We start from the raw sequence: 129,290 nt of genomic DNA, 5'->3' as shown, positions 1-129,290 counted from the left end.
TTGTAAAATTAAGCATAAACCAAGTACAAACCAAATATCAGGATGTTTGTTTGAAACTGTGATAACCTTGTATAAAGCAAATTAAAATAATTCAGGAAGAAAAATTAAAAATTAAAAAAATATTAAAAGATAAAATTGAGAAAAAAAAAAGATGAAAATGAAAGAAAAAATGAACAAAAATGCATTAAAAAAACAAAAGAGAGGGAAAATGAAAAAAAGAAGAAGAAGAAAGATTATCTCCTTCATTGTTTATATGAATAGTATAGAAGATGAGTTGACACCCCCACTCTTTCAAATGTATTAAATAATTTAGTAATATTTTTTTTAATTTAAATTATTGTTATTTGTATTTTCTTTTTTAAGAGACACAACAAAACTACTCCTAGCTTCTTCTTCTTCTTCTTCTTCATATTTTATTTCTCTTAGTCAATATCAATATTGTAGATACTTAGCTATATACTTTGAGAAATTTTATTTACTAAATTGAGTTTTCAATTAAAGATTTTACTATAATTTAAATAAAGAATTCCATTATATTAATTACTCAAAAATAGAAAGTTATTTTGATTAAAAAAAAATATTAATGAACCTAAAAACAACATGAGATTTCATATAACTAGTTTACTTTATAATTGTTGAAGTCAATTCAGCTTGATCTAACTCGAAAGGTTAATTGAAAAAATTTATGATTTGAAATTTAATTTAAGTCAGGATATAATTTAAATAAAAAAACATTAACCTGACTAAAATTAATGGACGTTATCAATTTTTTAGTGACCGATTAACATTGCCAAGTTAACAGAATTTTTTTAAAAAAAATAATATTATTTTAATAAAAAATAGATAACCTAATAATTCAATGACCTAAACTCTTTTTCCGGATCAGTCTTCCAACGCCTGGCAATTATAGTTTATCTAAAGCAAAATAATCTGAACGTATGTACTCTCGGCAAGATGTTCAGGCAATTCCCAACTGCTCCGGCGGTGCTCATTTATGTTTCTCTTGAGCATGGAGGAGCTCAGCCTACATCAAAGATTGGCTGTTTTTTTGTCCTATTTTGGACCCCATTTTTCCTTCTTTGGGTTTCAAGCCTATCTTGAACAACATTTTTCGGCTCATAAGATCTTGGGCTTTTCATTACCAATTTCATGTGTGCTAGACATTTGTGCTTCTCCAATTTTTACTAAACCACTCAAATCCAGTGTATTTTCTCACATCCCTCAGAACCAAACAAATGACATATGGTTTTTTTTTTTTAAATAATCTTTTATAATTTTTTTAATAAATTTTACTAGATTACAAATAATCGAGTTAATTAGATGAACTCTGAGTTAATTTGTACGTGTTATCCTTCTCTCTCTTTAAAAAAGAAATAGCTAGTAGTTAATTTTGAGTTAAAAGCTAAGAGGGTTCGAATTTCATGTATAATTAATACCGATTCCCTCGATTCCTTCTCTAGTTGAGTTTTAAAATGTATTAGAATTTGTATGTTGATGAACTTCTTTCTAATTCTGAGTTTAAATTTGACATTTTGTTTTGTATAATTATTTTTAATTCTAACATAATTGAAGCAATTTTCTCCTAGCTTCTGGAACGTGAATGAGATTTGGCCTGCTGTCTTTAAGAAAGGTCGAGCTAGTGACATTAACACCTATCAACAACATTTTCAATTGATTTTGCTTCAAGCATTTGGTTCTTTACTTTCAATATATATTAAATAACAAAGCTAGCACCAAAAAATAAAGAAAGAAAGCACATTTTCATGCAAGGATGGCTCAAAATGAGGCCAAAAAACTAACAAAATGAGGTTGCAAAAGCTTGGGGGTTAAGCCTTTATTATTTTCTCATTTATATATATATGAACTAGCTACTACTATCTTTAAATCCTATCTTTGATGGGCACTATCTTTTTTAATCTTTCTGCTCTCACATGTAAGCCATTTCATCAAGTGTATCTAAAAACAAGCTTTTGTCCACTAATGTGTTCCTTTTGCTAGCCTTTTGTTGTGTTCTTCCTACTAATCTCTTAATTTGGTGGGCACAGTGTCTTCCACTCATTAAAGAGATTTTTTTTTTCACTTCATATTTTTTTTTAACTATAGCTGATCAATGAGTCAATCCTTGTGATGGTAGTTTGGCATGGAAACATTGGTGGGGCGGTTTACATTGCCATATGCTTTTGTTGTATATATGGGAATTCAAAAATGGGAGGGAAATGATTGAAGCAACTTAGAACATCTAAATTATGATATCGATCGGCATGCCATGGCTTTACTTGCATTAATTTTTGGACAATTCTCTTGTCTAAGGATTCATGATTTCCCCGAAGACCAATTCTTCCACACACACACACACGAACTCACATATATGATGGCATTTTATCATGTTCGATTCCAACTTTCAAGAATTTTCTATAGTAAATTTATGCATTTTGAACCCAATGGACTTTGGTCGATGCTCCTCTCTTCACTTTGTTCTAGTATTATTGTTTTTTTATTGAAAAAAGTTTCTCGAACTCAATATGCTTGGTTGTATAGGAGGATCACGACCTAATCTCTTTCCAAAAGGGCTGTGATTAAGTTTAGCATGCATGAAGAATCTTATTGGTTTAACCCTTCAATAAAGTCATGAGCATTCATTGTGCAGTACTGCGTGAAGCCATTCACTATTGATTATCCGGCTCTCCATATGTATTAAGAAGAAGTTTATTGCTAGTGTCCTCAACATTTTGTATAAATTAATTTGATTTTGATTTATACCTTTTGAGCTAGCTAGCTGTAAGGTGTGATCGATGCGTTACAATGACTTAATTATTTTTTAAACAAAGACTCTCTAAAAGGCGCAAGAGTAAATTAATGAGTAAATCATCCAAAAAATCGTGGTCCAAAGGGAATTAATTAAAGGTGATGCAATATATAGGTCATCATTTGATAATAACCTAGGTCGGCTATTCAAAGATGATTCCCATATTGTTTTCTGGGAAAACCTTTGCAAATACATAAATAAAACAACCATGCAAGCATTCTTTAAAGGAAAATCACAGTGTCTCGCCTCAAAAAGTGAAGAAATGCCCTGAAAAGTCTTGGGTGAATTAGTATGTCCAATGCATGTGTACATATGCTTGTTATTAATCATGATATCAATGTTTTCTTGAAAAGGAAAATAATTAAGAGCCTTGAAATATTATACTTAGGAGAAAGGAAATGGAGAAATATTAATAAAATTGAACACTAAAGTTTGAAATGATATTGATTTGATGTTCCTTTCCAATTTCTCAATGTTTATTGGATGTAATGTGTTTTGTCATTAGGGTTAATGCAAAGCAGCACTCACCAGCTTGGTTTCAATACATGATTGGTTTATATTATCTTCTTGCCGATTGATCACTGTGTTTTGGGATTAAGAATCTTTCGAGTTATGGAAACGGTTCCTTCAGTATATATAATATATTATTCATTACAAGGCGTTAATTAAATGTTTTCATACTAATTAATGGTGTCAATCAAGTTACAAATTCATGTGGGTTGCTTACAATCTTCGAATCATAAAAGGGTTTGAGGACAAATGCACTTTAAATCACGGAAAAGTTATGGCCCCACAGCAGTCTAATCAAGCTTCAGACTTGAGTGATTAGAACATAATTAATAATATAATCAATAATTAAAAAAGCTTGAAAGAGTGGAAGTTGTGCCCACAATGATTCTATCACACACACACACACACACACACACACATATATATATATAGTAGTTGCCCTTTCAAGAGAGTGGAAGAAATGATTCTCATAAAGTAGCATTTTCTTCCTTACATATGTAAAAAAACCGGGACTTGTAGAATGTTTGCTTCTAGCTAGCTTTTGAGAGATTGCTTGGGTTTGATTTTAAAATTTTCTTCCTTCTCCTCTCATATCAAGATGTCTTAATCAAATAGATACATCATTTGTGCTCAATGATTCTTGATGGAATATAAAGTGTTGTTTTGTTCCATAAAAGTTCTCTTTTGAACTTATTTTAATAGGAGGTTTGCAATCATATGTTAGTGAGAGAAGAATCCACGAAAGCTTTCCATGTAAACAAAGTCCCATATGGATCCCAAGCATCATCAGACACATATATATTACATGTTCGAGCACCTTCACCATTAGACATGAGCATAAATTCCATCAAGTACAATGGAATGAACCAAAATATTGCAATATTTACCTACAAATATGATCATTCCTAAGATTTTCTTGATTAAAACATCATCAGCCCATGACACAAGTACAAATCCTATCAATTCCTTACGACGTATAAATTTGCCTCAAAACGGAAAAGGATTGGATGTTCTCTTTGTTTGGTGAGAATGATGAAGACCGAAGAAAGGAATAGCTCTAACCTTCCTTTTCTCGTGTAATTTTTCGATGTTCTTAATTGAATGGATTGCCTTTCATTTTTCTCGTCTTTTATTAGCCAAGTAACTAGATAGATTGTAATTAATCTATAATTTCTTCTCTTTATTTTTTAAAACAAACATAATAATTTTTTACATTTTGTGAAAAAAACCTAGGTTTCTGGCTAAAACAATCTAATAAAAAGGTGGTAGGTTGAAGCTTGTATCCATAATTAACATCCATAAGCTTGACAGAATGCCAAGCTTAGATGACATAGATTTATTCGTTTTCAGGTCTAACATACTTGAGTTTATTCATGTGCTAAGTTCAAGCTGACATGTAATTGGCGAGCTGCCTGACCCAACATTCTTGGGTCAGCTACAAGCCAAGTCCAAACAAACATGGGTCTGACGAGTTGTCATACACAACATCTTTGGGTCAACCACGTGTCGAGTCCATATGGACACACTACTAGAAAATTGGTAAATACAAATAGAAACACCGAAATTTTTTTTCTATATTACGGTGAACTTTATTGACATAATTTTTCATCCATATATCCATCGGTAAACAGAAATGGAATTGCAGTGGAAAAATAAGGAATAAAAAAAGTAAAACAGTATGATGACGTGTAACTTTTACCGACGGTGTTACCGATAAAATTAACCCGATAGTAAAGTACATCCTTAAATATGCTGACGGGAAAAATCTCTTCTTATATACCAATGATATTACAAATGGTATTACAGTGGGATTAAAAAAAAAAGCAAATCATACGATGAGGTGGTATTTTACCGATAGAATGACCAACGAAGTTATTGACGAAATATTTTTGTCGGTCATTCCATTGGTAATATTTAATTTATAACATGAAGATTGTCTCTCCTATCTCCCTCCCTCATTTCTCCTTCTTCCTTGTGCTTATTTTTCTACAACAAACAACTACCCCCTTCCCTAATCTCAACACAATTCAACCTTCCATAACAAATCCAACCACCACAACACTTGATTTGTCAACATCCATGTTCTGATTAAAATTTTTTTAAGGACTTTCCACTTTAAGTAAGCAAATCCACCTTTTTTTTTTATTTGAACACAATTTTAAAAAGTTAATTTTTTTCATATTTTTATAGTATATGTATTTTGCCTGGGTGTTTACTTGTTTTATAGTATTTTCACATACAAATTAGATTTGTTGTATGGATTTATGATTTGTACATGTTAGGATTTGTTTTAGATTTTTTAAAATTGTATTTGTTTGTAAATTGATGAAACTTATATCGAATTTTTGACTTCTGTATTTTGTGATGAAATAAATAATAGCTTATTTAACGGGTTCGTTTTATATTTTTGTCAATTTTATTGACGAGTTGTAATTTTAGGTAAATGTGTAGAGATTTAATTTTATGTAGATAATTGATAATGAATTAAGAGAGCTATTAAAATAGATTGAATAAGTTTGAGCTAAACCAATATTTTTTAAAATTAATTTAGTTAACATAGTTAATTAATACATGTTATCATCATTATTTTATATAAGTCTGATATAAGTAATGGATGTATTGAGATTCACCCAAAAGGAAGGATAGATTGTTGTAATGGGGTTCAAGGTTTTATATAAGTCGATGTTGTTCATGATGGGAACGATGAATTAACTGTGGGAAATGATGTCTTTCAACTTGGTGAGTTAGTTGATCCATATCGAGTTGCTCCGTCTAATGACTTAGAAGAAATTTCAAATTTTTGCTTCGTCGAGAATATTTTTGTTGATGTTGCCGCTAAGGAGTTGAATGATGTTTTGAGCTCCAACGAACACACACAAGTTGATAAAGATGATGATAACAATGAAATCAACGTAAAAGATTGTGATAGAGTTGAGGATGAATCAATTGATGAAGAAGAAGATAATTCTGTTTAATTTACAAAACACGAATGTGTAATGCCATAAACTATAATGTAATTTTTATGGATGAAATTCACTTCAATGTAATGACAATGATGTTAATTTATTATTGAATAACAAGTAAATATTTTATTATTATTGTGATGTGAATTGATGCTATTGTGTTATGCGTGCAACTGTGAATTTAAGTATTTGCATGATAGATGTTGTAACCCATTTTTGGGTCCCCACAAAAAATATATAAAAATATATAGCCAAAGGAGGTTAGAAAAATAACAGGAGGCAGAAGCGCTCAGAAAGTGGTTGGAAAATTGGTCAATGAGGTTAAAAATACAAAGATTGGTTTTTTGACAGTATATTCTTGAAGGAGGAGAGCCCTGTTGAGAAGGAAAATTTGAAATTTGAGGAGAAAATCCCAAATTTGGATGTTTATGGACTTAATTGGATTTTTAAATGAATTTATAGGAGATTTGATTGTAAGAAAAATTGATTTTTAAGTCAATTTGGGCTTTAATTAGAAGAAATTTAAGTTCTGGGGCCAAAATATATTTTTTAGGAATTTATTAGGTCAAATCAGGGGCCTAATTGCATAAATATTGAAGTTTAAGGGCCAATTGGGGACTTAATTGAGAAAATTCGAAACCAGGGACCAAATTGGAAGAGGCGCGTAAATGGAGGGGCTGGAATTAATTGATTCAGGGGCCTAATTGAAGAAATTAGAAGTTTTTTGATCAATTAAGGGCTCAATTGCATAAATCAGAGGCCAAGGACTAAAGTGAAAAACGCGGCCAACAAGAGGGGCGAAGACCGAAATTGGCAGGGATGCAATTGAAGAACAAAAGAGGATTGAGGGCTGAGTTGCAATTTGGCGCGTTTTGGCGCCACATTTAAATGAAACGGCGCGTTTTCTCCAAAACGACGTCGTTTCATACATTCAAAAAAAAAAAAAAGAGCAGAACGGTGTCGTTTTGAACGACACTGTTCATCTTCTTCCCCCGATCACGCAGCGGGGAAGAAGGAAAAAAGGAAGCTTTTTTTTTGAATTTTTGCCGGCCACTCTCTCACCTGGAGCCCACCGACCGGACACAATGGCCGACCACCCACCGCGCACTTGCCAGAAAACCGGGGAGGGGGGCCGAACCTTGGCAGTCGTGCCCAATGGCCGACCGGCCGGTTGCTCCCCATGCTCCACAGCAAAGCCACGCCCTGGGCTCTATAAATAGAACCCCAAGAACGCTGGGGAGAGGAGGAGAGAACAGACGGGGAGAAAGAAACGGAAAAAAACAGAGGAGAGGGGAGGAGAACGAAAAAAACCGAAAGAGAGAGAAAGGGGAGAGGAATAAGAGTGAACCGAAAGAAAGGAGAAGGGACAGGGGAAAGAAAACCAAAGGAAACAGAGAAGAAGGAAAGAGGAAGAATCCCTCTCTCCGCCGCTTGAGACAGCAGTGCCGCTGTTTGAAGCTGCCGCCAGTGAGCAGCGACACCGTTATCCGCCTCCGCCTCCAGCAGCACCAGCGTCAGCACCGCCTCCAGCAGCACCAGCAACGACAGCGCCACCACCTCCTCCGCGCCAGGTAACCCTTCTTCTCCCTCATTCTTGCGTTTTTTCTATTTTTTTTCTTCTTTTCCTCTGCATGCAGAACGAATAGCGTTCTGCATGCAGAAGCGGGGGGAAAATAATTCCCCCCGCCCGTTTTGTTGCTGGGCCAGGTTGATCCTGGCCCAGCCCAGTCTTCTGGGCCGGGTCTGGCCCAGAAGAGTATAATAGTTTTTTTTGGGCCGAGATCGGCCCAATACATTTTTGGGCCGACCTCGGCCCATCATTGTTTTGGGCTGAGTCCGGCCCAGTGGTTTGGGCCGGCCCAGCCCGATTTAATATTATATTTTATATATATATATTATATTTTGTATTATTTATATATATATATATATATACATGAAAAAATTATAAAAATTATGCAAAAATTATAGAAAAATATATGTGATTTTGTTGTAATTTTATTACTGTATTTTGATTAATATTGGTTGGTATTTTATACTGTAAAGATACAAAATCCGGTATTAAAATACCCGGTTTTCATCAAAACATCAAAGATTTTCAAAATAAAAAATGTCTTTTGCTTTCAAAAATTTTCTAAAAATATCTTTGAAAATATTGTTGATTTTTCTGCATTTGTTTTATCAAAGTGGATTAATATTTGATTGTATTTTTATACCGCAAGGATACAAACCCAGTATTAAAATACCCGATTTGCGTCAAAACGTACAAAAAATACATATTTAAAAAATGTTTTTTTGTTTTAAAATACGGCCTAGTCTCTCCAATATATATATATATAAATATTATAACATCATATTTTCACACAACAAAAGAAATTTCAAAACAATATATGTATTAGTATGCATTTTGGCTTTAATAACCAGTTTATTCAAGCCATGAGAACTAGGCCAATATTTCAAAAATTCTAAAAAAATCTTTTTGTCTTTGGGATTACTAATTTATACATAAAACGTTTTCCTGATATTAAAAATATGTTTTTTTACATAGACATTAGAACGGTTAGGTTTTACCCGATAAGATAAGGACCTCCTTATTGAGGAGGACTTTTCTTGAACCATAGACGGACCAACAACTAGGAAACACAACGAAACCTTGAATTTTATCAGACAAATAAACAATGCAGCTTACCTTAGGTAGGGCGTATCTGGGGTGCTAATACCTTCCCTTTACGCAACCAGTCCCCGTACCCAATCTCTGAGACCAGTTAGGGTTCCTAGTGACCAAAATACTAGGTGGCGACTCCCACACCATTTTTCACTGCTAAGAGACAAAGAATTCCTTGTCTCCCCATATTGACCAGATTTACACACATTACATTTATTTTTTTGGGTCGACGATCGCCGCGACGTCGCTCACGTGCGACAATAGATAGATATGGAACACATATCAAATCTGGTATCAGACATTGTTTTTACTCCAATGGAAATACCAATGAAATGTGTCCATCGGTATATTTCAATGGCAATGAGAATTTTTTCCCTTCTCTGTGGAACTGTTCACGATGTTCATTACACATGGGTGTACTAACAGACCGTTTCCATTGATACATATTCCAGAGACTATGAGAACATTTCCCCTTCTCACTAGCACTGTTCAATTCTCAAGACACTGATAATTAATGCTTTTTGCCAACAAAATCATCGATAGAATGCTCTTTTTGACTGTTGACCATTTGCTTTTTTGCCGATGGCATCACCGACAGAATAAAAAGCAGTTGATAATATGTTAGTAAAATTTGGAGGGTTTCTAAAAAATTTCAAACAAAATGAGAATTTCAACTAGACTTCACAAACAGAATCACTGAAATAAATTTTAAAGATGTTAATATTTAATATTTCATTTCATCTATCATTTCATTGGTGAAACATAATATAAAAGACCATGGGCACAACAGACGACACTTCATCTTCTTCATTTTCGTACCCTCTCTTCTTCTCTTTTATATTCTCTTCTCTACTCTCTGTCAACTGTTCACGTTATTTTTCTCTTCTCATCAAGCATCATCTTCTCTTCTCATCCCAAGGTATGTTATTTTTCTTCTTATTTTTCTTGTTTTTTGGTTTTTTTTAATCTCTTTTCATTTATTTTGTTTTTATTTTTTTTATTCTAATTCGAAACTAAGCACGCCATAAAGGTAAGAATGTTTCATTCATTTTTCTTCTTTATCTGTGTGTTTTTTTGTTTTTGCATTATTTTTTTTTTTAGGTCATTATTTTTGTTCAATTTTGTGTTTTTAATAATTTTATGAATTAATAGTTGTGTTAAATTTTAGTTGTTATTCAAATAATCTTTACATTATTTTATGGAATTTTAGTTATTATTTTCTATTTATTTCACTTAGAAATAATTGTGTTGAATTTTAGGTTTCATTGAAATAATTTTTTCATTAGTTTGTTAGATTTTAGTTTTTTTTTTAAATTTTGTTGTTTAATTTCAATTAAATATATAGGATTAATTTTCATTATTATTTTTAATTTTTGTAAATTTAGATTAATTTTTTTGTAAATTTAGGATTATATATATTACCACTTAGAAAATGAGAATTTTATGTGAAATCGAATTATTATAATTTGTTGGAAGAAATTGGATAAAATAAATTGGTTTGTGACATATATATTGTGTACTTGCAGGTTTAAAAGTTTTAGGTAGTCTCCCGTATAAAGAGGTGCTGTTGAATTTTTTTAATAATAGAAATCATTTAATTTATTTCCATTAATTTGTGTAGATGCCTAGGGAAAAGTCTATTACACATTGTGAGGACATGATCGCTACTAGTTCTTCTAGCAACAATGTTGACAATCACGAGTTATTAGGTGCCAACCAGGAATAGACACCTGAGGCACAAGCATCGACTCATGATGTAGGGTCATCAAGTGTGATACCACTACATCAGGGGAGGGTACTTTTACAATGGGATCCATTTACCTGCAAGTATGAGGCATAGTGGAAGAATGACCTTTCAATGTAAGTTTGTTTTGCTTTCACAATATGTTTAATAATTTTTTTAAGAATAATTTTATTGAACAAATACAATTTCAGCTCTACAAACATTGAGGCTACAAACATCGGCCTTTAAATCGTCAATGAAAATTTCATTGTTTCAATTGAGTTAGGTTTCCAAATATCCTGAATGGAAACTGCAAGTTAATGCATGATTTTCAAGGTTTAAGATTAGTATTAACTTAAATATTTTTTTATATTAATTTTATTAGTTTATTGAAATTTTTGAAATATTCCTTTTATATATTTTTACTACAAGGGAAAATCTGAATGGGAAAGAACTGATGGTAATGTTGTGAGAAGAGTTTGGGAGAATCATGTTGCAACTAGGTAAGATTGAAATCATGATAAAAAAATTTCAAGTATTAAAATTTTATTTTTCATTTACTAACAGATAAATTATTATTAAAATATACGTTGCGTGATTTTTTGTACGAGGTTCAAAAGAAAGCAAAAACATATGCGAGAAAAAGTGAGCTTCCAGCCTGGAATGATACGGTGGTTTGAAATGATTTCAGACCGCTATGTATCTCGAAGGTTGTATGGATGGAATACATTCAACACGTGATGTCCGTGCACTTCACGCAACGGTCATAGTTCGGTGCGGAGAACCAGTATCGACGTGTTCACGGTTTCGTTACCATGCACACCGGCGGCTCTGTTCTGTTTATTTTGCATGCAAAACAGATGATAAGATTTTTTTATTACATCTATTTTTTATTTGTTATTTATATGTTTAATTGATAACATTTTTATCATGTAGGCTACGGTTCATGGACGAGAACTAAGCCAGATGGATCTTTTGGTTGAAAAGCATTTGCAGAGTGATGACTGCCAAAAAGGGGTGCAACAGTTTGTGGATAGCCAAGCTCAACACTTTGTGGTATTTTGGCTTTTAACCATTTTTTTATTCAGTTATAATTTCCTTCAATTTGATGAATTTATTTTTTCTTTTTAAGATACATATAACAACCGCTTGAAGAAGATATGTGAGGATGATCCTTCGACCCATCCGGATATTGATTCGAATTTATGGTTAAAGGCAGGATTGTCTGGTAAGCCCGATAGAAATCAAGTGTACGAACTCCCTAACATTATGGATGAAAATTTGTGGATGACCTGTAGTATTTCAACCGTTGGATGTTTTCAATCAGTTCTGAGCACTCAAACTCCAAAGTTCACGACGATGTTTAATTAACAATTATAGGATCAAATGACCCATTTTAATGAAAAATATGAACGACTCACTACGGATTATGAAAAACTCCGCCGAGTGGTAATGGAGATGTGATCACATATGGGTGATCCATGTGTTCCTCTTTAGTGGTCACACGGTCCCGACGACGATCAGCCTCCCCCTCCTCCATCGTTGTCTCTATTTTAGATTTGTTGTATTTGAACCTAAAAATATTTAAATTTGTAATAAATATTTAATTTTTATATTACTTTAATTTATTTTTATATATTTGATTTTTATTTGATTTTAATATATTTTAATTATTTGTCTATTTATGTTCAATATATTTTTTTAAAACAATATTTTAAATTATTACGGGTTACCAACGGACCATTTTCGTCGGTATATTCTAGAGGGTTGAAAAAGAATTATTGCAAATGTCATTGTTATTGTTATCTATCCAATGAAATTACAAATGGTATTCCGTCGGTGATAAGTTATATTTATGGACGGATATACCGATGGAAAAATAAATACATCAATGAAATTACATACGGTTTTCATGTCGGAAGTATGTTAAATTTACCAATGGATTTAACAACAAAATGAAGCGGGTAGATTTTTTTTGGCGTGCTTTGTCCATCTGTAAATCCATCAATAAATTTGTTACCAACGGACTCACCAACAGACCATAAGTTATCAACGAGGGTTTTTTTAATGGACTATTTATGTTCGTGATCCTGTTGGTAAAATACATACTACCGAGCTGTGAGAATAAATACCGATGGAAAGTTTCGTTGGTAAAATTATTAAATTTGGTAATGATGTGGGTTTGGCTAGCTGTCGAACCGATTGCCCATGGGCTTGACTGCGCGTCAAACCCATTTGGTTTGGAGGTCGTTATAGGCTGATGTCAAAGCCATAAGACTCTGTTTATTTATTCTTAAGACTTTTAACATAAAATATTCAAGTTAGAGATATTTATCTCCTTATATATATGGGTGTATAAAAACTCTCTCAATGGCCAACTATATTCCCAACTCATTATTGATGTATAAGGGGTATTTGTCCCTTATATTTATTACTCATTAATGCTATCATAAGAAAATAACTCTCTAGCCTCTCCACTCTATCAAAACTATAAGATTAAAAGATTATAAATACCTCATAAACCATCAAGATAAACATTCACAATTTCTCTCTTATAAGTATTCATAATTTAATTCTTACAGCATTGATCATATAAAAATAAGAATAAACACTCTTGTTCTTAGAATTTAAAACTCATTATTTTATTTATTGGAATTTCTAACTAAAAAATCACTGACTTTATCATTTAATGGTCTCTAAACCCCCACCAAAATGAACTGTTTAGGAGGTATTGGGTTTTCTATCACCAACCACCTACTTCCTGAGCTCCATAGGATTATAATATTGACTTGAATGTATGATTAATCACTATCCAAACACCAGGAAACCTCATTTCTGGTATATTAAATTTTGAAACATCATCACTTAGAATTATACCATGACAAGATAATTAATTCTTTTTTTTTTAATAGTTGAGTTTTTTTATTGATTAAACCATAATACTATTAAGTCTATGGTATACTGGCCATTAAAGAAAAACAGTGATAGGCAGTATTGAGAAATAAAATTTTAAAGAATAATTAATTGATTAATTCTTCTCTAATCCTCTAAAACTATAAACACACAATGATAAATTGCTTTTAATTAGTAATTTGTGGTGAAGCAAATCACCTCTTTAGACATGCAAACTAACTGAAGATGTATCTTAAAAGAACGGTATTTTCCTTAACAATGACAATAATAATAATAAAAAAAGATATAACCTCTCAAATCTCAACAAAAAAACCAAGTATACAAGTAGAATTTGCAAAAAAAAAAAATAGCAAGGAAATTAAGAGGAGTAATAAGATTTCAAGTTTCCTTGGGTAACTCGATCCCTAAATAATTTAATTAAATTAATCAAATGAACAATAAAGTAGCAATATAATGTAGAAGAAGAAGACGACACCCTACTTTGCATATTAACCATTACTTTATAACCTCCACGCAAGTCAACCAACAAGTGATTAAATATAATTTCCCCTCCCCTTGATATATTGCCTGCTAACTTACTCCCGTATGAAATATTCCGTCTGCTTTCTACTGTCAAGGTACTTTCCAAATGCCTCAAAAGATGAAAAGAAGACAAAATTGCTTGCGTTAATTGAAGAAAGAAAGTACTTTTTAATGTTTTTGCCCTAAGTTTTCCTCCTTTCAATTCATCCAGCTTCAAGGAAATAGTTTAAAAGGGTCCAAACTACACACACAATGAAGTAATACTTTCATTTTTCAACTTTTATTCGCCTTGTCACTCTAGAATCCATAGATGTATAATTAAATTAATCTATCTTTTCCCCCATTAACATAAAAAAATAATTCATGTTATTAGTGCTAAGGCTCTTTTTTTTATTTTTAATTACTTCCAAAGCTAGTTGCTTTACTTTCCCCTTTCCTCACGACCCCACTTAATTTTGCGATGATTAGAGGGATTAGATAATTATATATCCTTAATACAACTCACTTGGAGTATAATGTTAGTAATTAAAGATATTTTTTTAGGATCATCCCATATGCTTTCGGTTTAATGTCTAATCAAGGTTAATAAGAACAAAGGATTAATGTCAACTTAGACAAAAACTATAGAGTTCTTTTGGAAGGTTAAAGTAGGCATAGGAGCACGCGGGTCGTAGCTTTCTATTGTTAATGATGAGCATAGTTACTGATTATTTATTATTACTATATGCTTGTATTAATTAGGATTAATTGTTTAATATTTGTTTATTTGCATCTTTAATTATTATTTTAACATGGGATTATCCATATTCTTGGATGATTTCACACTAATCAAGCATCATGTGGTGACCTTCTTAATCATGCACAAAGTAAACGATTCTTGGAGGATTGATTAATTAATAATGTAATTAAAGCTGGAAAATTACAAGCCGTCAAATAAAACAAGGATAAGACTTGAGAAAACACATAATAAAGTTTAGATGGAACAATTAATATTATTGCTTTCTTTCTTCATCCAAGTCTATAATATATGTGGGGTTAATAAATCTTTCTTACGATCCTTCCTGTTTTTTCTTGTTTCAATGAAGATCATAGACTGACGACCTTTCCCCGTCACATCTCGAATTTATGCTGCTATGTGATGAAACCACCTTTTCTTCTGGACCTACCAGATGTATTGGCATCAAGCATATAACCAAGAGAAAAAAATCTTGATTTGGTGAAGGTTAGTGGCGAGGGCTTGTTGGAGAAATGGCTACAACTTGAATCAATGATACAGATGTGATCAAGCAAGTAGTATTATAATGTATGGCCATCATTGAGTTTCTGTGGGCGGGCTAGCTATGCATATATACAAGATATATATATATATATATATATATATATATATATGTGATTTTGTTTATGATCATGACCAATATTTAAAGAGGATAAGCATAAGAAAAAAGTCTCTAAATTAATGGTTTATTAAGTGGTGCGAGATCCTTCTGATATATGTTTCTATATATAAAAAGTAGAATTAATTCCATTCTTAATTATAGGTAGAATATTAAGGAAAATTAAGATATAATTGGGAGCATAAATAAAAGGTTTTCTTTGATTTTAATTTCGTAGATTTAAATACAAATTGAAAAGGATGTTAGCAATTGTCCCACCCAATCCTAATTTGTATTTTGTTGACGTCCAAGTTTGTGTATTAATTGGAGCACGAATTAGTGCATGGAAGCACCCTCCATCGATCCCAATATCCATAATTAAATTAATGAAAAAATAATTATATATGTAACTTTTTAATAACCCTTATATATTCTTTATTCTAGCTAAAATTTGATTACACTATATTATATGAGTTGTATAAATCTCAAATTTAAAATAACTATTTCTTGAACAAATATCTAATTAGTGATCGAGTTGAACACTTCACCGGACAAATTCTCTTAACAAATATCAATGGCTATTTGTTTTTAGGCTCTACCTTACTTGTGAGGACACCCATCATCGCGGCTCTACTCTTTCTTTGAATTTAATTTATGACCCTTTGAAAATTTTTATTTTTCAAAAAGAGTTATTTTAATTTATTTTTACCTTAAAAACATCGTATTAATACTTTTTAGATTTTTTTTTTATAGTTTTGATGTGTTAATATCAAAATATAATTCTTAAAAAATCATTTTAATACATTTTCAATTAAAAAACTCTTTTAAAAAATACCCTACATCACATTACTATGACTGTGTTTGGTATTTTAATAGCGATTGTTTTTTAAAATATTTTTTGTTTGAAAATATATCAAAATAATATTTTTTTTATTTTTTAAATTTATTTTTAATATTAACACATTAAAAAAAATAAAAAGTTATTTAATTTTAAAAAAATTAAAAACCATGTCACAGACACAGACAAACGATCACTAAATACTAAGAATACATGCACGAGCCACAACAATTATCATGTAGAAATAAGATATTTTTTCTCACAAATAAGATATTTGTGAATGATGATGGAGCCTCTTTCTCCAAAATATTTCTCACTGAAGCGTATTACCTTTATGTATCAAATGAATCCTCATAGTTATTAGAACTGATTTGAAAATTGATTCACTCAAGAAATTAAATCTCGAGTTATATGGATTAATCCAGGTCAATCCTAAAAACTTTTAAAAAAATTAAAATTTTAATATTTCATATAAAAAAATAAAGAAACTATCCATGTAAATCGACTATACATGTTATAAATAATAAAATTTAAAATATTATTTCAAAATATTTTTTATCCTACATTGAAAAGATACTATGTTAGTCTGTTATCCTTTTAAGTTGAAGTATTTAAACCAAAATGATTTTTTATCTCACATTGAAAAAACATAACTTTTTTCTTGTGAACATAGAGTATATATACTAAAGAAATTCAAATCTCACATTGAAAAAATAATTTTTTTCTTGTAAAAATTGAGTATATATACTATCAGGTTTCAAATCTCACATTAAAAAAATAAAACATTCTTCTAGTATTTATATAGTGAACTTTGAAAATGGTTAATAATCAACTAAAAAATATAAAAAGGGGGCGTATTTGACTAGGAGAAAAAACACCTTTGAAAAACAAAATCAGGTTTCAACCGAGTTTTGCCAGGTCGCCCGGGTCACAGGTCAACCCGGCGGGTCAACCGAGTTTTGCCAAGTTTTTGCTCATCCCGATCTTTTGACTTACTCGGATCAGTCTAGCTACCAAATCGATCGGGTCCTGGATCGATCTGTTATGCTAGTCCGGGTTTAATAAATATGGGAACACTATAAAAGTTAGTTTCTCTAACCTATTCTAAAAGAGAAATGCTAAACCACACAAATTAATTAAGAACTTACGAGTAAACACATTGAAAAAGTGGTACAAAAGGTGGATGTACTTACCTCCATGTGTTATATTTGTGTGTTCACTTCCTGTCCATGACTTCATAATTTTTAACATTTTTTGGATCATTTTCAGAATAAGGTTAGCTACCCCACTTTTTGTGGTATTGTCTACATTCAACATAAGTTTTAACATTCAATTTCAATAGATACATCAAGTTGATGTAAGGAATACATCATTGTTGTGAAACATGCAACATAAGGATGATGAAACTCGCAAAAGAAAGACAACAAGAAAAAGCACATATATTTAACATGGTTTCAATAGTATATATACTTCCATAAGAGTGAAGAGTTGTATTTCACTATATATCAAATTAGATTACATAATATATGTTCATAGAAAACCCTAGATGTACAAGAGGTATTAGTAATTTTCAATAATGCTCTTTGCTCGATACGCTTCGCTCCCTCTCACTTTGCTCTGGCATCTGCTTATTAGCTATATACTATAACAATCATTATGATCGTCTAGAAAAAAAACTTTATTTAAGTTGACATGCATACTGGTTCAAAAATATCTTTTATCATTAAATAAAAAAAAATATCTTGAAATATTAAGTATTAATTGGACAAAAGATTACTTGGATTGTAATTATTCAAATATTTTTAAATAATATTTTATATTTATTAAAAAAATCATAGTATAAAATCATCATGATCTTCGCCATAGTTTAAAGGTGAAATTTGATGTAAAAATTCAAGAATAAATTAAAGAGTAGCCCTAAAATATAAATATGAATCAATGACTTTATTTAAATTATGAAGTGATTAGAGTGTATTTTTGTATTTTCTAATAAAGCTCTTTAGTTATTTTTAGTATGAATATGGAGTTCTCAAGTTACTAAAATAACATGGATATTAATTTTATCATAGTTTTGTAATCTATTTTTAAAGAATAATAAAATTGATATACACAACCAATCCAAAATAGAGTCGTGTAAATTTGTATTTCATAACATGATTGTAAGTGTTTTTCAATTAAAAAAAACATTAAATTAAATTAGAAATGATAGCGGTTACTCGCATATAAATTTTTTACTATATTCATATCTTATTCATAACTCATTAAATAAAAAGATAGATATTTATATTCTGTTAATCAAGTTTAAATTTTAAATACTTATTATCTAAATACTATCAACTATTTATCAAATAATATAAATACGTAAAAAAAAAATTTATTAAAACCGGCTCATCAGTATATATCTATCTATCAAGTCAAATTAAATAGTGATCCTTGAATCGAACACTATTCCCTAAAGCGCTTTAAGCAGGTAAAAGACGCGCTTCCCATACCGTACGGAGGGCCACAGTAGGGGGGACAAGTAGGAGGCCCACATGGTTAGGTCTTCGGTAGAAGAGAGTCCCCTAGGCTAAGAAAGCCCAAAACAATGGCTGGTTTGGGCTTTACCGAAAAGCTCCTTTTCACCAGTCCCCATCAATTTTAAATAAATACAAAATGGTCCCCATCTTTCTTTTCATTCTCTCTCTCTCTCTCTCTCTCTCTGACCATCTCTGTGTTTATATTTATTTCCAGCCACAATATAGGTAGGCTCTTAGTATTGGTAGGCTAAGCTAGGTTAGCCTGCAATTCTAGTTCCCATTTGAGAGGGACTCAAGAACGGTTACTATTTTTAGCAATTTTAATCTGATCCAGCACGAACTTTTTGATCGACCACTTTTTCCTAGCAAAAAAACAAGGCTAGCTAGCTAGGTACTCTATAATCTAACCTAACTTTTCCTTTTTTTTTTTTTTAATTGTTTGTTTATTTCGTGCATGATTTGTAATTTAAATGTGATACACGGTGTTTTTTTAAAAAAATATTATTTAAAAATATATTAAAATATTTTTTTATTTTTAATATTAGCATATAAAAATTAAAAAAATATTATAAATTTAATTTAATATTTTTTCAAAACAATCATATTTTTTAAAAGAAAAAAATCTAAAAAAAATACAACATTGCCGAACTGTACCTAATCTTCGATGTAGTAGGGAGAATGAAGAGGCATTTTCCCACCACCAACCTTAAAGTGTGTGTGTGTATATATATATATATATATATATATTGTTTGTTTCGTGCATGATTCAATGTATGGTGTTTTTTTTAAAAGAAAAATATTATTTAAAAATATATTTTATTTTTAATATCAGTATATAAAAATTATAAAAAATATTTAAAAATTAATTTAATATTTTTTCAAAACAATCATATTTAAAAAAAAAAAAAAACTACAACATTGCCAAGCAGTACCTAATCTTCAATAGACTAGGGAGAATGAATAGGCATTTTCCCACCACCAACCTTAAAGTAATTTTTTTTATTATTATTTTCACCATTCTTTTCGTTAATATAATTTGTTACAATACACACACACACACACTTATTCATTTGTATGCGATCAACTTTAAGCTTTCGGCTCATTTATATTTTTTACTTCGTTTATGCTCCATTAATTTTGTATACCTTTTTCCCCTTTGATCTCCTATGTTTTTTTTATTGATTTTTTTTTTAAAAAAAAATTCTTCACTCACAAGTTACATGCAATGAACCCTTAATTACAATATAAAGAATGCTTTGCAGGCTGTTCTTTTGTGTAGATTGATTAGATTTTTAATTAGTTGTTTAGCTATTTAATTTATGTTTGATTTACGCCAATAAATTGATTCAAGCTTTCACATACAGTTCGAGACATTTGCATTGTGATCAAGCAAAAAAACAATAAAAATAATACCCTCAAATCAGATGACATTTAATTATTGAAGGCATAAATGTCGCGATTTTGAATTATTGATCACGCGGGGACAAAAAGCATAAGTCTCCTAGCCTCTAAAGAATATATGGCTCTCAACGAATAATCAAGGAGTCTTAAATCAAGATTTATATTTGCTACCTCTTAACTCCATACATGTGTCCTTGTGGCTTAGAAAACTTTAGAAGCATCTTTCATGAATGGGACATTTATAGGCCTAGCTCCAAAATATTCAATTACCAAACCTAACACTTTTTTTTTAAATGGAGAAAATACATTTATTATTAAACTCGATTGACGCGGCAAGTTGATCCTAAACCCAATCAACATGTCCCCTGACTCGATCCGTGTGTAAAAAATTCAACCCAAAGTTGACATGGTTTGACTCTATCGACTCGAAAGGTCAATTCACAACTCGATCAACCCCGATGAAAACCCGATATAACTTTTAAAAAGCAACATATTTTTTATTGACCCAGATTAACTCTTCCATCTCTTAACTTGATCTCGTGTCGGGTTGATCCTTGGATCAGTTTTAATAAACATGCTTAAGAAATATGTTAAAAATACCATCAAAAATTGGTAAATACAAATGGAAACACCAACAAAATTTTTTTATCGGTTTATTGCGATGACCTTTACTGCCAGAATTTTCCATCCTTGCATCCATCGGTAAACACAGACATGAAAATTCTCTCGATATATACCGTGAGAATTGTGGTGGTAAATAAGGAATAAAAAAGTTAAACGGTACGATGACATGTAATTTTTACAGACGACATTACCAATGAAATTAACTTGACGGTAAAGAATGTCTGTAAATATGCCGATGGAAAACTTTCCTCAGTATATACCAAAGGAGTGATGGAGGGTATTACAATGGAATTTCAAAAAGACAAATGATACGGTGACGTAATATTTTTACCAACAGAATGATCGACGGAGTTACTAAAGGAATAATTCTATTGATCATGTTGTTGGTAATATTTAATTTATGACTTGACAATTGACCCTTCTCTCCCTTCCCTCATTTCTCACTCTTCTTTATGCATTTTTTTTCTATAACAAATAGTCACCCCCTCCCCCCTAATCTTAACATAATTCAACCTTCCATAACAAATTTGGCAACTACAACTCTAAGTTGGTCAACATTTGTGTTCTGATTCATATTTGATTGAGGATTCTCTATTTTAAGTAAGCAAATCTATCCCTTTTTTTTTTATTTAAACTCAATTTTAAAATGTTATTTTTTTGCATATTTTTGTAGTAAATATATTTTGTTTGGGTATTTACTTGTTTTATAGTTTTTTCTTATACAAATTTGTTGAGGGGATATTAAATGTTCATGCGAGAAGTGTAAAAATAAAAAGTTTATTGATCCAGATGTTGTAACGAAGCATCATCTACAAAAAAGAGTTCATGGAGAAATACATGTGTTGGTATGCACATGGAGAACCATATGTTCCTCATGATACCATGATAGGAAGGATAATTGATTCAACTTCTAGTTCTAGTAATGTGCATGGAGTTGTAGATGACAATAGTAATCCTTATAGAAATACGGTTATGGATGCGATAGAAATGAATCAGGGGGTCATGTTGGTCAATATATAATCATAGATGAAGAACCTAATGTAGACGCGACCAGTTTTTTTGATCTTTTAAAAGATTTTAATGAACCATTATGGGATATGAATGATTGCACAAATTACAATAAATTATCGACTATTGCATTAATGTTCACCATCGAGTCAAATTATGGGTTGAGTGAGGCTGGTTATGACAGAATTGTCGAATAGGCGAGAAGCATTTTACTTGAAAAGAACAGACCGAAATAGAACTCCTAGGCTTTACATCCATGATGTTACCCCTCAGTCTATGATACCAGAAAATTGACATGTTTTCAAACTTCTACATGATGTACTACTTTTAAAATACAAAGTTGATTGAGTGCAGAACATGTGCGTATTTTCATTATAAACTCAAAACTGGCAGGGGAAAGACTCTTTTCGCATACAGAAAACTTAGATACTTCCCAATTACACCTAGACTGCAGAGGTTATTCATATCACTAAAGACTTCTAAGCACATGACATAGCATCAATCACATGCTGCAGTGGATGGAGTAATATCAACGATGAATTAACTGTCAGAGATGATGTCTTTCAATGAGAATATTTTTTTGATGTTGACTGAGGAGTTGAATGATGTTTTGAGCTCCAGCGGACATACACAAGTCGATGAAGATGATAATGATGAAATCAACGTGAAAGATTGTGATGGAGATGAGGACGAGTCAATTGACGAGGAAGAACATAATTTTCATTAATTTGAACAACACGAATGTGTAATGTCATAAACTATAATGTAATATTGATGAAACAAATTCACTTCAATATAATTACAATGATGTTAATTTATTATTGTGGTGTGAACTGGTGTTATTGTGTTGTGTGTGCAATTATAAATTTAAGTATTTGCAAGATGGATAGATAGGGAATACAAATACAATTTGGCATTAGACATTGTTTTACATCGATGAAAATATCGATAGACTATAAATTACATACGGGTATATCAACAGAATGTGTCCGTCAGTATATTATAGTGACTATGAGAACTGTTCCCCTTCTTCTTGACACTATTCATGGTGTTCATTACATATAGGTATACCGATGGAATGTATCCGTTAGTATATTCCAGTGATTATGAAAACTATTTACTTCTCAATGCGCTGATAATTAATGTTCTTTTGACTCTTTATTTTTTTCTCAACGGCATCACCGACAGAATATTTAAAGGGCTTTCTGAAAATTTTCATGCAAGTTAAAAATTTTAATTTGACTTTACAGATGAAATTACTGATGAAAATATTAAAAATATTAATATTTAATTTTTCTTATATGATTCTATCGCTAAAAATTGTTCAGATACCAAGACCATTAAATTTTAATTTGAATTTACAAAAAAAAAATCACTGATGAAAATATTAAAATATTAATATTTAATATTTTCTTCATAATTTCGTTGGTAAAACTAAATTAAAAGACTTGAATTAGAATAGACGGGGCTCCATCTTCTTCTTTCTTTTTCTCTCACAGTTTCGTTTCTCTCTCTCTCTCTCTCTCATTCTCAACCAAAATCGAGCATTATCTTCTCTTCTCATGCTTAAGTATGTTGTCTTTCTTTATTTTTCTTCTTATTTTTCTTTTTATTTTTGGTTTATTAACAATCTCTTTTCTTTTCTTTTCTTTTCTTTCTTTTCTTTTTATTTTTTTAATTATTAGCCAAAATTAAGCACGCCATTAAGGTAAGAATTTTTCATTCCCTTTTCTTGTTTTGTTTTTCATTATTTTTTTCACTATTTTTGTTCAATTTTGTGTTCTTAATAATTTTATGAATTAATAAATGTGTTGAATTTTAGTTGTTATTGAAATAATTTTTGCATTATTGTGTTTAATTTCAATTAAATATGTAGGATTAATTTTAATTATTATATTGTATTTATTCCATTTAGAATATTTTTTTGTAAATTTAGAATTAAAATATTATCACTTAGAAATAATTATTTTGTATTTTGGTTGTTATTTTTTTAATTTTGTTGTTCAATTTCAATTAAATGTGTAGGATTAATTTTAATTTTTATTTTGAATTTTTATAAATTTAGAATATTTTTTTGTAAATTTAGGATTAAAAATATTATCACATAGAAAATGAAAATTTTCTACGAAGTTAACTTATGCTAAATTGTTATAAGAAATTGAATAAAATCAACCGGTTTGTGGCATATATGTTGTGTTTGCATGTTTAAAAATTTTGGATAGTCTTCCATATAGGGGAGAAGCTGCCAAAGTTTTTTAAAAAATAGGAATCGTTTAATTTTTTTATTCTCTAATTTGTATAGATGCCTAAGAGAAAGTCTATTGCACATCGCGAGTACGCGATTGCTGCTAGTTCTTCTAGCAGTGATATTGACGACCACAAGTCATTAGGTACCAACCAAGAACAAGCACTTGAGGTACAAGCATCGACTCATGACGCGGGCTTGTCAAGGGCGATGTAGCAACGTTGAGGGGGTCCCTTCATAAAGTGATCCATTTACCCGCAAGTATAAGGCCCAATGGAAAGATGGAATTTCAATGTAAGTTTGTTTTGCTTTCACAATGACCTATTTAATAATTTTTAAAAAAGTGATTTCATTTAATGAATGTAATTTTAGGTTTATAAATATTGAGGCTACGAGAACAATAATATTGGCCTTTAAATTGTTGATGAAAATTTCATTGTTTCAATTGAGTCGGGTTTCCAAACATTCCAAATAGAAACCGCAGATCGATGTATGGTTTTCAAGGTTCAAGGTTAGTATTAACTTAAATACTTTTTTAATGTTAATTTGATTTGTTTATTGAAATTACAGATTTTTTTATATAAATTTTAACTTCAAGGGAAGATTTAATGGGAAAGAATTGATGATAATGTTGCGAGGAGGGTTTGAGAGAATCACATTGCAATTAGGTAAGATTGAATTCAGGATAATTTTTTTATTCCAAATATTAAAATTTATTTTTTATTTACTAATAGATAATTAATTTGTCCCATATTGGTTGTGTGATTTTTTGTACGAGGCACAAAAGAAAGTAAAAAAATATGCGAAAGAAAGAGAGCTTTCAGGCTGGAATGACATGGTAGTTTAGAAGGATTTCAAACCATCATACGTCTTAGATGTTGTATGGGCGGAATACATTTAGCACATGGCGTCCGCGCGTTTCATGCAACAGTCATAGTTTAATGTGCGAAATCAGAACCGAGGTGTTCGCGATTCCGTTAACACGCACATCGACGGCTCCATTCCGTTCATTTCACATGCAAAGCGAATGTTAGGATTTTTTTTATTAGTTGTTTTTTATAAATATATTTAACTGACAATATTTTTATCTTGCAAGCTACGGTTCTTGGATGCAAGTCATGCTCGATGAAGCTTTTTGTTGAAATGCATGTGCGGAGTGATGACCACCTAAAAAGGTGTAGTAGTTCGTGGATAATCAAGCTCAACAATTTGTGGTATGTTGGTTTTCAATCATTGTTTTCTTAAGTTATTATTTCCTTGAGTTTGATAAATTTATTTTTTCTTTCCAGGATATATATATAACAGCCAATTGAATGAGAGATACAGGGAGGATTCTTTAACCCCTCTGGATCTCGATCCAAGTTTGTGATTGGAAACAGGATGGTCTGATGGACCCGATAGAAATAAAGTGTAAGGACTCTCTAATACTACGATCGAGAATTTGCTAACGACCCATACTATTTCGACCGTTGGATGCTCGTAATCGATTTCGAGCACTTAAACTCCAAAGTTCACAGCAATGTTAGACCAACGAGTATAGACTCGGACGACCCATCTTAATGAAAAATATGAGCAACTCACTACTAATTATAAAGAACTCTGTCGATTGGTAATAAAGATGAGATCACATATGGATGTTACATGTGCACCCCCTAATAGGCCCCACGGGTCCTGGGACGACCAACCTCCTCTTACTTCCCCTCCAGCGTTGTCTTTATTTTAAATTTATTTTATTTGAACATGCAAATGTTTAAATTTATAATAAATATTTGATTTTTAATTTATTTTAATTATTTTTGTACTTATGTTCAATATGTATATATATTTTTTAAAAAAATATTTTAAAGTATTACTGACGGGGTTACTGACGGAACAACTCTGTTGGTATATTTCAGAGGGAGTTGGAAAAAAATTACTGCAAATATCATTGCTACTGTTAACTCGCCAAAAGAATTACAGATGATATTCTATTGGAGATATGCTATATTTACTGATGAATATACCGACAGACAAATAAAAACAGTGATAGCATTACATACGGTTTTTCTGTCGGTGATATGTTAAATTTACCAATGAAAATACTGACGAAATAAAACAGGTAAATTTTATTTTTAGCACACTATATCTATCTATAAATTTATCAGTATATTTATTGCTGACGGACTTATTGACAAACTATAAATTACGACAAGAGTGTTTTTAATGGACTATTTTTGTTCATGACCAGTATATCATCATTAATTATGGTTTGAAGTAATATCCACATTAATTATGGTTTGAAATTAATTATTAATAGGTCGCTGTCAAAACTCCATTCTCTTAATTATTACGTGCATGGATGTGCAAACTCAGATAAACCACTAGATCATATCCACCATAAATGAAATAAAATTCAAGCCTACAATTAATTAACACAAATGATCCAGTACATTGCCTATATCTGTATGCTCATGCTTAAGCATTACGAAAGGACAAAAAATTCCTCGAGATTTTGACAGCCGTCTCTGTTCCAATTCGATACAGTTATAAAATTGTTTTTTGCTTCCTTCCATGTACTAAAATTCAGTCAAAGATGTAACCAAGAAAGAAAAAAAAACCAATTCAAAGAAGAAATCCAAATAATTGGCAGATTCATGGAGGGTACAAGCAAGTCAGGCCACGTTTATATATAAATCTAACACAGAAAATGTTTTAATGAAATCAAAGAAATTATTTTTTTTATGAAATAAAAAAAAAGGTGGGAATTTTTTGAGTTAATTCAATCTTGAAAGTAACAACCTAAATATCAATTTTCCAATTTCCAAAGCTAAATATAGAAAAGATTGGTGTAGATCCCATGTTATTTTTTTATTTCATATATTTAGGCTATCTTTTTTTTTTTTGATTTTTCATTTTAAATTCTAATTTTATTTTCCCAGCCATAAATTTAAGTAATTAATAAATAGAAATACAAATTTAAAATGCAAAATTAGAAAAAAAGATAGCCCCCCCAATTTGAATTTCAAGATACATTTAGATTTGTAATTAAGCAATGTAAAGCTATATATGTTGCAATTCAAAAGGGAAGAGATATCGTGAATGATAATCTATCTAAAACGTTCTTGTATACGAATAAATATAGAATTAAAAAAAAACAGAACAATTTAAATTTGGATCAACTACATTTTAGTCCTTACAAATTCATCAACGCTCTATTTCTACTCTTATAGTTTAAATAACCCTATAGTTTTTAAAAATTTCAAACTTTAACCTTCATTACTAAATAACTAACAAAAAGCTCCCTCTTTTTTCATATTTTAATATTTTTTTTTTCTAAATCTTCACTTTTTTTATCAGCGCGGTTGGACTACCGATGCTAAATGGTCGCTAAAAAAAAACGTGAATTAATATATAATTAATCATATATATTATTTAAATATTAATATTAGGGATTGGTTGAGTATATACATAATGAACATTCAACTTCGATTGGATTGCTAATAATGGGGAAAAGTGATCTTAGTTTCTCTTATTTATTGGAGTAATAATCTTGTTAGCCAAAAAGGTTAGACAAAACAAAAAATATAGGTAGGTCATAATAGTTTACGGATCGGTCAAGTGGTTAAATATACAAAATGGATGAAGATTTCGATGATCTTAGAGTGTTCTTCAAAACATCACTCAAACACTGAGTCAATATATTTCAAATAAATGGCAAATAATAAGAAATAAAAGGGGAACAAAAGAGAGATTATAAAAGATATTTCAAGTTACTAGTTATTAGCGAGCCTACCTTAAATAATGATTTGGACCTTTTTATAAAGTGAGAGGTGATTTTCTAAGGATTTCTTACTTAAGCCCAAATGGGCTATTTTTGTTAGGTATTTGATAATTTCTTGATAGATGAATAATGAAAATAAAAATGTATTTTATTAAAAAGATGAGATAAAGATTTAAAAATAAATTTGTTTATGATACAATTTAAGTGTAAATTTCTATATTTTTAAAACTAGAGGTACAAATGGGATATGTTCTCTTTGTTTTTAATATCGATATCTTTTCTATCCCGAGACAATAATGAAATTTAATAATATTAGCTCAGATCATAAATAAATTTATTTTCTATATCATTTTAGGGAGGTTGCAAAAATAAATATTCTTAATACATTAATTTAGATATGTATGGTTAGAGCATTTGAACACTAATCTATATAACACCATGAATTGAATATGAGAATTTATGTTTTTTTAATGATAGAGCACATAATATTTTAACAACAAAGTAAATGATTTGCTTAACACATTAAGTGATTTTTTCTACATAACTTTAGAAGTTTATATATATAACTTTAGAAGTCTAGTTTGAATTATAATTGAGTTTGCTCTTCACGACTTATCTCATATTTAAATTCCTGCGGTTTAAAAACAAATTATCTCAAAAATAAATTTATTTTATATTTTAGTTTTTATTAACTTAATCAAACATATTTTTATCTATATTCTAGTTCAGATATTCTAGTTAAATAAAAATTCAAAGGCAAATCCCTTTATAATATGATGAACTAATGAATAACTCATAATAGCTATGCGGTTAGGATTGGAGGGAGAAAGAAAGACCTCCCCTTGTTTTTAATCCACTTTCACTCTTTAATTCTTCGTGTGGAAAATTTCTCACCGGCGAAGAAATCTTTGGTCCTTGAAAATCTCGTGTGGCTTTAGGTTCAAGATCATATTCTCAGATTTTTAATTAAATAAAGTATTTTGGGATTTGTTTCCAGCTTGTGACCCAATTAATATTATTGTTAGCCTCGAAAGTACTAACATTCCATTACTTTATAACATACTTTTTCGAATAATTTTTTTAATTCCTAATCATTTTACTATTAAAAATTTAATATGATATAAAGAATTATTTTAACTCGAGAATTTAATTACTTTAATAATAATTTTATTATTATTCCTTAACAAAAACATATTAATGAGATTTCTGTTTCGATGGAATGACCAAGATTTATTAGACGTACAGTTAATCATTGAAATTTAAAGTTAATGATGATATAGAATATGTATACCATAAACTATATACCAAGTGGCTGATAAATAAAAAAAGATCAGTAGAATCATTCATAGAAAGCACAATTCCATGATTCCTAGCTAATATTATGACTAGTTAATAATATTCCATTGTTTCCAGAAAGAAAGGAGATGGAACAGCATGGAATGAATTCTCTTTCAATATATATATATGCATGATCAATTTCACTGGGGATCAAGAAATCAACATCTGAGAGGGGGAGAGAAGGGGGGAGAGGGGGGGGGGCCGGGGGGGAGGTAGTTAAATAACCACCTACATTGTCATGTCTCCGGGGGTGGTGGCCCTCCATCCGTCCCAAGGCTGCCACCCATTTGCGTGTAGCTCCTCTCATTGATATTTCCTCTGACCAAGTTGAAACCCAGCTAGTGGTTACACATCTGTGCTCAGTTTGCTTTCTGCAATCAGATCAGGAAATTATTAGTTCTTAATAATTGTACTTTAAAGTTTGAACCTTACAAGTTTCAACAGTGATGCTGTTTGCACCAAAGGAACATCCAACATGGCTAGAAATTAGAGGGTAGGCTAATTAGCGTGTAATCAACATGCCTATAAGTATATATTGAACCTTGATTTACCTCCGCTTATCAATTTGTTAGGTTATATTTAAACCTATATTGCTATTAATTAATTAACACACTCTTTGCTCGTAATTACCTGTTTGGAACTACTGTAATTTATGTTTTTGAATGATTTTCTATAGGTAAACTTACTTTGAAAATACACTAAATTAATGTTTTATTATTATTTTTTTGATGATTTTAAAATGTTAGTGTTAAAAATAAAAAACAAATTAAAAAAAAATCATTTTAATATATTTTCAAATAAATACTACTTTTAAAAAGTATTATGCATCACAACATCAAACACGCAATAAGTAAATATATACAAATGACTATTTAGGATAGAAAAACATCACTTTTAATTTCAGAATTTTTTTTAGAAAATTCAATAATTAAAATATTCTAATATATAAGTGGAGCGCTACCACTCGATTCAATTTCTTTTTCCATCATCATTCTAATAAAATTAATATAAACATGAACTTTCAAAATGAATTTCAAATTCAAGCTGCTAAGATGACATTGGGATTAGTTTGGTACAAGTTCAATATGCATTAATGAATAGTTATGTTATCTTTAGAACCCATAAAATATAAAATATATAGTACAGATATGGTGGGAATTTTTTCAAATATAAAAGCAATGCAATATGAGCGTGATATTTCTACTTGAAAAATTTAGGTTTGCTTACCTACCTTTTCACACACCCATATATATATATATATATAAAAAAAACTTTAGCACCCATAATTTGTTTATATATATAAAAAAAACATTAATTAGTCACGTTGGTACGAAAAAGGAAACTTTCGTTGTTTATTTCTTTTGATCACACGATCTTCAATTAATTAAATTAACAATGAAGCAACGGGCTGATTTGGTGGTTTATTTGGGCGTGGTGCTGCCACATATTCATGACCTTCGTCAAATCCTTAATACAAATAATATTAACAATAATAATAACACTATTTTTTTTTATCTTGTTATTATAAGCATAATAGTGCTGTTACCACTACCACTAAGAAGTTAAATTAATCTTATTTTTATTATATCTTGGGATATTTTTTTATTAATAACAATATAAGATTAAACACATGATAAACCCAGCTCAAGATTCAGATTTTAAAAGGTTAACCTAACCTTTGAGTGTTTTTTTAAAAAACAAATTCATTAACTTCACCCGAGTTAAGTATCGAACCGACGAGTTATTGAGTTGACTCATCAAACATGCAATTAAATCATTTTTGATAAATTAGAATTTATCTCTCTCAATTTTTCTCAGAGCAAATCCATTTATTAACAAAATCTATGGTTCGATCAAGGATTATTTTACTCGATATCGTAGTAGTATGGAGCCATAAAAGCTAGATATACAGAATAGTATCTGCCAACATCGTTCTCACGAGCCATAAAAGCTAGATATACAGAATAGTATCTGCCAACATCGTTCTCACAAGGCAGGCATATGGCTATAGCTTAGAGGTAATTGTGTATGTAGTTTCACGGTTGTATACGTACCAGCAGGTAGCTTGACCAACACAATATCATCAGAAATGTTGCTCCGATTATATATAATCTGAAGTCAATTCAAAGTTGAGATAGTTGATTTTCTAATGAATGACTTTTTCTCGATGGAAATTCTGATACTATGAGTACGTCCACTTGAGATTTGAGGCACATCATAATTACTCGAATCAAACACACATGAATGGAAATCTTAGATTTTCACTTCAGTATGTTTTTCACTTTTTGCTGGCCTCAGGCAGCCCTACATGTCCGCCCATGATTACACCTTTGCCTCATGGTTCATCGTGGAAGACATCTTGGTTACAATTCATACTCCACACAAAGCCCAAGTTGGTCCTTGGTCCAACCCATTGCCAACCCACAGAATTACATCACCTCCATCTACAGCATAGCTAAATTCAACATGGAAATCACAGTGCCTATAGCCAGCTAGCTAGGAGGAGTAACCTTCTAGATTAGTGGCTCTTAATTAATTAAACTAATCCTAGTATATTATCGTGACTAGTAGTTTAAGACTTTAAGATTTGTCAAGGAAGTGAAGTGCTTCAAGGATCTTCACTTGTGTTTTACTAATCCATACCCAATAAGATCTCCCATTCTCTCCTGTGACAAGTGGAGTGACGTCGATGGATCTCTATTTTAAGTTCACTCACACATATAAAAAGATCATTCTTATATGGCTTGAAGCATAGCTAAAGCCCTATGTATATTGTGTTGGTAAATGTTAATTAAATATTTCGTACTCTATAGTCGATGCATATAAATATATCTCCACTAGTATAACCACACTTTACCACTCAAGCCCTTTCTCATATTTAAGTTGTAATTCTATGAACGAAAGGAATATATATAGACATATCACCATCTCTCTCACACTCTCTCTCTCTCTCCCTCCCTCTCCCACCCCCCCCCCCCCCCCCCATTCTCTCTTTCTCCCTCACATTCATTGCTGAATGCTGATTTTGCCCCGTAGTTCATTGCTCATCTTCCGGATTTAACCACCATTGAACAACACCACACAACACAAAGATTTTCAAAAAAACAAAACGAAAACCTATTCTCATAAGTGGATAAGTCCTCTTAATCCACTCCAATATTTAAGGAATCCCCTCACAAGACCCTCACAAAGCCTACTCTCCCTTTAGATAAGAGAGAAATTCATCACTAAATCTCGGCTTAATCTTTCAACTAAGTCCCCCACTTACTCTCTCCTCAATCAACAAGCAATTACACGTTTTATTGCCTAATGGTTTCTCTTCATTTTGCCCTTTCTCCTGAGCTCAACAACCAAACCAGCTTTGACTTGTATTAGTTATAGCTAATACAGTTAATCAGTGTGTTGATTACCCTTTTTTTTTCTTCAACCACACTCGTATATTTTACTAAGTTTCTTGCACTGTTCATGGACTGCTTGAGAGAAATAGAGGGCAAACAAGCTCATGATCCTCTTTTTGACAAAATCATGAATAAATCTTCACGTCGTGTTTTTGTCCCTGGTCCAGTTATTGTTGGCGCTGGTCCTTCTGGCCTTGCCGTGGCAGCTTGTCTCAAAGAAAAAGGTTTCCCAAGTATGGTACTAGAGAGATCTAGTTGTATAGCATCTTTGTGGCAGTTAAAGACTTATGATCGCCTACGCCTTCACTTACCGAAACAATTCTGTGAGCTTCCTCTCATGGGGTTCCCTAGTGAATTTCCAACTTACCCTACTAAGCAACAATTTATTCATTATTTAGAGACGTATGCACGCAAGTTTGAGATTAGACCACGGTTCAATGAGACTGTGTCACATGCCGAATATGATAAAGCTATCGGGTTTTGGCGCGTGAAGACTGTTGGGAAAAAGTTAGAGGAGACTGAGTACATGTGCCGGTGGTTGGTGGCGGCGACCGGAGAGAATGCGGAGGCAGTGGTGCCAGAGATTGATGGAATGGGAGAATTTGGAGGGGATATTCGGCATACAAGTCATTACAAAAGTGGAGAGGAGTTTAAAAGCAAAAAGGTTTTGGTGGTGGGGTGTGGGAATTCAGGAATGGAAGTTTGTTTGGATCTCTGCAATTATAGCGCTAAGCCTTCACTTGTTGTTAGAGATACAGTAAGTATACTCATCTTAATCAAGCATCGTCCCCCCCCCCCCCCCCCCCTCTCTCTACAACCTTATAGCAAAAATTAAACCGTTAAAAGGTTGATTTTTAAGCCTTTGCTCAGTACTCCAATTAATTCCGCATGTTTTTGATGAGGAAAAAGGACTGGTTTTTCCTTCGTGGAGCCTTCGGAGAATTTCTATTCTAAAGTCCTGATGGGGAGAAAAGCTAGTTTTTATTCAACAATAAGATACACTGTTTTTCTTTTCTTTTCTTTTTGGAAAATTCAATTCGAACATTCAAATCCCTGGTTTTGGAAATGTTTGCAAAATGTTTTTTTTTTAATTTATAAAATAAAACCCATTCAAAACTTTTGCTATCATGGCATGTATTTGAGGCTCATAGGAGTTTTAGGACAATTTCCAATTGGCTGGGTGTGCATAGTGACTTCAAGTTCCAACAGCTTTCTTCTTGTTTTTTTTTTTTTTGTAACATGATCAAAGAAGAAAAAAATAGGGATATGTAGATTTAAATACAAAAAAAAATTGATCTTTCACTTTCTTGGGATTCCCAAGCATGCGCAACATTGGTCAGAGTCGTAGGATCTTACATATATTGTCATAATCATACATCTCCCTTTTTTATGCTCCTATGATTAATTTTATTTTTCTCTGTAAAGACCTCTAGGCATGCATGTTCAGTTATGGCCTGGCATGAATTAGCCCATATTTACACACCACTAGGGCAACTAGAGGGGGCTCACCAAGATCAACTCAAGCTCTTTTTTAGTCATTCTTTAAGCCTTTTGAGTTGTGGTAGTAATAACTTCTCTTTTAATTTTTTGAGGGATGGTTTTTGTTTTGAATGAAGGTGCATGTTCTGCCTCGAGAGATGCTAGGCAAATCAACTTTCGGGTTGTCCATGTGGTTGCTCAAGTGGCTGCCCATGCGCCTTGTCGACCGGTTCCTGCTGATAGTGTCGAGGCTAATGCTCGGTGATACGGCACGATTGGGATTGGACCGGCCGGAATTGGGTCCCCTCGAACTCAAGAACTTGTCCGGGAAGACCCCAGTATTAGATGTTGGGACACTGGCCAAGATCAAAAGTGGAGACGTTAAGGTACTTTCACAATTATATCACGTATCATATAGTGTGTGTGTATCACATCACTTTTCATTTTGCACTCTCTGGCACCATATGTATGTTTTGAAATGGATCCTACTGTGCCAAACAATCGTACCGTTTGCTTTTCTTGATTTCATTGGTTGTGTCGCGTAATTCTAACTCCCTTTTAATTTATTTTCTTCAATTTTTAATCTTTTTGAAGAAAAAAAAGAGAAGATGTAACCCCACTTTTTTCCCCTTCCTAGCAAGTTCCCATTTGTTTATTGACTCTAAGAAATTATATTCTTGCCCTAAAATTCCTGAATTTCCCTTTGTTGTTTTAGGTATGTCCAGGAATTAAGAAGCTAAAACGTCATACCGTTGAGTTTCTTGATGGGAAGATGGAGAATTTTGATGCTATTATTTTAGCAACAGGCTACAAAAGTAATGTGCCATCTTGGCTAAAGGTAACTCTTCTTCTTTTTTCCCTTCGTTTCCTTTCTTATCTAAGCTTCTTGATTCTTGAGGATACATATGTTAATATTTTTGCACCAAGTTGATGATCAAAAGGCTAAAGAAAAAGAGCATATGGCTTTAATTTTTAATTTTATTTTATTTTTTGAATTGTCAGGAAGGAGACATGTTCGAGAAAGATGGGTTTCCTAAAAGACCATTTCCAAATGGATGGAGAGGAGAGTGTGGGCTATATGCAGTGGGGTTCACTAAACGTGGAATATTAGGAGCTTCAATGGATGCTAAAAGAATAGCTGAAGACATTGAACGGTACTGTAGGAATGAAGAAGCGGCACCGTATGATCATCATCATCGGTCAGTACTGTTGTTGAAATCATCATCATCATCACCATCACCGTGAAGTTTTTCCTGTTTTGAGTTAGATTTATAGAGGATGTTGATTGAAGAATTATAGCCTTTGAGGCGTTTTTTGGGTGGTATATGCCAATAGACACAATATGCTGATGGTGCCAAAGTCGACATATCATCCTCCAATAGTGGAGAAACTAAAAGGGTTAATTTACATAGGAGGGGGAAACCCTTACCTTGTCAAGATGACACCAACCAAATTAAGCCTAGCTGGGGAAGGAGGGGTCTGAGAGTGAAAGAAGGTTGGTGTAATTGTGTTGTTTTTTGGGGGGACCTCAGCTATATGATCGATCATCATGTACAGCTTGTACAATACATTTTTTCTCTGATTAGGTATGACTTTTAGAGAGGGAAAAGGATGAAGAAGGTGGTAGCTAGATTGTTTGGCACTTGTTTGCTTAGGTGATGATATGATTGCGCTTAACCTTTGTTTTGCTCTTTCCGTGGCTGGGTTTGAGATGATGAGACTGTTTAACCCTCTGAAGTTTTTCTCTGATGTAGCCCTTAATTTTGTATGCTTCATTTTTAGGCTTTGTTTTGGGATGGATGTATGTCATGGTGACTTTCAACAGGAGGAATTGATGACTTCTAATGAAATCCTTACATATATATTCTTGGATTTGGAATTTCCTGTGCAAGGAATTAGCTTAATTTCTTCTTTTCTTGAGGTCTGATCAGATGCCTCTAGCTCTTTTCTTTTTCTTTTTTGTGACTTCTGCTATAATCTTGATTTTCATAATGTAGCAGCAAGCAGCAGGACCACCACCTTTCATCAGAACCTGTATGTGCACATTCAGAAGTCCTCAGAATCCTATTAAATATATTGCTTCATTTTATAATTCCACTACAGGCAGGCTGGTGTATACACTTCAATGTCCAATTCGGCTCTCAAATTAGTACCGTCTAAATTAATATTAGAGATATTGCTTAATTTTACACAAGCTGAGCTCTCTGTGCAAACTAGTGTTTCCACAAGCCATGGAAGCAACACGAAAGATTATGACCTTTTTTTTCTCCCAACAAGTAAGTGGGTAACCTGAAATGGGCAAGCAGATGTGATATCCTTCGAATCTTCCTAGTGATCTTAAAGCAATATGGATGCTCTTGATAGCCATTACAGTTTTCATCAACCTTAAAAAGTTAAAATGGATTAATTGTGATACATAATCAGGTGGGACTGAAGGTTCTCTGACCCACAAATATAAAGGAAACTATCAGAGGAAAAGTTGTAAGCATTATAGATTTCTCGACTTTAGCTACATGTTGCCATAATATATGGCATCGGTAATTAGTGTGTCCGATTCTCACAGAATATGACAGCTGCTAGACATGGCAGCAGACATAAAATTACCCAGTGACAACAAATTAACCTGGAAATTAAAATCAACTGTAGTACTATCTTTTTAGATACTAGACCATCAAGATTATAAAAGGGAAGGAAAAAACAAAACTGAATTTTTTTATTATTATTATTTTGGAGAGAACCAAATTCATTATTCAATATATACACACACTTAACTATTTTTACCTCTCCTAAAATTATGTTCAGAATCCACAAGTTATCGGATCATGAAAAGGGCGAAACAAGAAAGAGGATTATCCATCGCTATATATAGCATCCAAAGACTCGCTCATCAGATCTCCCGATGAACAGGAAAAAAAGAAATGCTTGTAAAAAATCGAAGAAGAAATCCAGAAAAGATTTGATTTTCCGTTAAGACTTAAAATATAAGTATAATAGTAAATGATTCAATGGAACCCCATATTTTTTGCCGAAAGTAGAATTTTAGGATCTAGTTAAATCCCAAACTAAGAGGAATGGAAACACAGCTTCGATCAAAATTCCCATCGCTATCGAAATATATCACTTAACATGATTTTCTTGATTGTGCTCTTTGGTATTGTTGTTATGTGAAAGTGGGTTGTGTCCGAAATCATTATTGTGCCATGTCTTTTTTCCTCAAATTGGCCTTTACTTTTTTTCCCATCCCCCAAGTGTGTGTGTGTGTGTGTGTATGAACAGGGGGGGGGAAGACTTTGAAGTTTCTCCATGAATGAAGACGAAGCTTGTTAATTTTATTCAACTAGTGAATAGCAAATCTCGACCTTGAATATGGTCAAATGCTCCTAATTCTCTCTCCCTCATTTTAATTATGTTTTAGATAAAAATATATATAAATTCCCTTTTCAATAACTAGTAATTAATTAGTTGTAATTAAGAACAAGAATGATTAATTAATCACGTTACAATCACAAAACTCGGCATGCATGTCATTAAACTATGAGTTCTAGCTCTTCTTCTTCTTCTTCTTTTCAAATCTCATGTTTTAAGATTTAATTTAATGCAAGAGAGGAGAATGGAATGTTTCTGTTCTTGAAGCTTTTGTAAATTTATACTATCCTATACTCATTATTAGTTATTCAACACCATATTCAGCCAAAAGGTACTATTTTTACTTATGAATGGACCATGAAATTTCGCTCCTCTTTTGTTTCTCTTTTTTTTTTTTTTTTTTCTTTGTAACTTATTCATTTTACTTTTCTGTAAATAATATTTTAATTTTTCAGGGTTCATCTTCTAAATAAATTTTTTATTAATGCACTCTATTATTATAAAAACTTAAAAAGTCAACCACAAAATTAAAAGGTTCGATGTTCTTATAATTTTCTTCTTCTTTATATATATATATATATATATATATATAGATGCTCATGGCATGTAGTTGAACAACATGCTTGGTTTTGACAATATGTGTATAATTACATGGAAGAGGGGTAGTTGGGATTTTTAAGAAAGTAGGTGGTAGGGTTTATTCCGACCGCATAGTGTTGTTGATGAGCATAGGCACATAATATTAAATCGAATCTTGAGGACACTACACTAGTAACAATGATGAGGAGGAGGAAGGATCAACATCAAAGGGGGGCCATTATTTCTCCTGCAAATTCCATTTAAGGGCATGCGAGGGAGGGTAGCTCTTAGCAGGGACTCCTTGCATGGCCCATGAGATCCAAATGCCTATCTACATTGGACCCCTTTGGGCCTTTATTACCCCCATAAACTGTCGTTTCTACCCCCCTCTCTTTGTTCTTGGAATTATTTTGCAACTAGTTTAAGAAAAAAAAAATATTTTTGAGTGCCCTATCAACTCTCACATCTAAAGTTAGACTGGTTTTTTGCTTGCTTTTTTAGCACTCCGCAAAGATAATGCTTTAAGCCTTTTGGACCCATTGAGCTAAAGGGAGAGCCTTTGTGCACCGTACTAATCTTGAGCTTCTATAGTCTTGTTGTTCGATATGGTAAACAAATGTATGGGAGATATGGGAAAAGATTTTGTTAGTCTTTTAGCCAATATTGTGAGTTTTAGAATGTCCTTTTGTAGATTCAATGCACCCTTTTCTCCTCCAATTACCTTGGAATGAAAATGATTGTTTAAGCTTCTGAAGAAAAGGGAAAAAAAAAGGAAGGTCTAAGGCTTGTTTGGGAACTCGGAAATACCATTTATTAGCATGATTTCGAGCCCCAATCGATGGACAAATTACCATGAATTGAAGCACCGTTTTTACTAGATGAGCCTTGAACTTTTATAAAATCATTAACATCCATTGGTAATTGCGTTTAAGGACGAACTATGGATGAAAAAACATGCCGGTAGTTAATTATTTGTTGCCGAAAAAAATACTTACAGATTTCTAAAGGAATTCTTAAGAAGTTGAGAAGACATTTAAAAAAACAAAAAAACAAAAAAAACAGAGAAATGATACTGTATTGCTAAATTATTCATTAATGGATTGGCCTTCGTTCCATTCTGTCGCTACAGTTGAGCTAATAAAATAAAAAGAAAAAAAATCAAAATTTCATACTAAAATCATTAGAATGGACGGTGAAAATTAGCCAAATTGTGTTGAAAAAACACATTTTTATGAAATTTTTTTATTTTTTTTAAATTTGATTGAAATGGACGGTCAAAATCGAGTTATAACATTTATTAGTGTACAAAAATAAGCGTAGATCTTAATGTTTCATCTCTTTTTAATTAGAATATTTTATCATGATTTTTACCTGTTATATATCTTCATCTAATACAATATATATAAATAATGTTTATTGTCGTGGTTAGAACAATAAATAAAGTCTCTTTTCTTGTGTCCTTGAATCCACAAGTATCCATAAAGGATAAAGTGATCATTTAACTACAACATCTATAATTGATGATGTTCTAAAATTCAAGATACTTAAAAATAGGGTTTTTTTGTTGGTTGGGTAATGAGTTTAATCAAGTGTTATTGTTATTGGATCCATTCTTCATAGCTAAAGAAAGTGGTAGCTTGATATAAGAACCCTAATACCTGCAAAACAGTCTATTTTTATGGATTTTAGGACTCTCATATGCTAAAGTCGGTATCTTTATAGAGATAATGTAATAAATAGGTGATAGAGCATTAAATCTCAAGAACAAAGTTATTTGTTCTTGTTTTGGTATGTAATAAATGTTATGTAAGAAAAAATATTGTTATGTGTACATGTTGAGAATCAAAAAATTATGAACTCTTATACACCTAGGAGTGTAAGTGGAGTATAGGCTTATTGAGTAAGTCTCTAGTATTGTATGCAATAAGTAAAACAATATCCAACCCTCCAATAATAGGATGCACACAATCCCTTGGCATTTTGAATCCAAGTTAAAAAGTCTAGGTCAGTCAAAAATCTCAAAAGAACAGGTGTCATAAATCTAGGCTTAAACAATGCCCAAGACTAGACTCAGGTCGTGCGTCAGGTCTAATGACACTAGGGCATAGGCTTGACTTAAGGCTTAGATGCGTGGTCTGGATCTAAAAAAACATCAAGGTGTGGGCTTGATACTATATTGAGACCGCAAGCCTGTGACCAAACACCTCAAGGGGCAAATCCATTGTTAAAAAGAGCTTAGGACAACAAAAAATTGTTTGGAAAAATACTTATAAATTTTGTTTCATTAATAAGAATCATAATATTATTATTGAAACTTAATTGCTCAAACATGAATAACTCTCTTATATCTAATTATCATGATGAAATTATTAAAATAATTATTAACAATAGTAATATCATCACAGCAACAATAATAGCATCACCATCGCCATTAATTGTTGCATAATTAACAAATTACTAAAAGGTGTCACAATTGGCAAGCTATAATTGTTGATGCCACACCCATTAAATTGCAATATCAAACACTCAATCACAAGTCATTTGTTAATATTTAATATTAATTAATTATGGGTCTCGAACCCCTAACCTTTATCTATGACAAAATGTATAGCACCTCAACTTTATAGCGGTGGCCAATTCAACCATGTTGTAATTAATAATACGACTATTGTGTTTTACTAACTACTAATTTATTAGTGGCTAATCCAGTTCGTGTGTATTGTGATAATACATAACACAATTCATCCGTTCCGCTAACTATAAATTACTAATGACAATTTCTTAGCCAACTAATTACTAATTGTGGTTGCTTTTATTTTTAGATACTTTTTAAAAGTATGCTAGTCTTAAAAAAATATTAAATTAGTATTTTTTTTTTGTGTTTTTTATAATTTTAATGTGCTAATATTAAAAATAAAAAAATCTGAAAAAAAATCATTTTAATATATTTTTAAATAAAAAACACTTTAAAAAAATTGTATGAGCCCGTTTTGTATTATGGTACCAGTTGGTTTTTTAAAGTGTTTTTTGTTTAAAAATATATTAAAATAATTTTTTTTTAATTTTTTGACATCAATTCCTCATAATCTTACAAAAACATTAAAAAAAATCCAATAACAATTTTCTTTGAAAATACTTTTAAAATGCAAAAATAAATTGATTATACGCATCACAGTAACAAACAGGCAGATGGAATGAAGTATTCTATCTATGACATAACACTTTGCATTGCATATCATGAAAAACCCTAAAGCGGCAGCGGTCCAGCCATGCTGTGTGTATTAATAGCATCCACAACCACAAGCAGACGACAGGCATATAAATTTTCACCAAATTTCCTCTCCTAGCCCAGAGTACGTTACACATGGTGCACATGGTCACTGATCTTGACCATCCAATTTGATTGGGCAGCTAGCCAGCTAGCTAGCCCTGGTGGTCCAACAACAAAAAATTGATGATGTCCTAACGGTTTGACATGGACCATTTCCAGGCTTTTATGATTGACTTGAAGAGGTCAGTATCACAATCAGATGGTGGGGAGTTGTTTAGTCCATGGAAAAGTCATCCATCAGACAGTATAAATCCATGATTGGTTACAATTTATTGATGAACACCATTATTCCTTGGAATGTCTGTCACGACACTAGGGCAAGATCAGATCGAGCCATATCGACACACTTGTAGCCCTCCATGTATGCCTGTATTAATCCCATATTATCTTTTCCTTTAATGGTAGAGTATAGGCACTATACTTGGGAAAAAAAATAAAAACAAAAAAAGAATCTGCTAAAAAAAATAGAAAAGATAAATTGCATTATCCTAATATTGTAATATTTGGAGATGTATATATCAAGATGTGATTGATGATAGCTAGAACGACTCCTTCTACTCTAGTACCAATTAACTTCCAGGTGATAGTTGAAATTCATCTATTTTTATATTTAAAATAGAAATTATTATAGTGTGTTTGATTTTGCATTTAAAAAGTGTTTTTAATTTTTTTAAAAAATTATTTTATATACATATCTCAATATTAATATAAAACACGCACACACACACACACACATATATATATATATATATATAAACTATTTTATTTTTTATTAAATACTAAATAATAGTAAGATAATGGATATTCATGTGGATACCCGAAATTTGATGGGTAATTTATGAATATTATTTTTTTATCCAATAAATAATAAATTTAATATGAATATCAAGAAAAGTTTAAAACAATGATCCTTTAAAATATTTTAATTTTAAAAAATATAGAATTACCTACTTCTTTAAAAAATGGGAACTATTTCCACAATTAGCCTATGAAAAAAATATGATTTTTTTTTTAATTTTTCTTAATTAATTTTACATGTTTTTTTTTCATATTAACTTCAATAGAAGAAAAATGATTTATATCCTTATTTGTTCTTTTGATTTTAAATGACAGTACTTTTAATGCGAGCTAGCACTTTATGTTTTAAAAAAATAGCAATAAACATCTATAAGCTTTTATTAATAATTTTTTTTATTTTCAGTTCTTAATTATATCTACAACAACATTAATATTTCAACCTATAAGCACAAGAAGATTAAAACAGAAAATCTTACTTGTTTGAAAATAAAGTTTAAATTTAATTAATTGAAAAGAAAGGTTCCCATCAAGTTTGATTTATATATGAACAGTATTACATTTACAAAAGAAAATTATGGATACGAAGCTAGCTCGACCATTGTCATAATAAATTCTTATCTACAATTTATGACTGGTTCTTATTGTTCTCTCTCTCTCTCTCTCTCTCTCTCTCTCTCTCTCTCTCTCTCTCTATATATATATATATATATATATATATATATATATATATATGTATTATCTACAGCCGTTGGTCTATGTATGATGGCTATGGTTTAAACCAAAGACATGGTTGTTGGGTAGGAAAAGATTCAACCGAATATATATTACAAAGATCCAAACGAGAGGATCGATCCCAATCGATTCAACTACTGCATGAAGCTCACTTTTTCAGACTGGCCCCATGCTACAGGGATTAGCGAGCAGCAAGCTTGAAGTTTCCAAGGCTCACAAAACTCCTGAGTCGATGGGAGCTAGCTAGCTAGATCTTTATTAGGACATGTGTGTATGAAAGGTGCAAGACAAGCAAAGGCGTGCATATACATGAGAATGACACAGTGCTGATCATGAGCTCGAAGATCATGTCACTAACTCACTAGTGCATCTGCCCTTCATGTAAACGTGAAAATGTCCACATTATAATCCATAATCCTCATCTCTTCCTTTCTTTCTAAACCTTGGGACCGCAACAAGACCACGACCATTCTTCTTTAGTTGCACACTTGATGATCGCATTCGTCTCTCATCCTCACACGCGTATATAGATTCCAAAGTGGAAGTGTGTTTTTGCAGGTCCGTGATCAGGTACACTTTCTCTCTAGATGAAAACACAAGGATTATTATACGTAGGTTTTGAGTTTGCCCGAGTTAATGGGATAGGTTTTAATTAATTTCTCTAGCTTGCTATGTGCGACAGCTGCTATGAAAGGAGAAGATCCAAGCCACTTGCTCACTTTTTTTCTCTTTTTCCCTTCCTTTTAGAATCTTTGTGAGTGTTGGGTAGGGATACTTTCTAGTTTTTTGAATGATTGATGCTATCATCTTCAAAAGAAGAAGAAGAAGTAGCATATGGTTTTGCATGGTTTAGCCTTTTCTATTTCTAGTGGGATCGAAGTCAACTATTTTTGATCTCTACTAGCTAGTACATATATGCATGCTCCTTCTAGTTCTAGCAAACCATTTTCCATTCACGATCTCCCTTTGTTGCCTTGTCAATTTACTCTAGAATGCAATCAAATTAAATTCCCACTCAAGAAATAGACAAGCACATTCCCATTATCACAAATGAAATAGACAAGGATATCAATCATTTTGCGATATTAAACCAACAAAGGTGAGATTTTGTCGCGTATAATTGCATTTTGTAGCGCAATTCCAACCTCTTCCAAGGGAAATATTGAAAGGGATTCGGCTATGGAAAGATCAGGAAGACCCAGAAACCAAAATTAGGAAAGCCCATTTTGTTTCAAATAAGATTTTTTTTAAAAAAAAGTCAAGTGCGGTGAGCGTGGATCGAACACGCGACCTTCAGATCTTCAGTCTGACGCTCTCCCAACTGAGCTATCCCCGCTGTTGATGACACCCCCGCTCGTTTTAATTATAAGTTCATATTTTTAAAATAAATAATTTAGGTATATTCGAGAACTTTATTATGTGGTCCGTGCAGTCATAAATGATATCATTGTCGCTTTTTAGGTTCACTTATTTGAAAAAAAAAAATATAGATGGTGGAGGAATACTTCTAGAGATTTCCTTTTTGGCAAGGCAATGAGCTTGAATCATTAACATCAATGACATTTTGAGATGATCACTCCTAGGCTTCCACATACAAAAATGGATTGGGGCATCGATATGGGCCCAATAAGGTACTGGCACATAATTATTTGACACAAGTGGTCAAGGACTTAAAGGTCATCTTTGCCAGAGTCCACTTGCCTAAGCTTCGCAGAGGAGGAGGAGGATAGGCAATTTGGAGCTGGGCCTGAATGCAGCAGCTCAACTTGTGCTTGTGGCTTTATTGGGCTGATTTATTTGAAATGGAAGCCCAATATGGGTGATGAAATCTTGTTGTATTTTTAGTGCTTTTTTTAACCTGCCTGTGCCCTGTAAAGCATATTTTTTACTGCAGATTAAAACAGCCAATAACGAACTAATTAGAAGGTGATAATTATTAGCTAGTTAAGTAAAGCTAATACAACGATGTAAACTATTTATGACATTGAAATCTGATTGTTGACCTTATAAACTTTGAGTTTGATTCAATTTAGGTTTTTAGTTAAATCGGATTAGATGTGTTTGGGAGCGCGATTCAATTATATTTTTTAAAAAAAATTAATTTTTTAATTTTTTTATATTAAGTGTTGATGTAAAAAATAATTTTTTAAAAAAATATATATATTATTTTAATATTTTTAAAAAAATATATTTTTTAAAAAACAATATTTACCTTCGCTTTTAAATACTCTCTAAATAGTAATCTGGCGTTAATGATCTACAAGTTAACCTAATTATTCGATGCCTCAGGGCTCAGGCACCTTCGGGGCAGTTCTGACAGCTATGATTACAATCGAAGGAAACAAAATAAGCCCAATATTGAATAGATGAGTCAGAACCAAAGGCCCATTGCACTTTAAAGTTGGCATAGTGACCAGCCCAAAACAGTCCTTTTAAGAAAACCCTAAATCTTCACTATATAATTTCCTTACTCTCTCTACGGCATAAAATTTTGTCCCCGGTGATAGGGTTTTTGCTGCTCAAGAAGAAGAAGAAATGGTACTCTTCCTTTCACTTCTTCTGAACAATAGTAAACAACAGCGTTTGTTGCTTGATGATATGATTCTGACGTGTTTGTTTTGTAGGGGAAAGGAACAGGGAGTTTTGGTAAGAGAAGGAACAAGACACACACTCTCTGTGTGCGATGCGGTCGCCGCAGCTTTCATCTCCAGAAAAGCCGCTGTAGTGCTTGTGCCTTTCCTGCTGCCCGTGTCAGAAAATGTAAGTTGCTCCCTTTTAATAGATCAAGAATTGATAGATAGATGTTAATTTTTTTATTATTATTTAAAGCAAGATTTGGTTTCTCGATTGCTTCTCGGTGTTTATTGTTATGATCTTGTTGCTTGCCTTTATGTTCTTTGAATCTTTTTAACATTTTTGGGATTTGTATTTTAATTTACTTTGGCCAGCTTTTAAGACTCTTTTTTCGATTTACTCTGATTATAAGAATGAGAGATATAGAGCTGTTTCAACCGCAGAAAGCATGTTGTTTTCGCATCATAGGGTTTGTTTTTAAGGAATTCTTCTGTTTGAGCGAATTTAGAATTGAGGGTTGTTTTTGGCAAACTGTGACGAATTTGTATGAATGTTTTGTCTTTGGTTTCTTAGATAACTGGAGTGTGAAGGCTATCCGCAGAAAGACCACTGGAACTGGCCGCATGAAGTACCTCCGTCACCTACCACGCAGGTTCAAGACTAATTTTAGAGAAGGTAAAATTAAAATTCACTTCTTTGTTGATGTAAAATTTATTTGTTGTTTAAGTTTTGATATATGTTCTTCTTTGGTTTATTTAGGTACTCAAGCTACTCCAAGGAACAAGGGAGCTGCAGCAGCATAGTAAGGCTTAGAAGGGGAATGAAAGTCTGTTTTGTTTCAATGCTTTTAAATTTGCAAACAAGAAGTTTTGAATTGTTGTTTAATTGCTGTTACTTATTAGCCATTGAAAGATGTTTTCAACAATGGAGACCTACGAATGTTTACCATTCTAGTATGGTTATGGATGGTTATCACCTTTTCACGTATTCTATAGGTCTGCCCATCACTTCTTTGTCTACAGTCGTATGATATTTGATAGTTTGACAGCAATGAAATGCATCTATGGTGCTTAAAGAGCATGGATTGGTTGAATGGTTTTTACTAACAAAATCCCTGCCAATTCCAGCCGCAGTCCATATTGAGGACTGAGCTTACTGGCTCCAAACCTGATTGTGTATGTTGTGAGAGGCTTGGGTGCAGGATTTTGGAGTCTCGGTGTGCTTTGTGCTCTATTACAAAGCATCATTTTGATTAAATGGCTGAGCCTTATTTATTTGTTATTATTCCAAGTTTGACCATGTTAAGGAAAACAAAAATTCAGGCTCATTCTTCTGGATACATCTGCCCTGCCCACCGCTTTTGATCTAAGGTTGCTGATCCCAATCTTATTCATCACTGGCATAGGAAGCGTCTGGTGTACTAGTGAGATTCTCGATTAGCCCCATATGATTTTCAATTTATCCATGGACGCAACTTTGGTTGTAAACATTAGACCATGTTGATGTTTTGTTAATATCTTTGCAAGCAGCCAGAAATCCAACCTCCTCCTAAGTTCGCTCCACAAGCCTAGAGACACATCGCGTTTATTCAGTTCATTCTACAAGCCAAAATAAGCTCAAGATAAATTACATGTACTCGTGCTTTTCAAAACATTTAATCCCCGGAGTTTACTACTTAATCAACTTTAACAGCAAAATCCTTGAGTTGTTTGGTTAAACCAGTGCCAGAGTGAAACTCAAACTTTATAATCACTGAAATCAAGTAATAGCTCCTCCATTTTTGTAGCCAGCGAAACTTACAACCACTCCAGCACTGCCTTCTCATCACCGGAGCAAGGATACAATACATACTGTATGGTGAACCGCTCAACCTGTCCTGCTCTACCCTCCAATGTGTTTTTCTTTTACACTTCGTTTGCATTAGTTAGCACTGTGGGACTTGCTAGAGCGCGATGGCAATCTGTTAAACACAACAACCACCTGGCGTCAATTAAGGTCTCCGTCCCATCTATCATCTATGGGGCATCAAATGCATGGAGTTCAACAGGAAGTGTAAAGCGTTCTTAATGATTATAATCATCTTGCAATCCACTCGACAAATTTGGGAATTTAGTTGCAATTCTTGCCAGGATTAGGAATGGCAATGTTACCAGAATGGTCTGTCCATGATGAAAATGGAAACATGGCTCTATTTATATAGGAATACTCACAAGGGAATGAGGGAACATATTTGATTCCACATGCTTTTATCTCAGTGTTTGAGCCAGTAGTTCCGCAATTGAGCCATGTGCAGTAGCATCTCATCACGACCTTGATTGGTAACACCGCTGGTCATAATCCAAGGAGGTGCTGTCTCAAAGAAGCCGCGTATGAGCTCCTGAAATTCATTCACATTTTCTTCAGGCCTTTTCCCACCATTCCTTTTCTTCTTCCGCTTGTCGCATTTGGTGAAAATGAATGTCATGGGAACCTGAGAGACAAGAAAATCACCTTTATAGACATCCTTCCCTTCCCTCCAACCTTGACTTAGATATAATAGCAAGTGCTATCTTTAATAGGGGGAGTTTCTAATCTACATGTAACTATTAGCAAGTTAGCTGAGGAGATTTAAATCAGAGGTGAAACCCTAATGTCCATTCATATCAATACATGAAAAAGAAGATGCAACTGAAGCCACTGGCAAGTGTTGTGCAAATTTAAGCCCGGAACATCCTAACCAAAATCAACAGTCTCCAGAACAGCTAGGGAAAGGAGAAGATATAACTGTAATTGCACATGCATCATCAGCAAAAAAATACTCAAAAGCAAACAGCGCAGCAGGTCATCAGTTGATGTATTCCTTTTCTCATTCTAGCAAGAAAGATGAGTCTACCTGATTCTGACCCAGCCAGCTGGCATATTCAAGATCAATTTTCTTTGCAGGAATACTAGCATCAATAAGAAGGAAAACTGAGACCAAGGTTGAGCGATTGAGAAAATAATCTTTAGTAAACTTATTCCAATCTGTCCGAAGTTCCTGAGGTGCAGATGCATACCTGTTCAGAGCAGAAACAAATGCAATACAGTTAAAACTCTTTGACATGAATGAACATGGACCTATAAGTTTTGGTTGAATAAAAATCAGCATCATAAGCAATAACTAAATGATTAATATAATAAGAAAAAGGAAAACACCGAACTTTGATTTGGCAGCTGTCGAATCCTAAGATCAACTCAACGATTGTCACAAAATTGTTGTCAAGTAAGATATATGCAAGCATGAGGGATACAGGGTAGAGCATTGTAAGCACAATAGAACAAATATATCCTATGCACAAAGAAAATCCATCTTTACTGTCTCAATAGAATAGAAACGCCACACAATTGTGAAGAAGCAGTTCACAATCCAATACAACTGGACAAACTCGAAAAAATTAAGAGATTCAAAACCATTAAATACTGCCAGCAGAAATAGCAAGAATAACTTGATGACAGTATCCATCATTGCACTCTGTAATTCATACACGTTCAAAGCTCTTTTCTGTCTCGATAGAATAGAAGACTAACATATTTTGAGAAAATATTGCAAATTCAATAATTTGGACTACCTAGATAAATCAACAACAAAAGTTAAAATTCAATAATAAAAAAAGGAGAGAGAGAACAGAGTGGTAAAATTAGCGGCAAGGCATGAGAAAGCGAAATAGGTACTTATAACTTTATAAGCATCAACCAACAGATAGTTATCAACTAAACTTAGTTTATTCTCCAGAAAATAGATTCTAAACCCGAGAACACTATTCCATATTGCACCTATACAAAATTCGCACATGATCAAAACGAACCAAGGCATTGAAACCATACCCATATCCAGGCAAATCCACCAAGTACCAGCTATCATTGACCTTAAAATGATTGATGCACTGCGTCTTCCCTTCACCAAGAACAAAAACACAAATAATATTGAGTTCTAAGCAACAAAGTCTCCTCCTTTAGAGTACCCCAAATTCCATACATGTCATTTCACTAGTCACAACACAAATGCCACAATAAATAAAAAATCCCATCATTTCTTGCTGCAAAATTTATCACATAACACAACAATAGACATGAATCAGTAAGAAAAAAAAGTATTAAGTTTATTATGAACTGACCAGGTTTTTTGGAGGTAAGTGCAAGTTTCTTTCTTCTAACAAGAGAATTAAGAAGAGAAGATTTTCCAACATTAGACCTTCCAACAAGAGCAAACTCAGGCAAACCATCAGAAGGACAATCTTCAGTTCTGACACTACTTTTAATAAACTCAGCTTGAACAACCTGTGCATCCCTTGCATACTTACTCAACACAATATTAGACCCTTTCAAAATTCTAGCACTTAGACCACTATTCTCATTGATTGAAACCTCAGTGTCTGGTGGGATAAATAGTTTGTCAAGTGAAAATTGGGTTTGGGTTTCTTCTTGGGGTGTCAAGAAATTGTGGGCTTCGGTGATGGGTATAGGTTCTGTTGTGGTTAGTGTGGATTTGAGTCTTGTAAGGGTTGGTAGTTTGAGCTTGGCGAGGAGAGGGAGGTTGATATGGGTGTTGTAAAGAGAAGGTGGGCAGTAAGTGAATTTTGGTAGCTGAGAAAGAGCCATTTCTATGTGTTTCTTCGCAGTTTTTATGCGGGTGGAAGCATCAGCTACGGCTATGCCTGCTGTGGTGTGGTCTTGATGAGGGAGAGAAGGAGGCAGCGAAGAGATAAATCTGACTATTGTTTTTATATTTTAAAAGTATTTTTAAAAAATTTAAAATTTATTTATTTTTTTACTTTAATTTTTTATTTTTTATTTTTAGATAATATCAAAAATATTTAAAAAATAAATAAAAAATATATTATTTAGATAATTTTTTAACAAAAAGTATTTTAATATTTGTTTTTATTATAATTTATTTCAAAATTATTTTTATCGATTTTATTTTTTTAATACTGAAATAGTTGATAATTTAACTTTGTAACTTTTTTTCTTTTTATAAGGTTAGCACAGTTTGCGGGTTTGTAAATATAATCCAAGTTGTCTAGTAAGGTTTTTTTTTTTAATTAAATTTTATTTTTTTATAGTTTATTTTTTTGAATGATGATATAATGTGATATATTCTAAGATCTTGTATAAATAGAACAACCTGAATATTTTCATCTTGTTTAAGAATGGAAATATTCTTGTATTTAAATTTTTGTTTGATATTATAGTGTAAAATATTTTTTAATTAAAAGAATATTTTTTATTTCTTGTACCAGCATCAAAAATATAAAAACAAACATTAATTTAAATTAAAAAAAATCCTAAAAAACATTTTAAAAAGTATAAGCCACGGACAAAATCTATCATAGCTATGTTGGGCCTGTTGGCTACTCTCGTGATTTTTTTTCCCTTTTATTCAAAAGAAACGATGTATTTAGGCTCCGTTTGTTTGCTGAAAAGTAGTTTTTTTTTGGAAAGTAAATTTCGGGAAAGTGAATTATTTTCAGATGTTTGGCAGTGTAATGAAAAATAAGTTGGAAAACACTTTCCAATGTTTGGTTGTGTTATGGAAAATGAGCTGGAAAATGAATTATTAATGTTTTATTTTTCTCAAGTTTATTAAAATAATGAGGAACAAATCTTACAAATTAAAAAGTTGAATGAGAATGAAATTGAAAAAAAATATAATTTCGTAAATTACTCAAATAAAATAAATAATAATCAAAATAATAGAGATCAAATCTAAAAAATAAAAAAAATGAAAGATGAAGAAATTAAAATAATAATAATTAACATTTCATAAATTATTTCAAATAAAATAAGTAACAGTCAAAAGAATGAGGACCAAATTTGATACATAAAAAATTTCAATCAAAAAATGATAAGGGAAAAGCAAATAACAATTATAAAAATGAGGACCAAAGTTAATATAAAAATTAAATTTTAAGAGATGAAATTGAAAAATAAATATTCAAAACAAAATATATATATATATATATATAGCAATCAAAAGTTTGAGGACCAAATTTGATATAATCAGCAAATAATATGACATTTCTAAGCCAAATTTTTCTTTGACTGGAAAGTGTTTTTCGTTGACCAACTTTTCTAATGGCAAACAAACACAGGAAAATTTAGAAAGTAATTTCTCGGAAAGTGAATTCCAAGAAACAAATATAGCCTTAGTGTAGTAACATGTCTTCCAATTGCTTTTATATTGGAATGATAAAAATAATTATTTTAATATTCATTTTCTCTCGTGAAAAAATAAAAATAAAAATAAATATTTTATCTTGCAAGTTCTTAAGAAACACTCCCACAACAATAAACTATTACAAAATCCTCTTTTGCTCGAAATATCATTACGAATTACAATATCCTTGTGATTTTTAACATACCTCCTTTAACAGTAAAGACATTCCGAGCATGAAAGAGTTTTTTTTTAATATAATTTTTAATTTTTTAAATAATTTTTATAATTTTATAATACCTCGAGTGTTGTTGCATAAGGGTGAAAGTAATAGTTTGTCGGTGTCTATTTAAAAATATAGTTACAGTTATTTTTTAAAGTGTTTTTTATTTGAAAATATATTAAAATGATGTTTTTTTTATTTTTAATATTAGTGTATCAAATTGATATGAAAACACCAAAAAAATATTAATTTAAAATAAATAAATAAAATTTAAATTTTTTCAAAAATATTTTTAAAACAACACAAACAAAGAGCAGTGAAAAATCTTACTGAAAGGAAGAGAAGGTGCGCAAATAGTTCAGCTAAGTTGGATTTTTTTTTTTCCCATTACAAGAAAAGAACTCCCTCTTTTTATGTACATATAAAAATAAAAGAACATTATCCGGATTATTTTTCATACTCGGATTAACTTTTTATTTAAATCAAAAGTTATTTCTAACCGAATATATTTATTTTTTTAATCAAAAATTCAAAAGTCATGCCAGATATAATATAAATCTAGCTTTTTTAAAAGGGTTGAAAAGGAACAATGAAGAAAGGGAAGTCGAATAAAAAAAAACCAAAAAAAAAACATAGACAATAGGTTTTAAATGTGTTATACAAGGTAAATTTTTCATCATATATATATATATATATATATATATATATATATATTACAACATATTCTAAATAGTGTGGGAGAATCACTATTCCCTCACACACAAAACACTATGGATTACAACAGTAATCCACAGTGCTTTCCTTTTTTTTTTGCTAATTTTTTCCTTTTTTGTTTTTATTTTTGTTTTTTTTCCTTTTTTTATCAAAATTATTTTTTTTTCAAAATTACTTTTTTTTTCAATTTTCCTATTTTTTCTTTTTTTTTCATTTATTTTTTCTTTTGTTTTTTCCAAAATTATTTTTTTTATTTTACTTTTTAAATATTGACCTGATTAAAATTTTTGCTTTGTAATTTTTTTCCTTAAAATACTATGAATTGCTACGATGTTTTTCCACATAATTTTTCTATTTTATTTCTTTATTTTTCAAAATTATATTTGTCAATTATTTTTTTAATATGGAGCTGATTGAGAATTTAGTTTTGTAATTTTTTTCTTTTAAACATCGTTGATTGCTACAGTGTTTCTCCGCATGGTTTTTTTTTATAATTTTCTCTGAAATTATCTTTTTTTATTTTATTTTTTAATATTGAGCTGATTAAAAATTACAGTTACAATATGTGAGGAAAGCACTGTAACTTTCCTTGAAAATTATTGTTGATTGCTACAGTGTTTTTTCCCACATGGTTTTTTTTTCTGTTTTTGTTATGTTTTTCCCTAAAATTATATTTGTCAATTTTATTTTTTTAATATTAAGCTGGTTAAGAATTGCAATTACAAGTAAATAAAAGTTTTTCCTCACAAAACACTATGGATTGATATTGTTTTTCCTCACATGGTTTTTTTCCAGTTTCTTTTGTGTTTTTTTTTGTAATATTTTTTTCCAAAATTATCTTCGTCGATTTGATTTTTTTTAATATTGAGTTGGTTAAAAATTAACTTTGTAATAAAGCTTAATCATGTGGGGAAAACATTGTAGCTTTGCTCATAAAACATTGTGGATTGTTATAGTGTCTCTCTGCATAGTTTTTTTTTGTTATAATTTTTTTCAAATTATTTTTTTCAATTTTATTTTTTTAATATTGAGTTATTTGTGAATTACAATTACAAGTCATTACAAATAAAGCTAAATCATGTGGGGAAGCACTGTAGCTTTCATTACAAAACACTGTGAATTGCTACAGTGTTTTCAACATGATTTTTTTTTCCTTTTTTTGGTGTTTTTTTTGTTTTTTTTTTCTAAAATTGTCTCTGTTGTTTTTTTTTTTTAATATTGAGCTGATTAAGAATTTAGCTTTGTAATTTTTTTTTCTTTAAAACACTGTGAATTGTTGCAGTGTTTTTCCATGTGATTTTTTTATGATTTTTTCCAAAATTATCTTTGTCGCTTTTTTTTTTAATATTGAGTTGGTTAAGAATTATAATTACAATAAAGCTAAATCATATGAGGAAAACGTTGTAGTTTTTCTCACAAAACACTGTGGATTGCTACAATATTTCTCTAAATGGTTTTTTATTTTATTTTATTGGGAAAAGTGCTATAGTTTTCCTCACAAAACATTGTCAATTGCTGCAACGTTTTTTCTCATGGGTTTTTTTCCTTCCAAAATTATCTTAGTTGGTTTCTTTTTAATATTAAGTTGGTAAAAAATTTAGCTTTGTAATTTTTTTTGCTTTTTATTAACTAAAAAGCTAAATCATGTGGCGAAAGCACTGTATTTTTCCTCACAAAACAATGTAGATTGCTACAAATCATTTTGTTCAGTCTTTAAGTTTTTGATCACCAACACAACTTTTTTTTCCGTCATGAAATATTTGCTCGATCATACCTTTAATTTCTATTACTTATCTAGCGTCGGTTCACAATTATAACACTATCAAGTACATTTGTTTTATAAGTCCACGGCAGCGCGCAGACATGTCATCTCGTATATATGAAAACTCTAGCTTGAATTGCGTATATATATGTGTGTGTGTGTGTGTATATATATGAAAACTCTAGCTTGAATTGCGCGTGCATAGATATAAACTTAAAAATTCAATTATAAGAGAGTGATATGGATGCTTTTGAAAATAGTTTTTCTTTTGAAAATATAATAATTTTTTTTTAAATTTTTTTAGTTTCATATACTTTATAGAGGTGAGCAAAAAAACTGAAAAACCGATTAAACCGAGAAAACCGAAAAAAAAATAACCAAAAAAACCAAACCGTGAAAAAAAACCGATTAAAATTTTGAAAAAACCGATCGGTTTGGTTTGGTTTTATAAGCCTGAAACCAAAAAAACCGAACCGAATCCAAATAAAAAAAACCGAGCCAAACCGGTTTTTGTCCAAAAAAACCAAACCAAACCAAAACCGGTCGGTTTGAACCGGTTTCGGTTTTTTTTAAAAAAATTCGGTTTAGTTACTTTTTTTATATAAAAACCGAACCGAACCGAAAATTATCACTCATAATGCTTTATAATTAATTGGTTAATTATACATGATATTATTATATTTATATAAATATATATTTATTATTAATAAAAACTTAATTTATTTTTAATATTCATATAATATTAGATTTATAAATATAAAGTACAAATAAAATCCATAAAACAAAAATGCTTTGCAAATAAAATTATAAAGTTGTTATAATTATGAGATTTTTATTGCATTAAAGCGTTGTTCATAAAATATTTCTCATCGATATTCTTTTAAATACTAAATATTTATTAGAGTTGTAAAAATAAATACATAATATATTATTTTTTTTATGAAAGGAAGCACGTGTTTTTGTAAATTGAGATATAAAAAATACATGAAACTAATATATAAATACCTATAATAAATTAAATTGTTTTATTTTTTTTTCTACCTCTCTGCTGAATTTATCATTTGATATATTTTAGACACGTAAAAAGTAAAATTTTGTGTTTTTTTTTTATGAATTTCATATATTTCCCCCCTTAACAAGCCACTCTTTCTGGCCCACTTATCCCCATTTTCCATTTCAATTAATGCATTCCGTAGCGTTAGGAAAATAAAAATAATATATATATATATAGAAAGAACTAAAGAAGAGAACAAGCCAGCTATCGGCTTGGCCTTCATTTTAATTGTTGGAGAAAACTACTTGTAATTTTTTTTATAAAAAGATTGGACATGAATTCTCAAACAAAAAAAAAATTAAATTTACTATTAAATAAAATTTATAATGAAAAAAAGATGAAATAGCATACTAAATTTTTTTCAAACAAATTTAAAATAAATCATTAATATTATATTTTACAACAAATTTATTTTACACCGCTCCAACAAATATATCAAAATATTATCAAAACTTTAAATCAAGATTTTTTGAGATAAAGCAAATTGTTTATGTTCCAAATTTCCAATAACTTCTTTATTTTTGTATTTTAAAAATATTATTTTTTATTTGAAATTAGTTTTTTAATATATTCATATTATTCTATATGCTAATATAAAAATAAAATTTAAAAAAATATCTATTAGCACCCTTAATTTAATTCCTTTATATCTATTCCCAATTATACAAAAAGAAAAGGGAATTAAGCTGTAACGTCATCGTTTTAGCAACTGTACTCATCACTAATCAGCCAAAAGTTCTCCGTAAATATCCAGACAACAGACCAATAAGCCACAGCCACCTCAGCCCGGACACGAATTCCTCTAATTAATTCTTCTCACTGTCTCGGTGTCTCCCTCTGCTTTTTTCACTTCGTCAGATCTCTCCTTCCCTACTCGATCTCACTGTACAAACCGCACAGAACTTCGGCATGGCTCCTCCGGCCCAAACTAACCGATCTCCGTCGCCATCACAACCGTCCGGGTAAGTGTAAAAACTCATCTCTTAAAATTACAAAATCGCCACCACTCCTAATATTTCATTTTTTTTTCGATACAGAAAAAGCGAAGTCACCGATTTAAAATCGCAACTCCGACAACTCGCCGGAAGTCGACTCCCCGGCGTTGACGATTCGAAACGCGAACTATTCAAAAAAGTAATATCATACATGACCATCGGAATCGACGTGTCGTCTGTATTCGGTGAAATGGTTATGTGCTCAGCAACATCAGATATAGTGTTGAAAAAGATGTGTTATTTATATGTTGGTAATTACGCGAAAGTTAATCCTGATTTAGCTTTATTAACGATTAATTTCTTGCAAAGAGACTGTAAAGATGAAGATCCAATGATTAGAGGACTTGCATTACGGAGCTTGGGTTCTCTTAACGTTGCGAATTTAGTTGAGTATTTAGTTGGACCGTTGAATGCTGGGTTGAAAGATAACAATAGTTATGTTAGAATTGTCGCGGTTATTGGTGTTCTTAAATTGTATCATATTTCCGTGACTACTTGCATTGATGCTGATTTTCCCGCGGTTTTGAAGCATTTGTTGCTCAATGATCAAGATGCTCAGGTGAAATTGTTGTTTTCGTTTTGATAAACTAGAAGTGATCAGGTTTAATGTGATTGCCGCGTTGTGTTGTGTTGTGTTGATTTTTTGGGGGTTTGTTGTTAGGTTGTTGCAAATTGTTTATTGGCATTGCAAGAAATTTGGAATGGGGAAGCTAGCACGTCAGAGGAAGCGTTAAAGGAGAGGGAGGCTTTGCTTAGCAAGCCGGTTATATATTACTTTTTGAATCGGTATGTTTTATTGAGAATTCATTTAAATGCCTGATTATATTGTGTTCGTTGCTTGAGAGGTTGTGTTTTCATTATAACAATTTTGGTAAATTCTTGATGTGTTTTTTGATGGCAGGATTAAGGAGTTCAGTGAATGGGCGCAATGTCTTGTGCTTGATTTGGCTGTGAAATATGTGCCCGCAGATAGTAATGAGATATTTGATATCATGAATCTTCTTGAAGATAGGCTTCAGCATGCGAATGGTGCTGTTGTTTTGGCAACCGCTAAAGTGTTTCTACATATGACATTATCTATGACTGATGTTCACCAGCAGGTGCTACTGAAAAATCCTTTTACTCCCAAATTATTTATTTTAAAGAGCAGGAAAACTGTACAGTTATGAGTTTTTTTAACAGTAAATACCTTGCATGTATGTAATCACAGGAGTGAGTTTTCATTGTTAGGAAACTTGGTAAATGTTATTACTTTATTAACACAGAATATTTTTATGTGAATCTCTTTGTTTGAATTCATCTGTAATGCAATATCTATGAAGGCCCTAATCCCCATAATAAATAGAATGCATATGGTTTTGTCATGGTGTAGATACGCAGAATTCAAGAATTTAAGTTATTGTGTGTCGTCCCAGCTTTAGTTCAGGAATCAGAAATAAAAACATCATCTAGCTAGTTATGTAGAACATGATCGTCCCGGCTTTAGTTCAGGAATCAGAAATAAAAACATCATCTAGCTAGGTATGTAGAACATGATCGACCATGTTAAATCACCCCAGATTGCCTTGATGAATAACTGTGAAAGTGTTTTGATTCATAGCTGTGAAATATTAACAATTCACATTGGGTATCCGTTGCACGGTTCTTCTTTGAGTTCCCTTCTTTATCCTAATAGCATTTCTACTACTTGATAGCTATTTTCCAAAGCAGTCAGGTACTTTAGGTCCAGCCTATTATCAAAAGTCAGACTTTTTATGGGGCAGCAAATCTGATTATTTTAAAAGAATCATTGTGGCTGTAATGTCACTCCAACTTTTATTGTCTTGGAATGATCATGCCTTATAATATTACTTTGGTAACCTTTACCAGACCAATGTTTTACTAATGAAAGATTTTGTTGATCAGGTATATGAACGTATTAAAGCCCCGCTGCTTACCCTAGTGAGTTCTGGAAGTCCAGAGCAATCATATGCTGTTTTAAGCCACCTCCATCTCTTGGTGATGCGTGCACCATATGTATTTTCCTCAGACTACAAACACTTCTATTGCCAGTACAATGAGCCATCTTATGTCAAAAAGCTGAAGCTTGAAATGTTGACTGCAGTTGCAAATGAGAGCAGTACTTATGAAATTGGTGAGTGTAAATTTTCAGTGTCATTTTGCAGCCTATGTGGCAAGATTTGAATGGGCAATTCTATATTCTTTCCACATGTTTGACTGATGCATGTCCTCATTGAGTCAATTTCAGTGACCGAGCTGTGTGAATATGCTGCCAATGTTGATATTCCTATTGCAAGAGAGTCAATTCGGGCCGTTGGAAAAATAGCACTGCAGCAGTATGATGTGAATGCTATTGTTGATAGGCTTCTTCAGTTTCTGGAAATGGAAAAGGACTATGTGACTGCTGAAGCTCTGGTAAGAAACTAATCTTCGGAGGTTCAATTATCCAATGTTAAGACTATAAACACCTGCATACTGCTTTATAGATTCCTTGAGAAAATACATAATGCAGTCAAATAAACAGCTATCCCTTGTTTGACTTTAACTATGAGCATCAGATTTACATGCTGGGTTTTGATATTCAGGTTCTTGTTAAAGATCTTCTAAGGAAATACCCTCAGTGGAGTCATGATTGCATTGCAGTTGTTGGGAATATCAGCAGCCAGAATGTTCAAGAACCGAAGGCCAAAGCTGCTCTTATATGGATGCTAGGGGAATATTCTCAAGACATGAGTGATGCTCCTTATATCCTAGAGAATTTAACTGAGAATTGGGATGAAGAGCATTCTGCAGAGGTAATTAAATTTGCTCAAGTTATCCTTGGCTTGCTGTGTTTTTTCCCCTTGTCTTCACACACGTCTTTGGCTAAGTGATCTTAGCATCTGGCATTTGTTTTTCTCATTGGACATGAGATTTTTCATTATACAGAACAAGGGGCATGATTTGCCTAATCTTCCACATCCATGGCTGTGATTGAGTTTGTCTGGCTTTTGCTCATAGCAAAACATTTTCATTAGAATAACAAAATACTGTTCACCATGTAAGTAATGAGTTATCAAATTGTGCAGGTCCGTTTACATCTTCTCACGGCAGTAATGAAGTGTTTTTTCAAGAGGCCACCTGAGACTCAGAAAGCATTAGGAGCTGCATTGGCTTCAGGTCTTGCTGATTTTCACCAGGTGTGGGTTGATCAGTATTTCACCCTCCCAATTTTTGTTTTTTATGGATCAACCTGTTTTGTTTATCTTAGTTTTAATAATAGTTAGTTTTTATTCAAATATTCAATTTAATTCACATTTGGCTGCAGGATGTTCATGACAGGGCCTTGTTCTACTACAGGTTATTGCAACACAATGTAACAGTTGCAGAACGTGTTGTGAATCCTCCAAAGCAAGCTGTTTCTGTCTTTGCTGATACTCAGAGCAGTGAAGTCAAAGACCGCATTTTTGATGAATTTAATAGCCTCTCTGTTGTGTACCAGAAGGTAACTGCTGTTTGGTACCCTTGGTACTTAATTAACTCATCCTTACTTCTTGGTTACCCATTGCCATTATCCTTTAGAATTGTTTTGAAGTTTTTGTTGGGGGGGGGGGGGGGTGGGGGGCACCTGAAAGAAGGTCTAGAGATCAGAAAGAAGAAATAGGTTTAGAGGAGTAGGCTGGTGTCAGACTGATACTCAAAACACACGTTCAGATTGTGCCAGAGTCATTAAGAATCAAGAAAGCAGTTCTTGTAACAATCTAACAGCACCTCAACAACGTAACAAACCTTCCTACTAGTATATTCTAGCTTTTTTTATTGTCAAAAAGATATTGAATTGTGCTCGATTGAAATCACTTCAACAAAATTTTGTTCCACTAGTTACAACCCACATGCATTATTACCATCCTCATATTTCTGCTTTTGGCCGGTATCTCTGTAGAACAGCTGAAATTGTTTCAAGATATGTTCTGAATTAACTGACATTAAAAAAATCTTGCAGCCCTCATACATGTTCACTGATAAGGAACACCGAGGACCATTTGAGTTTTCAGATGAGCTGGGCAATTTAGCTATCAGGACAGAATCTGATGTTCCAGTTCATGTAGTCGAGGCAAATGACAAGGATCTGCTTCTAGGTACTTCCGAGAAGGAAGAAAGCAGAGGTTCTGGTACCAATGGTTCTGCATACACAGCTCCTTTATATGACACTTCATTGCTATCTACTGCTACACAAGTACAACCAGAGTTGCCAATTTCAAACCCTGCAGCAGCTGGCCTGAGTCCACAATCTAGCTTGGCCATTGATGATCTACTTGGTTTAGGTCTACCTGCAGCTCCTGCTCCTACACCTGCTCCTTCACCTCCTTCTTTGAAGCTTAATGCCGGAGCTGTCCTTGATCCTGGCACTTTTCAGCAAAAATGGCGTCAACTACCAATATGTTTATCAGAGGTTTGCTTTATGTTTATGAAAATGCTTGAATTCATTTTTCTGTCTCCAGCTCCGAGTATAAGTCAAGACTTGTGGGGTAAAAGTTGTGGTATTGAAACTTATGGATAGAATGAGATAGCTTTCTGATTCATTATGCGTAGGCTTACTTATTTACAGTTAGCTTACTTATTTACAGTTAGCCCCACTGGACTTGCACTCATCTTTGTGATGGATCGATCATTGTTACAGGAACTCTCTGTAAGTCCTCAAGGAGCTGCAGCATTAACAACACCTCAGGCCCTTCTCTGGCATATGCAAGGCCATTCCATCCAATGTATTGCATCTGGCGGTCAATCACCCAACTTGAAGTTTTTCTTCTTTGCTCAAAAAGCAGAAGAGTCATCGATCTTTCTTATAGAGTGTAAAATCAACACATCATCAGCTAAAACACAAATAACTATCAAAGCTGATGATCAGAGCATGTCTCAAGCATTCTCTACTTTGTTCCAGTCAGCATTGTCCAGGTTTGGCACATCATGAATGTCCACAGTTTTTTCACTCGAGCTCCCAGTAGGTAGGGCTTTTTTTTTCTTGTTTCTGCAAGGAAGATTGAAAAGTGAAAAATGAAATAATGAGGAGAAAAAAAAAATTATTGGACTGCTGTAGATGAGTGTACAATGAGATCGAAAACAAAGAGTTCTTCCTTTTTGATTTTTCTTGTCACATATTTTTGTTTGCTTAAACTCCATTTCAGTTGCTCAACATTTTATAGAACCATGGTAATTGTTGTATTGATTGTGTTACTGGGTTGCCCTTTTCTTTTTCACTCCGATGTGATTGAGCTTCCATAGGGTTTTTTTTTGTGTAAGAAGCAAATTAGGGACAAAAGTCATTGTAATTTCTGGGTGCCTGTTAACATCGTGAAGCTATTCTTTGTGATCAAGATGTGTCTGTAATCTTAGTTGCCACTGTAGTCTCCCCCTCCCCCTCCCTTGAGCAATCCTAAACTGGTGGCCCCTGGAATGAGGGTAGACAAGAATGTGGGGTGGGAACGGAACCATGGAATGGAGCCAGCTTTGGACCTAGCATTCCTTGTTTGGCAATAGCTGTTTGTTAAGATATAGTTAGAAAGAAAAAACCAGTCTGGTATGGTTTTTGTTGGCAACCACCGTATTCTGAGTTCTGACCGGTGACTACTGAGCAGGGCAGGTCAAGCTTGAATTTATCATATGGTTATTTTGCAGCATGATATTAATGAGAGTTTATTCAAACTAATTTAACAATAATGTGAGGTCTTAATTTTCGCTCTTTATAACATAAAAACACAAATAATCTTCTAAGCCAAATATCAAAGAGCAATGACAAGAGCTGCCACCTCTACACATTCCTTTCCGATCATATCATGCACAAACTATGGAATAAAATCCAGCTCAAAGAAATGATTTTATTTTTTCATAGATATTCTAAACATCATGAAAATGCTAAAATACTTCATTTTAGCTCACGCATTACACGTATATGCTGTAAATGCTGCCAAACGATGATGGTGGCGATAGATTTGTTTTTGGTTCTGTAAGGTATTCCCGACAATTATTTAGAATTAATTCTTCAAGGTTCTGCCGGACATTCTTGCATGAGAGTGTGGTTGTAGTTATTTTTTAAAATATTTTTGTATTGAAATAAATTAAAATAATATTTTTTTATCTTTAATTTTTTTTGATATCAGCACATCGAAACGATTTAAAATATACAAAAAATTAATTTTTAATAAAAATTAATTTTTTTAAAAACACGGGTACAACTACACTTTCAAACACTAACTACTTTTTCCAATTTTTTTTGCTGCATTTATAAATGATTAGAGGCTATTCCACTCAGGACAGCCTGTGAGATAAATTAAGTACTTGGTACTTAATAAGTAAAAAAAAAAAAACGAATAAAAATTAAAAATTAATATAAAAGTTATTTTTATTAATTCTTTATTGAATAAAATTGTTAATACATACACACAAGATTATTTAGTGAGTAATTCGGTAGTACGTAGGGATGAGCAAAAAAACTGAAAAACCGATTAAACCGAGAAAACCGAAAAAAAAATAACTGAAAAAACCGAACCGAAAAAAAAACCGTTTAAACTGATTAAAATTTTGAAAAAACCAACAAGTTCGGTTCGGTTTCGGTTTTATAAGCAAAAAACCAAATCAAACCGAAACCGAAAAAAACCGAGCCAAACCGGAAAACCGAGCCAAACCGAAAAACCGAGCCAAAACCATAAAAAACCGAGCCAAAACCGGAAAACCTGAGCCAAACCGGTTTGAACCGGTTTTTTCCCTAAAAAACCAAACCGAACCGAAACCGGTCGGTTTGACCCGGTTTTGGTTTTTTTTTTAAATTTTTTTTTGATTTGGTTATTTTTTTTGATAAAAACTGAACCAAACCGAAAATAATCACCCCTAGTAGTACGTTTAATTGTAATATATTTTCCTGAACTTAAATAAAATAATATCTCTAAAAAAAAACCTTGATTTTACATCCTAAAGTTTTAATTTTTTTTTAATTTGCCATTTTTATTAGGATTCTATTAATAAAATAATGAAACAACCCATAACATTCTTCTGACTCCTCTCTCTTTCTATGCTAATAAAAAGTATTAAAGTATTCAAACTTATGAGGTAACTTACGAGGGTATAGTTTACTGGTTAATTTAATTTTTTAAAATTATCAATTTAATTTTTATAAATTTTATGATTATTACTGAATCATTAATTTTAAAATTTATAGAATTAATCAAGATACATGTAAATTGATCTGAACACTCATGTTAATTAAAAAAAAAAATTAAAGTACATCAACCACCTAAATCGAAAGAAAGAGAAATCAAGAGGATTTTTAAGATTTCCTGTCAATTTCTATTATACAGGAATAAATTCAAGAAATCTTAAAGTTTAGCGTGCAAAATCAGAATTTATTTTTGTTAAACAAAATATTTATTTCAGGGATATTTTACAATTTAGCGTAACAGTATAAAAAATGTGGGAGTACTTGAATACCCGTAGGTGTAAATAAACCACACGTCACGCATCAACGACATGTCGTCTACTGTTAACTCTACTGGGACTGCAAAATACAAGTACTTTGGCAACTTGAACCTGAGAAATAATGTAGAAACCATGGCGTTGGTACTCAGGGGAGTTCCATCATTAGCTAAACGAGGTTCAAGAATCCCTCAAATTATTCAATTATTATTTCCAATTCCATTCCAAGCCCAGCACTCCTTTTCCACCGCTTCTTCTTCTGATCCTCTTCTTTCAAAGTTGCTTCAAACACCAACCTCCAAAATCATAATTACACTTGATTCAGACCACAGTTTTAATCTCAAAAGTTCTCAACTTTCATGGGATCCTCTCATTACCAATCTCAGATCTTCCTCTCCTGAGAAAGCACACTTGGTGATTACTCTCACTTTCTCTTTTCATTTTTTTTCTTGTCTTCTTGTAAAATGTAAGAAATGACAGGTGAGAAAGAAAAACAGTGGAAATGGGAATATGGGTTTTTCTTGTTTTTTTTTTGGTAGAGAAAAATGAGTGATTGGTTCTGTTCTTGGGTCGTATAGCAAGCTCAAGAAGAATTAAAGACTAAAGAGTAGAGAAATACAAAAAAGTTTGGTTATTTCTTTTATATAAAGTCAAAGAATTTGAGCTTGATTAAATGGTTAAGTATCATAATATTCAATTTGTCGTTGAAATTTTGACTGATGGTTTTAAAGAAATTCATTTTTGGAAGAGTTTGGAATTTCTTTTAGAATTATTTTTCGTAAAGTTCAGCTTATTACAGAACTGAAAGTTTGGTTGAATTGAGTTGTTAAGAGTTATAAAGTTATGATTTTTGCTCAATTTCTTTAGTAGATAAAGGAGAGGTTGCTTATTTTTTTCTTTTTTGTTTGATTAATCAGGTTTTAGAATGGAGATTGGGGAGAATGCTTGATGATAATGAGATAGATCATGATGAATACTCCAGTTTAATATCTCTTTGTGGAAAGATTCAAAATGTGTCGCTTGCAATGCACGTGTTTGCTTCGATGGAGGCTCGTGGAATTAAACCCACAACTTCAGTTTTCAATTCTCTTTTATATGCTTGCTTGTTATCAAGCAATGTGATAACAGCTCTTAGCTTGTTCGAGATAATGGAGAATTCCGAGAGCTATAAACCTAATTCTGAAACTTATGACAAGTTTGTAGCAGGGTTTTCGAATTTAAGAGATGTTAATAAAATGCAAGCATGGTTTGTGGGGAAAAGGGCTGCTGGTTTCTCTGCTAGTTTACAAAACTATGAGTGTCTTATTTCTGGTTGTGTTAAGGCTAGAGATTTTGATACTGCTGATAGACTATATGAAGAGATGATGTCCTTGGGAATTATGCCTAGTTTACACATAATGGAATGGGTGCTGGAAGGGCATTGCAAACGGGGAAGCTGTGATAAAGTTAAAGAGTTTTTAAATTTTTTGCTGGAATGTAAGTTTGAGATCAATGGGAATATGATTGAAAATGTTGTCAGGCTGTATTCTGAGCTTGGGAAAGTGGATGAAATGGAGATGCTACTCGAAATGTTAATGGAGTTCAATCAGGTTGGTGAAGCATTATTGCAGCTGCACTGTGGGATTATAAGATTCTACGCCATGCTGGATAAGTTGGATGATGTTGAATTCTCTGTTGGGAGGATGATGAGTCAGGGGATGTCATTTAAAAGTCCAAGTGATGTTGAGAAGGTTATCTCTTCCTACTTCAGGCAAGAGGCTTATGAGAGGCTAGACTTGTTTCTGGAACATATTAAGAGCTACTATAAGCTCACTAGATCAACTTATGATTTGTTAGTTGCTGGTTACAGAAGAGTTGGATTGATGGAGAAATTGAATTTACTGATGGAGGATATGAAATTGGCAGGAGTATAGTGTCCTGGCTTTTGATGCTAAGCTCTAACAAATTCAGATGGGCTCTGTTAAGCTGTTAACTTGGTAGGATATTACAGGCTCAATTGAATGATGAAGTCTATTTAGCACTGAAGTTTCAAGGGTTGAATTTGCCAAAACAGGTTCGCAAGATGTGATTTAAGGATATGCTGTTGGCATATGAGATCCTCTAATAGGTTGACATTAATTAGTTCCTCCATTTTCTGAAGATTGATGCCGAGTAGCCTCCTGGAGAAACCCGAGTAGTTCGGTGGATTCCATTTATGCTCTTGCATTCAGTGGACCATGCCTGCACTATTTTTTTTTAAACTCAAGCCATGGAGTGAGATATATAATCAGATAACACTCTCTAAAACCTTTTTCTTGGAAGACGAGGTTTTTCTTTACAGATTAATGGTTGTGTCCCCTGCTTACGCTGCCATTTTAATCGGCAAATCTCTGCCATATGTTGTTATCTGAGAGGAATTTAAGCATGGTTGCTCGACTTTGTTTATGTTCACAGTTTGATATTATACCAATCAAATTACAATAGGATTGTACTTCCCAGTTCCCATTGTCTAGCATCTTATTCATGTGAACAAGTGTTCTAATGGGGCATGACCATGACCATACGCAAAAGACAACGAGTTATATGGTGGCTAGCTGCCTAGAGCTAATAGTCTACAAAAGCACAAAAGTTTTTGTATTTTACACAAAAACTACTAGCCCCACAGTGGCTAGGACCATTATACAGATCAGACCTTCTCGAGTGTTAACTCTTGTTTTGTTTGATAGGTGTTGGAGTTTGTGACTAAAACTAACTGCTGCCCGGATTGCTGCTCATAAATTAGTTGTTCACGAGCAGGATTCTAACTGCAACTGTCAGTATAATAATAAAACTGAACAACACTTCTGCGCTTAACCATTTGATTAGAGAAATTCACCACATAAAGGAATACAGCTATGAATCCCACTAACTAAATTGTGGGTTGATTGATCTACTATATTGCATGCTATGTACTAAAAGAGACGTCCACTAATATTCCAAGGGATAAAGTTTTATAATGTCATCAACACCATTAGAGTCACCGGCACCGGTGGATTCTCCGGCGGCCACTTCACAGCCTTTGCCACCATCACAACCACCAGCAGGGATGGATAATACTAGTCCACCAACAATCCCGCAAATAGCACCATTTGCTTCCCCACCATCTCCTGTGGTGGTGGTGTTGCCACCTGCAATCCCTCCTGTTTCCAATCCAACACCTCCTCCGCTGACTCCAGTCCTATCGCCACCACCAATGACAATTCCAGTTTTATCACCCCCAGTTGCCTCAACACCACCACCTGTGGAGCTAGCTCCACCACCCGAGGCTTCTACCAATCCTATAATTCCAGTACCTCCTCCAACATTGCTTCCTGAGCCTCAAATACCATCAGTTACTTCTCCACCACCATTGCCAACGAGACCATCACTACCCCAACCACCACTACCTTCTCCTCCTCTGCCAACAAGTCCACCATCTCAGCAACCATCAACTTCTTGGCCACCTCCATCTCCACCAAAACCTGCTCCTCCAGCTCCAGCAACACCGACACCCATTATGCCTCCTCTGACAAGGCCTAGTTACCCACCAGCACCACCATCACTCGCATTGACGCCACCTCCACCACTACCCACATCTATGGTATCTTCACCTCCATCACTCGCATTGACGCCACCTCCACCTCCACCACCACCCAAATCTATGGTATCTTCACCACCATTACTCCCATTAGCAAAAGGAAGTCTGCCCATGAGCTCAAAACAGTTTCATATATCAACAGGGCTCGTTGTTGCATGTGCTTTTGGTGGGGTGTTTTTGCTACTTGTGCTTGGCCTTTTATTTATCTGTTGCAAAGATAAGAGAAGGAGAAACCACAGCACCCAAGAGCATTACAATACATCAAAAATCTTGGCCCCAACAGGTAAAGATTTAAAACTGGCTCACCAATACTTCGCAATTAGCCCTTTCTCTTCCTTGAAATTAATTTTCAGAATCAATAGAAATGCTAAGAATTCACGATATTCCCAATTTATTGCATGAGTCCTTTAAAGGGTATATGATCTGGTTTACTAACCAGTCCTTTTGTTTGCATTCCTAGATAACAATAAAAATGCTCACGTCCACCATTCTGAAATGAAGTGTTTTCAGTCAGGGGATTGTGTTATCACTGTGCAAACAAAGACCTTTCTGCCATCTCCTTCAACCAGCAACACACGTTCTCGTTCCATAAATTCACCATGGACTGCGAATGCATTGCCACATCAAGGTCCTCCTGATGTTGCCATCAGTTTTTCGAATGGAACTTGCACATATGATGAACTAGTGGTTGCCACTAATGGATTCTCAGATGCCAACCTTCTTGGACAAGGTGGTTTTGGCTATGTTCACAAGGGGTTCTTTCCTTGCGGGAAGGAAATTGCAGTTAAGCAGCTGAAGGAGGGAAGTAATCAGGGTGAGCGCGAGTTTCAGGCAGAAGTTGAGATCATTAGTCGGGTGCATCATAAACATCTTGTTTCATTGGTAGGATATTGCATTAATGGTTCTGCTAGACTGCTTGTTTATGAGTTTGTTTCAAACAACACTTTGGAGTTTCACTTGCACGGTAAGATTTCGATCTAATCAACACTTTATTACAAAAATGGATCTGATATGCGAGTTATTTCATTGTTAGATGTTCATTGTAAGAATTGCACATTGCAGGAACTGGGCAGCCTGTTCTAGAGTGGGAAACCAGATTGAAAATTGCTATAGGGTCTGCAAAAGGACTAGCATATCTGCATGAAGATTGTAAGTTTTCTTGGATGCTCTCTTCTTCTGATCTCCCCCAACCCAGCCACCCTCCCTTCGCCTCAGCATTTTTTTTTTCTATATTGAATTGCTTTATCTTCAAAGGAATAAATTTGAGTAATAGATAGTATAAAGGGAGCATTACCAGATTTTGGAGTTGTTTATGAATGCTGCCCATTCTTCCGAATGAACAGGGGGGAGTTATCTCAGAGTAAAAATATTTCGAGTTCATAAGGAATTTTTATATCTGTAAAATGCTGCCTTTTAAAAAAAATAAAAAATCAATAATTTGAACATCCTTATGCTTGTGAATACTGACATTTTCCAATGAAATATTCCTGCATGCAGGTCATCCGAAAATCATTCATCGCGATATCAAGGCATCCAATATTCTCCTTGATCATAATTTTGAGGCAAAGGTAGGACTTCTAATTCTTATTTCATCATTCTTTTGGTTCATGATATTTAGCTTTCAAGCTCACCTATGAACTATTCTAGGTTACTACTATATTATTCTAAGTACTTCATGGAACATCTCATGGGCACTTGAGTTCAAGACCACCTTTGATTAAGTGATCCCACTTGTTTCATATTTCTAGATAAATAGTTTAGACCTGGTCCTATTATAGTCATGGTTCCATAGGGTAAGAAATGAGATCCTTTCATCATCTTGTCTAATGATATTTGAGGTAAAGAATAAGAATCTTCTTGCACATACTAATAGATTAATGCTTTCATATTTTGTTCAGGTTTCTGACTTTGGACTTGCCAAAAGTTTTTCTGATGCCAGTGCTAGCAGCACTCACATTTCCACCAGAGTGGTGGGGACTTTTGGGTATGGCCATGTATTCTCTTCAGATATTTTTGTTTGTTTGGGATGAGTTTTGGCCATTTTCTTTGCATTTTCTATGTGATTTTTGTATTTAATTTCTATTGTTATCAGTTAAGCTGGCTTCCGCATGCTTTTGTCTGAGTGTTCAACTATATTGGTTCGGTTCTACACTAGTTTGTCCAAAGCCTAGAACTCCATTTGCTAGTAGGCAAACCATTCTCTTTAAAAAAAAAAATCATTTTGCTTTGAATGCACTGCTGGTTTGCAGGTCATACTAAATTGTCTCTGCTCTCTTTGAAATTTTTTAGTGTGCATTACTAAACCTTGCATTTTCTTCCTCAACCTCAACACTAATGCTTGCTATGGTTTCAGCTACATGGCTCCAGAGTATGCATTAAGTGGCAAGCTAACAGATAAATCAGACGTCTATTCCTATGGAGTTGTGCTTTTGGAGCTAATAACTGGGCATCCACCTATCAGTCCCGCAGAATCGGTAATGAATGAAAGCTTGGTTGCCTGGGTGAGTTCCCTTCTACATGGCTTTTGAATCTTCTTTTCAATTTCTGGACATGCCCGTTGGTTTATGTAAGCTTGACTCTGACATCACCTTGTGGAAACTCCCTCCCACTATACTGGTGTTCCAGGCTAGGCCTTTACTCACTCAAGCTCTGGAAGATGGCAATTTTGAAGCTCTTCTCGATCCACGACTAGGGACTCGGTATAATAACAGTGAGATGGCTAGCATGGTTGCTTGTGCTGCTGCTTGTGTGCACCCTTCATCCTGGATCCGACCACGAATGAGCCAGGTAACTTCTTTGCCTTATCCTGTTCAATATAAGAATTACCTCTGGCCAGTCACAAATGTAAGTTTGTGCATAAAATGCCCTCCTCGTGAGTCCACAACCCACATGAAATCGATCAAAAAAATTATGGTCACGGATGACTTATCATTTAACGATTGTTCTATACTTGCTATGCCAAACTTTATTGAGCTGTGATGCTTCTCGAAACGTAAAAAATGTTGTTTCATATCAAACAGATTGTTCATGCTTTGGAAGGCGGAATGTCTGCACAGGATCTCAATGCAGGAATATTCAGGCCAAGAAATAACACACTATATGGTTCTTCAATAAGTTCAAGTTCCAGTACCTACCAATACAAGGAGAACATGAAGAGTTTCAACATGGCAAGGGGCAGTACGCAGGATGGCATCAGTGGGAACACTGGAACCACCAGCGAGTATGGTCTTAACCCATCTAGCTCAAGTAGCGAGGCTAGCAGCAGATAACCAAATTATTAGAGAGAGTTTTGATGACTAATGTAACGCCCTTTTTCTTTCTTGATTCTCTACCAGTCACGCTTTTAGAGGAAAATCGTGTTAGCTTCATTGCTTTACATACAGCTTACTACTGGAATGTACATACAGATTACTGATACACATGTTCTTTACGAGTCTGGGCATGAACAATTAGAAGAATGAGGTTGTCGTTCAAGTCATGTACGGTTCGGTCACTTTCGAACGCCACCAAGTATTGTTACAGGTAAGAAGAAACCTGGAAAGCAAGATATAATTAAGTGTATCAAATACACTTTCGAGCAATGCTTCATTAGGTACTTGTGACTTTTCTTCAAAAGTTCGGTCTCCAGAAACATGTTGGGATTAGAAATGAGAATCCATTCCATCAAACACTAGAATCGGTTGGTCCTGTTTTTCACAAGTTACAAATGTTAATTTACAGAAGACCCCAGAAGTAGGGAAGACTCCAGCAATGCAAATAGAATCCCATCAGCATCTGTTTCTAAAGATTTCATACCTCGTAAAATCACCAAACCACTAACCAAAAAAGTGCCAATGATGTCTTTGATTTTAAGAAATAAAAAAGACAGGGTTGGGAAAACAATCAATATAAGCTTCCTTGTATTCGAAGCAAAAACTGCACAGCAAAAGAGTAATCCTATGACTTGTCTGAATGGCTCGCATGAAAATTTGAAGTTGCCGATTAAGCCTTATTTACTTTTTTTGAAACCCTTTTCTCTTACCTGTACACCCACTATGATTACTATGCCTCGGAATGAAACATTAAGAACTTGAAGACAAGAAATCATCCACCTAGATCTTTTTGCTCCTTGGAAGGGAGAAGAGATATCAACCATTGCTTCCAAGGAGCATCCTCTTGCTACTCAAGCCATGACAGAAAACAACTATCCAACAAGCAGAAGAAGTTGACATACAAGAGTTGATACCTCACAGGTACAAATCGGAAATTCGCAACTCGAACAATTGGCCGTATACCTCCTTCCAAAACAAAAGCTGGTATCAAGTCCCTCTTCAAATCTTTCCTGATTTGGGGAACGCTCTTTCCAGTGGCAAAACCCATGTAACTGAAAAATACAAGCAGATCCAGTGGTCCAAAGAGGAACCCATCAATTGCTACTTTAGCACCAACAAACCGCAAGGAATTTGGACGCATTAGAAGTCGTGATCTAATAAATCGGCAACCCTTCATACCTGCAACAGTTTAACAAGAAGCACATGACATATGACTTACACACCTCTGCGGAAGAGTACTATATGCAGTCCCATCAATTAAAAATCTTTTGACAGTAGCAGTGAAGTGCTAACTCCAGGATCCACGATTTTCAAGATAAAATTTTCTGAAAATAACTTCCATTCAAATTTGAAATGACTTGTATACATGAAAATGAGAGAAAACACTTACTAGAAGTGGCCAAAAGGACAAAAACTTGAGACATGCCCATTTCCAAAACAAGGCAAAATATCCAAAAACAGATGGAAAAAAAAACACCATCAAATAAAAAAAAAGGATTTTCTTGAATGACAGGTTATTATGCTAATAAATACCTTGATTTGATGATATTTCTTGGCTGTATGGTGAGCGATGGATTTTGCAGCTATATCACCAAATCCCCAAATAAACCCTGAGCTAATCACTTGTTTCTTAACTGGATGCACAGCCAAGCAATTTTGGTACCATTTCCACAACTCCAACATTTCTCTCTAATTATATTTTTTTAGTTTAACGTGGATGTCCGGGTTAGTTTGCACGCATCTCAACTGATTCCACGAACCCTGAAGTTAACGACCATGTAAGTCTTTAGTAGTTATCATATGAGCAACCACATGGCTCGAACCTGAAATCACACAGAGAAAGCAAATCTTATAATTCCAAGTTCTTACCATTGACCACCAACTAAATGGTATTTCTCCCTAATTTTTAGTTATAAAGTTGGAAGCTTTTCTCATTCTCTTGTTTTTCTTTCCCATGGTTTCCGGGGAAATGAGATGAGGTTGGCTATTTTCCGGGAAAGGAAGATAATGACCTTGTTCTTGCATTATGTGATTGTGCTATTGTTCTAGTCGACTGCCTTTGCTTAGGAGTTAGGGAACGTTAACGCTGTCACTGTCAAGAACGTTAAATAAAATTTTCTTTTATTTTCCTTTCTTTGCTCTCGTATTCTTAGTATTGTTCTTCTTAGTTCTTAGTCTTTTTTTCCACTTGCCAAAATTTTCTGTTTCAAGCGCACGTCCAAACTCCTCGAAATACCCCCATTTCCAGTTCTTCTCGAAAGCAATCCTAATCAATTTGGCAAGTAATTCACTTAACAACCCTGGGGTCCACTGGTGGGGCTGCTCATCCACCAGGAGTTCCCGGCAAAAGGCGACCCAGCTTCTCCTGAGAAGGAAACTTGGCGGATCCACTGGTGGGGCTGCTCATCCACCAGGACTTGGTGAAATCTCCCTCCCAGGATAAAGCAATGCCCAAAAACCCAAACCAGGTACATTTTCTAGTTTCTTCTCTTTCAACATCTTATGAGCCGAGAATAAACACATGGATATTGCTGTGAGGAGCTGCTACCGTGGGTTTTGAAGGGAGGCTATCGGTGGTGGTGACAGTTGAAATGAAGGAGGCTGGTTTGGGAGGTTGTGCTTTGCACCGAGAGGGAGATGAGAGATATGAGTGGGAGTTGGTACGCTATTTTTTGGTAATGGGTCTGCTGCCTGGGCAGCCTGCTTCTAGCCGAGATGGACACTGGAGGAGAGAGGGTTGCTTGTATTTGTTTTCAACAGAGGAGGGATGAGGGTGACATTGGTTTAGAAAATCAAAAAGCCAATGTAGCTTCGAGTCTACAGTTTCCAGTGATACGCAAATGGGTTCGGTTTCCAGTGCAAGTAGGTGTTGCCTGCACGGGAGAATTTGATAAAGAGAATTTTTGCTAGAACCTCCAACAAAAATCAAACAGGAACAGCCACTATCAAGAACCGATCATGCTATTTGAAGTTCAGCCTGAGAAATCGACCATCTTGCTTGTTGCTGAAGCATGGCATGCTACTGGAATGGCACAAGAGGCAAGTAGAATTCTTGTTACGATAAACAGAAAGGAAATGACCAGTCAAAAAGAGACAGTGGAAAAACAAATACCAGTAGGAAACCTAGAGAAACCGCACCGAAATCAAACAGCAGGTGTCCTGTATTCCAATATCTTGCAGATACCAAGTACAGTTACAAGTGACCATAAAGGGTCTCCTGCAACTCTTAGAAAAGGCAGGATGGTGTTGAGAGAGGATGGTTTTCCAGTGGAGTGCTCATGGCTTGCCACAAGAAACATGTCTCTTTCTCATAGTTGTAAATTTGGGTCAAGGTTACCAGTTATTTGCCTCAAGCACAGCCTGGTCTGTATGGCCAGCTTGCAGTCCTGTACAGCGGTGTTCTTGAACTGGAGGAAAGCCAAATACTGTTTTTGTTTATCATGGCCGTCCTTTCTTCATGATGATTTTCATTAAATCATCAAATAACAATTATTAAACAGGAAAAGGGAAAGCTGCTATGTTATGTTATTTGATCAGTTTAAATTCTATACAATTCACAAATCTCCAACATATAAAGAATTAATATACAAATTACATCATGGATTCAAGAATCTTCCTCCAATCCCAGGTTATCTACAATTTAACAAAAAGAAGGTCAAAAGTTTCTGAAGATAGTAATTGAAAAACTACTTGCAGATACCTTTACAAGGCAAAAAGTCCAAAAACAGCTCCAGAAGCTCCAACATAAACTGCATTTCTGGGAAAAACTAACCATGAAACAAGATTTCCTCCAACACCTGTAAGAATACAAGAGAGACACAATGCAAAGTTTCCTTCCTCTTCTTCAACAAGCTTCCCTGTTCATAGAAAATTGTGAGGCTGTGTATGCAAACATTTGGACTATTTTCTATCATCACAATTACAGCCATCAAGTCTCAACTAGTCAATGAATCCAGGCCAAACCCAACCACAACCCAGAAGATTTCGTTTACTGTCAAACTTTTAGACAAGTTAAGCTACTAGCTAGCAATAGTATCCCTTTTGGTAGTTACTACACAAGTTACGAGATTTTGAGGGAGTTTAGCATTGGTTTTGCCAAAAAATAAATTTAATTATTTTTATTTAAAATTAATCTATATATATATTTTTGAATCGTTCTGACTTAATTACGTGATAAATAATTTTTTAAAAATTAAAAAAAATATTATTTTAATATATTTTTTTATAAAAATATTTTAAAAAATAATTATTATTATAATATTAATCGTGCTTGTAATGCTGCGAACTACAGAGATATATATTTTTTTATTGAATGAAAAACTAACAGGGACTTCATTGAAAAAAAGAAACAATTTCTGAAAAGATTTGAGGTATCTCAGGGCCTTCAATTGCTAAATTAATAGTTTCATGACTCTCAACATGCCTTTATTCCTAAGAGAAAAAAAGATGATTCATATTAGAAAATGGATGTGATTTAAAATACAAATATGGACTGGATTGTATTAGCAGTAAATTTTCTGTTTCTTATTTTTCAAAACGCCAGCGTTTTAGAAGTGCCCATCCCAACCGTTCATTCCCATCTATTTTTCTTTTCATTCCTTGAGAGAGAGACGCACCTGCTTCCACGAATCCCTTTCTTCAATCTCCGTCGTTTTGGGCAATTTTTCACCAAAAAAAGGACCGCAAGGAGAAGGAAAAACACAGAGGAAGGTCGATGGTGATGATGATGGCGGCGGCAGTGAGACGAGGTTCAGAAGCCTTTTTTATTGGGTCCCAGATTCAGCAATGCCAAATGAAAATAATGGGTATGATTCTTCTTCTATCTCCAACCACTCCATCACTGTTGTCTAGCAACCACTCCAACTCCATTTCTTCTTCTACCTGTACAAGTAGCAGCAGCAGTAGCCGTAACCGTAGAGATAAACGCAAACACGATGATGCTTGCTCTTTTAGAAACATTGATGATGCCCTTGCTTCTTTCAATCACATGCTTCATAGGAAACCCCTGCCTTGTATTATCCAATTCACTAAATTATTGTCTGCAATTGTCAAAATGGGACAGTATTACGATACTGTGATTTCTCTTACCAAACAAATGGAATTAGCTGGGCTCTCTCCTAATATTTATACCCTTTCTATCTTGATCAATTGCTTCTCCCACTTGCAACGTGTTGATCTTGCCTTCTCTGTCTTAGCCAAAATCATTAAACTTGGTCTTCAACCCACTATCGTCACATTTACCACCTTAATCAATTGGCTCTGTAAAGTGGGTAAATTTGCCCAAGCCATGGAATTATTTGATGACATGGTGGCAAGAGGGTGTCGACCTGATGTCTACACTTATACTACGATTATCAATGGCTTATGTAAGATCGGGGAAACTGCCGCGGCTGCTGGATTGCTTAAGAAAATGGAAGAGGCAGGCTGCCAGCCGAATGTGGTGACATACAGTACAATCATTGACAGTCATCGCAAAGATAGGCGGGTGAATGAGGCTTTAGATATCTTCTCTTATATGAAGGTTAAAGGCATTTCCCCTGATATTTTCACTTACAACTCTTTGATCCAGGGCTTATGCAATTTCAGCCAATGGAAGGAGGCTTCGGCATTGCTAAATGAAATGAGGAGTTTGAATATCATGCCGGATATTGTCACCTTCAACGTGCTAGTTGATACAATTTGCAAAGAAGGCAAGGTTTCAGAGGCTCAAGGTGTGTTAAAAACAATGACTGAAATGGGTGTGGAGCCTGATGTTGTTACGTACAGTTCATTGATGTATGGATATTCCTTGCGGTCGGAAGTTGTTGAAGCTAGAAAGTTGTTTGATGCCATGATAACCAAGGGTTGTAAACCTGATGTGTTTAGTTATAACATCTTAATTAATGGATATTGTAAGGTGAAAAGGATAGATGAGGCCAAGCAGCTTTTTAATGAAATGATTCATCAAGGCTTAACTCCAAACAATGTTAGTTACAACACTCTTATTCATGGCTTGTGCCAGTTAGGCAGTCTTAGGGAAGCACGCAATCTTTTCAAGAATATGCACACTAATGGCAACCTCCCAAATCTATTTACTTACTCAATATTGCTTGATGGTTTTTGCAAACAAGGTTATTTTGGTAAGGCATTCAGACTGTTTCGAGCAATGCAAAGTACTTACTCGAAGCCTAATCTGGTGATGTATAACATCCTGATTGATGCCATGTGCAAATCCGGGAACCTTAGAGATGCAAGGAAACTGTTTTCAGAACTCTTTGTCAAAGGGTTGCAGCCTAATGCTCAGATATACACTACAATAATAAATGGACTTTGTAAAGAAGGATTGTTAGATGAAGCATTGGAAGCTTTCCGAAATATGGAAGAGGATGGCTGCCCTCCAGATGAAATTTCTTATAACGTTATTATTCGAGGTTTTCTCCATCACAAGGATGAATCAAGGGCAGTGCAACTTATTGGAGAAATGAGAGACAAAGGTTTCATTGCAGATGTGGGGACCACAGCTTGGTAGAAGATCTGTTTTCTAATGAAGACAATCTTGTTCTGAAGAAGTATCGAGGCTTATGTGAAGTTCGTCAAGGTTAAAAGGTGATGTAAATTTTTATTTCTCTATGCTGCAAATTCATGTGGAAAATAGTAAGTAATTTTTCCTCAACGTGTAAGTTAGTTTTTAGTTCAATCATGTCAGCATTTGAACAATGACATTAGTTACTTGCTACCACATAATTGGAATTGATAAACTAAATGTTCATCTTGATGAATGGTTGTGGTCGTACATTGAATCAGATTTCTATATAATATTTTCAGTAGCCAGCAAAATGTTGTTGTTATGCAATCCGCCTGCAAGATGTTTACTAAAAAGATCATTGCCTTTCGATCTTTTGTGTTGCTGAGCTTCACTGATATTTTGAGTCTGTGAAGATCTATATTGTCCTCTTGAGCTTCTTTTTTTTCTTGAGTCTGTTTGTGTGTGAATGATCAATTATGGGAATTTTCAGATACTTAGGAAAGGAGATTCTAGTAGATCTAGGTAGCTGATTTTTTATTTAAGGAATTTTTTATGAATTATTCATAGAGCTAGATGTACAAACTTGTGCTGCGGAAAGTATTTTATGATAGCATGCAGTTCAGGGAACTGTTATGCTCATATCTACTTTACAAGAAAGCTTTTGAGCTGGGATATGAGAGGTCTACGTTGTTATGCTTTAGTTTGTAAGAAAAGTCTGAAAAAAATGTAGTGCATAATTCATCTTCTTCTATGCTGATTTATACAGCAAGGTTTGATGGAATTGATCAGAAATCATTGACATATTTGAATTTGAATGTTAAAGTATGGTCTTCCTTGTATGTCAATTATTGGTGCTTTTGGAGGTTCTTGTAAGTAGCGTTTGGTGAAGAGACAAAGATAGTGGAGATAGAGGGGACATGTCCCATGTACCTATTGATTTGAAAGGACATGAAATTACTCCAAAACTATCCCAAAGATGGATTTATTTTATATCTCTGTCCTTCCAACCAAACACTTACCTATCCTTTTTGTATTTGTCCTGTGACACTAAATGGTTTGGTTGATGTGCTTGTTGCTGTTATATTGTCATGGTTCCAAATATTCCAAGCTGGTTTCGATGAAAATCATAGTCCTTGAACGTGGAAGTGAACGGCCCAACCTATTGAACATGGAGTGAACAGCCCAACTTATGAAACAAGTGTGACCCCATAGTCAGTGAAAAGAACCATGCTTTGAAAGTGGCAGTTCAGTGAAAGGCTAATTGTTGGATCAGTTGAATGCTTTATTTATAGAACTGGAATTTGCTGCTGATACTTGCATTGTATCTAGATCGTGAAAAGAAACTTCTTTAAAACAAGTAGTCCCTTAGGTTGTCGCTTAGGATCCATGTGTCATACTTACTGTTTTTGAAACTTCTTGAAGAAATGTTCTTTACAGTATTTGAAATTTGCGAATATTGGTGGGTACTAGACACCCTGTGGAGGCTCAATTTTTCTCAACAATTTGGAAAGCAAGTATAGTGCTTATTGGATACTGCCTGGGCTAATTTATCTACATTACACAAAAAAACTAAATGGGCTCATGGTTTCACTATACACCCAGAGACAGAATCACTGTGGATTCAAATAGTGGCTGGCTTCCTCAATTTTTCTTCTCATTCATGGGTGTCTTCTTCTTGAAGCGGAGCCTGCTTGCAATTTGTGCTTTTCGAGGACTGGGTTTTTTGGGGATTGTGTGCAGCTCCTCGATTCCTGCGGCTGCTTAATTTTCTTTGATTTGACGTGGGACTGGGGGTTCTACGCTGCCCTGTGATAGTTAGCTTGTTCTGTGTTTTGTCCCTTTTTTCAGCACAGTAGGGTCTTGCCATTGGGACAAAGAAGAAAAGGGAGGAAAAAAACCATTGCAAGCATGCTCCCAAGTCACCCAAAGAAGAGAAGTGAATCGAGGGGAAAAAACTCATTATACTGTGTGAATCCACAGCAACAACAAGTCTATGTATATAGTTTGGTTAAGAGAAGAGTAGAGAGGGTGGTTGGATTCAGGAATGCCTCAACAACCAGGGAGAGCCGTTAATCAGAAGGGGCCAATGGTTTAGGGTTTGTGATTTGTTTTAAAATTGGGAATTGGGGTTTCCTTGATTTGGAACAACACAGCAAGCAGTGGTAGCCATCACAGATTTTCTTGATCAGGCCATTAATGATTTGGAGACAGAGAATTTCTTGACAGTGGATTTCATCCCCTGACTTTTGGAACACACACCTCCGTGCCGTTTCTTTTCAGTGTTTATACAGGTGCTCTGTTTTCTTTGGTTTCTTTTTTATTAGCTAGAACCACCCCTAGCAAAATCTGCAATTTTAGTGCCATCGAATTAGCTAACCAATATGAAAAATTTTGAAAACAATTATCATGGTGAAAGTTATGGAAAGGAATCCTTCACGCATGTACTCTTCAGGAAAAAAGTTTCTTAGTGGATCATGAAAAGAAAGTTGTATAGGTAGTGTGACAAGCTATGGATTAGGAGGGGTGTCGTACATTGGTTATAACTCATCCAACAATAGTGAATTTTAAATTTGATACCATCTGGTTCCGGTGCTTTGTGTATCTCATTGAAGTAAAATTTAAACAAAATTATAAGGTATGTAGAATAAAATAATCAGTAGAAACATAGGATGAGAGTTATTAAAGTTGAGTGGTGACAGATTAAATCAATAGTGGCAATGTGGCAAATAAAAAAGACAGAAAACTAGCATTAGCAGCAAGAGAACATGACAAACTGGACTATAGTGAAGAAAAAAACAGGAAGTAAATCTGTTACAACTTTTAGAAAATAGTTTCAAACTATTGGCATTTAGTTAATTTCTCCCACCTATTATCTCTGCAGCGTAACAGTATCAAACAAATGACACCACTATCCATCTAAACAAGCTCCTTCTCTATTCCTACTTTCAAATACCTATGGATTTTTCTATCGGGTTCTAATTCAGTTGAGTAATGTTGCATTCATGCAAGTATTCTTACTCCATATCCTTGCATGTCAATTTCTGTTCATATTTATATTCAAACTCTTCTTCAGTTTATAAAATTTTAATTGAAAAATTGGTTAGGTTGACATCATCAAACAAACTTTTCATCTGCATTTTTTGTTGATAAAAAATATAAATCCCATGAAAATATATGGGAGTCAACTTTGATTGGTACTAAATTATGTGTCCTTATGCTTACCCTCACAACCATAAATTATCAGGTGTCTTTGCATGTTGTCATTTGTTGTGTATTCTCCTTGGGGTTTTAGATGCCCTTTTGTGGGGGCCCGGTTCTTTTTCTGTTGATGAACAAGGTGATTTTTTTACCTCTAGCAGTTTCTCCGTCATATTGAGTCAGTTCTATTTTGTTTTTTTTCCCCTTGTATATTTGTTCTTTGTGTTGTCCTCCCCCCCCCCAATTTCTCTTTGCTCTTGCTTTCTCTTTGCTGCTTATACATGTTCCTCACTTTCCCTCCAACATTGTTCGCTGCTTTTCTTTAACTTTTCTCTATACAGGTTAATATTTGTAATCTCCTTGATGTTTTTGAAGTTCTTTTGTTCGGGCCTGGTGTGTTTTTAGATTCGGAACGAGGTAATTTGTTAAACACGCAGCTTTCTAGGCATATATTACAAGCTTCCAAATCCCACACTTTTCTACTTAAAATGCAGCTCGAGTTGGTTTATCAAATCATTTTATGACCTGTCCATTCAATAGTTGTGATTTATGATTTTTTTGTTAGTGAAATGAAGGGAAAGATTTCTGAATTCGTGGCCATGTACCAAAATTTGGATAGTTTTTGTTCCACTTGCAATACTTATCTAAATGAGTTAAGTAAAAGTACACTAGGGTTGCTTGGTTGGGTCATCTTGCTACTCATAGGGAATAAAATGCAAACAACCAATCATTTTTGTAATTCTTTTACGATTTCCACCAAAATGGCAAGACAGTCCACGAATGCTAAACATTGATGTGAAAATAAGATTGCTTTATATTTTAAGAATGGTCAAGTCATCTTTTTTACTTGCACCATTCTTTTTGTTTTCTTTCCAAAAAAGATTGTTAGCATGTTCAAGTAAATTGGAACAACACTATTTCTGTGATCTGTCCATAAATTTACGAGGATGATGGAGTCATATCGAATTCCTAGAAGAAGCATGCACAGCATGGATATGAAAATTTCAGTTTGTTACATTGGATGTGCTAAATTAACCATCTTTATCTGCATACTTTCTTAATCCCTCCTGGCTTTTTATGTTATGCAGGCTTTTTAGGTTTTGTTAGAAAATCTCAGCTATTTGACCTTAATTCCTATGCGATAGTTCTTCTAATAAATGTTCTTTTGATTGCTGATCCTTCTTTTCTTAATGATTTGTTGAAGAATTTGATGCCATGGAATATATTCCTTACATTTTTCTCTCTCTTCTAAATGGCTTCAATACAGGTAAGATAGGGAAGAAGACAATGCAACGTTCAATGCTGATAGCTCATCGGGGGATGATGCCTCATTCCAGACCAAGGAGGTGGCAGTGTTGGCCAGCTGGTTTGCTTAAAATGCCTAAATAGCTTTTCTTTTTCCTTTCCTTTTTTCCCTCTCTTGTGTGGATTGTTTTCCCTTTTTCTTCTGCATCTCTTTTTTTTTCCTATCAATCATTGACTATTTTTCCTTAGCCCGTAGTGGAGTGTAGGCATTAGACTAGTATATACTATGCTATCATGGAAAAAAAATTTGGGTTGTCCACTTGCTTTGACAAGATGAAATATGAAAGAAATTTGTGTTTCTAGTGCAGTGGGTATTAGATACCACGTGGTCTTTTTGCTTAGCCATTCTCTTTTTGGCTTGTTGCAATTAACTTATTTTATCCTTAATGATCCCATTTATCAAAAAAGAAAAAAAAGCTAACTAAATATATATTATAGCCTATAGTGTAATTCTAATAGAAAAAGTGAAACCTTTGATATTGAAAATTGGCTTACCTAAAAGATGATAATGATCCGCTGTTTCTAGCCATGCCGTGATGAAAATTATGAGTAACGATTCCTTTGATAGTTCATGTTGTTGTAATGTATAATGTGATGCAAGCTTTGTATTTGGTTCTGGATGATTCTTTCATGTCTTGTATTCCAATATCTTGCAGATACCAAGAACAGTTACAAGTGACAATAAAGGGTCTCCTGCAACTCTTAGAAAAGGCAGGATGGTGTTGAGAGATGATGATTTTCCAATGGATAGCTCATGGCAAGCCACAAGAAGCATGTGTCTTTCTCGTAGCTGTAATTTAGGGTAAGGTTGCCAATTATATGCCGCAGGCAGTCTCAGTCACAGCCTTGGTATCTATGGTCAGCTCGCACAGCCGTGTACAGCGTTGTTCTTGAACTGAAAGAAAGCCAAGTACTGTTTTCTTCATGATGCTTTTCACGATAACGATCCTGAGGATGTATCAGACAAGACATTGGAAAATAACAGCAGTTTAAGCTCAGTCAAAGAGGAGACCCGTTCTCGAACCCAGAACATTTTTTTGTTTATTATGGCCATCTTTTCTTCATGATGATTTTCATTGAATCATTAAATAACAATTATTAAACAAGGAAAGGAAAATCTGCTATGCAATTTGATCAGTTTAATAAAATTAGTATAAGAATTAAGATACAAATCACGCCATGGATTCCTTGCATGTACACACACTTGTTGGATATACAAAGCATGAATTCTTCAATCGAGTTTTGCCTGATTTTCTCTGCGAAGTTGATCCCTCGAGATCTGGAGGAGAAGGAATTCTGCTGACAAACCATACCAAAACCACACCAATAAGGGCACCAGAGAGATGTGCAATATGATTGACACTCTGCCTCCACTTAATGGGCCTGTCATAGCTGCGGAAGCTCGAGCTGCTTCCAGAGAGATGTGCAAGATGCTTGATACCTTTACAAGGACACTAATGGCAAATAGTCCATACGCGGTACCAGAAGCTCAACAGAAACTGCATTTCTGGGCAAAGCTAACCGTGAAAATTTTCCTTCCTCATCATCAACAAGCTTCCCTGTTCATAGAAAAATGTTCAGGCAGAATCCTGGTTAACAGACGCACTCTAAGCAAGTAGAGTGAGGAAACTCTCGCCGAAAATGTACACGAAAAAAGATTGCTCGGAAGATGTTCCCTGAAAAATAAAAGCCAATATTGAAAATGGACGCAATTTAAAATTTGAAAGCAAATGTGGACTGGATTGTATTAGCTGTAAATTTTGTGTTTTCTCTTCTTCAAAACGCCAGCGTTTTAGAAGTGCCCATTCCAACCGTTCATTCCCACCCAATTTTCTTCCCGAAATTTCTTCTTTCTCCTGCTTTCCCAAATCCCTTTCTTCAACCTCTGTCGTTTTGATAAAGTTTTCACCAAAAAAAAGCAGACCACGAGGAGAAGAAAAAACACGGAGGAAGGTCGATGATGGCGGCGGCGGCTGCGGCAGTGAGGCTAGGAGGTTCAGAAACCTTTTTTATTGGCTCCCAAACTCAGCGATGTCAAATGAAAATGATGGGTATGCTTCTTCTTCTATCTCCAACCACTTCATCACTGCTGTCTAGCAACCACTCCAGCTCCATTTCTTCTTCTAGCAGTAGCAGTAGAGATAAACACAAACATGATGATGCTTCTTCTTTTAGAAACATTGATGATGCCCTTGCTTCTTTCAATCACATGCTTCATAGGGAACCCCTGCCCTGTATCATCCAATTCACTAAATTATTGTCTGCAATTGTCAAAATGGGACAGTATTACGGTGCTGTGATTTCTCTTTCCAAACAAATGGAATTAGCTGGGCTTTCTCCTGATATTTATACTCTTTCTATCTTGATTGATTGCTTCTCCCACTTGCAACGTGTCGATCTTGCCTTCTCTGTCTTCTCCAAAATGATTAAACTCGGTCTTCAACCCGATGCTGTCACATTAAACACCTTAATCAATGGGCTCTGTAAAGTTGGTAAATTTGCCCAAGCCGTGGAATTCTTTGATGATTTTGAGGCAAGCGGGTGTCAACCTACTGTCTACACTTATACTACGATTATCAATGGCTTATGTAAGATCGGGGAAACTACTGCGGCTGCTGGATTGTTTAAGAAAATGGAAGAGGCAGGCTGCCAGCCGAATGTGGTGACATACAATATACTCATTGACAGTCTTTGCAAAGATAAGCTGGTGAATGAGGCTTTAGATATTTTCTCTTATATGAAGGCTAAACGCATTTCCCCTGATATTTTCACTTACAACTCTTTAATCCAGGGCTTATGCAATTTCAGGCGATGGAAGGAGGCTTCGGCATTGCTAAATGAAATGACGAGTTTGAATATCATGCCAAATATTTTCACCTTCAACGTGCTAGTTGATGCAATTTGTAAAGAAGGCAAGGTTTCAGAGGCTCAAGGAGTGTTTAAAACAATGACTGAAATGGGTGTGGAGCCTGATGTTGTTACTTATAGTTCTTTGATGTATGGATATTCCTTGCGGATGGAAATTGTTGAAGCTAGAAAGTTGTTTGATGCCATGATAACCAAGGGTTGTAAACCTGATGCTTTTAGTTATAACATCCTAATTAAAGGATACTGCAAGGCCAAAAGGATAGATGAGGCCAAGCAGCTTTTTAATGAAATGATTCATCAAGGCTTAACTCCGGACAATGTTAACTACAACACTCTTATTCATGGCTTGTGCCAGTTAGGCAGACTTAGGGAAGCACAAGATCTTTTCAAGAATATGCACTCTAATGGCAATCTCCCAGATTTATTTACCTACTCGATGTTGCTTGATGGCTTTTGCAAAGAAGGGTATCTTGGTAAGGCATTCAGACTGTTTCGAGTAATGCAAAGTACTTACTTGAAGCCTGATATAGCAATGTATAACATCCTGATTGATGCCATGTGCAAATTTGGGAATCTTAAAGATGCAAGGAAACTGTTTTCAGAACTCTTTGTCCAAGGATTGCTGCCTAATGTTCAGATATACACTACAATAATAAATAATCTTTGTAAAGAAGGGTTGTTAGATGAAGCATTGGAAGCTTTCCGAAATATGGAAGGGGATGGCTGCCCTCCGGATGAATTTTCTTATAATGTTATTATTCGAGGATTTCTCCAGCACAAGGATGAATCAAGGGCAGCACAACTTATTGGAGAAATGAGAGACAGAGGTTTTGTTGCAGAAGCGGGGACCACAACTTGGTAGAAGATCTGTTTTCTAATGAAGACAATCTTGTTCTGAAGGAGTATCCAGGATTATGTGAAGTTCGTCATGGTGAAAAGGTGATGTAAATTTTTATTTCTCCATGCTGACAAATATTAAGTAATTTTTCGTCAACATGTAAGTTAATTTTTAGTTCAACCTTGTCAATATCTTAACAATGAAACTAGTTACTTGCCACCAAATCATTGCAATTGCTAAACTAATAGTTTGTGTCTGTGTGCCTGTTTGGGATTGCGGCCCAAACAGAGGTTGGTTAAAATTCTTTTTTTAAAAAAAAAAATTATTTTTTTATGTTTTTGAATTGTTTGATGTGCTAATGTCAAAAATAAATTTTAAAAAATAAAAAAATATATTATTTTGATGTATTTCTGAGCGAAAAGTATTTTGAAAAACAACTGTTATCACACTCTCAAGCACCCCCGTCTTGATGAGTGGTTGTGGTCAGATTTCTATATTATGTTTTCAGTAGCCAGCAAATTGTTGCTGTTGTTCCAACACTATGTTTACTAAAAAGATCATTGCCTTTCAATCTTTTGTGCTGCTGAGCTTCACTGATTGTTTGAGTCTGTGAAGATCTATATTGTCCTCTTGGGCATTTTTTTTTTCTTGAGTCTCTCTGTGTGTGTGAATGATCAATTATGGGAATTTTCACATGCTTAGGAAAGGAAATTCCAGTAGATCTAAGTAGCTAATTTTTTTTAATCATAGAGTTGGATGTACGAACTTGTGTGGAAAGTACTTAAGGATAGCATGCAGTTCAGGGAACTGTTATGCTCATATCTACATTACAAGAATGATTTTGGGCTGGGAATTGAGAGGTCTATGTTGTTGTGCTGTAGTTTGTAAGAAAAGTCTGATTTTTTGAGTGAGGATGGTAAATGTTTAATTTTTTGGATGGTTTCTCTAATTTCATAATATATTAGGGAGATTATTATAATTTATAAAAAAAAAATGAAATATTTTTAAGTTAACACCCAAAAATCCAAAAAGAATCTAAAAAAATTAGGGTAGTTTACTCAGCAAAACCTCAAATAAAAGCAAAAAGAAAAAGGGTGTGCAAAGAATGAGAAAAGAGGTTCACGAGAAATCAGACATTTTATAGGGCTGTAGAAACTTATTGATTGAGATGGCTGGGGGGATGTATGTTTCATGTCTCATTCATTGAAGAGGAAAAAATAACAGAAGGTGAGTTCGATAGTGAGTGAAAACTCTCTCGGATTTCAACTACAGACCTTTTTATCTGGGCTTTTTGCAAGGATGAATTCAATAAGAAACTTGAAATGGCTTTATAGAAGTCTATTTGAACAAAATTAGAATGATATTTTTGTTATTGTAAAGAATAGTGCCTCGACTAATATCATACAGAACTCTCCTGGCTGCGTTGACCATGCAGAAGTGCTTCGACTCATGCAGACTGTTATCAGCGGCAGGTGCAATGCTGGCAGAATATGCAATTAGAATTTTTGACGAGATATGTGAACATGGAATCACTCCTAATTTGAAGACTTCGGAGACCCTGATTTGGGATTTGCTGAAGCCAAGCAGCCATGGAAGGCAGAAGAAATTCTCCAGGTTAGGACAGAATTTGAGGTTCAGCCTGAGAAAGCGACCATGTTGCTTGTTACTGAAGCATGGCGTGCTGCTGGAATGACAGAAGAGGCAAGTGGAATTCTTGGTACAATAAACAAAAAAGAAATGACCAGCCAAAAAGAGACTGGAAAATCAAATACCAGTAGGAAACCTAGAGAAACTGCATCAAAAGCAAACAGCAGGTGTCCCGTATTCCAATATCTTGCAGAACCCAAGTACAGTTACAAGTGACCATAAAGGGTCTCCTGCAACTCATAGAAAAGGCAGGATGGTGTTGAGAGATGATGATTTTTCAGTGGAGTGCTCATGGCTTGCCACAAGAAACATGTCGCTTCCTCATAGTTGTAGATTTTGGGTGAGGTTACCAATTATTTGGCGCAAGCAGTCTCAAGCACAGCCTGGTCTGTCTGGCCAGCTTGCACAGTCATGTACAGCGGTGTTCTTGAACTGAAGGAAAGCCAAATACTGTTTTCTTTTGGTGTATTTATGTCCATATCTCCCAAAAGAATTTGCCATCATACTGTTGTATATAGTTATAGGAATATATTATGCTTTGGGGCTTGCTGCCATGTATCTACTTATAATTCGTTGATAACCATGAAGCAGAAGGAAAGGCGAGCTCTTCATTGCTTTTTAACACCTCATGATGTTTACCTTTCCCTATCGCCGTTAAATTTAAGTTCTTTGGCCATTATCAATGACTTCTAAATGAGAGAAGAAAAAAGAACCAAGATTGTTCAAATGATAGCAAAACCAGACTATCATAGGACATGGCTAGACTTTTACCCAACTAGGAGCAAGGCTTCACGATATGCAGAACGATCCTGGGGATGTATCAGACAGGACATTAGAAAATAGCAGCCGTTCAAGCTCAGTCCAAGAGGAGTCCGTTGTCGAACCCAGAACATCTTTTTGTTTATCATGGCCATCTTTTCTTCATGATGTTTTACATTAAACCATTAAATAACAATTTTTAAACAAGAAGAGAAAATTTTGCCACGTTATTTGATCAGTTTAAGTTTTATATTGTGCTAAACAATTCACAAATCTCCAACATGTAAAATTAGCGTAAGGATTGAGATACAGATTACATCATGGATTCCTTTCATGTATATACACTCGTTGGATATACAAAGCATGAATTCGTCTATCGAATTTTGCCTGATTTTCCTTGCAAAGTTGATCCCTCATGATCTGGAGGAGAAGGAATTCTGCTGACAAGCCATACCAATGCCACACCAGAGAAATGTGCAATACGACGACTCCCCTCACAATCAAATACAGGGTTTTTCCACAATGATATTGTGTGCTTCAGATAAACACTATCAAGTACTTGAAGTTTAAACAACATTCAATGCTAGCTTAAACAACATGAAGATCTCACCAGCTAGCATGGCAGAATGTTGCTGTCACAAACTGGTACCAAGCGAGCGGATTACGGTACAAGTAAAGAGATTTAATGCTACGAACCTTTAGTTAAAAAAAAAAAAGACGGTGTGGCAGGGAGGGAAAGGGGAGAATCCCCGGGCTCGGTGAGTTTTGGACGGAAAAAAAAGACGAGGGAGGGACCTTGAGAAAGCGTAATGTGAAGTGATGGCGGTTAATCATTAATGTGAATGGGTAACAAGGTTTCAGAGTTGAGAGTTTTTGCTGGAAATGGAACTGAAACTGCCCCGTTGCTTGGTGTTTTGGAGGGAATTTCCATTTCTTGTTCTATACATAGTAGTTGATGGAGTGACTGAACGACATATCGTTTTATTTTGCAAGGAAGAATCCTTCAGACGACATGTCTTTTGGTTTACATTTTCGCTGAAAAACAAAAAGAAAAAATCATTCGCGGAGGAAAAGCATCAAATGCATCCTTTCAATTATTTACAATATTTATTATCCTACAATCTCTATGTATTTTTCTTCTCCTGTCCTCGGGATTATGTTGACCTAATCAAAATTGAAAGGTGTCTTGGTGGCATTAGAAGCTGTGCGTGTGGCTTCCTTAGAGGGTATTGGAAGAGGAGCGATGACAGCTTTCAAGATAGGGGACGTTTACCGGTGGAGGAGTGGGGATCCCTTGTGTTCATGTAGATAATCAACGCATGACAGTAGTGGGCCTAGTGGCCTGAGAATTGCCACTTGTGTTCATGTAGATTTCCCCCCTCTGTCTTCATAAAAGCCTGGTTTACAGTTTTTGCTTCTCAAGATTTCCCCCCTCTGCGCTCTGCAAATGTCAGGCATGCATGTTCTTAAATGGCAAACACGTTATGCTGAGCTATCTGCCTGGTCTCCGAGGGATAAATATAAATTACGAGTTTCAGTAACCATCTAGTTGGTGGTTCAGTAGTAAAAATTTGGGATTAAGAGGTTTGTTTTCTTTGTGATCACAGGTTCGAGCCCTGTGGTTGCTCATATGATAGCCACTAGAAGCTTACATGGTCGTTAACTTCAGGGCCCGTAGAATTAGTCGAGGTGCGTGTAAGCTGGCCCGGACACCCACATTAAACTAAAAAAAAAAAAATTACGAGTTTCAGTTAGCTTTTCCAATTACAAGATATAAATTTATAATTTATAATTCTTTTTAATCTCCCTATAAAATCTATACGGTAACGTGTTGATTAATTAACATTTTTAAATAGGTGGTTGAACACACCACACCATATAAGATTTAGCAGCAGCTGGAATGTTGAATGAAAGTAATTTCTGCAGAAGGAAGGAAACCCAAGTTGCAAATTAACCTACTAAAATAAATATTTGACCAGCCAAATTGTTCACCGGCTCAAGATTTGCCAAATATATCTACCTGTTCATAGTCTGACACATCGATCGAGCTGATACATTAATGATGGGTAATGAATGACAAAGCTCCAAGATCCAGAAAGCTTAGAAATAAGTTTAACGCGTTGAATAATTAGATAATCTCATACTTTTAAGCAATATAATTTGTTCTTTCTAACTAGGTGGTTGATCCCTAGATATATATAAAAAGCTCAATGATTGATAGTAATAAATAATATTTAATAAGCATTGTTGAATCCTATAAAAAAATTTATTTGATGGATATAGATACTCTTTAATGATAAAATTAATAATTTTATAAAAAAACATTTTATATATATATATATATATATATATATATATATATATATATATATATATATATATTAAGAATGGAAAGATTTTGAACTTTTAAAGGATTTATGAGGTATTTATAACTCATGAGTTTTTTTTTTTTTTTTAGATGAGAAGCTAAAATGTAACTTTATTCTTATGATATTTTGAGTTGACAATGACAATGTTATGTTCATAGTTATTAGACCTGACTCGGGGGTTGATTCAGTCAAGGAATCGGTTCTCGGGTTACACGGGTTGACCCTTGAAGTTTTAATATTTCATATGAAAAAATTAATAAACAATCCATGTGAATATAGGTTATATATATTATAAATAATAAAGTTTAAAAATTTATTTCAAAAGGTTTTTTTATCTCACATTAATACTAAAATGTTTCAAATCTCACATTAAAAAAATAAAATATTTTTCTGGTATTTATACAGTGAACTTTGAAAAGGGTTAATAACCAACTAAAAAATATATATAAAAAAAGTCTCTAGCTAGGAGAAAAAACACATTTGAACAAAAAAAAAACAAGTCACATTCGGGTTTTGCCGGGTCACGGGTCAACCCGGCGAGTAAACCAGATTTTATCAGGTTTTTGCTCATCCTGATCTTTTACTTTACTCGGATCAGTCCAGCCATTCAAATTAATCGGGTCTAAGAACAACCTATCGGGTCAGTCCAGATTTAATACCTATAGTTATGTTATAAATCTCAGCAGCATTGTTGATGAAGAACTACTTGAACCACCCCATATATAAAAAGGGTGTCTTTTGCCCATGCTTGAAGGGCACATAAAATCTTGACAAAGGTTATGTCAAGCCGACTTTTGATAGTGCGCTATGCATGTGAGACAGAATTTCTGAAATATTTCTCTGTCGTTTTACTTTTTAAAGTCCGTCCTTCGCACTCTCACATGAATTTCATTCATCCATGCCATCATCTACGATAAACGAACACGTTCGTGAACAAGAATTGTCACATTAATTCCCTTTTGTATAGATTTATCTGGACAAATTTCTGCTGAGAGTTTGTATAGTAGTTTCCTTCATGCATCTTCTCGCACGTTCTCAGCTAAATAAAAATATCAGCAAGCAACCATCTAGGTGGTGGCCCAATGGTAAGAGTTTGGGACCAAGAGGTTTGCTCCCTCTGTGGTCTCAAGTTCGAGCCCTGTGGTTGCTCATATGATGGCCACTGGAGGCTTACATGGTCGTTAACTTCAGGGCCCGTGGGATTAGTCGAGGTGCGCGCAAGCTGGCCCGGACACCCACGTTAAACTAAAAAAAAAAAAAATATATCAGCAAGCAAGCAGTCAATTAATGCTTTTTATCTGCATAATATACTCTTCTCAGGGAGTGTAATAATTAAAAAATTGTGAGATGATGAAGTTTCGTTTCTTCATTTCTGTTGCCACCACCAGAAGAGAACGATGTTAGGAGTTGTTTTGATTAATTAACCATCGTGTCGAACTAGCATCGGAGTCCAATATCTTCTCACAGGGCATGCAGGGTTGATTTTGCACTTCCCTTGTTGTTACCTTGGTTGATCACGAGATTTTTTTGTTAAATTGTATACATTATTGTTGCTGGGAATTCAAGAATTGCATGTGGGATTCTGAAGAAATAAATAAAATAATCAAGTGGGGGTGGCCAGTGTTAAATATTTTGGTAAATTTAGAGCTATGAGCACCATGTGCTTGCAGGTGATTGATTAGAAATTAAAGCTAGCAAAATAAACTAATATTTCCTCGATTGCCAGAGGAACGAGGGCAAGGAAAATAGTTCAAAAAATGGTTAACTGCTCAAGAACAAGAAGAGAAATAGTTATATTTCAATTTTTGAGATAAAGTTACTTCAATAAAAAGAAAAAAAGGGAAGAAGGAGGAGGAGCGTCATAATCTCAGCCAAAAGAGTAAAATATCGAGAACTCATGTTGGAGTGGACTGTACATTACTCCACCAATCCGGATCATAGCACTAGGCCTATACTTAATACAATATTAATTCTCTTTTAATGAATAATTAGTAGGAATAATTAGTAGATAATTATTAAAAAAAAGTCTTTCATTGCCTCATGGCATGAAGTGATTCTTAGAATTTCTCTTCACTACCTGGATATTATTCTCTCCAAATGACTTCTAAGAAAGAATGGACTCGATCGGTAATTCAATAATTAAAATTAATAAGAAAACCCTTTTGGTAAAATTAGCATGATTCTCAGTAATTAACTCCTAATTATGTAAATGCTTCCATACGATGCAGTGATTTTGAAGTGGCAATACAAGCTTGGCCATAAAGAGAAGATCTTGCGTGTTTATACGTGCTGGCATTGATTATGAATGTCCTTGCCTCCCATCATGGTGGCCATACCTGTCGAGTGCAAACTGTAAAGTGGCATTACAAGCTTGGCGACATGAAAATGGGGACCATGAAAACCTAGTGATCTGCCCTCGTTTCTCACTCTGACAGAAGACGCAGGATAATATCCCTTAGGTTGCCTAGAAAAAATACCACGAATTAATTTAACACAGATCTCCTCGGAGTTCAGGTTAATCTTCCTCAGGCATGATCATATATCTTCGAGTCCAGGTGCTGGTTAAGATATTGTGCTCTATCCAAACCACCAGATTGTAGGCAGATGGTAGAGTTCTTACATGTTCTACAAAAGAAATTTCTCGACTTTCTCATGTTAATTTTACTATATTGTGAAACATTGATCATACAATAATCATACATGTAAATCATAGGGAAAAAAAATTATTTTCAATGTTCTCCAAACACCAAAAAATGGTTATATGTCTATAATATCATATTTAAAATATTAATTATATTAAACTTATAGTTATATTTTATAAAATAAATATAGGACATAATTAAAAAAAATTCTACCATTACACCTTTTATATCTTTTTTTTCCCTTACATGTGGTCAAATAATTATATTTAATGTTCTATGTATGATAGATAAACTTGAAAAAAAAATTAAAATATTAATAAGTGATTTTCTAATTTTTTTTATGATATAAGCATGCACCGAAAAAAATATTTTCTAATTTTTTTTATGATATTATTGAACAACATAAATTAATCAACTTCCATGAATCTATTTTCTTAGAAAAAAAAACTATTTTTAAGCAAGCAAACAATGCTTTAGTGTTTAAGTTGCTCCTAGAAGGGCCATGGCCTTGGCGTTTTCTGTCTCAATTATTAGCATATTTTGAGCTTAATTTGCGGTACCTCCTCCTCTTTGATCGGTGGTTTCAGATCCATGATACTATTTTTTTTCTTCTTCTTTCTTTTGCTATAGTTTTAAATATTTTATTTATGATTTTTTTTTGTACTGTGTTTGTTTTGATTTAATGTAATTCATTTGCAACGATTTATCATCCCTTAAGATTCATGAGGTCTTATAGCGTAATGATTGTTTTAAAATTATTTTTCAATTAAAAACATAATAAAATATTTTTCAAATTTTTTAAAATAAATCTTACATCAGCATATTAAAATCCTTAAAAAAACATAATTTTAATATTTTATCAAGTAAAATATAATTTGAAAAGCGGTTTGAAAAAATAATTTCAAGCACAAATCATCTATATCGATCGAAGGTGAAGGTATTAGGATCTCGCAAAATGGATCTGAACCTGGGAGGCAATATTTTTTTGCTAGATGTATGATTGTATGTGGATCCTCTACGCATGCACGCCTTAATTTATCAAATAATTATTCGAAATAAATAATTATAAAGATGCTGCATGTCGCGGGTTTTTCTTTTATTTTTTTTTTTATTTTTCTCATTAATAGACGAGAAGAACTTGAGAAAAAAGTGGATCACATGCTACGATATGGGATCTGGCCGAAAGAAAGGTTCAACGTGAGGGCAGATTATTGAGAGAATATACATAGTACAGTGAGAATTAGGATCTGAGATTTTAGTAGCATAGAATCCAGGGCTGACATTACATGCAACACTAGAGCAAGTTGTCAATTTTGTTCTGTTTCACCTGAAATGATCGAAATATTCTGTATTAATTCAAAAAACAGAACAAAACGGAACAAATTTCATCTCATTTTAAATCTCGGTCCGTTCCGGATTTTTCGGCTAAATTCCGCCCGAAACGTTCCGGTTTCATTCCACATGTTCCGTTTCGCTCTTAAAAAGTCATTGAATCAAATTGAATCTTATTCAATTTAATTAATTAAATCACTCAATTATAAAAAGCTCTTTTTCATTACTATTTTCAATAACGATGATATTAATAATAATATTAAAAATTAGTATTACTATTTTCATTAATAATGATATTAATTTTTTAAAATTAAATTTAAAAAAAATAATTAAAAAACAAAACACCTATCAAAATAAAATTGACAACCTTGACCTAGAAAGAGGGAGTCTCGTAGCAAAAATAATTATAAGAAATTGGAGGCTGCTTCGTTCAAGTGAACGAACAAGACAAAGGAAAAACAAAATAATCCTTCAAATTTAGGGGTGGTTTGTATTGTTTTATTTTTTTATTTTTTAAAATTAAATTTGAAAATAGAAATAAAAAGATTTGTTTATTTTTATTTTTTATCTTATTAAAAAATAAAAAATCAATAACCGGTCCATTAAAATTTTTCAAAGATAGATAAAATGATTGTCGATTGTTGTTGGGTATTTTTTTCAGCAACAAAATTCAAGAGAAACTAGTTTTGGGTTTTTGTTTTAAAAAATATGAAAGAAAAAATTAAATAGAAAATAAAAACAATAAATGATGTGAGATTAAGGAACATTTAGTTTTATTAGTTGAAGGTAGGCAAACTGAATTAATTAAACTTGTACATAATTATGGATCCAATCCGCGAGCTCATGCATGGTCACATGGGCAACAACTATTGAGATTTGAGTGTTTTCTCGAGGAGACTTTCCTTGTCAAATCTAAAACTAGACTATGAATAGTTTTTTTTTTAATAAAATATTTTGTATTTATTTAATTTTATAATTAATAATATTTTTTAAAAGTATTTTTTACTTAAAAATATATTAAAATATTTTTTAATATAAAAACATTAAAAAACATTAATTTAATATTTTTTAAAAATAAATATACTTTAAAAAAACCTACAAAAACAAAAGTTTTTGAGTGAGGAACGACGGGTACATATTTTTAACTGAATGAGGAAATAAATTTAATTAAAATACGAGAATATTTTTTCGAAATAAAACCAAGTACAGAAATAAATCGATGAAATGAGTGGGGTACGTACGACTGTTCTTTTTGGTTTTTTCTTGGCTGTCTGGTTCGGTAGAAGCGATAAGAGCTCCAACATTTCATGACGTGTACATATATTATATATATCTTTTCTTTGACTTCACATGTACGTGGACATAATTTAATTAGTTGTCACGTTTCAGCCTCTTTGTTTTTTCCGGTGTAATAGTGTTTTCTAAAATTAATTGATTTTTTTAAAATTATTTTTATATATATTTTTAAATTATTTTAATATATTTTTAATAAAAAAATACTTTAAAAAACATTTAAAATGCTAATCATCCTAGTAAAACAAAGTTACAGTGGAATTAATCATGAACAAGACGACGACAGGGAAAATGTCTGCTGCTTGTATTACGCACTTGAGGGTCTAGCTGTTGTGGTTAATTGTGTGACTTGTTTCGTTTTCATCCCGGGTTCGATTATTTATGTGCACGCCTGTCACCTCGTGGTGCCTTACCTGCTCCTGGGCTTGCAGGATGTCCAGTGGGCCGTGGGGAATAGTCGTGGTGTGCGTAAGCTGGCTCGTATACCCCACGTAAATCAAAAAAAAAAAAAGAAGATGGTGATTGTAATAATTGATTATAAATTCTAAGTATTTATTTTCTTTGAGAAATCTATTTAATTATTCTCTGATCTAACTCGGGATCAATGCCATGTTCAAATTCTAGGCATGTGGGATTGATGTGCCACGTTCTATAATTTTATGAAATAAGAAAATATTAAATGTTTTAAAGAACGGTATGTTGAATAATTCTCCCCGTTGAGAAAATAAAAAATAAAAAAGCTTTCGTGGTTTCGAAGAAAACAAGAAGAAATTAAATATTCTTTCACGTTATAGGTTTGGCAGTCCGTGTGGGGACACAGGACATGTGATGTAAACAGAGTGCCTACGTACACATGAGTCGGATCTTGTAATAATTATGTTGTCTATTAGTCTATCAAGATCCTCAGTTTAGGAGTTGCTCAACCAATGCATTTTTAATTATTGGTGGACAATGCCCTTTTTGTTTTTGTTGTTTTTGTGGGATAAAAATATTGAATAAAAAATATTATTTTAATATATTTTTAAATAAAAAATATTTTAAAAGACAACTGTTAATATAATATTAAACAAGTTTGATGTCTATGATTCTAACTTTAATTGATTACGAAACTAATTGCATGATTTACAAAAACAAACTAAGATCACTTTTATACCTAGCTTTGGATTATTAAATTTTATCAGGGTTAATGTTTGAATCACAGGTAAAATAAATTTAAAATTTTAGGTTGAAATAATACCATTTATTTTTTTTAAAAAAAAATTTTATCGGGTCATTACCAGATCAATTCCCTTCAATTTTTTTATGAACTCAGCTTGAGCCAAGCCTTAGGTCAATCAAGTTTTAGATTGACTCGCTGAGTTGGTCGTGAGTGTTTGGAAGTCTATTTTTTTATGCATTTTATTTGAAAAAAATATTAAATTGATGTTTTTTAAATATTGTTTGATGATTCCAATATGATATTTCAATATTGATGTATTTTAAATATTTTTTGATGATTTCAATATGATATTTTGATATAAAGATTTAAAAAATTCAAAAAAGTAATTTTAATATATTTTTAAACATTAAACACTTTTAGAGGTTGTTTTTCAAAGTTATTTTCGCTTCAAAATATATTAAAATAATATTTTTTTTATTTTTTAAAAAATTATTTTTAACATTAACATATTATAATAATTTAAATACACTAAAAAATCAAATTAAAACTGAAAAAATTTAAAAATCTCAAAAAAAGCATAATCATGCCCATTTGAACTTTTGAAGTAGAAGTTGAAGAAGTCACCGGCATTGTTGTGAATTGTGATGCTTGTAATTAAAAACATGTACAAGATCAAAAACGTGGTGGCTGAGTGATGTGATCCATGTCAGGTTCACATCCATCCATGATCCCCACTAACTTCACATAGCGTTCACATAGCTTTAGCCCCTCGTAGGCTACTAATTGCATTCCCACCTACCATCTGTCCGAAACCCCTGCGGGTCAGACACCTGTCAGAGATGCAGAGCTTAAGCCACGGTAAATAGCACGTGCATTATTACTGTGGCCATCTCCCTTCTTTGACTTCTTTTCTACCACGTGGGACACACCTCCTCCAGGAGTCCCTTTCAAAGAAAATTAATCACACGCATATTAATAGTGGGACCTTCAACATAGATGACCTTTTTATTATTATTATTATTATCTGAATTAACCACTTAAATTTATTTTTTGAATTTGTGTGGTGTTTGAGAGTGATGTGTTTTTTTTTATTTTAAGAATGTATTTTATTTGCAAAATATTAAAATAATTATTTTTATACATTTTTAAATAAAAAATACTTTCAAAAAATATTATGGATACGAATATCAAAATACAAGTGTGTGTTTTAGATATGATGAAGGCTGTGGAAGGAGAATTTTGGACACAGTAGTTAACCCAAGCATGAAAACGTGTTCAATACTTTAGAGAGAATAATCTTTTTAGGGTTAATTTCAATTTAGTCCTTGAAATTTGGAAGGAATCTAATTTTTCTCTACGAGGGTTCCATTTTATCCATGTTTTTCATGACATTTCCATTAAAAATCAATGTTCCCTTTCATTTTATCCAAGCTAATAAAAACAAGTTTTTCAATTCCTAGTCTTTTGAAATTAGATTAAATATATTTTTTTTAAATATAAGATTTAATCTTATCAAAGTCTTCAATGAAGCTCATCATGTCAAATCTCAAAAGTTTAGTATTTTAAAAAATTATGCTGGTTGATTCATGATTATAATTTAAGATTAAAATCTCAGGGAGGGAAAAAAAAAAATGGATTCGCCCCAAATATTAGACAGTAAATTGAAAGTGACCCAATTTTTCAACACGCAGAAAGTGACATGTGAAAACTCTAATTTTTTTTTTTAATAAAAAATACAAACGCCTTCTAATATTTTTGTTGGGTATTTTAATAATATCAATATTTATTCTATTCTTTAACATTACCAGGTTGAAAATCACCCACAAAACTTCTACTCATAATGCTTGTTTGGATATGAAAGCAAATAAAAAATTATATAAAAACACTGTTTTTAAAATATTTATTTATTTTATAGAAAGATGATATTTTCAGAATATAATTAAATCCTCTAAAAACCTAGAAGAATAAAAAAAACAAATGAAAGAAATTATATTTTTTTATGTATCTCTTTTTCTTATTTAGTAATATGTTTATATAGACTTGAAAATAATTCTATATGACCATTAATAAAACAATTATATTTTAAATTAAACTAGATAATTGTTATTCAGTTTTATCCTATAGCTATAAATATAAAAATTAATTACAAAAATTAGAAGAAATAAACTCAAAATATTAAATAACTATTATTGAGTTTTTTTTTAAGAATTCCTTTCAATATTCTAGAGATTTATTAAGTCGGTTCCATTTGGATTTACGCTACTCGTTCTATCAACATGTGGTTAGGAATTTTATAAATGAGTACTCAATGTATTCTCTTATAAAAAAGATTGTTGTGTTAATTTAAACTTAATTTATACAAAGATTGCTCTCTTAAATGAGTACTCAGTGTATTCTCTTTATAAAACAGGAAAAAAAAAACGACTTCACATTTAAGAATTGTATATATTTATTTCTTGTTTTGTTTCATTTAATTAAATCATAAAAATAACAACATACCTCTGGGGCCAGGCTATTACTTCTATGAAATAATTGCTGCAAGTTAATCAATGTACATCGTGATGTTTTGTTGTGAATAAAATTATAAGATATCCCAAGTAAACTAACAAGTCCCAAAAATTATAACCCATAGTTTTTTATGTTGTCTTTACTAATAGCTTGTATATTATGATACTAATAGTTATTTTTTTGAAGTGATATTTATTTAGAAATATATTGAAATAATATTTTTATTTTTTTAAATTTATTTTTAATATCAGTATATTAAAATGATTCAAAAACATATAAAAATATTAATTTGAAACTGAAAAAAATTTATTTTTTTACAAACATGTTTTCCAACCACAAAAACCAATAAGTTTTAAAATTTTATGATTTTAAAACTTAATTTAAAACAAAATCCAGGTCATGGGTAAAAAAAGTAAAAACAAAAAATTGAATCCAAGAAATCTGTAATGGGATTTTAACCAGGTTGATTAGTTCTTGAATCACCTTTCTTGTCAGGTTTTATAACTATATTATATTAAATTGTGCGAAAGTTCTAGACAATTTATATTTTAAAAATTCAAGGCAGCAAGTTGTGCAAAAGACTTGGACAATTTTTTATTTTTTACGAAAAAATGTTAAGGTAGATGTTCTTGTGTACGTAAATGTCTAATCAAACATCCCTGTAAGCATAAATGGTTTTGAAAACTATATATATATATATATATATATATATATATATATATATATATATATATATATATATATATATGTGGATTGTTAAGTCCTAACCTCCTCTTGAAAATCATGAACATAACTTGTAGGAGCAGAATGATGAAGCATGTCAGATGCATTGGCTATAAGTTTTCAACATCATTTGGTTTGATCGCATTTAAGAAATGAAGTACGATGGCTAATCTTCAATCGTGAGAATTTTGAAGAACAATTAATTCAAGTTACTTGTAAATTTAAAACCTTACTTGAGACGATATTGAAGAACAATTATCAAACACCATTCTAAAATTTTAAACTGTTCAATAATTATGTATGTATGTAGGTATACGTGTGTATGTATAATTATACGTGTATATATACGCATCGATTAGTTATTTAAAAGTTGTTAATACATTTATCAAAAGAAAAAAGCGTTAACACATGCATTGACCATGCATGAAAAAAAAAATACAAGATCACGAGCATTAATTTTTCTGTATTTCTCTTTGTATTTATTAAATTTTTTAATAATATTATTAGTTATAAATAGAAAAGCATGACCAAGGTTTTTTTTTTTGCTGAGAAATAAGTATGTACATAAATTGTAGTTGGTGCAACAAAAGAGAAGAACGAGGAAAACTTTAAAAAATAAATAAATAATGGTCCCTGCATGCACGCCATGGACCAGGCAACTTGTCGTGATGAAGGTAGCCACGATTGCTTGTTCTTTTGGTACACCTATAAGAGAAGAAGATAGAAACTAGCTTGCTGGCCATACAGAAGATTGGCAATTATGTTAATCAATCTTAACCATCTAAGTGGTCGCCAAGTGATAAAAATTTAAGATCAAGAGATTTGTTTACTCTGTTGTCTCAGGTTCGAGCCCTGTGGTTACTCATATGATAGTCAATAGAGACTTACATGGTTGTTAACTTCAGACCCTGTGGGATTAGTCGAGATGCACGCTAGCTGGCCGAACACACACACATTAAACTAAAAAAAAAAAATTATGTTAATCAATGTGTATTTAATGTTAGTGCCATTGTCAAAATGTGAAAGTATATATATAGCTGCTAATAATTAATCTTTTATCTTCAAGATCTATACGGTAGCAGCATTTGATTAATATATTAAAATAAAAAAACATAAAGATAATAGGATATATAAAACATATATTTTTGTACTTTTTATTTAAAAAATATAAAATCTTTTCGAGTGTATTTGATATTATAATATAAAATATTTTTTTAAAGTGATCATTTTTATTTAAAAATACATTAAAAAAATTATTTTTTCATATTTTTTTTATCTTTGATATCAACACATCATGGTAATTGAAAAATATTAAAAAAAACATCAATTTAATATTAATTTTTTTGGATAAACACACTTGATTATGCTTTCTATAAAACCAGTATTGAAAATTAATTTAAAATTAATGCTAAAATTTATTCTTTGTTAAAGTGTTTCACCACAGCTACGAATTACGATAATAAATAAATAAATAAATGTAGATTGCAGAGAAAAACAAATTGCACGCTACATCATCGCAAAAGAATCCATTGCTTTATAACCTCTTCTGGGGAGCACTTTATCTCTTTGTGGGCCGACCCAGTGCCAGCGTGAATTAGTCTAAACCAGCGTCCAGGACACCGCGTGGTTTATACCAAAAAAAAAAAGAATCCATTGCTTTAAATGAATGGACGGTGCGAAGAAAAACAACCCAACACTTACTGCTTTTGGTATTCGTAGACCAACCTCCATGGGGCGTTGTGCGTCAGCGATAAATGTTTTTTTAAAATTTAATTTTTTTTATTAAAAATTAATTTTTATTTAGTATATTTTAAATCGTTTTGATATGCTGATCTCAAAAATAATTTTAAAAAAATAAAAAAAAATATATCATTTTAATATATTTTAGCATAAAAAATATTTTTAAATACAACCACAATCATACACCCAATCAGACTTTACTATGCTCCAGGAAAGCTCTGTACAAACATTAAAGTGATATAAAAATTTTAGGCAATTGGTTTAATTGCTTTATAAGTAATTTATAAAATCATTATATTAAATGTTATTTACTTTATTAATTTTTTTAATACATTATTAATTTTTTTTGGCGTGTCTTGTTCATTTGGAAAAATCAAAGACTGCATGAAAAAAAAAGGAAAAAGTTTGTAGAATTTAAATTTCCAACTAAACATGATTAACTGTTTCAGCTTAGTTTAATTGAGAATTTTGAATTCACAAGTTTTTTTTTATGATTTGATTTTTAAAAATAATTATTTATTTGTGGATCGTATAGAAGCTTTTATGTAATAAATAAAGAACTAAGTTTTAAATTTGTACCAATATCTCTTTCCATATATATATAAAGAATAAAAGAAAGTTCTGAATCCATCTACTAGCAGTCTAATAATAAAAGTTTAGAATCAAAAATTTATTCTTCTTTAGTTTCAAGTTCGAACCATGTGGTTGCTAATATGATGGTCATTGGAAGCTTACATGATCATTAACTTTAGGATCCATGGGATTAGTCGAGGTGTACGCAAACTGACCCGAACATTCATATTAATAATAATAATAATAAAAAAAGGTTGTGAGATCAATTTAAATATTTATAATAGTTTAGGGGTATATTTGATTTTTTCTTGTCAGCTGTAGTATTTACTTTTACACCAGTGGCCTCCGTTGAATAACAAGCAGACAAGAGCATTTAACCGCGTCGTTTCATTTAGGTCATCGGGTTCTCCGTCTTCTGTCCCCATCCTCTCCGTACTACAAATCCTCTGCATTCGACACTATCTTAAGTGAGTAGTTTTTGTGACTGTAAAGTGATAGATTTTTTTAAAAACAATAAAACTATGAATTATAAATTTATTTAATTAAAATTTCAAAATTAAGTTTTTAATGAAATTGATAATATTTTTAAAACTGTAGATTATTAGGTCTTAGTCTTCTGTTCCCATTCTTTCACTATTATGCTATAACTATAAATTTTATTTACATTTGATATCTTTTTAATGGTATTTAGTAACAGTATTTAATAGTTTTTGTAGTTGTGGTTTGAAAATAAATTTTTTAAAAAATTATAAATTATAGTTTTTTTTTAATATTTTTTTAAGAAAAAAATTTCAACAAGAAACTATGATGCATTATAATTAATTAAATATATTCAAAACTATGAACAAGGCAAAATGTAATTTTAACTATATAAAGTTATAAACGAATTTTAAATCAACTTTTCCAAGACCTTATCGACTAATATTATATTAGAAAAACATACAAATATATGAAATAATTCTTTTTATAGAATCTAAATCATTTAAAATTCATGAATTTTACATATGACATGTCATTTTAAATAAAAATTTAACATGAAAAGTTTGTTTATAAATCATTATTTCTTGTAATAATTTTAGTATTCTATCCTTATTTTTTAAAAAATTAACTGTTTTTCTATATGCTTGTGATGTAGGGAAAAAAATGGCCTTGAAAAAGCAAGTATGGATGAAAAAATTATTTTTTTAACTAGAAAAAGGTTCAACGCTTTTATTATTAAATAATCATAAATATACAAGTATTGGATTAATTCTACTTTTATAAATTATATTATTATAATGTTGATGGCAAAATAATAATCATGATAAGTAATTTCATTATTTTCTTAAACAATTCATACCGTTAACACATGTTAATTTATTTTTTTTATTTTATAAAAAAATAAAAACCACATCATTTTGAAGAAAAAAATTAAAAAAAATTATGAGTTTTGATGAAGTTTTTTCCAAACCGACCAAATAACAAGTTAATTTAGATTTTTTACTAGATTACACCATATTAATTAATTTGTTTTTTTTTTTTTTCTAAAATCTGACATAATCAAAATCCCGAATATCGTTGTTCACGTGTAAACCCATTATATCGGTTAAAACAATGATTTTCTTGTAACCAAACATTTTTTAAAAGTCCAACCCACCAAAAGTTATTATTATTTTTTTTTACACTAACACAAAAATGCTTAATTTTGGTGGAAAAAAAGGTAGCTATCATTTAAAAAGGCACAAATAGAAATAAATTAGTGCCATTCCTCCTCTTGTCAAGAGCAAGATTGTATCATATCTGCCACCTCTGTGAATATTCACTGATCATAATTTCTCTCTTCCCCTCCCATATTAAGCACAGAAGAGAGACCAAACGCAGACTATTTGTTTCAACTCCAAACTTTCCTGGTCACAAACATCCTGTTTCCTGTTTTCAAGGATCTATTCGCTTATATCTCGTAGGAACGCAACTCGGAGTCACAAGCATCTCCTTTCTCCTTTCCTTCTATATCTCCTCTTGGTTTTCCGACAAACCAACCATTTGCATGCAAGCGTTGTTTCTTTGTTATACAGAGGTTGTTGTTTTTTTAGTGTTGAGTTATTGAGGATTAGCTAAAGGTCAACTCTTTGAGAGGGAGAGGAGGGGAAAAAAGAGAGAATTTTTTTGCAGAGAGAGAGAGAGAGAGAGAGAGAATCCAGGATCTGATCAATGGCTGAATTTGGAGGGAAATGGAGGGGTTTAAGATCGGTGTTAATGGTCTTGCTCAACTTTTTGTTAGCTTTTGTGTTCGTTTCAGCTGAGAGGGGCTTGAAACATGAAGCAACATCTACTAGAATGAATGAAACAGGAGATTCTGTGTCAAGTTATGTTCTCAAAGCTGTGAATTTCTTGTGGCAGCCTGATCACAAAGGTTATCAACATGTTTGGCCGGTAAAAGCTCTGATACCCTTTTCTTAACTTATTGAATTAAGTATTTTTTTTCTGTAAGAATCTTTAGTGTTCTTTAAAATAACATGAAATGAGAAGATGGGTGACTTTCTATGTGCTGGTTATTTATTTAGTTGGTGATTGACAAGTGATCATTTCTTGTATGGTTTTTGTTTTAATTATTGATATATGAATGTTTTTGTGTGGACAGGAAATGAAATTTGGTTGGCAAATTGTTTTGGGTTCGATTATTGGGTTTTTTGGAGCTGCTTTTGGGAGTGTAGGCGGTGTTGGTGGCGGCGGCATTTTTGTTCCCATGCTTAGCCTGGTAATTGGGTTTGATCCAAAATCTGCAACAGCTATTTCTAAATGTAAGAAACCATTGAATCTTCTGTGTGAAAAGGGTGACCTTTGTTTTTACGCCGCTCTTCCCCACCATAGAGAAAGGAAAACCTTTTTGATTCGTTTGATTAGAGTATGGGGAGAGGTAGAGGATAGGGGGGGGAAGGTAACTAAATTATTGAATCTACTACTTAATTGGTTCAAAATTCAGTTTACATAAAAGTAATGACTATTTTAACTGATTTTTTAATCATTGAAACTTTCAAGTACAAAGATTTTCTCGAGTCGGAGAACTAATTTACCACCACGACTGGCACCTTTCACTAGCTCTTCTTGTCATGGCATTTTTTGTTAAACTTGAAAATGTTGAATTAGAGCTTGAAACTTGGAAGCACAGTCAGGGGAAGGTGCAGTGCCTATTTCTTCAAAAGATTTGTAACAGTTGAAATTTTATTTGTTCACGTGTCCTCTGTATGTTAAGGAGGGATGGGCTTTACTGAACAGTGGAGGAGACTTTCAGCATTTACAAATGCCTTTTTTTTCGATTCAGATTGCACAGTGAAGTATGGGTAATTAATCCATCTGCTGTGATTTATCAGTCTGACTAGTAAGCAGTTAACAATATGTAATGTGTTGTGTGAACAGTGAGGTAGCTTACAGAAAATGTGAAAGGGCTGGTTTGTTGGAAAATAAATTGCTCTTTCATATGTTACTTAAAAAGTAATGGATTTTTGGTATGTATAAATTTGGCAGGTATGATTATGGGTGCAGCAATCTCAACAGTTTACTATAATCTTAAGCTAAGGCATCCGACACTTGACATGCCCATTATTGACTATGATCTGGCTCTGCTCATCCAACCAATGCTTATGCTTGGAATTAGTATAGGTGTTGCTTTCAATGTCGTTTTTGCAGACTGGATGGTCACAGTACTGCTCATCATTCTTTTCTTAGGTAATGTTAGTTGAATTTCAATGGAATTTACTCATGTTTCTCTCTTCTAATTCTTTTTGCTAATTGTAATGGCTTGCAGGCACATCAACAAAGGCATTCTTGAAGGGTGTTGAAACATGGAAAAAGGAAACAATAATGAAACGGGTAATCTCATCAGCCTGTTCATGATTTATGCATAGGTTTTGGGCGTGCACAGGCTGCATTTCAAACTGAAATTGTTTCATTGCCTGCTTATTATTAACAAGGTTTTCAATTATTAATTTTAGAACAAATTATATGTGGCACTGTCCTCAAACTGCCAAGGTAACTGCCCCATGAGGATATATTTGTGCTTTCATGAACTTCAAAACAAAAGGAAGGCTTTATGACTAGAGTTTCACGTAGTTATGTGTTAGAAACATGTAAATTTAAGTCTAACCATTTGAATGGCACCTTTTTTCTCCCATTATAGGAGGCTGCAAAGCGTTTGGAGTCAGATGGTGAGTTGACTTACTGTTTCCTTATTTTATGGAAGCCCAGCGAGTGATTCCTGCTTCTCAGTATATATTTTCCTTCGTATCAGGTGCCAGCGCTGGGGAAGTGGAATACAAGCCTCTTCCTGGTGGCCCGAGCAACAGCCCTCAAAAGGCTGACAAGGAAGAAGAGGTGAGTACACTTTGTCAGCTGAAATCAGCATCAAAGAGTTCTCAAAACTAATACAATTCATTACCGTAGGTCTCTATTCTTGAGAATGTTTACTGGAAAGAACTTGGACTTCTTGTTTTTGTCTGGGTTGCATTCCTCGTGCTGCAGATTACAAAGGTTTGTTGTGCTTTATCATAATGATTACATCCTACATTTGTTTTCCTAGCTTATATTAAATCAATGTATACATGATGAGAAATCCTTTTCTTTTGGTAACAGGAGGGTACATCTACCTGTTCGACAACATATTGGGTGTTAAACTTGTTACAGGTACTTTTATCACAACAGTGGTCTCTATCCTTTCTTTTTGTGCTTTCTTGTTTGTGTCTGTATGTGAAATGGGGAATGATCTTGTAGCATCGAAATCTGTCCTACTCTTTAATAAAACAGTTCTTTGAATCATCCTTTCTTTGTTTTCCAGATCCCAGTTTCTGTTGGGGTGTCAATGTATGAAGCAGTCAGTCTGTACAAGGGACACAGAATAATTGCATCCAAGGGAACTGAAGGCACAAATTTCACAATTCTTCAGCTTGTGATCTACTGTCTCTTTGGCATACTAGCTGGAGTAGTTGGTGGGCTGCTTGGACTGGGAGGAGGATTTATCATGGGTCCACTATTTTTGGAGCTCGGAATCCCTCCTCAGGTTAGCTTGTTTTGTTTTATTACATTCTAGTGTGTAATAGTGTATAATGTGTAAAGCTACAAACTGGAAAAACTGAAGCTTGTATATATTTGGAAGAGGCGGGATTTTTATAGATCACAAAGCCATATGAAAGGCCAAATGGTTTGGTAATTTCTTTACGATTTCCATCCAGGTCTCAAGTGCAACTGCCACCTTTGCAATGACTTTCTCGTCATCCATGTCTGTCGTGGAATACTACCTTCTGAAACGTTTTCCTGTTTCTTATGGTAAATGCCCACAACATCCATACAACCTTTCTTTTATTTATTCATATCAGTCTAAAGACACCCTGTAAAGTGATAGATATGGTTATTTTTCTTAAGGTATGTTGGAATATAGTTTATGCTAGCTCCAATGGACTCAAATATTTCAAATTTTCTGGCAGCTGTTTACTTCGTAGCTGTTGCTACATTTGCTGCCTTCATAGGGCAGCATATTGTGAGAAGGTTGATCATTGTGTTTGGAAGGGCATCTCTTATCATCTTCATTCTAGCATCCACCATATTTATCAGTGCAATCTCACTAGGTGAGCTCTTCTATTTCCTGCTATTTGAGGCCTGAAATTATAAATTCTTTGAACTCTATGAATTCTCAAAGAGTTCTTCGCTTCCTTTTGCAGGTGGTGTTGGTGTAGCAAACATGATAGGAAAGATTCATCGTCATGAATACATGGGATTTGAGAACCTCTGCAAGTATGATGGCTAGCAATATTTGTCTTTAAATTTTGTATCGCATATTTAAATTATGCCCCTATGCTGTAATTTATTTGTTGAGGCCGCAAGTCATGCCCCATGCTGCCTCTCTGTTCTGGGGGCTTGGATTGGTAGGATGTAGGAGTAATAAAAAAAATTTCACTTCTCAAGAACTTGTATGTGCTTTCCATGCCGTACTTGACAATGTTATTTGCGGGAAACAATAGTTCTGAGAAGAAGATAGATTGAAAATGCCATTGAACTTTGTTTTCTAGTTACACTTTGTAGCAACAAGCATCCAGAGAATGAAGAAATTTCACATAGCCTCAAGTTTGCATGTAGCAACGGCTTGCAGCCTGCCATGATCCATGCTTGAACTTCACACCTTTTCGCTTTTTGTTGATAATTCGGGGGGGAGGGGGGGGGAGATTCAATGTTTCCTGAAGATAGATAGCTATTCCGGATTGAGAAAAGAAATTTTAAAAAAATTATAAATTATAGTTTTTTCTTTTCTTAAAAAAATTTAATGAACTCGTGATTAATCAGTAAAATATAGATATAATTACACCTCAGCATGTTCCCGAATGGATTAGAGCCTCTTTATTCGTTGTCAATGATTTAGAACAAAAATAGAAAAGAAAGATTCGGAGGCTCCACAGATTGGTCTAAAATCATTGCCTGTGGACAAGTCGTGCCCGTAATGTCTCCTGACTCGGTATTTCTGATTTCTGAAAGGTATCGAGAGTGGGCCCTGGTTGAATTTTTCCTTCATAATAATTATATAAAAATCTAAAAGATACGTCTAATTACTTTTCAACTTTTTTTTTTATTTTTTTTATCAATATATATATATAAATCCCAACAATCTTTCAACAATTTATAAGTGTATATAATTTATTACAACTCTTATTGAAAATTGCTTTTTTTATAAGTTTTTTTTTCTAAAAATATAACTATATTTTATATATAATAGTGGGTAACTCGGTGACCCTACAAAATAAATATCCTTAAAAAAATTTATATGTGGTATGTATAAAATTACAAAATAAATCATATTAAATATTTCTATCATTCTAGTTACTAATGTTTAATAATTTTATGATCAAAACCAACTTTATAAGTTTTTTTTTTTAAAACGTTAACCTTGTATTAATTTTTAACATTTTATATTTTTCATTATTCCCCGATAAATTTTCTTCCCATCATTTTATTCATTATATTATCATCCTTGTATCATGATAATTGTTTCATTTGTAGTCTAATTTAACACATTACTATATAATTTATTCCTCACAACTTTAAAATTGATTGGTTTCCTTCAAACACTTTCATATAATGTCCTTTTTCATATCAAGGTTATTTCATAACTATTTTCACTTCATGAATATATTCAATTTATATTAATATTATTATTTCACAACTCATGTAATTTACCCTACAATTTATTTCATCAACACATAAATCATATGATCTTTTCATCTCTTAACCACCTTTAATACATATCATAACTTATAACTCATAGTGTAAACATGTTTAATTCACATCGTTATTTAATTCAGAACATATTTAATTCATGTCACTTTTTTTATTTAACACAACCGGTTCAAAGCCTACATGTATATTGCTCATGTTGCAATGTCAAATATCTTGATATATATGCCTATCAATTTTTCTATTTTCATTAATATTTATTGTTAATGATTTTTTTAACATGCATAGTTCTTGATTTATTAGATTATATATATATATATATATACATGAATTTTTTAATTTATACTTATAGATTTTTATATATAAAAATATTTGTCAAAAAAACCCTTGCATATATAATTTTTTTATATATAAAAAAAAGTCCCACAGTGTAGCAGAGATCAAATAGGACCATAAACCCTTTCAGGTCAAGAGTCTTCTTAGTATGTGACGGGGCAAGATAAACAAGCCTATTTGGGCTCCAAGATGACAAAAGAAGGAAAGAAAAGGGGAGGAGAGAAGGGAAGAAAAAGAGGTAAAGGAAAGAAAAGCCAATTGAACCCAGGAAAGTAAAGAGAGAGGAGAAGAGAAGAGAAGAGGAAGAGAAGGGCCAAAAAAACCAAGCCACTGAGGCTGAGAGCTGCCAATACAGGCAAAATTCACAACCGAACCACAACTCCTCCAAAGTATAACATGAATTAAATGATCAATCAAACCTGCTACATTTACAAAACTTTAACTTCAGAAAAGTTTATTATTCACAAATCACCCTTAGCTTTTCCTCCCAACCCACCATTTTTAATTGGAATGACATGAACGCATCAAATAAATTAAACCCTGACTTGATGATGCAAAATTAAAAAATAAAAAAACAACAAATTACAAAAGCAAACTTCATAATTCATAGCAGTAAAAGCAGCAGCTAGAGTAAAGGAAGATGAGCATTTATAGTTCAGGTGATTTCAAAATATTCCTTTTCCTCACAAGCCAGCCACCAACCCTAAACCAGAAATTTTGGTGTGGCATAGATCAAGCCAAGCTAACAATTCAAGGTTTTAAACATTAATTGAACATTAAAAGGACTTTCAATAACTTCCAACTCATCATGTCTTTAGGTCCCATTTGTAGACTGAGTGAAGATTTCCGAAGCGGCTGCTTCCTAGCTGACTACCATGATCCTTCAGCACCAACAGTTGGGTTCTCAAATGCCTTGTATCCCCAGAATGTCTTCAATGCGTAAGGCTGAGAAATTGTTACACCTTCTTCAGTAATCTTAGCTATCTGCAGTTGGGAAATTGTGAACTTGTCAGATGTCAAATCAGACAATACATTGCTTCACGTAATTATCTGGTATTAGAACTAACAAAACATACCCAACAACAATAACTGGAAGAATGGTTCCCTTTAGTTGCATTCTATCCTTAGTCATATTAGACATGCACAAGACCCTGAGCGCAAACAACTATAGAAAGAGGACAACATCAAGATGTTCCTCAGCCATCCAGTTTAAGCCCCTGTAAGAAATACTTTAGGGAGTCCCAAAGCAGCTTGCCGCAGTTACCAGATTGAAGATCTTTTACTAGAAAAAAGTCTTCCTAAGGTGTGTGACTGCACGGATGCTCAGCACATCCAAGTGGACAAGATTTTAACACGCACAGGATTCCCTTCATAAAGTCTCTATTCATTAGAAATCATTATGAAATGCTGTCTATTCCCATCATACAAGAGATGAAAAGAATTGAGATTATTTCAAGTTTCAACAACATAAAACAATTCATTTCATCTTTCTCACCCCATTATTAAGTTAGTGTTGCCAAAAATTGTTAGGGTTGCTTTTTTAACTAGGATCAGGGGAGAACACTAAAATAACATTATTTCAAGGTGTTTAACTAATTAAAAGCTTGTTATTCTGATTTTGCTCAGCACCGATTTTGTGGACAGGTATAGAGAATTTTAAACATAAAAAAATAACATCATAGGAGGTGATATGATTCTAACAACCACATTGTTATCTAAATTTTGAAAACAGTGACAATTCAGCAAAAGCAAAGAGAGAGCATGATCAAGAGGTTCTCTCGAAGAGTAGTGGAAAAGGAAAAAAAAAACTGAATTAAAAGAGAAAACAGCAATAACATATGCACCCACAAACATTGCAGCAATTCCAGCAAGTTAACATGAAATTTAATTACTTTCCTAGAAATCGCATTCCATAACACGTTAATCTCATACAGTTGTAAGGAAAAAGGAGTGGAACCTGAAACTTGTTGACAGCAGATCTATCACGATACAGAAGCACTCGCATGCATTTCTCCAGTAACGTAACGCCTTCTTCGAATGTCAAGTTCTCATGCCACTCAGCACGAAGTAATGGCTGTGCCATGTGATTTCCAAATCCAGTTGCTATATGATTCTCCTCAAAGTTTACTCCTATCATAGTGACCTGCAAAACAATCAAAAACACAATTGACCCATGTCCCCAAAATGCACGCACCTTTTCACCCCTCCTGTTTCGAGGTTTAAAAACAGAAAAGAAAACAACCTATCAACCGATGCCTTACCATGCCAAGAAATTTCTGTCCTTTTTTCACACCACCGAGAATAAGTGTATTCCAAAGTGGGTCAAACTTGTTACGCCTATTATACATAACTCGGGTCAAATAGCTGTGAATCTCTTTGGGCCCCAAAGAGTTTCTGTCATCCCACATATTGTCATTCAGGCTGCAGATATTAAACAATATAAACCAACAATTAAAACAACATAAGAGAAAAAACAACAACAATACAGGAAAAAAAATGAATTCTTCCCTCAACAACACAACCTAAAACTTACACTTGCTCATCGAGATATCGCATAATCTCCTGGAAATCACTTATTTCTCCACTGGCACCGATAATAGAATGCTTCCCGACAGGCTTAATTCTCTCCACACTCTTGTATCGAAGCGTGGACCCATAAGAACCTAGCAATTATCAATGTCACAAAATGCATCAACAACAGGACTTATTATAGTACTTTTAGGCAATTATTTCTAAAGGGTTCACTTATAAGGTATAAATAAGGCCAAAGATCACATTTTCCCCCTATTAACCATAAGCATATCCACAGGCAAGCATAACAAACAAACCCACAAAGATTATAACAAGATAATGGGTTATTAGAGAAACTAACCACCCATATCAGCAGCCATCAAAATCCCATCTTTATATTTCAAAGCAACAACAGATGTTCCAGTCACGTATGGGTACCTACATAGGCATAGAGCAAAGAAACCACTCAAAAACTAAACTGCTAAATCCCTAAAATGTGTCTATTTTGCAACAAAAAATCCACATAAACATTGACAGATAGAGAAAGAGATGGTAAGGGTGGCATACTGGGTTCTTTGAATGCCATAGTCAGAGCTCAAAAGGGTGTGCTGTTTGGTTTCAGAATTAGACTCCATTGATTAAGCTGTGTTGAAAAAATCAACAAAAAAGAAGCAAAAAAAGATTATTAACAAAAACCCATTACAAATTTGTGAGAATAACTAGTTTTCAGGAAGAAAGACTTACACTTTAGTTTCGATCGAGAAAGAAGTGAGGTGTCTGTGATCTGTATGGCGAAGGAAATTAAAAGCTTTTCTTTTATAAGACTTTAATTTTTGCACAAGAAAAGAAATTAATAAAAAATAAAAAATCCGAAAGAAATCGGATTTCGAAACTCTCTCTCTAGGGCCAAGTAGCTTATTTCACGGGCTTAAATTTTATGCTAATTTGGGCTCAATGCCTTTTTTGGAAATTTGAACGGTAAAATAATTTTTTTAAAAAATATAATTTTTATTTTATAGAATAAATATCTTGATTTACATATCTTAATTTTTCAAGTTTTGCTTTTAGTTATTGTTAATTAATTTTATTTATTTATTTAGATATATGATTGTTAATTTATTTAATTAGATATTTATATTAATTTTTTTATTTATACTTTAAATTTTATTAAATAAAATAACACATCAAAATAATATATATATATATATATAATATTTATTTTTTAAAAATAAATAACACATCATAGCTCGAGTCAAATACTTAATATATACGTAACTTTGAAGTTTAAACATGTGTTTTTCTTCTCTGTTTTTTTCTATTCTATTCTGGGCCTAAGTAGCTTCCTTGATAGGCCCACCGCTCTCGTGGAGAAAAAGAAATTCAAAGAGCGTATAAAATACGCCCAGGTTATTTCCACGTTATCCCAGAACCAACCAAAAGCAGCGAACCTCCGTCAAACCAAAAAAGAAAGCACAAACACAAAGCAGCCTTGAGGGAAAAAAAAACACAAAGCAGCCTTGAAACTATTCCGATTTTGTTTGGTTGTTTGAAAAAAAAAAGAGCAAAAAAGATGGTGTTCTACTTCAAAGCCAGACCAGAGGCAGGAGATTACACTATTTTTATGGGTCTTGACAAGCACGAGAACGAGGAGCTTATCAAATATGGTTTCCCTGAAGACATCTGGTACTCTTTCTTCTTCTTCTATTTTTATTTACAGTTTCTTGCTATTTCAATTCAAATTTGCAACCTTTTTCCATCTGGGTCTTTGATTTATTGATTCTTTTGATTTATTTTGGTCGAATGTAATTTAATTAGTTTCTTTTTTAGAAGATCAAGATTCCATCTGGGTTTTGATTCTTTTGCTTTATTTATACAAGGAGGTAGTGTGATGGTTTCTCTATTAAGCCAAAGTCAATGCTTAGAATTCGAAGAGCCCATGTATTTGAATAGGGTAATGAAGGGAAGGGAGTTTGTAATTTCATTATTCGGGTTTTGTTTGAATTGAGAAGGAGTTTTCTTGATTCCTTTGCTGTAGGTTTCACGTGGACAAAATGTCTTCTGCCCATGTTTATTTAAGGCTGCATAAAGGTCAGACCATCGATGGTATAAGTGAAGGTGTACTTGAGGATTGTGTGCAGCTTGTCAAAGCAAATTCGATTCAAGGCAAAGTCCCTGAACCTCCCTTTAATTTTACATGATTCAGGTGTTTGTGTTTTTTATGCCTGGACGGTCTTTAAAGTAGCTTCTCCCTTGTCACTGTGGATTTGCTACTTTATGATTTTTAATAAGAAGCTCAATGTTTGTCTCATGATAGAAAGTTACAGCCATTCCCTTAATAAAGTATTCCCTTTTGTTTTGAACATGGAGGCAAGTTACAACGAGTTAGTTGTTTTAAGCTGTTTCTCTTTCACATTGCAGGCAACAAGGTGAACAACATCGATGTTGTTTACACTCCATGGGCCAATTTGAAGAAAACTGCTTCCATGGATGTTGGCCAAGTCGGCTTCCACAATTCAAAGATGGTGATTTATTTTGTTTTGTAGTTTATGTTCACAACTTGCTAGAACAATAATTATCATGCTCGTGAATGATATATGTTTCTCTGGTTTTGGATATACTCAATCTAGGTTCGAACTGTGAGAGTGGAAAAGCGGATAAATGAGATAGTTAATAGATTGAACAAAACAAAGGTGGAAAGAAAGCCTGATTTGAAAGGTAAGCCTTTGATCTCACCTATCATTTAGTTTAGTACAAAACTATTGAGTGGAAAATGGAAGGCAGGGAAGTTTAAAATTCTCTTCTTAGGTCTTATTTGAAGCACAGAACCCAAAGTACTGAGTGGTTTAGTATTTCCAGTGCCAATGATTTCTGTTCTATTGCTTAGTTGTTGAGTTCTATAAATTCTTCTTGTCTGCCTTGATGATGCTTATAGTTACGTATTACCATGTATCATTGCAGCCGAGAGAGAAGCAGTCAATGCAGCAGAAAGAGCAGAGAGAAAGCTTCATCTGAGAGATAAAGTGAGTTCTATCGAATCCCATGTGGCCAATTTTAAATCATTAAGTCAAGTGGTTTGGAGTTGTAACATTGAGCTATACCTAATGAAAATATATCTATTTGGAATCTCATCTGGGTTTTTTCACTCTAACTTTGAAGACAGGATAGTTTTCTTTCTCCTTGGCCTCCTCCTCCCTTTTCATATCATCCTTTTGTTCTTATTGGATATGATTTAACTGGGAAGTTCAACTGACCTTGTTGCTCCTCTAGTCTCCATAAGATTTGGACTCTTCCTAGGTCCTCAAGCGGCTGTCTTTTAGTGGCAGTAGTTTATCATGGTTGAGATTATTAAGCCTGCATTTGAATTTCGAGATGTGAAATGTCAGTTTGGGCATGCTTAGTTAGTGGTTAAAACATACTGAGTACTCTTCCATTTAATTTCCTTTGGAAAGAACAGATTCCTTTTGCTTTCTTTTTGCAGCACCAGGACAGTTCTCAGATATTTTGATACCCAATTTTTTAGTGATGTGATTGAAATAAAAAAACTCCAATACAGTTTATCTAAACACATTGCTAGAAATACTGCACATGCTTCCAATGATCTCAAACATTGTGGAAACTCTTAAAACCTTCTCCTAGCATCATCACTTGCAACCTGTTACATATTTTTGGCATTAATGTTATGAACACTGTAAGCTTTAAATTGCAAAATATTTAGGTTATATCATCAGTTGCAATGCCTCTAACACTAGTTGCAACCTGTTTTGTTTTTAGGGATTAATGTCATGAACACTAAGTTTTAAATTGCAGATTTTTTGGCTGTATTACCATTTTAAATGTCCCTAGGATTTATATCTTCTCCTAGCATTTAAATGTTGGCAAATGTTCACTGGTTGCTCTTTTAGCTATTTGATTGATCTGGGTATTGTTGAAAGAAGGAGGTGCTCTCACATGGTGAATTTGATGAATGCTAGATGGCAACAGTATGGCCTTTTATATCTGGACTATGTTTCTGTGCAGTTGGTATCTAGAAAACTTGTCATCGAGTTAACCTCTCAGCGTTGAGATCTACTTTGATCTGCCAATTGTCATTTTAAGCAATTTTGGCCATTAAGTTACTTTGTCTTGCAAATTCATGTTCTTTGGTTAGTTGTGTGATACCTGTTCATTTCCTAGTCTGTAGTTTCAAGTACGTTGTGCATCTAAGTGAAGCAACTCCTTGCTTCAAATTTTATTGACATTCCATATGTTGGCTGGTCTCCCGCCTAGAATGTTTCATCTCATTTCTCAGGGTGTGGTTTAAGTTTATTATGTTTAACAATTGCTGGATGTTCTGGAAGTGTGCTCCTCTTTTGATTATTTTGTGCTCATGGAAGGAAGGGAATGCTTGAAACTTTGAAAACTGCTTTCTATCCTAACCCACTGTTGTGGGATAGAATTTTTTCTACTCTTCTTTCAATGTGATGCTTCCCTGGATTATGCAGGAGTTTCTCTGTCTAATGGTTATTTTATCGGTGCCTCTTTCTGGGCTTTCATATTTAAGTTGTCTTCTTTATCTTGTGGGAGGATGGCCAATTCTCTGTTTATTGCTTCTTTTGTTTAATAGTTAAAATATAAGTTCTTCCATGAGATTAAAAACTTAATAATTGCTTTAATCAATGAAGTGGCAACAATGAAAGTATAACCCCTGCTCTTCTGCCATATGAGGAGATATGATGGAGTGCTTCAATTCCGGTTGGAGCCTATCTTGTCCCATTTTATTGTCAATTATAAGGCGCATAAAAATCTCAATTTTGGCTTTGCAGAAACGACGTGAGGAAATGGAAAGGCTTGAAAAGGAGAGACAGGCAGAGATGAGGAGCTACAAGGGTTTGATGGTGGCTGAAAAGATGACATCTAATAAACAAATAGCATCTGAAAACAAGTCCTTGCAGGAGCTGGAAGATGACTTTATGTGAAACAACAGTATCTAAAGGTTCTGCCATACTGCTGCCCCTTAAAGAAGCGGGCTTGTCATTCAGTTTGTAACTTCAAGCATTTTATGAATAAACTTATAAATTTTGGGAAGGGAATGTTTAATGCCGAGCAGAGGGAGGAGAGTGGTGGGTTGAGGTTGATGGATGGGGAATTACCTGTCTGATGTAAGTTGTACTTCGATGATGATGACGAAGACAAACATGGTTGAGACTTAATTGTGGTTAATGTGTGATAGACATCATTTTTCACAGTTAATAGTTTTTAATCTTGCCGTTTAGTCTGTGCAACCAGGTTTATTGAATTTTGTTTCTCTTAGGTCACGCACACATGCATGCATGCTGTTCTGAATATGTGGAATAAGTCTTGATCCTTTGAAGTTTCAGTATTCTGATTTTTAGCATTGCTTATCAAATTTCATGTCAATAAACTCTTCAAAGGATTTCAAGAAATGAACTGCGATTGGTTGTCACAATCTTAATCACCTGATTTGTTGGCAATTTCTTTCTACTGGTAGTTCCCTTCTCATGGTTGATTTGTTGGTTTTCAGGTCATCATCAAGCCTTCAGATTTTTGGTTTTTTTCAGGTCAGCCATTTGCTGACTGATTCACACAGAATGCTCCACGGTCTGATGTGGTGTATTCAGGTCATGGGCATATCCTTTCCGTTTCACAAATTGAAAAGTGGATATTGAATTAGATGGATTCTTTGTGACTTGCTTACCAGTGCATCTTAGAAAACTACTAACTATGAAGTTATGGAAAGTTTGACGAGCAAGAAAACGAGGGTTATCACGCCATATTTTTCAATTGCTAGACATGAGTAATCAATTCTTTTGGAAAATCTGTATGCATAGTTTCCTGTGATCTGGAGGGTTGTTTTATCATCATGAGAGCTGACCATGTCTGCAGAGTTACCAGGTGCATCATGGCTAACCCCATCCGTCCCCGTGAGAACTGAGTCTATCTCGAGATCCATGCAATTAGTGAAATGCAAAGCTTAGTTCATAAATGTTCAATACAGGCAAAAGCAATGAGATTCCTTCTATCTGTACCTTCGGTATTTTCAGAAGGAGAGCGCAGGTAGAAAAGGACACTTCCAGTTGCTGCTGTTTCGACTTCAAATTCAGACACAAGAAAGAAACCGTACACTCTGCAACCTGATCTGGATTTCCCTTGTGACAGGAGATGGAATTTTTGTTAGGGAAAGTACTAGATTGGTAAAATATTTATGTGTTGCAATTGCTTTTTTTTTAAGAAAAAAAACTTAATAATTGAGGTTATAGTGTCGATAAACTAAATAAATTAGTTTTATTTGAGACAGATTAAATAATAATAATAATAATAATAACAAACAGAAAAATATATATAAATAAAACAATTATGATAACATGAGAAGATTTCTTTCTTCCAAAAGCAAGAAAACAATCATCTATCTATTTGTGTTTAATAAATTTATTTATTAAAATTAATTTGTAATAGAAATTAATACGTGCATAAAATTTATTAAATAAAAAAAATATTAATACAAGGCTCTGCATATTAAAAATATCATAAAAAATAAATATTTAATTTATATAAAATATATATAAAAAATTATAGATGAATTATACTACATGCTCAATATAATAAAAAAAAATAACCACTATTTAAAAAGGGCTAAAAAAGCTAAAACAAATCACAGAGAAGGGATATTAATTAAAGTATAAATTTAAAAATTATTTTAAAAAATACATATAACAAAAAGGCATTAATAAAAAATGAAAACTAAAAAGAAAAGAACCAAAATTAAAATTAAAAAAAAAAAAGAAAACAATACAACATCAACTTTGATTGAAGAGTGAATTTGAAAATAAAAAATCACAAGAATAAAGATCAAATTGAAAACGTTAATATATGATAAAAAAAAATTGAACATTTATAATTTTTTTCAATGTGTTTTTTTTACATAAATAAATTACAAACTATTGTGCAAGTAAATGAAAAAAAATGTCATTAATGATAAATAAAAACATAATTGAAAAAATTAAGAGATAAATATAAATTAAGATATTTAATATTGCATCACAGATCATTTACTTGGTTATATTCAATGAATTTGCTTATTTAAATCAATTTGTAATAGAAGTTGACACACATATGAAACTTATTGAATAAAATAAAATGAAAAACAATACTATGCAATATTGCACATACTAAAAATATTATAAAAAATAAATATTTAATCTATATAGAATATATTATTAAAAAAAATATTGATGAATTATACTAACTTCCTAAGAAATTAAACATGTCCGATATAATTAAAAAATAACCACTATTTAAAAAAATGCTAAAAAAGCCACACAAAAAAACCACAAAGAAGGGATATTAACTAAAACATAAATCAAAAAAATTATTTTTCTAAAATAAAAAAGTACTAATTAAAAAAAATCAAAAATCAAAAAACAAAAAAAATGAGGTCAGGTGTTATTGGGCTTAATAAGCCAGGACAAATGCCTAACCCTTCAAGGAAAGGCATGTATAATAGCTTTTATTTTTTTCTTAATTCAATGGGGTGGACGACATGTCATCTACCTCAATTGTAAAAAAAAAAAGACGTCACGTCGTCAGGAACTCTCAAAATCTAACCATTAATTTGGCTGGAAAAACAGGGTTTATAGTTTTTTCACCACAAAACCCATTTTAAACTTATTTTTAACCCAAAACACATAAGATACATCCTAGGAGCCTTGTTAAACCAATTCATAGCCTCCAAAAGCGCAAAAAAAGCCTGAAACTCAGAATTAAACCGAAACTAAAAATCTTTCTAAGTTCATATGTGTTTTTCTAGTCATTTTCAAGGTTAAAAAAACACCTAATTTAAATCTCCTCTTTATCATATGAAACAATTTGACATAAAAATCGACTATTTTGGTGTTCAAATTCATTGTTGACGACAACTTTCTCTCTCCAAGCTGAAATTATAGGAACCAGTCACCTAATAACTAAAAAAAATAGGGAACAAAAATGAATTTTTCAAAACAATTTCAAAGCTATCACTTATGTTACTTGTGTTTTTCACTTCGGTCCTTTTTTTTTCAATTTAATCATTTCTTTAAAAAAAAACATGCAATTGGGTTCAAAACTAGGCTAAAAATAGGCCAATCATGCAAAAAAAAAAAAATTGAGAATCAAAATAAAAATTTTGAAAAAAATATATTATTATAATCCACAGTAAATCGTGAGAAGAAGAACAATTAAAACACTACAATATTTTTCGCTACATGCTTTAATTTTTGTTAATACACATGACATAACACATTCCCGAAATGGATCCTCTTAAATATAAATTAAGAGTATTGGAAAGGTCGATATCCTGTACTGGGAGATTGCAATATGATATTTTGGGCCCCGTTTGTTTTCTGGAAAGTAATTTTCTTTTGGAAATGATTTATTTGAAAAGTGGATTCCTAGGAAGTGAATTATTTTTTGATATTTGGTAGTGTCAGGAAAAATAAGTTGGAAAATACTTTCTAGTATTTGGTCATATCATGGAAAATGAGCTGAAAAATAACTTATTAATAATTTTTTTCAAGTTTATTAAAATAATGATAAACAAATCTTGCAAATTAAAAAGATGAATGAGAATGAAATTGAAAAAAACATCTAATTTCATAAATTATCCAAAATAAAATAAATAACAATCAAAATAATGGAGATCAAATCTAACATATAAAAAAATTGAAAGATGATGAAATTAAAATAATAATAATTACAATTTCATAAATTATTTCAACTAAAATAAGTAACAATAAAAAATAAGGACCAAATTTGATAGATAAAAAATTTCAATTGAAAAAATAATAAGAGAAAAGCAAATAACAATCATAAAAATAAGGACTAAAGTTAATATAAAAATCAAATTAAATCAAATTCTAAGGGGTGAAATTGAGAAAAAAAAAAGATTCAAAACAAAAGATATAGCTATCAAAAGTTTGAGGACCAAATATATTATAATCAACAAATAATATGATATTTCTAATTTTTTCACAATTTCTAGAATTATAAAGCTTTTTTTTATTTTTTTATAAAAGAATTTTAATTATACAAAAGGATTTTAAAAAATAACAATTAAAAAATAAGGATCAAAATCAAAATAAAAAATAAATCTTATATTTTAATTTAAGGGTGAAATTAAAAAAAAAATAGTAAAAAGGCATTTAAAAAAAAAGAATGAGGATCAAACTGACATAAAAAATAAAAATAATGTTGTAATTAAAGAGTGAAATTGAAAAGAATAATAATTTTTATAAAAGGACCAAGAAAAAAAATTATAAATCAAAACAACAAGGACCGAATTGAAAAATATAATACCATTTATTTGAATCAAATGATGAGATTGAAAACTACTAAAACTTTTACAAAAAAGATCAAGGATAAAAATTATAAATCAAAAGAATAAGGACCACATTGGAGAGTATAATATTTGGTAAACTGAGAATGAAGGATGAAATTGAAAACAAAAAAAACTTCTACAAAAAAGCTAAGACAAAAAATCAAAAACCAAAATAATAAGGATTGAAGTTGAAATGCCAACAACTAAGATGACTAAACTGTAATTTTTTTGGAAGGAGAGAGAAGAAAAAAAAAGGCCCATCGACACCAAATTAAACCACCAACAGAAATACACGTCACACCACAAGAAGAGGACATGACAACGCTTTCAATAACACGATGAAAAAGCATTTTTTTTACACCTCGAGGAGCCACACGCGCCACTCAAAGGGAGCGATCACCTCCTATGCGCCCACCTTTTTGTTTTGTTTTTTATTTAGCTAAACATTAAATTGCCCCAAACCTGAATATATAATTATAAAAAAATCATTCTGAAAAGTCAAAAATACCCCTTGACCTCATACTTATTTTTTTAAAATTTAAATTTTTTTTTTTAGTTTCATTGTACATTTAAATTGTTTATTACTTTTTATATTTGTGTAAATATCAAAGTGTTCCCATGCTTCAATTATAATAGAAAAAAACCATAGTGAAAATACAAAAAAGACCTTTTGGCGCAAGATTTAATTTTTTTTCTTCTATTTGAGTTGTTTTATTTTGCAATTAAGATAAAAAAAATATTTTTTTATTTCTATTTTATTTGATAATGATAAATAAATCATGAAAAAAAACCACAACGCTCTTTCAAGCATGTTCTAAGTTTGTTTGAGTGGAGGTGAAAACATCTTTAAACTATTCCAATGAATAGTAAATTATATGTATGGAATTACGTTACTTTCCTAAAGGGTTTTAGTTCATTCTAATATCCCAGGTATTAATTTTACGTTTGTTGCAAGGAAATATTGAATTTCTTATTAGCGAAATTATTAAAAAAATATGATATTTTCAAATATTTATACGCAAGCTTTCTAGGGGGAAAAAACATAGATATCATACCCAGTCCGACTCAACTAGTCAACCCAAGACTAGGGGCCTTGATCAAGATTGTTTTATTCAAAATTCAGGCCTGAAATTGACCCGATAAAACCTGATAAAGATCTATTTTTTTTTAAAATGTGTTTTTTTACCTAGTTAAAGACCTTTTTTTTCTTCATTCTTTTCAGTTGGTTACTAGCCTATACCAAGTTTCACTATATAAATATTAGAAAAATATTTTATTTTTTTAATATGAGATTTGAAACCCATTAATATATATATTTTATGTTCACAAGAAAAAAATTATATTTTTTAAATACGGGATAAGAAAACTTTTTTGGTTTAAATACTTAAACTCAAAAGGATAAGATAATATATTTCTAATGGGAAATAAAAAACATTTTGAAATAATCAGCCTATATCTATATGGATTGTTTTTTAAATTTTTTCAGGTTGACCAGATTCAACCCGTGTGACCCAGGACCCGATCCTTTAACCAGGTCAACCCCCAAGCCAGGTTTGATATGATGAGAAAAAAATGTAATTTCCATTTCGAAGTGAATTTCATATAAATTTTCCTCCTTACACAGAATCCCATTCAAATTTTAGGTTTTTCTTTGTAGCAATGCTAAATCTTTACAAACATTCTTCTCAAAATCATTTTTTTATTATAAAATTACAGAATTTTTTAGAAAAGTAATTTTGGGAATATATATATTTTTTAATAAAAATTAACATCATTCCTTTTTCATGAACTCTCCTCTAATTTGCCCTTTTTATTTTAAGAGCAAAATACTGAAATAGTATATAACATACGCCCGGCTCTACAAAAGCGCACTCTCAAGTTCCAAAAATATCACCAAAACCCTAACAACAAAAACTCTACAAACTTTCTCTCTCTACCTTCATCCTCACCACAATGGCAACTCCTTCTCTGGACGAAGAAACCACTAAGGAAGTCCTTAGACAGGTCACTTTCTCTCCACTATAATTTTCTTAATTTCTTGGAACCATTAAAAGGATCCTTATTTTATTGTTTTTTTTTCCTCTTTATTTTCAGGTTGAATTTTACTTCAGTGACAGCAACATACCTCGTGATAATTTCTTGAGAAACACAATCGAATCTAGTGAAGATGGCTGTATCCTTATTCTCTTCAATACAAATTGTGGGTTTTTGTTAGTTTTGAGTTTAGTTTTGGTTTTTTACTGCTGCTGCTGCTGTTGTTGGTCTTGACTTTAGATAATAGTGGTGAGTTTGGCTTTGATTTGTTCGTTTAAGAAGATGAAAGGTTACTTGAAATTAATGGACGTAAAGCCTGAAGAAATACCTGAACCTACTGTTCAGGCTGTGGCAGAAACGTTGAGAAAATCTACCTCTCTTAAAGTTTCTGAAGATGGTTAGTTGTTTTTTCCTTTCCCAAGTGATTTTATTTTAATGTATGGTTACTTAGAAAGTGGATGATCAAAGAAAGTTTTGAATTTCTGGAATGCTTGTGCTATGTTGGGATATGATTTAAGAACATGTGCGTAATCAGTGTTTGGTCTATTTTATCTTCATGGTGGGTGGTTTGCAGGTAAGAAAGTAGGCAGGATGGCAGCTCTATTGAAGCCGGATGAGGCTATAGAGCAATTAGATGTAAGAACAGTTGCTGTCTCACCGTTAAAATATAATGCGAAGCGGGAAGAGCTGGAGTCGTTTTTTGGTCAACATGCGAAGGTAATGAAAGGGTCCCTGTTTGTTTTGGTTGTTAATGCTCTGCGTTTTCAATTTCAATTTTTGACATGTGAGGAGGGAAATATGGGAAATATTTGGCATATTTTGCTTGGAGTATGAGTGATTATGTTACACTTATTTCAGGTTACAAGTGTGAGGATGCCTCGTCATGTTGGTGACAAAAGGGTATTTTGTGGCACTGCTTTGATCGAGTTCTCATCAGAGGAAGATGCTGAAAAGATATTAAATCAAAGCTTGGTTTTTGAAGGTGCCGAGCTAGAATTAAAACCAAAGTAAGCTAATGCACATAGACAAATACCTAGTAGCTATAACATTTAGGTTTCCTACATATCCTTCACTCTCATTGTAGAAATATAAAATGGACTAAAACTTTCTTGTGATATAAGATACTTGGTGACCTTTATAAGAAAATTGTGGTTATATATCTATTCTTATATAGTCAAAGCATTTTAAACTAAATAGTTGGGGTGACATGAAATATACAATGGTGATATTCTATACTTTTGCAAGTTTCTCTGCTCTCATTTTGGCGGTGAAAGATGAGCTAAAGCGTTAACCTAAATCATACAGAAATCATTATCAAATTTGTATTTGATTTAGATGGAAGTGGCTATGTTTGTGATTTGATCTGTAGAACAGTTAGAGTTCCATGTGATAATTAAAATTGTGGGAACAAACAGGTTGGAAATTATGGTATAACAAGTTTTTTTGGCAATATTTGAAAAGGCACTATAACTTTTGAAATATATAACGTCCTTGGGCCTTTGATCTATCTTTTGCTGCTATATTTTAATCAGTTATACTGTTTGTGCACAGTGTAGAACTTAATAGAAAGAAGCTGCTGCTCCATATTTTATGCTCCTAATATGCTCTCTTTCCAATTCAGGAAGGAATTTGATACAGAAAGAGCACAAGAAGAAGAGGAATTTGAAAATTCCCGTTCCTCAACAGGCCCCCATAACAAGAACAGTTCCAATGAAGAGGGCAAGTAAGTAATCAACAGTTCCCATTTATTCCTATAGGACTGTGGAGTCTTCTACTGTTTGTTAACCTGATTTTCTCACTTTTGTTGATGACAGCTACCCGAAGGGCTTAATTATTGCGTTTGCTTTAAAGAGTAAGCTAGCTGGAGGTTCTGCAGAACAAAATGGTGCACAGGAGCCTGCCAATGGTGATGCAAATGCCTGTGAAGCAGATGGAGGGTCAAGTTCATCAGAGAATACAACCAAAGAAAATGAACAGAAGGTGCCAGAAACTGTCAAGACTGATGATGAAAACAATGTGGATCATGTTGATGGGGACAATGGCTCTGAAAGCACAGTAATAAAAACTGGAGAGGAGAAATCATCTGAAGATTCAAATGAAAAGGAGGAAGGGAAGGAAAAACCTAACCCAGCTGCTTCCAAGGATGACAAGAATGTTGTTCTGCGTGAAGATCTGAAGGCTGTCTTTGAAAGATTTGGCACTGTGAAGGTTCTATGATTCTCACCCCCTCTGTGTGTGTGTGTGTATGTTATGCTAAGATTATTTAGAAGTTTGACACTGTTTTCATTGATCTCTCATGGATATCTCGCACGCCTTCTCTTTCCATTTTCAATCATGCGGTGCTGTCTAGTCTTTTGTTCTTTATCTGTTATACTGACTCCTTTTCATATGCATATCACTTTGGTAGTATGTTGATTTCAAGATGGGAGATGAATCAGGATACCTTCGATTTGAAGAAGCAGAAGCAGCTCAGAAAGCTCGAGCAGCTGCAGTACTGGCTAAAGAAGAGGGTCTGGTTGTGAAGAATTTCATTGCCACTTTAGAACCTGTGACTGGTGAGCACCAAAACTGACTTTTAGGAGAGTGTTGTCTGGAATTGTTATTTTAAGATGAGCGCTTTTGATACTTCTGTTACAAAGGTTTCAGTATGGATTCCTTTTAAGAAATCTGTTTGTCTGTGATAGATGCTAGCTAGCTTGCATGAAACTGTTTCCCATGCTAGGTTCACAGTTGCTTTTGGTGTTTGACATCCAAGAATGTTAAAATGTATTAATTGTTGTTGAAAAATAGAAGGATCTAGGATCTCGGAAATATGGATCAATCAAACACTAATGTTTTTCTTTGTATGTGATTCTTGAGACGAAGAATGCTTATTTTTTAGCTATGTTCTGGTCTTTTCTTCCAAGGCTGATTAGTCCAGTAGCTAATGTTTCTGTTGGATTTGGAATTCTAGTATTGATAACAAGATTACATAAGCAGAACTTGTTGCATATACATTTTTATTTGTTGACCAATTTTATTTACTGTCATTAAATGTGGAAAGATAATTTTCATGGGTCCCTGGTTACAATTTGATTTGGGTTCTTTATTTTCAGTGGCCTTGATGTGTTTTTTCGACTAGAATCCTGTCATAAAATTGTATTTTCCTTGTTAATTGATGGATTATTTTGTTTTAATCACGCATTATTTTAAGTGGCACTGAGAGAGCCGGTACTGTTATTTTTAATCTCAGGTGAGGCAGAAAAGGAATACTGGAACCAACTCCGTGGACAAAAAGAAAGGCGATTTGAAAATAAGGGCAACCGAGGAAGGTCAGTATTCACTTCCACGTCATTTGGATGATAAAGCACTTGATAAAAATGGTTCTTCCTTCCAAAACCAGGGGTGGTTGATGAGTGGGGGGATATGGTTATTCTCTTCAATGGTTATAATGTTGGTTCATTTATGCTAAATATTTCTGCCATTATAAATTTTATTTATGTTTTTCAGGGGTGGGAAACACTACAGGGGTGGTGGCAAACATCCCCGCTCTAGAGAAAACAATTATGGGAGACCAAATAAAGCTCAGAAAGTTGGAGCATCATGAGAGCTAACCATGCCCTATAATTGGTTTTGTGACAATTTTGTATGACACCTTAATAGTACGAATGTGATACAATCACAATGGATCTTGATCTCCCTGGCATCTTTTTTGTCTTGATAAGCTACAAAAATGTGTTTCTATTTGTATTTTTTGTTGACTCTTAATTTATTCTATAGTTGGAAATGACCCTCGAAATGAATTAAGAGTTTGATGGGTGATCTCAAACTGCTGTGACCATTTTAAATGAGTTGAGGGTTGAAACATAAGTAGTCTCTGTATTCTGGGTGTTACGCAGTGTTCCATATTCTGATACTTTTCGAGTTTTAGCAGTCAGTGTGCACCCATAAGTTATGAATGCAGAGAGAAATTAAGATCTGAATAGTTTTCGTCCGCACTTAGTGAAAAGCCAACATGTTCGCTGATTATCTTGCAAAACTAGGGGTATCTAGATGTTCTCATCCGCAGTATTTAGTGGTCTGGTGTTCAGCTTGCTGTTAGTGTTCTTTTGCCTCGTCCAAGGTGGGGGGGTTCGGAGGAGAACCTTTTGAGTAAATTCTCTACTGGCCCTGTTTTTACTTGCCAGTTCCAATTGTTTTTCTTCATCGACTCTTTTGGTAGCTTGGAGTCCTATTAAATATTCTGATGGTTTGTAAGATAGCAAAATGCTGGCTGGCTGCCCAAACTATATACAGTCTGTATCTTAACACGAGGCGAGGAAGGGAGCTGGAATCAAGGGGAACCACCCTAAGTTTATTGCTAGTACTTTGAAGGCAAATGAAAGGATGCTACAGAACAAGGCTTGGTAGGTAGAGGAAGATGAGGGATGATTGTAGTTTTGGCAGCATATTTGAAATTTGAAGCAGATTAGGACGATTGACAACGGATAATTGCAGATTGCAGGTGGGAATTGCCTTTTTGGCAGCTTATTGTTGGCAGTTTATTTCAGTGAATCAAGGTTTGAGTTTTTGTAGTGGTTCCCACTATTATATTATATAAATTACAAGGGAGAAGGGTTATCTCCAGGCCTTCCAGAAAAAAAAAATAAAATTGAAAACAGCTGCCCTGCCTGGCCCCTCAACATATTTGCAGGACTGCCTTGGTAAGAACCAGACCACCACGCACCATGCAAAGTCCAAAGCTAAGGGGAATCATATAATATATAAACATAAAATGCAAATGGTTTACTCCTTTTCTTTTTGTTTTTATGCATAAGGACATGTAGATGTAGTGGAGATGACTTGATCATTATGTATAGGCTAAGAGGTGATCATCCCTTGAACTTCTGGTCAGGGCAAAATTGGCTCAAAACAAAATTTTCAATAATAGTCCATGAACTCTTTTTTTTTTTCAATGTGAGTTCATTCCCCTAGGTTTCCCAGTTGATAGCAAACCTAAGTCGCGTGCCTATTATAGAATGTTTGTTTCTTATGATGCTCTAAAAATTCATGATAATTTAAAAATCTAGAATGTTAGGGAAGTTATTTTCTACCATGTTTAAATGGTAAATGATCATAAATTTATATCAATTTTCTATTCTCTATAATCTTTTTCACCGAGTTTGGATGATGAATAATCACAAGTTTATATTAATTTTCTATTCTCCATGACCGAGGATTTCTAGGGTTGGTGAGGGAGACTGAATTTCCTGCAAAAAAAGATTTATTTTTAGAAATATTAGGGACTCTTCGATGATTAAATTAATAATTTTATTATGAAGATTTATAATAAATAAGCATTAAATTCTGAGAATAAAAATATTTTTTTGTTCACGTTACATAAATGCTGAGAATAAATTTTGAAAGTAAAACTTATGAACCTCCTGCTTGGGTTGTTAAGAGTATATTTATAACCTTTTTCCTTTCTTCTTCAAGGGGTTGTAAGTTTTTTTCTTTTTCATCCAAGTGGGAGGAAGACCCTTACAATCAACATTAATATTGATATTTGCTTCATTTTGAATTTATCTTCATAAATTATTTTGGTTTGTTTTTTATAGTTATTACAATTTTATACAAACATTTTGATATTTTATTTGTACTTGATTTTACATACATCTATTTTATTATAATAATAAATATTGAAAAATTAAGGGC

The 129,290-nt window shown here is 33.0% G+C and overlaps 12 protein-coding genes, 1 non-coding gene and 2 pseudogenes across 21 annotated transcripts; 11 read left to right on the top strand and 4 right to left on the bottom strand.

Annotated features, from left to right (window-relative positions):
- Positions 1 to 31,996: 31,996 nt before the first annotated feature.
- LOC7495723 (indole-3-pyruvate monooxygenase YUCCA6) lies at positions 31,997 to 35,961 on the top strand. Its single transcript, XM_002309535.4, has 4 exons — positions 31,997 to 33,360; positions 34,220 to 34,468; positions 34,798 to 34,920; positions 35,085 to 35,961. Exons 1-4 carry the CDS (start codon positions 32,671 to 32,673, stop codon positions 35,325 to 35,327), a joined length of 1,305 nt encoding a protein of 434 aa, XP_002309571.2. The 5' UTR covers positions 31,997 to 32,670; the 3' UTR covers positions 35,328 to 35,961.
- Positions 35,962 to 44,151: 8,190 nt separating this feature from the next.
- Positions 44,152 to 44,224, bottom strand: TRNAF-GAA (transfer RNA phenylalanine (anticodon GAA)). Its single transcript has one exon. It is a non-coding gene; the product is annotated as a tRNA-Phe (tRNA).
- Positions 44,225 to 45,260: 1,036 nt separating this feature from the next.
- On the top strand, positions 45,261 to 46,449 carry LOC7495722 (60S ribosomal protein L37-1). The gene is made up of 4 exons (XM_002309534.4): positions 45,261 to 45,426; positions 45,513 to 45,648; positions 46,036 to 46,137; positions 46,222 to 46,449. The coding sequence occupies exons 1-4, from the start codon at positions 45,424 to 45,426 to the stop codon at positions 46,263 to 46,265; spliced, it is 285 nt and encodes a 94-aa protein (XP_002309570.3). The 5' UTR covers positions 45,261 to 45,423; the 3' UTR covers positions 46,266 to 46,449.
- Positions 46,450 to 47,030: 581 nt separating this feature from the next.
- On the bottom strand, positions 47,031 to 50,184 carry LOC7495721 (GTP-binding protein At2g22870). Its single transcript, XM_024604456.2, has 5 exons — positions 49,596 to 50,184; positions 49,306 to 49,375; positions 48,335 to 48,497; positions 47,673 to 47,932; positions 47,031 to 47,422 (listed from the first exon to the last, which is right to left on the bottom strand). Exons 1-4 carry the CDS (start codon positions 50,077 to 50,079, stop codon positions 47,714 to 47,716), a joined length of 936 nt encoding a protein of 311 aa, XP_024460224.2. The 5' UTR covers positions 50,080 to 50,184; the 3' UTR covers positions 47,031 to 47,422; positions 47,673 to 47,713.
- A 5,988-nt stretch (positions 50,185 to 56,172) lies between these two features.
- Positions 56,173 to 61,584, top strand: LOC7495720 (beta-adaptin-like protein A). Its single transcript, XM_002309532.4, has 11 exons — positions 56,173 to 56,349; positions 56,425 to 56,941; positions 57,044 to 57,168; positions 57,284 to 57,482; positions 58,288 to 58,516; positions 58,631 to 58,797; positions 58,968 to 59,177; positions 59,451 to 59,561; positions 59,690 to 59,866; positions 60,365 to 60,814; positions 61,043 to 61,584. The coding sequence occupies exons 1-11, from the start codon at positions 56,297 to 56,299 to the stop codon at positions 61,331 to 61,333; spliced, it is 2,529 nt and encodes an 842-aa protein (XP_002309568.1). The 5' UTR covers positions 56,173 to 56,296; the 3' UTR covers positions 61,334 to 61,584.
- A 2,286-nt stretch (positions 61,585 to 63,870) lies between these two features.
- LOC7495719 (pentatricopeptide repeat-containing protein At2g30780) lies at positions 63,871 to 66,252 on the top strand. The gene is made up of 2 exons (XM_002309531.4): positions 63,871 to 64,242; positions 64,746 to 66,252. Exons 1-2 carry the CDS (start codon positions 63,883 to 63,885, stop codon positions 65,739 to 65,741), a joined length of 1,356 nt encoding a protein of 451 aa, XP_002309567.2. The 5' UTR covers positions 63,871 to 63,882; the 3' UTR covers positions 65,742 to 66,252.
- A 199-nt stretch (positions 66,253 to 66,451) lies between these two features.
- Positions 66,452 to 70,840, top strand: LOC7471545 (proline-rich receptor-like protein kinase PERK1). Its single transcript, XM_002309530.3, has 8 exons — positions 66,452 to 67,706; positions 67,884 to 68,387; positions 68,486 to 68,572; positions 68,921 to 68,991; positions 69,322 to 69,407; positions 69,777 to 69,924; positions 70,049 to 70,210; positions 70,444 to 70,840. Exons 1-8 carry the CDS (start codon positions 66,803 to 66,805, stop codon positions 70,690 to 70,692), a joined length of 2,211 nt encoding a protein of 736 aa, XP_002309566.2. The 5' UTR covers positions 66,452 to 66,802; the 3' UTR covers positions 70,693 to 70,840.
- A 241-nt stretch (positions 70,841 to 71,081) lies between these two features.
- LOC18100672 (protein sym-1) lies at positions 71,082 to 72,801 on the bottom strand. 3 transcript variants are annotated; one of them, XM_024604624.2, is made up of 3 exons: positions 72,125 to 72,259; positions 71,649 to 71,913; positions 71,082 to 71,109 (listed from the first exon to the last, which is right to left on the bottom strand). In XM_024604624.2, exons 1-3 carry the CDS (start codon positions 72,162 to 72,164, stop codon positions 71,094 to 71,096), a joined length of 321 nt encoding a protein of 106 aa, XP_024460392.1. In that variant the 5' UTR covers positions 72,165 to 72,259; the 3' UTR covers positions 71,082 to 71,093. The 3 variants fall into 3 exon arrangements, 2 of the variants coding, with proteins under 2 accessions (XP_024460392.1, XP_024460391.1); XR_002982673.2 differs by lacking the exon at positions 72,125 to 72,259 and adding an exon at positions 72,268 to 72,801 and having other exon boundaries at positions 71,082 to 71,913; XM_024604623.2 differs by having other exon boundaries at positions 71,082 to 71,913.
- A 2,507-nt stretch (positions 72,802 to 75,308) lies between these two features.
- On the top strand, positions 75,309 to 82,890 carry LOC18100671 (pentatricopeptide repeat-containing protein At1g62930, chloroplastic). Of its 6 annotated transcripts, XM_052453463.1 has the most exons (5): positions 75,309 to 77,319; positions 78,710 to 79,530; positions 80,484 to 80,576; positions 80,779 to 80,854; positions 81,705 to 82,890. In XM_052453463.1, exon 1 carries the CDS (start codon positions 75,449 to 75,451, stop codon positions 77,240 to 77,242), a length of 1,794 nt encoding a protein of 597 aa, XP_052309423.1. In that variant the 5' UTR covers positions 75,309 to 75,448; the 3' UTR covers positions 77,243 to 77,319; positions 78,710 to 79,530; positions 80,484 to 80,576; positions 80,779 to 80,854; positions 81,705 to 82,890. The 6 variants fall into 6 exon arrangements, with proteins under 6 accessions (XP_052309423.1, XP_052309420.1, XP_052309421.1 ...); XM_052453460.1 differs by lacking the exons at positions 78,710 to 79,530; positions 80,484 to 80,576 and having other exon boundaries at positions 81,705 to 81,803; positions 82,399 to 82,890; XM_052453461.1 differs by lacking the exon at positions 78,710 to 79,530.
- Positions 82,891 to 83,418: 528 nt separating this feature from the next.
- On the top strand, positions 83,419 to 86,656 carry LOC127903899 (pentatricopeptide repeat-containing protein At1g63330-like; annotated as a pseudogene).
- A 241-nt stretch (positions 86,657 to 86,897) lies between these two features.
- On the top strand, positions 86,898 to 87,719 carry LOC112328042 (pentatricopeptide repeat-containing protein At5g25630-like; annotated as a pseudogene).
- Positions 87,720 to 103,926: 16,207 nt separating this feature from the next.
- Positions 103,927 to 108,213, top strand: LOC7471544 (sulfite exporter TauE/SafE family protein 3). Its single transcript, XM_002309524.4, has 12 exons — positions 103,927 to 104,605; positions 104,814 to 104,973; positions 105,698 to 105,898; positions 105,978 to 106,042; positions 106,350 to 106,377; positions 106,461 to 106,543; positions 106,613 to 106,699; positions 106,802 to 106,852; positions 107,004 to 107,225; positions 107,398 to 107,491; positions 107,650 to 107,790; positions 107,884 to 108,213. Exons 1-12 carry the CDS (start codon positions 104,384 to 104,386, stop codon positions 107,967 to 107,969), a joined length of 1,440 nt encoding a protein of 479 aa, XP_002309560.3. The 5' UTR covers positions 103,927 to 104,383; the 3' UTR covers positions 107,970 to 108,213.
- Positions 108,214 to 110,305: 2,092 nt separating this feature from the next.
- Positions 110,306 to 113,140, bottom strand: LOC7495712 (proteasome subunit beta type-4). Its single transcript, XM_002308583.4, has 7 exons — positions 112,979 to 113,140; positions 112,802 to 112,877; positions 112,596 to 112,672; positions 112,257 to 112,386; positions 111,985 to 112,144; positions 111,681 to 111,866; positions 110,306 to 110,707 (listed from the first exon to the last, which is right to left on the bottom strand). The coding sequence occupies exons 2-7, from the start codon at positions 112,867 to 112,869 to the stop codon at positions 110,594 to 110,596; spliced, it is 735 nt and encodes a 244-aa protein (XP_002308619.1). The 5' UTR covers positions 112,870 to 112,877; positions 112,979 to 113,140; the 3' UTR covers positions 110,306 to 110,593.
- Positions 113,141 to 113,638: 498 nt separating this feature from the next.
- Positions 113,639 to 118,488, top strand: LOC7495711 (uncharacterized). 2 transcript variants are annotated; one of them, XR_002982690.2, is made up of 7 exons: positions 113,639 to 113,917; positions 114,270 to 114,397; positions 114,653 to 114,756; positions 114,862 to 114,949; positions 115,193 to 115,254; positions 117,037 to 117,372; positions 117,756 to 118,488. XR_002982690.2 is itself a non-coding variant. In XM_024604743.2 (6 exons), the coding sequence occupies exons 1-6, from the start codon at positions 113,805 to 113,807 to the stop codon at positions 117,187 to 117,189; spliced, it is 648 nt and encodes a 215-aa protein (XP_024460511.1). In that variant the 5' UTR covers positions 113,639 to 113,804; the 3' UTR covers positions 117,190 to 117,485. The 2 variants fall into 2 exon arrangements, 1 of the variants encoding a protein (XP_024460511.1); XM_024604743.2 differs by lacking the exon at positions 117,756 to 118,488 and having other exon boundaries at positions 117,037 to 117,485.
- Positions 118,489 to 123,418: 4,930 nt separating this feature from the next.
- LOC7495710 (la protein 1) lies at positions 123,419 to 127,425 on the top strand. The gene is made up of 10 exons (XM_002309522.4): positions 123,419 to 123,587; positions 123,678 to 123,756; positions 123,865 to 124,014; positions 124,192 to 124,334; positions 124,476 to 124,624; positions 125,239 to 125,340; positions 125,432 to 125,825; positions 126,025 to 126,172; positions 126,850 to 126,928; positions 127,107 to 127,425. Exons 1-10 carry the CDS (start codon positions 123,537 to 123,539, stop codon positions 127,201 to 127,203), a joined length of 1,392 nt encoding a protein of 463 aa, XP_002309558.3. The 5' UTR covers positions 123,419 to 123,536; the 3' UTR covers positions 127,204 to 127,425.
- The last annotated feature ends 1,865 nt before the right edge of the window (positions 127,426 to 129,290 follow it).

The sequence above is a fragment of the Populus trichocarpa genome, chromosome 6 (assembly GCF_000002775.5).
Source record: "Populus trichocarpa isolate Nisqually-1 chromosome 6, P.trichocarpa_v4.1, whole genome shotgun sequence".
Classification (NCBI taxonomy): Eukaryota; Viridiplantae; Streptophyta; class Magnoliopsida; order Malpighiales; family Salicaceae; genus Populus; species Populus trichocarpa.
This window is presented reverse-complemented; position numbering and strand designations above follow the sequence as displayed.

Coding starts and splice junctions, on each gene's coding strand:
- LOC18100671 (XM_052453459.1), top strand. CDS start 75,449: ATGGTGATGATGATGGCGGCGGCAGTGAGACGAGGTTCAGAAGCCTTT.
- LOC7471544 (XM_002309524.4), top strand. CDS start 104,384: ATGGCTGAATTTGGAGGGAAATGGAGGGGTTTAAGATCGGTGTTAATG. Junction 105,899..105,977: donor GCTCATCATTCTTTTCTTAG/GTAATGTTAGTT, acceptor AATGGCTTGCAG/GCACATCAACAAAGGCATTC. Junction 106,853..107,003: donor GGGTGTTAAACTTGTTACAG/GTACTTTTATCA, acceptor TTTGTTTTCCAG/ATCCCAGTTTCTGTTGGGGT.
- LOC18100672 (XM_024604623.2), bottom strand. CDS start 72,164: ATGGGCATGTCTCAAGTTTTTGTCCTTTTGGCCACTTCTA. Junction 71,914..72,124: donor TGTCCTTTTGGCCACTTCTA/GTAAGTGTTTTC, acceptor AAACTGTTGCAG/GTATGAAGGGTTGCCGATTT.
- LOC7495712 (XM_002308583.4), bottom strand. CDS start 112,869: ATGGAGTCTAATTCTGAAACCAAACAGCACACCCTTTTGAGCTCTGAC. Junction 111,867..111,984: donor GACAGAAATTTCTTGGCATG/GTAAGGCATCGG, acceptor ATTGTTTTGCAG/GTCACTATGATAGGAGTAAA. Junction 110,708..111,680: donor CTGCTGTCAACAAGTTTCAG/GTTCCACTCCTT, acceptor TCCCAACTGCAG/ATAGCTAAGATTACTGAAGA.
- LOC7471545 (XM_002309530.3), top strand. CDS start 66,803: ATGTCATCAACACCATTAGAGTCACCGGCACCGGTGGATTCTCCGGCG. Junction 67,707..67,883: donor AAAAATCTTGGCCCCAACAG/GTAAAGATTTAA, acceptor TTGCATTCCTAG/ATAACAATAAAAATGCTCAC. Junction 70,211..70,443: donor TCCGACCACGAATGAGCCAG/GTAACTTCTTTG, acceptor CATATCAAACAG/ATTGTTCATGCTTTGGAAGG.
- LOC7495723 (XM_002309535.4), top strand. CDS start 32,671: ATGGACTGCTTGAGAGAAATAGAGGGCAAACAAGCTCATGATCCTCTT. Junction 33,361..34,219: donor CACTTGTTGTTAGAGATACA/GTAAGTATACTC, acceptor TTTTGAATGAAG/GTGCATGTTCTGCCTCGAGA. Junction 34,921..35,084: donor ATGTGCCATCTTGGCTAAAG/GTAACTCTTCTT, acceptor TTGAATTGTCAG/GAAGGAGACATGTTCGAGAA.
- LOC7495710 (XM_002309522.4), top strand. CDS start 123,537: ATGGCAACTCCTTCTCTGGACGAAGAAACCACTAAGGAAGTCCTTAGA. Junction 124,015..124,191: donor TCTTAAAGTTTCTGAAGATG/GTTAGTTGTTTT, acceptor GGTGGTTTGCAG/GTAAGAAAGTAGGCAGGATG. Junction 126,173..126,849: donor CACTTTAGAACCTGTGACTG/GTGAGCACCAAA, acceptor TTTTAATCTCAG/GTGAGGCAGAAAAGGAATAC.
- LOC7495720 (XM_002309532.4), top strand. CDS start 56,297: ATGGCTCCTCCGGCCCAAACTAACCGATCTCCGTCGCCATCACAACCG. Junction 56,350..56,424: donor TCGCCATCACAACCGTCCGG/GTAAGTGTAAAA, acceptor TTTTCGATACAG/AAAAAGCGAAGTCACCGATT. Junction 58,517..58,630: donor GAGCAGTACTTATGAAATTG/GTGAGTGTAAAT, acceptor AGTCAATTTCAG/TGACCGAGCTGTGTGAATAT.
- LOC7495719 (XM_002309531.4), top strand. CDS start 63,883: ATGTCGTCTACTGTTAACTCTACTGGGACTGCAAAATACAAGTACTTT. Junction 64,243..64,745: donor CTCCTGAGAAAGCACACTTG/GTGATTACTCTC, acceptor TTGATTAATCAG/GTTTTAGAATGGAGATTGGG.
- LOC7495721 (XM_024604456.2), bottom strand. CDS start 50,079: ATGGCTCTTTCTCAGCTACCAAAATTCACTTACTGCCCACCTTCTCTT. Junction 48,498..49,305: donor GTGGATTTGCCTGGATATGG/GTATGGTTTCAA, acceptor TGCTCTGAACAG/GTATGCATCTGCACCTCAGG. Junction 47,933..48,334: donor GCTGGCTGGGTCAGAATCAG/GTAGACTCATCT, acceptor CTTGTCTCTCAG/GTTCCCATGACATTCATTTT.
- LOC7495711 (XM_024604743.2), top strand. CDS start 113,805: ATGGTGTTCTACTTCAAAGCCAGACCAGAGGCAGGAGATTACACTATT. Junction 113,918..114,269: donor GGTTTCCCTGAAGACATCTG/GTACTCTTTCTT, acceptor CCTTTGCTGTAG/GTTTCACGTGGACAAAATGT. Junction 114,398..114,652: donor CAAAGCAAATTCGATTCAAG/GCAAAGTCCCTG, acceptor TTCACATTGCAG/GCAACAAGGTGAACAACATC.
- LOC7495722 (XM_002309534.4), top strand. Junction 45,649..46,035: donor TGCTGCCCGTGTCAGAAAAT/GTAAGTTGCTCC, acceptor TTGGTTTCTTAG/ATAACTGGAGTGTGAAGGCT. Junction 46,138..46,221: donor CAAGACTAATTTTAGAGAAG/GTAAAATTAAAA, acceptor TGGTTTATTTAG/GTACTCAAGCTACTCCAAGG.